At 49.7% G+C, this 140954-nt stretch overlaps 4 protein-coding genes and 1 pseudogene across 5 annotated transcripts; 2 read left to right on the forward strand and 3 right to left on the reverse strand.

Moving 5' to 3' along the window:
* The first annotated feature begins 6405 nt into the window (after positions 1-6405).
* SLC47A1 (solute carrier family 47 member 1) lies at positions 6406-43064 on the forward strand. Its single transcript, XM_087826471.1, has 17 exons — positions 6406-6558; positions 12470-12571; positions 19522-19590; positions 23699-23847; positions 24697-24739; positions 28482-28526; positions 29934-30031; positions 30306-30403; positions 30508-30621; positions 30706-30773; positions 34620-34728; positions 34848-34923; positions 35895-35964; positions 36191-36323; positions 40110-40204; positions 40895-40970; positions 42838-43064. Exons 1-17 carry the CDS (start codon positions 6424-6426, stop codon positions 43062-43064), a joined length of 1707 nt encoding a protein of 568 aa, XP_087682597.1. The 5' UTR covers positions 6406-6423.
* Positions 43065-63710: 20646 nt separating this feature from the next.
* On the forward strand, positions 63711-85458 carry ALDH3A2 (aldehyde dehydrogenase 3 family member A2). 2 transcript variants are annotated; one of them, XM_016196455.2, is made up of 10 exons: positions 63711-63876; positions 65105-65336; positions 66014-66099; positions 68215-68423; positions 69563-69680; positions 72715-72856; positions 74394-74560; positions 76288-76387; positions 79686-79921; positions 83626-85458. In XM_016196455.2, the coding sequence occupies exons 1-10, from the start codon at positions 63724-63726 to the stop codon at positions 83638-83640; spliced, it is 1458 nt and encodes a 485-aa protein (XP_016051941.2). In that variant the 5' UTR covers positions 63711-63723; the 3' UTR covers positions 83641-85458. The 2 variants fall into 2 exon arrangements, with proteins under 2 accessions (XP_016051941.2, XP_016051940.2); XM_016196454.2 differs by lacking the exon at positions 83626-85458 and adding an exon at positions 80822-80926.
* Positions 85459-87653: 2195 nt separating this feature from the next.
* SLC47A2 (solute carrier family 47 member 2) lies at positions 87654-104630 on the reverse strand. Its single transcript, XM_016196512.2, has 17 exons — positions 104505-104630; positions 103495-103596; positions 103154-103222; positions 102246-102394; positions 101546-101588; positions 99526-99570; positions 99195-99292; positions 98735-98832; positions 97510-97623; positions 96708-96775; positions 95630-95738; positions 94714-94789; positions 94235-94304; positions 89974-90106; positions 89805-89899; positions 88783-88876; positions 87654-87877 (listed from the first exon to the last, which is right to left on the reverse strand). The coding sequence occupies exons 1-17, from the start codon at positions 104625-104627 to the stop codon at positions 87654-87656; spliced, it is 1710 nt and encodes a 569-aa protein (XP_016051998.2). The 5' UTR covers positions 104628-104630.
* An 8086-nt stretch (positions 104631-112716) lies between these two features.
* On the reverse strand, positions 112717-113323 carry LOC107524559 (methyltransferase HEMK2 pseudogene; annotated as a pseudogene).
* Positions 113324-127756: 14433 nt separating this feature from the next.
* Positions 127757-133469, reverse strand: ALDH3A1 (aldehyde dehydrogenase 3 family member A1). The gene is made up of 10 exons (XM_016196510.2): positions 133308-133469; positions 132043-132274; positions 131461-131546; positions 131016-131224; positions 130316-130433; positions 129699-129840; positions 128911-129077; positions 128424-128523; positions 127872-128002; positions 127757-127771 (listed from the first exon to the last, which is right to left on the reverse strand). Exons 1-10 carry the CDS (start codon positions 133467-133469, stop codon positions 127757-127759), a joined length of 1362 nt encoding a protein of 453 aa, XP_016051996.2.
* Between the last annotated feature and the right edge of the window lie 7485 nt (positions 133470-140954).

The raw sequence follows: 140954 nt of genomic DNA on the forward strand, positions 1-140954 counted from the left end.
ACCAGCAGAGCTTCTGACAAGAATCAAATAATCACATTTACTTAAACTGTTCCCACTTTATGTATTTCTTTTTTTTTTTTTAATATATCATTATTGATTTCAGAGAGAGGAAAGGAGAGGGAGAGAGATAGAAACATCAATGATGAGAGAGTCATTGATCGAGCCCACAACCTGGGCATGTGCCCTGACCGGGAATCGAACCCCAATCGCCTGGATCCCAGGTCGACGCTCAACCGCTGAGCCACGCCCGACCAGGCCACTTTATGTATTTCTTCATTGCAATCAGGATCTCCCGATAGTGGACATTTTCAGTAAATAATAGAATTTATTTATGTAATTGGAAATTTGTTTTGTTATTCAGGATTGATTTTCATTTGCTTGCATCTCACAATAATTGATATTTTAAAGTTGTTGTTTTTTAACAGCTCTTTCTTAGTTGGTTGTTTTGTTTTGTTTTCCTTTCAGCCTCATCTGCAGTGTAAAACTATATGAACTACAATTAAACCAATGTATTGAATGCGTATAGCGAGCTACCACTTTTTATAGAGGAAGATGACAGTAGCTGTTCACATTTAAATAATGCAGGTGCACAAAATCTTTCCTGTTTATATTGCAAAGCTGCTTCAAGATTGTAACATTTCTCTAAAAACACAGAACATAAGAGGCCTGCCTCCCTTATTTTATTTTTTCTTTTGTTTTAAATGATTACAAATTATTTGTTACTTTTATGAGATGAAGTACATCAAACCTGAGAAAGATTTGAGGAGGCTGGTCACATAAGTGAGGGATATTTTAGAAGTGATTCCAGAAGGAGAGGGACTTGAATACTTCAGAAGTCCCTTTCTCTGGCAAGAGTTCATAGTTCAGTGAAAGATTTCCGTTTTTGTATGTGTTCCTGTCATTTTATTTTTATCTGAAAACTATTTTCAAAAATTTGAAAATAAAATCACACTTTCCTTCTTATAAAAACATGAAAAGACAACCTACTGAATGGAAGAAGATACTTGTCAATGACACATCTGATAAGAGGTTAATATGCAAAATATATAGGGAACTCATACAGCTTAATATCCAAAAACCTAACAATCCTATTAAAGAAATGGGCAGAGGACCTTAATAGGCACTTTTCCAAAGAGGACATACAGATGGCCAGTAGACATATGAAAAGACGCTCAAGATCACTAATCATCAGAGAGATGCAAATTAAAACCACGATGAGAGAATGACAATCATCAATAAATCCACAAGCAACAAGTGTTGGTGAGGATGGAGAGAAAAAGGAACCCTCGTGCATCGTTGCTGGGATTGCAAATTGGTGCAGCTACTGTGGAAAACATCACGGAGTTGCCTCAAAAAATTAAAAAATATAACTACCATATGACCCAGAAATTCCACTTCTGGGTATTTATCCAAAAAGTCCAAAACACTAATTTGAAAAGATATGCACCACTATGCTCAATGCAGCATTATTTACAATAACCAGATATGGAAGTAACCTAAGTGTCCATCGATAGACAAATGGATAAAGAAGATATGGGGAAATGGAATATTACTTGGCCATAAAAAATGATATCTTGCCATTTACGACAACATAGATACCTAGAGGGTATTACGCTAAATGAAATAAGTCAGACAGGCAAGACAAATACCATAGGATTTCACTTGTATGTGGAATCTAAAAAATAAACTAATAGAACACCTAAACTCTAAGGGCCTCCACAAGACTTGCAACCAGAGGAGCAATGGGCAGTGGCAGCTCATCCCAAGCTAACGCTCTGAACCTGTCTCCAAGATCCTCTTTTCTCTGACTCCTATGCTGAGTCCTATATATTGTTTATTGTTTCACTGTCCTGAGTGTGCTTTTGCTGCAACCAATAAACTCTTGCTTGCTTTGCAGCATTTTGTCTCTTGGCGGAAAGCTTTCCTTCAAGAAGACAAGACCCGGGTCTCCCAGTCTCACTGATAACAATACGCCCGCGTTTGGGATGCTAAAGCAGAGCAACATTGTGCGTCAGAAGGCTAGCAAGGAAGCAGTTATTATGACCACGGGACTGAAAAAGTGAAACTATTTATTAGAATTAGCACCACTATGTAATTTTGTCTGCAGCTGTAGAAATGCCTTTCTTCCATATTGACGTGATTGCTCCCCTCCTTTTCTCAGAAACACCCCTCGCCTTGTCTCCTAATCAGAACTCTTCGGGCTTCTGCCTGATCAGTGCTTCCCAAGTAGCTACTCTGGTTGATCGCAGTAAATGCTTGTTTCCTCTCACTCTGAAAAGCCCTTTTATTTTAGGTTACCACACTCTTACCAATGCAGACCAGGACTTACGTCGACTTTTTCCTGGTCTCCCCCGCACCTGACTCCCTCAGCCCCCATATCTTCTTTTCTCTTCAACTGAAGAGATTTAATGTGATGGCTTCAGCCATTCTGACGAGTTACTTTTGTTTTTCGCCTGTTGATGGTCCTTTACCTCAGGGGTGGCTCGGCCGGCCCCGCGGGCAGAGGGAAAGGCCCCCTGCTGACAGCCGGCCGCCGCGACCCTCGGTGGCGCAGCGCGGGGCGGCCCCCACCTGGAAGGCACCCCCGGGGCGTTTCTCAGGAGTCCCCGCGACTAAGCCGCGCATTCAGGGGAAGCCGGAAACTGACTGAATCGGGGGTGCGATTAAACTAGAAGACTCGGGGTTCTGAGTAGGTACATTCCTCCTGAGCACATCCGCAGAGACAACCTAACGCCCGTCAGAACCCCGGACTGTCCAGAGCCAGCTGGGCTTCCGCAACTGCTTCTGGGACGGCTGAGCCCTCTTCCAACACTGAGCCCACACCCCGGGCGGAGATCTCCTGTTCCCGCGAGCCGTGCGGCCCGCGACAGAGCCTGCGGGCCCCGCGCGCCCGGACGTGGGCCCCGCGCGCCCGGACGTGGGCCCCGCGCACCTGGACGTGGTTCCCGCGCACCTGGACGTGGTTCCCGCGCACCTGGACGTGGGCCCCGCGCACCTGGACGTGGTCCCCGAGGGCGCAGCCCGCTCTTCCTTCCGCGGGGCAGCCCCTGGCACGCTCGCCGCAGCTTTCCAATGAGCCTCTCCTCTGGGTTCTGTTGGTTTCCACCTTGATTTCCGCCTTGGGAGGGCCCAAGACCTTACAAAAGAACCCTTTTCCTCCTGGTCAGTTCCGATGACCTTCAGGCCTGAGGGCGCCTGTGGACAGCCCGTTTCTTGGCTGCCTATTGTTCCCTTTTCTGTTGTGCGGTCTTGTGCTAACTGCGTATTCTTTTAAAAACCATTTATCGATTGATAAAGCTACTTTCCCCATGACTTTGCGGGGTTTTGTGTGTTTCAGAAAAAGATTTTTCATACTCTTGCCTGTTTACACTCTCGGATATCTTTAGGATCACTATTAAAATTCTAAAGTATGAAATACAGGGTGTGCCAGCAATCCCTATACACACCTTAACAGCTCATAGCTCAGTTGGCGTTTCTTTCTTTTCAGCCAGACTAAGCTCTGAACAAGGGAATTCATCCTAAAAATGCTACTGGAAGTTTGAAAATGCAGTTGAAGTACAAACACTGCCTTTATAATCATTCAAAGCGTGTATACATTTTTAGGGTGCCCCCAAAATGTATACACACGTTAAGGGCTTGTAACTCACTTAATTTTCACGCCTTTTCAGGTTTAACTGATTTGAAATAATGGGTGAAGCCAGACTAAGCTTTGAACAAAGAAAATTTATCCACTAGACTTTCTAATGGGGACACACAAAAGATAAAGTTTATGGTGCAAAAGCAGCAACAATTGACGAAGGCACACAAATACCGAACAAAATGATTCTTGATGTTTGCGATTCCATTACTTCGAGGTGTCAGCAGTGCCTGACAAGAACAGTTATCAGTTTGAAACGGACATTGACAAAAGAAATTATTCATCTCCGTAGATTCGCTTAAATTTTGAAAATGAATTGTATGTTAATAAACACTAACTTTATAATCATTCAAAGTGTGTATACATTTTTAGGGGGCACCTTATTTATCAGAATGGACTAAAACCTGATAAAGTAATAGGAAAAGGCTGGTTCTCTTCAATAGAGCATGTGCTTTTAACTAATTCAGGTCTTTTCTAAAATTCAGAAATAAATGTCACCTATGTTTCACATTAAAATTATTCACATTAAAAACACACCCGAAAAATGTTTTGAGGATCTGCCACAATACGAAGTGACTGTGCTCTGGCCAGATTGTGTCTAGCTTTGGCTCCTTGGTGTGAAGGGTGTGAAAGGGGGAGAGCGCCAAAGCAGGGACAGGCCACACAGTTTAATATGCACGTTTGCCTTATTAAGTGTAGCCTGCAGGCCACACTTCAAAGCTACAGGGGTTGCTTTCAGTCTTCTCTGCAACTGAAACCCTTCAAACTGTTTCCAAAATGCCCAGCTTCCGGTTGGTTCTGCCTGCTGCTGAGAATTAAATCTCCGCAGGGAGTTTTCTAGCTATTTGCTCCCCAAACCAGAGGAGGTGCTCTGGTTCTATTTGAACAGTAACTTTCCAGAGCTGCACTGATATTGAAAAATTGTTACTGCCTGAAGCCTATTTCATTCAGGCTTCCTTAGTTCCTGCCCAATGGCCCTTTTCCGCTCCACGATTCCACGCAAGACACCGCCTCACACTTCATGGCCACTCTCCTTGGGCTCCTCTTAGCTGCCACAGTTTTTCAGAATGTCCTCGATTTAATTGATGTTGGCAGTTCTGAGGAGTGCTGGTCGGGCATTTTGCAGAATGTCCCACAGTTGGAATCGGTCTGATATTCTTCTAAAGATTAGACTGGGGCCCAGCGGCGGGGGGGGGGGGGCTCAGCGGTTGAGCGTGGACCTGGGATCCAGGCGATGGGGGTTCGATTCCCGGTCAGGGCCCAGGCCCGGGGTGCGGGCTAGAGCAACGACTCTCTCATCATGGATGTTTCTCTCTCTCTCTCTCCCTTGCCTTTCCTCTCTCTGAAATCAATAAAGATATATTTTTAAAAAGAAAAAAAAAAAAAAGATTAGACTGGGGTTTATGTGTTTAGGGGAGGAAGACCATCGCTGTAAAGTGTTCCTTTTATTCGATCATGTCACCGGTACTATACTCGGTTGAAAAGTGTCCTCCAGTACTCATGTCTCCACAGAGCCTGAGAGCGTGACCTTACTTAGAAACAGGGTCTTTGCAGGTGTGATGAAGTCAGGATGAGGTCATACGGGCTGGGGTAGGCGCTGATCCACTGACCTTGCCTTTATTTATTTATAGGCGCATCTGCGTTTCAGAGAGAGGAAGGGAGAGGGAGCGAGAGAAACGTCGGTGACGAGAGGGAGTCAGGCCGGCTGCCTGCTGCGCGCCCTGCAGGGGATCCAGCGGGAAACCCGCATGTGCCTGGGTCTGGAATCCAACCAGCCTCTCCCGGGTCAGGGGGCGACGCGCAACCACTAAGCCCCACTGGCCGGGCCAGAAGCTTCTCTCGAGCCCACAGGGTGTTGGTGCCCTTAGCGACAATAACTAGCGTGTCACAGAGGTACGCCGTGGGGTGACTCCTTCTGAACCCCTACACTGGAGACCACCTTCCCGGGAGCGGAAGAAGAGCTGCCTACAGAGACCGAGGAGCGCCGAGGAAGAATGAAAAATAGTGGGGGGGGCGAGGGGGGGCGGGGGGAGAAGGAGGGGAACGCTGACTTCGTTTTAAAAAATTCATGAATCCAAACTTCCTGATTACGTGAGCCCCCAAAACTTGTTTCCCATTTTCCTGGCTTAAGCGGGGTCATTCACACGGAAGGAACCCTCGCTGCGCCCGCAGCCGCGCGCGTCCCGGTCCGGCGGCGCTCGCCAGGCAGTTCCCGTGCGCCCGGGGGCGCTTCCCTCCGACCCGCCGCGGCCCCCGGGGTGCAGGGCGGGAAACCGGGACCGGGAGGCACGCACGTGGCCCATGTTCTCCGGGCAGCCCCTGGCTGGGGTCCCCCGAATCCAGGTCTGAGGAGCTCGGGCCGCGCGCCCCGCACATCAGGCCGACGGCGGAGACACCCCCGCGAACCGGGGGGCGGAGCGCGCGCTCGTCGCTTCGTCCGGGTAGAGAAGTTCCCCAGGGCAGCGGCGGGGCCGGGGCGAAGCTCCACCCAGCCTCCAGGCCGGCGCTCGGGTGCGGGCAGAGGCGGGACCCGGCGCCCTTTCGGTTTGTTGCGGAGCCTTTCCAAGCCTGCCTTCCAAGTCTAGGAGTTCCTGCGCCTTTGCCAGAACCGCGGGCCTTCACCCAGGGGTGCAAGGGTCGGGCCGCCCTCGCGGCTGGCTGGCTGCGCGCCCTCCTGGCCCGGCTGCGGCGGGGCGGGCCGGGGCGGGCCGGGGCGGGCCGGAGCCTCGCCCGCATGAGCCCTCCCGCCGCAGCCGCCGCCGTCCCGCCCGCGCGGCGCCAGGCGCATGGAAGCTCCCGGGGAGCCCGGCGCGGGGCCCCGAGGCCCGGAGGCCGCCCCGCAGCTCCGCGGGCCGCGCTGCCCCGCGCTGTCCAACTTCCGAGAGGAACTGAGGGCGCTCCTGGTCCTGGCGGGCCCCGCGGTGAGTCCCGGCGGGTCGGGGCCCAGGGGCGACCTCGGCGCCGGGCGGGAGGCGCTCCGCGGGGCGCGCGGACCGGGCACAGCTGGGCAGCGGCGGCGCCCGCCTCGCAGCCTCGGGCCGGGCCCGCCCGCCCCGCGGGGCCCGCCTGCCGCGTCTGGCGCGTCTCCCCGCGGGGCGAGCGCGTCGCCGAGCCGCAGACCCGGGGAACTGAGGGCCAGCGGCGGGGCTGAGGCGCGGGAGGGAGGAGCGCGCCTGCCCGCGGGGCCGAGCGCCCGGGACGGACCTGGAGGCGCCTCCGCGCGGTGCTACACGCTCCTCCCCGTGGTGCTCAGAAGCTTGCGGTTGAGGTTATTATTTCTTCATTTATATATTACCACTAGGATAGGGCTCTTTCCGCGTTCTGTATTTAAAAGTAATGCGGGTTTTAAAAAGCACAAAACCCACAAAAAATGTAGCCCCGTCCCTGCTCTCCCGCCAGCCTGGGTGGATTTCGAGTTGGCAGGGTGGGCAGGAGCCCTGTGGGGTTCTAGGGCGCAAGTCAGCCTCCGGCCCTGGGCAGACCCTCCGCCCCTGCGGAGCCTGCCGGCGGCGGCTGCGTTGTTGGTGGGGTCTTGTGACACCCACCGGGTGTGCCCAGTGGCAAGAATACTGCCGGGGAAGAAGCCGCGGAGTGAAAGCCCATCCCGCAGGAAGGCGTGTGCGAAGCTCTCCTGCAGGAGGAAAAGGGAAAGAACGCGGGACGTGGGCTCTCCACACCTGGGCCCAGTCCCTGCTTTGTTCCCAGAAGGTGGGTTAGGAAACGGGGGTCCTGTACCCTGGTCTCCCCTCTGCTCGCTCATCCACAACACCAGGAAAAGAACTGTACTTTGGCTCAACACTCCCTCCGAGAGTGGCTGTGAGAAAGGTCTCTGCAAGGCTGCTGCTGCGCTAATACGGGGGCGGGAACCTTTTTCCTGCGGAGGGCCATTTGGATATTTATAACATCATTTGAGGGCCATCCAAAACTATGAACTTAAAAATTAGCTGTGAAAAAAACTGCTAGGTTTATTGAATTTCAAGTCCTGCCAGCGGTTGCCTTGGCAGGGGCAGGCCAAAAGATTTCTTGGGCAGTATGTGGCCACGGGCCGGCGTTCCCCACCCCTGGTCTAATAGGGCAGCTTTGGAGGCCCAGCCTCTCCTGGGACAGGTGCTGACTCCTGCTGTCACCTCGTCCCTCCATGCAGGTGACCTTCCTGGTCTGCAGGGATGAGCACTGGGCTGACCTGCTGTGCTCTTGGTGTGTGTTTCTATATGTGTATATGTGTGTAACTGTGTTAGGTACAAAAGCAACATATATACCTTGTAGAAAAATAGAAAAACAAGGTAAACAACAGAGAAAAGCTCTGAAATTGCACCACTGAGAGAATTTGGAAGTTTTCCTCCCGGTCTTTTGTGTGTGTTTCTGTGTGACGGCTTTCCCCGCTGAGGTCATAGACTTCTGGCACTGTTCAGTCTCTGATGAACTGTACGTGGAGCCCCTGCTGGCCTCTACCTCTGTCCCTGCCTGCTGGGAGTTTTCTGTCTTCCCAGGGGCAAGGAGAAGGGGAGGAGATGTGCCCCTTTCCTCCCATGCTGAGGTCCCCACTCTGCCTCAAGGCTGCACCGTACACTGGGTAGGCTGCCTGGTGGGCGTTTCCTCTGTGATCTCCGCGGGGTTCCCCGTCTCCGCGCAGGCCTCAGTATTAACACTGACGAGGTCCTGACCCACCTGACGCACCTGGGCTGCACCCTTGCAATGGACACCTCCTTACAAATGTAAATGTCTTTTACGGAGGGCAACTTCTCCTAGGTTTTCAGAGCTCCTCCCTCATCTGCTGTTTCTTAAAATTAACCAGCCTAAAATAATTCTCATGCCAAAGAGGCATATTTTGGGGTGACGACTTGTTCCCCTACAGCTCCAGGCCATAAATCTGTACAGCATGTGTCTGTACTGAATACCGTGGGCAGCTTAGTGCGATGGGAAGTGTATGTGGACTGCGCTGTGCGAACCTGGCGCACGAGCAGCGCAGGCCTTCCGGACACCCGTGACAGCGGGCTGTGGGGTCACTGTCAACCGAGACAGTATGCCAAGTGCTCTGTCAGGCTGAGGTAATGGCGTGTAGCAGGAACACCCTTAGGAGGGTCCTGGGACACCCAGAACCACACGTCTGGACACTTGGATAAGGACTCCACCTGGACACTGATATAATTGGGACCCCACCCTGATGGGTTATAAGGACACCGAGCTTGGTCACCCCGTGCTTGAGGTGGCTGCACCGCGGGCCACGCTGGGAGCCCTTCCACTCCACCAGGTGGGTGCCCCACTGCAGCCACTGGCCAGAGACGGACCCCCCCCGGCCACCCGCAGACCGTGCCCCTGACTGGGACTTCGCTCTGGAGGCTCCCTCTGCTTGCTTCTGTCATGTAAGCGCCCCCTCTCTGAGTGGAACCTGAGCGTCACTCTGTTGGCTCATTGGGGAGTCTCCTCTAGGTCCTGGCATTGTGGAAATGTTACCGGCGACACTGCGCTCGTTACTGGCGGAGTTAGACCTTGGTTCCTGAGTTCTGGCTAAGAAAGAATTCAGAGCCAGACTCGAACTATAAGAGAACATTTATTTAGAAAGTTACAGAGGCAAAAGAAGGGTCCTTGGAGAAATGGGCCCTGGAAACAAGTTACAGAGGCAAAAAAGGGCCCTTGGAACTTAGGAGAGAGCAGGGTAAAAGTAAGGAGCCTGGGGGGAGACCGCACACTCGGTCCTTTGTCTCGAGGGTGTTTTTTTATTTTTTTTTAAATCCTCACCTGAGTATATGTTTTTTATGTGTTTTTATTGATTTTTTTTTTTTTTTCTTAAGAGAGAGAGGAAAGAGAGGGAGAGAGGGAAACATCAGCGTGGGAGCGAAAGGGAAACTGATTGGCTGCCTCCTGCACACCCCCTACCAAGGATCAAGCCTGCAACCTGGGCTCGAGCCCTGACGGGAATAGAACCAGCAACCTCCCTTTTGCAAGTAATGGCACCCAACCAACTGCCACACTGCCAGGGCAAGAGGATAAGTTTTCACTTTAGAGGGAGAGGAAGGGAGGGAGTGAGGGGCGGGGAGAGAGAGAAACATTGATCCGTTGCCTCCCATAGGGCTCCGACTGGGGACTGAGCCAGCAGCCTAGGTATGTGCCCTGGCGGGGAATCAAACTCGCAGCCTTTTGGTGTCCGGGACAACGCTCCAACCAACTGAGCCACCCGCCAGGGCATCTTGAAAATTTTAAAGGCTGGGAGGTTAGGGAAGGTCTTAGGGGAGGGTCTCAATAGAATATTCATAGGCTTTACGCTGATGCACCAAAATGATATTTATTCCCCTGACATCATCTGTTCTTGGGTGTGGCTGGCACTAATGGCACTAATTGGATTTCTATTTTCTATCTCCAAGAGTAGGGCGATTTAAGCTATTTACCCTCTTGTTGGGGGGAAGTGGAAACCATTAACTCTTTTGTCCCTGGTTATGGAATACTGGATTTTGCAGTGTACTAGATGGCCATAAACTGCCTGGCCTTTAACTCTCGGTCTCAGTTTCTCTGTTCCACTTGTCCTGGCTTACTGGCTTGTTTCAGAAAGACACAAAAATGTGTGTGAGTGACTCCTTTCTGGGACTCTCCTTTGCTCATGACAGCTAGGATGTCACTAGGTGATAGGAATTTTTCAGCTCCAAAATCTTACGGGACACCATTGTATATTAGATTCATCATTGACCATGTTGACTGAAAAATATTAACTAGGTGTTTCATCTCCAAAAGGAATTTATTTGGGGAAAAATTAAAAAGTTGTAAGAGACCCAGGATTAGGCCAGGAGCCTTAATGAACTAATCAGAAGGTTAACGTTTGCAACCGTTGCCTGCAGCCGTTACGAGCCGCATGCGCACTGCTCAGTGCGCAGGGAGAGAAGTGTGTGGAAGGGAACAGGTTAGGGGGACAGCTCCAACCACAGGGTTATGGCCAGCATAGCACTCTTCCTGTGGGGTTCTCGTGATGACATAGCACTGGAACTTCTCCCATAAGCACTAGCCCCTCCCGCAAGCCCAGGTTCATGGAAAGTCTCAATCATAATCTTTAAAAACCAAAATGTCATTATGCTGTATCTCCACCCTTGGCCTGGGCACTTGCCCTAAGAAAATGCCCATTCTCCGCCCAATTGTGAATATGTTCTGTTCTGTACAATCTGTGCAGTACAATCTGGGAAGCCACCCAGTGCCTGCCGTAGAGGAGACTGCACAGGTTTTCATGTGAAGCCATGAAAAAGTCTGTGTGGCCTGCAAGGAGCCAGGGCATTGGGGGTGGGAAGGCCATGTCCATGGAAAAGGGAAAGCGGAATCCACGACACAGTGATTGCAATGGTGTATGTGCAGAAAGGCTTAAAGGACAATTACCTGAAAAGATTAAAAAGTGATGCTGTGTTTACAAAAAAAGAGAGAGAGGAGGGGCCCTGAGACCTTTAAAGTTATATAAATTCACAGTTAAAGAGACACGAAGCTCCACTGAATGAAACCACAGGGAATATCTGTTGTTGACACGGCCTGTCTTCTGATTCAGGCCCACAGTGGTCCATTGGCTCTAGCTTTAGGTTCTACAGAATTGTGTTTTTCATGCCAACTGTTTTCATTTACACCCTTGTCTTCTGTCTCATTTTGGCTTACTTTTGCAATACATTCCAAAAGCATCCCTCTGCTAAGTAGCAGGAGGCCACTCTGGGGATTAAAGTCACATGTGGTTTCTGCAGTAGTGAGAGGTGCCTGGTCGTGGTTTGGAAGTTGATGCAGAAGAGATAAGCTCCCCACCCTCACATAGTCAGGAGCAGACCTTTCATGTTTTGAGGATCTGGGTACATCCCCAGATGTAGGTTTGGGGAAGGAAAGAGGGCTATCATCAGAAACACCAGGGGTGGGAATCTGATTAGGTCCCAGCATCACACATTTGGACCTGTTGCAGTGTTGACTGCGTGTGGTCTGGTGGAGGTAAGGATTAGAAGCTGTCTCTGGGAATCTAAGAAGAACAGAGTTTTGTCTGAACTTAGAACCGAAGAGTTTGTGTCCCTTGAAGAACTGAGAGGCAGTGTTGCAGCAGCAGCAGAGGATCCTTGGGCACCTGCTCTCCTTCCTGGGGAGTGGGAGTCAGATGAATCCACTGCTTGGACCACATGACCCTCCCAGACAGAGCCTTTCCCAAGATGTACTGGATTTACTGGGACTGGCAAAGGAGTTGGGGGTTGAGGGGAGGTGGAAGGTGGTTTTAAATTAACTGAAGGAAATAAGCTAAGAGTACAAACCTGCAGGTAAAGTTACAGAGCAATTCATAGCGGTTCCTGGAATGCTGAGGAAGAACAGCCCAATGTCCCAGCAGCAAGGATTAATGGTGCTCTGCAGACGGGTAACATTGCACCCAGGATTCCAGGTCCTGCTGGTCTTCTGGGTGGATGCTCTTATATTTCAGTCTCAGCTGCTCCTGTCTGTGGAATTTCTTGCTGGCTGACAGAGGCTGTGTTCTCTCCAGTTCTCACTGTGAATCTTGGGCTAGCAAGAGGTTTAACTCAGAAGGTTGCCTCTGAAAATTTCAGAGAAAAATATACATGTAATCTATGGCATGAGATCTAAAGTGAAAAATAAATGTAAAAAGCTAGGAAGTTTTCAAAAATTTTATTCTGATAGCAGTTACAAATGAACTTTTTAATATTTTTTAAGAAGTCCACCAGAAATCACACTTTTACCTTGAAAGCTGGCAGAACTCCCTAAAACCTGTGCTTCTTTCCTTCTAACTGGAGTATATTGGGGGGCACGCCCAGGAACCGCACCCCTCCTTCTGTGATGGTTGGCATTTATATGTAACTTTTTGTTTTCTGTCTCTTTCAGTTCTTGGCCCAGTTGATGGTGTTTCTGATCAGTTTCATAAGCTCCGTGTTCTGTGGCCACCTGGGAAAGCTGGAATTGGATGCTGTCACTCTCGCCATCGCAGTATGTGTGGGACTGTTTTAATATTTCAGTATTATTTGTGAAAGCCATCTATGTTAGTTTCTTCTAATAATTCTTAGGAATTACATAATTTAGCAGCTTAAAACAGTGTGAATGTGTTATCTTGCAGTGCTAGAGGTCAGAGGTCACTGAGCTAACAATCAAGGTGTTGGCAGGGTTGCAACCTTAATTCTCCTTTGCCCTATAACTTCACACATTCCTACATTCTGAGGGTTAAGACAGGGACCTCTTTGAGGGGCCTTTATTCTGTCTACCACATCAGTTAATTTGTAATCTATGGAGATCTGGCTCCCATTCTTGGTTCCACATCTGGGAGAAGGGAATCAGAAAAGAGGAGTTGAACTCTGACCTCAGAAGAAACTGTGGATGGATAGGGCCTGGTTGGACAGGCGTGAGGGGGCATGAGGGCATGCGAATGTGAGCGCACATATTGGGGGCTTTCTCCCAAGCCATCTGAGGGAGCTAGAGCACTTCCCCCCAGTTGGTAATCACTCTGTCATATTTCAACACGCAGAAGTGAGTAATGAAAAGCAGCCGAGCCGAGGGGTCATGAGGATGTAAGTGTTTGAAGGCTCACATCCTCTACTCCAGGAATCATGAATAAACTGGAGGACAGAATAAAGAGGGCAGTTGGGTTCCCCCAGCCAACCCCACCACCATGCATTGCGGCTACACTGACAGCAGCCACAACCACTGTGGGATGTCAGCATTCTGATTTCAAAGAGCCAAAAAACTTGTGCCATCTGCTAGAAAATGATAAAAAGACTTCATCCTAGTAATCTGCTAGAAAAGTGCCACTCATGCATAGATGCCTAGACAGAGAAGAAATCCATCAAATACCAAGAATAACCAATGCAGCTCAGGAAGAAAACGAAAACGCTCCAGAAAGCAAACTTACACACATGGAAATATGTGACATAAATGACAGAACTCAAGGTTGCAGTTCTGAAAATAACAAGATACGAGAAAGTACAGACAGGCAATTTAATGGACTGAGAAAACAGATTAAGAAACAAAACAAGTATTTTACCAAAACTAAACAGAAATTCTGGAGATGAGGAACTCAGTAAAAGAGTTCAGGAAGAACTAGTGCCTGTCCAGGTGTGGCTCAGCAGTTGAGCATCGACCTAGGATCCGGGAGATTGCATTTTGATTCCCGGTCAGGGCACATGCCCAGGTTGTGGGCTCGATCCCCAGTCAGGGGCGTGCAGGAGGCAGTTGATCAGTGATTCTCTCATCATTAATGTTTCTGTCTCTCTCCCTCTCCCTTCCTCTCTGTGAAAAATTTTCCTCTCAAATTAAAATACTATTATGACTGCAAAAAAAATAAAAATTAAAAAAAAAGAACTAGTGAGTATAGGAAATAGAGCAGACCAGATGGAGGAAAGAATTACTGATATCAAAGATAGAAATATAGAAATGATGCAGAGGGAAGAAGAGAGAGGCTTAAGCATAGAAATAAAATGAAAGAACTCTACGAGAATTATTTGACTACTTCAGAAAGAGCTATATAAGAATAATAGGTATACCAGAAGAAGAAGAGAGGGAGAACAGAATTGAAAATCTATTCAAACAAATAGTTAATGAGAAATTCACAAACCTATGGAAAGAACTAGGTCCTCTAATCCAAGAAGCAAACAGAACACCTAGATAACCTCAATCCAAAGAGGCCCTCTCCAAGACACATTGAATTAAAACTGTCAAAAATTAATGACAAAGACTTCTCAAGACAGCCAGCGAAGGCAAGAAAGTAACCTACAAAGGAAAGCCCATTAGGTTTTCATCGGACTTCTCAGCAGAAACTCACAAGCCAGAAGAGAGTGGAACCAAATAGTCAAACTACTGAAGGAGAGAAATTACCAGTCAAGAATAATATACCAAGCAAAGTTATTCTTTAAATGTGAAGGAGAAATAAAGACTTTTTCAGACATACAGAAGCTAAGGGAATTCATCACCGGAAGACCTCCATTGCAGGAAATACTCAAGGGGATTATTCTACCTGAAACAAAGAAAAAAAGGTCACAAAACTATGAGTCAGATGACCACAAACTTACAGCATAAACGGGTAATCTGTGACAACGGAACATAAAAGAGGAGGGGGTAAAGGTCTAACTGACTGAAGAGGATGGACATCAGACACATTCAAAAGAAAAATGACTGCTGCATATATGGAACTTTCTTTCTCATAAATCTAATGCTAACCACACACAAAAAACCCAAAACGGAGACACATAGCTTAAAAACAGAGGAGCCAGAGGAGAGAAGTATGGAACACCAACAAACCAAAACAACAAACAGGAACACAAAGAAAAAGAACCAATGAAAGCACAGAGCTACAGAAAACAAAAGATAAAATGGCTATCGGAAATCTTATACATCAATAATTACCCTAAATGTAAATGGACTGAATTCACCAATAAACAAGTATGGGGAAGCAGAGTGGATCTAAAAACAAAACCCAACCATATGCTGCTTTCAGGAGATACATCAAAACTGCAAAGACAAAGGTAGATTCAAAGTGAAAGCTTGGAAAATGATTCTCCAAGCAAATAACATCCACAGATAAGCAGGTGTGGCCATACTTATGTCTGACAAAATAGGTTTCAAGGCAACAAAGGCATCAAGAGACAAAGATGGGCACTTTATAATGATAAAAAGGGACACATATCAAGATGACATAACACTTATCAATATATATGCTCCCAATCACAGGTGAGGACCTTCATACTCCATTGACAGCACTAGACAGATTATCCAAAGAGAAAATCAATGAAGAAATAGCCTTAAATGACACATGAGCCCAAATGGACACAATTGACATTCACCGAGCCTTTCATCCCAGAACATCAGATTATACCTTCTTATCCAGTGCACATGGGACATTCTCAAGGGCAGACCATATGCCAGGTCATAGAACTAGCGTCAACAAATTCAAGAAAATTGAAATTATACCAAGCATATTCTCTGACCACAATGCTTTGAAATTAGAAATCAACTGCAAAAAGGAAGTAAAGAAACCCACAAATATGTGGAGATTAATCAGCATACTACTAAAAAATGACTGGGTCAAAGAAGAAATAAAAGGTGAGATCAGCCCACCCGGCGTGGCTCAGTGCTTGAGCTTCGACATATGAACCAGGCGGTCATGGTTTGATTCCTGGTCAGGGCACATGCCAGGGTTGTGGGCTTGAGCCCCAGTAGGGGGCGTGCAAGGACTCTCTCTCATCATTGATGTTTCTATCTCTCTCCCCCCCCCCCGAAATCAATAAAATAAAATTTTTTTAAAAAGTTGAGATAAAAAAATAGAGAGAGCCCTGGCCAGCGTGGCTCAAAGTTTAGCGTGTCAGCCTGCGCACTGAGGGGTCACAGGTTTGATTCCTGGTCAAGGGCAAGTACTTCGGTTGTGGGTTCACCCCCCCGCCCACGTCAGGGTGCATGTGGGAGGCAACCAGTCGATGTCTCCCCCACATTGATGTTTCTCTTTCTCTCCTCCTTCTACCACCCTCCCTTCCACTATGAAAGGCAATGGAAAAAATATCCTCACACAAGGATTAACAAAACAAAACAAAAGATATTGGAGACAAATGAGAATAGCAAACGACATATCAAAACTTCTGGGATGCAGGGAAAGCAGTACTAAGAGGGAAGTTTATACCATTACAGGCCTATCTCAAGAACCAAGAGAAATCCCAAGTAAACAACCTAACATCATGTCTTAAATAACTAAAAAAAAGAACAAAAGCAACCCAAAGTCAGCAGTAGAGAGGAAATCCTAAAAATTAAGGCAGAATTGAATGAAATAGAGAACAAAAAGACTATATAAAAGATTAATACAACAGAGAGCTGATTCTTTGAAAAGATTAATGAAATTGACAACCCCCTGGCTGGACTCACTAAGGAAAAAAGGAAAAAGACCCATATAAACAAAATAAAAAATGAAAGAAGCCACCACAGACATCACAGATACACAAAGGGTAACACTAGAATACTATGAAAGACTATATGCCAACAAATTCAATAACCTAGAAGAAATGGGTAAGTTCCTAGAAATATATAACCTTCCTAGACTAAATCACTAAGAACTGGAAAATCTAAATAGGCCCATGAACAGTGAGGAAATTGTAACAACCATCAAAAACCTCTCAAAAAAAAGTCGAGGGCCAGTTGGCTTCACCAGTGAATTCCACCAAAGGTTCAAAGATTTGATACCTGTCCTTCTCAAACTCTTCCAGAAATTGAAGAAGAGGCGATACTTCCTAACACATTTATGAGGCCAATACAACCCTGATACCAAAACCTGGGAAGGATAACACACAAAAAGAAAACTACAGACCAATATCTCTGATGAATCCAGATGCAAAAATCTCAAACAAAATATTAGCAAATCAAATATAACAATACATTAGAAAAATAATACAACACGATCACGTGGGGTTCATTCCAGGGGCACAGGGATGGTTCGACATATGCAAATCGACCAATGTGACACACCACACTAACAAAAGAAATGATAAAAATCATGTGATCTCATCAATAGATGCGGAAACAGCATTGGATAAGATGCATCATCCATTTATGATTAAAACACCCAATAAAATAGGTATAGAAAGAGTGTACCTCAGTCTAATAAAGACCATATGTGACACACCCTTAGCCGATATCACACTCAATGGTGGGGAACAACGCTTTTCCTCTAAGATCAGGAACAAGACAAGGACGCCCACTCTCACCACGTGTTCAGCGTAGTCCTGGGAGCCTAGAGCAGTCGGGCGAGGGGAGAGATAAAGGCATCCAATAGGGAAGGAGGAAGGAGAAGTGTAATGTTTTACAGATGCCATGATTCTGTACATAGAAAACCCTAAAACTCCACCGAAAACCTATTAGAAATAATAAACAAATAGAGTAAATTTGAAGAATACAAAGCCAATGTACAAAAATCCAATTAAAGAATGGGCAGGGGACCTAAACAGACACCTCTCCCAAGAGGACCTACAAAATTGCAATAGATACATGAAAAGATGCTCAACTTCACTGGCTATCAGGGAAATGCAAATGGAAACTACAATGAGAGACCAACTCCCACCCGTAAGAATGGCTCTTACCAGCAAGACAAGAAAGTAGTGTTGGCGAGGCTGTGGAGACAAGGGAACCCTCACTCACCGCTGCTGGGAACGCAGACTGGGACAGCCACTGTGGGAATCCGTGTGGAGCTTCCTCAGAAAATCAATAGAGCGACCATGTGACCCAGCAATCCCTCCCCGGATATCTACCTAAAAGACTCGAAGCATTTCTTTGCAAAGATTTACGCACCCCTATGTTCGTTGCTGCATTATTCACGGTGGTCAAGATACGCAGACAACCAAAGTGCCTGCGATAGAGGACTGGCTAGAGAGGCCGTGGGACGTGGACGCAGGTCACACCACTCAGCCACGAGGAAGGGTGAAGTACTGCCGTTTGAGACAACATTAGTGGACTTTGAGAATATTATGCTAAGCGAAATAAGTCAGAAAAAGCTAAGACCCATTTGATTTCACTCACGTGTGGGACATAAAACTAAAAGTCATAGACACATGGTGGTTGTCAGAGAGAAGGGGGAGTGGGGGGAACAGGGGCCACATATATGGTGACAGAAGATGGTTTGACTTTAGGTGTTGGTCACAAGAGGCAATATACAGATCATGTATCACAGAAATGTACGCTTGAAACCTATATGATCCTATCAACCAATGTCACCCCAATAAATTTAATTTTTTTTAAAAAAAAAGAAACTGTGACCTCTACTCCCATCCCAGGGACTTGTCCGCCTCACTGAGAGTCCTAATCTAGAAATTAAACTGGAAGGTGAAACCTGTATCCTAATATCTAAACCTAAAATCAGAAAGAACCCCAAATCCTTTCTCTATCTTAGATGCAAATCCCCCCAAACCAGAGAGAAATGTCGTTGACCTCTGCCAGGGTTAACTGGCTGTGCATGGCCAAAGGGCCCTGCCAATTTGGTTCTGTGTTTCTAGAAAAATGGCTTCAGTGGCTTTCAGCAAGTGTGCTCCTGCTCTCAGCCTCCTGATTTCCCTTTGCTCCCGCACTGACAAGACCCGCATCCACCTCACCCACCTGCTCTCTGCAGGCAGGAGTTGTTATCCGTGAACTGTGCAAAGCTATTCTGAACTAGTCCCCAGGCATAAACATTATTTTCCTTTCAGGGAGCAACATGGGCAACCCCCAGGCTTAACTTCCCTTCTGGCTTTTAATGTTTGGAAATTTGGGGGAAGAGAGCTAGCCTCCAGTAGATTCTCTTGGGTGAAGGAAGTGCAAGAAAGCTGGTGCTTCCAGGCTGGGCTCAGTGGGGACTCTTGCCCCCGGCACCCCCTGCAGACTGTGGTGGAGGTAGCAGGCTCCAGACAGAGAGCACCGGCTGTCCTCCGTGCCACTCCCTGATTGTGGGGTTGCTCCCCCGGCTCCCCAGAGCTCCAGGAACCCCAGGGTTCTGTTGCTAACCTGGTCAAGACAAGTGCATTTTGAGGGCCTCTGGCACCAGCCGTGACTTCAGAGACTGGCCCCTGCACGCCCAGAGTCCTTCAGGGCACTGGAACAAGCCGTGCTTGGTCTTGAGCAAGTGGACTTGGCGGAGACCGCCACTTGGCCACGTTGCCTTCCCCTTAGGAAAGATTTGCGTTCCCCTGAAATTAGGGAACAAAATGCTTAAGATTTAAAAAAGAAAAAGGCTGAGTAATAGCCTGTGGCCGAGATTTTTCTTCCCTCTCCAACCTTGTGCATGTCCTTTAGCTGCGCCGCCGGCCGATCGGTGCGGGGCTCCAGGCAGGTGAGCCGCTGACCTGCCGCTGGGGCCCGCAGAGGCCCCCGCAGGCGCCCGCAGACAGAGCCTGCTCCCCGCCTTCGCTACCCCTGAGCGCCGCTCCTCTGCCTGCTTCTAGGTCATCAATGTCGCCGGTATCTCAGTGGGATTCGGCTTATCTTCTGCTTGTGACACCCTCATGTCTCAGGTAAATGGAAGCCCAGGTCACTCTCACGGGGACCCTGGACATCTCCCTCGAGCACACCTGGAGAGCCCACTGGCAGGAAGAGCGTGTGCGCAGAGGGACAGAGCCTTAGCCCCGCAGCGCTGCGTCAGCCGTCAGTTCCCGTTCTCCCTCGCTTCCTTTAAATGTGGCTGGACGTCCGTCTCTCAGGCTTTGCAAGGAGTGTTTATCCACGTGACTCCCTTACGCTACATTTTGACCAACTAGGGGGCGTTTTACAAAAGCCCTTCTGTCACTTTCCACATAATTGAATTTGGTGTAGTCCATGGTCCTCAAACAAAAGAGTTCATCAGAATCACCTGGGGGCTTATTAAAACACTGGCTGGTGGGCTCCACCCAAGGGCATGCTGGTAAATGCTGAAAAACCAGGTCTTGGGTGGCGGGATGTTCATAAAATTCCCCTGGGCCGAGAGTCCAAAGAAAGGCTGACAACTCCAGCATTAGATCTAGAGTTTATTAAAGGAACTGACCGAGGAGGTGAGTCTTGAGTGGTTGGCAAGACCACACGTTTGTCCCCTGTGCCATGTGGCAGGCACTAAGGGGCCCCGCAGGACAGGCGCGGCGGGTGGGGGCTCGTGCAGTGCGACCCACCCCCGACGGGAAGGAAGGGCGCTGCGTGCTGCCCAGGCAGGGCAAGGGCCGGTCCCAGGGACCAGGCAGACGGCACGCTGCGGGGCGCGGGCTCCATCCCACAGTGTCTTTTTGTCCCAGATCTAGCTGGTGGGTCTGGCAGCAGCCAGGCAGCAGTCACATCATGGAAAAGCTTCTCTTCCAATTGCACCCCATTCCCTCCTCTTCCTTGGGGCGCCTGAGCAATCAGCAAGAGGCTTCATTAGCAGGAGGGAGCTCACTCAGAGGCCAGTCGGGCACGTTAGGGACACAGTCCACAGCAACAATATAAACATGTGCAAGAAAAAGAAACAAATTAAAAGAAGGAATCCAAGTATTAGTAACCATGTTCCCATCATGCCCCTCAGGGCCCCAGCTAGTGTGCAGGGTCACCTGGACGTGGGATCGGGCACTTCAGGCGTTTCCGTGAGCCTTCGTACGTGTTAGCAAGGAAGTAGCAGATTCATCTGGTATAAAAAACAGCGTTCAGTCGGGGTGCCCCTCTCCCCCATAACTATTGGATGCCACAGGAACAGCAGAGCTAAGGTCAGAAAGACAAATATCCAGTAGGGACTTGAGTTGGGAGGCTGTCCTCTATGAGTATGACACTTGCGGCCTGGTCTTTGGATGTTAATGGAGCTGCGGCCTTGAGAACCTGGCCTGGCTGTGTAAATTCTGCATGTTGACCAGGGGAAGTGGTGCTTTCTGACATGGGGAGGTAAACGGGGAGGAATATGCCAGACCGGGCCCCTACCTGCTCCCCTCTTTCAATGGTGTGTGTACCAGGCCACATACAGTGTGTGTCCATGGGCCCCAACTATCCTAGGATGACAGGGCCCCACAGGAGACTGAGAAGTCCCTCTGCATCCATCCCAGCAGGATGTCCCTTTGCAGACTCCAGTAAATGTCCCCTGTCCCAGGGACAGTAGGCCTTGGTGCCCTTATGACCATGGCCCGTGGCCCATGGCAGGCATCAGCCCGGTTGCCGCATTCTGTATGGTATCAGGGCCCTCCGTCTGGCAGATGGGGCAACAGGCCCCCACACTTTGGTTATTTAAATGTTTTAATGCCTGGGGCCCTGGCACTCAGGTTCAGTCCTTAGTGTACCCCTCAGTTTTGATGATAGACATCTTATACCACGATAGGTCAGATTTCCAGCAACTTCACATAATTTCAGGAACATTTATATACAAATACAGCATAAAGAAGGCTCAGTGTTATTTCTTATTTAACAATGTTTCTTACGCAATTTCAACATACCGGGTAAGCCTCGTTTAATGTTTTTCTTTTGTAAGGAGAGAAAACAAATCTTTTTAGGTATTCCAGGAGCCCTCTAGAACACTTCCAAGCCATTTCAAGAAAAAGACTAATTTTGTATCAGATTACTCTTGATATTTAAACCCATGTACTTAATTAATCCAGCTTGACCACAGAAGATTTCTGTTCTCAAGATTACTTTTCACAAACCTCTATAAGTCTCCTTTTTTCAAAAAAAATATGTCTTTATTAATTTCAGGGAGAGGGAGAGAGAGATAGAAACATCGATGATGAGAGTCATTGATCAGCTGCCTCCTGCACGCCCCCAACTGGGGATCGAGCCCCAACCCAGGCATGTGCCCTGACCGGGAATCAGACCACGATCTCCTGGATCCCAGGTCAATGCTCAACCGCTGAGCCACACTGGCAGGGCTATACGTCTCCTTTTTATATTCATATTTTGTTCTGCTTTTCCTCTTTCTGTTCTGAAACAACCAGCCTCACTTTAGGACAAAATTACTTTCCTTTCTCTCAAAAATATATTTTCATATCTTCTTTAACTGAAAGCATATATTATTTTCCTTCCGTCTCAATTAGAATTCTTAGTCCTTAGATGACTCAAAAACATGTCTGTTCTACATAAGCCAACAAACTTAAATTAGCTTTTATTTACTAAAGATTAATCTTCTATCCTGTGAACTTGAAAAGCATTTGGGTTAGTTTCTGCATTTCTGAGAATTTTAGAGTGCCAATCCTTATAAGTGCTTGTTTGTTTTTTTAAGCCAATTAAACACAGCTCATTTACAAATTAGCAATACCATCCAGAGGTTGAAAATATCAAACATCTACAACACATGTATAGACACACATGGATATACAGACAGATGCAGGCAGACCTCGCGGCCTCCATAAAAGAAGTGGGATCTAAAGAGACCTTTTCTGCACCTCCCACCTTTATCACCCAGTCCCAGTTTATTATCTTTTTCTAGTTTCAGTTCATCGTCTAATCTTCTAAGCCTGGCTTCTGCCTCAGGCTGGGTGTCGGTGGTCAGCCAACTACCCATAAGAGGGTCCGCCCTGAGCTACAGCCACGTGCTTCCCTTCCTCGGCCTGGCGTGTAAGGCGAACTTCTTCAAACAGAGGCCTGAGATCAGCCAGCATTTCCGAGGTGTCCCATGCTCACACGGCAGGCTGCACAAGTCCAGCGTATTGGTCACCCATCCCCACATGGAGGCCCTGGCCAACCTGCGATTTCCCCTGTGGATGCCTCTTTCCCAAGGCACATTTCTTGAGTCTCCTGGCTGGCTCGTTCGTTATTACATGTAAAATTTCCTGGGGCTGAGACACCAAAGAAAGAGGCTGACAACTATTATTACATCAAGAGTTTATTAAAGGAACTTACAAAGGAGGAGTGTCATCAGTGGTAAGATGACATGGATATTCTCCATGCCACATGACAAGTGCTAAGGGGTTAGATAGGCAGGGCAGGCTGGATAGGGGTACTTGGGTGTGACACCGCCTCCCCCCCCCCAATAAGGAAAAATGCCTTGTGTACGTGCCTGGGGAATAGGGGTGGGGGCTGATGAGACAGTCTCTGAGGGGATTTTCAGGAAGCTCTGGCCAGAATCTAGCTAGTGGTGGACAAGGCCTCATTCTGGCAGCGATCATGTCATGGAATAATCTCTCCACAGGGAGAGAAACATTTTGACTTGTACTGCTGGCTGATTCCAGTGGTGTAAATAACTCCCTCTAGCGAATTTCAGCATACCACACATAGATCACTGAACAGAGACCTGGGAAGAGACGTGCACAGTTTGGCTTTGGTAAGCCAGTAGCAGCTGGTCCCAGCATGCCACTGGCCCTACCCCCAGAGTTTCTGCTTAATAGGTCTGGGGTGAGGCCTAAGATAGTGCATTTCTAACAAGTTTCCAGGTGATGAAACCCTGACCGAAAAGCTTTTAAAAAGTATTGCTATTTGGGCCCCAACCTGGACTGGTTAAATCCAGGCTGTCTTTAGTGGGACCCCAGTGTCAGTGTTCTAAAAATGTTCCCAGGTGATTCTAACAGACAGCTAAGTCTGAGAACCACTAACACTTAAAGGATGTAGCAAAGTCTTTAGGGCCATCTGTATCTTCATGAGGCATGATTGAAGACCTTGGTGGGGAGTGGGGGTGCTAATGGGTTTGTGTTGGCTGTGTGCACTCAGACCTACGGCAGCCCCAACAAGAAGCACGTGGGGGTCATCCTGCAGAGGGGCGCCCTCATCCTGCTGCTCTGCTGCTTCCCCTGCTGGGCGCTCTTCCTCAACACCCAGCACATCCTGCTGCTCTTCAGGCAGGACCCGGACGTGTCCAGGTAAGGTGGCCAGGCCAGGGTGGCATTGGGCCTCCCAGCAGACAGATGCTCCCATCCAAGTTTGGCCTCGGAAAATTACAAAGGCCAGGGACAAGGCCACACAGCAAGCGCCAGTACGCTTTCCTCAGGCGACTTCCACCAGGTCTTAGTGCTTTCCACAGCTAGCACCTAAGATCTAAACCCCCTCCTCACTGCGCAGCTTCAAAGGTAAATAGTTTGGAGAGAAATAAGATTTGCCAACATCCTCCATGCGAGATGGTCGTTTATGGTGTCTATTTGTGGTTTCATGATTATTGACCTTGGTTGCCTGGTCTTCCTGCCCTGCCAGCATTTTAATTGGTTGGGGTGCACCCTTGGCATCAGTGTCTTTCAGAGGTCACCTAGATGATGCTAATATGCTGCCAAGTTTGAGACCCATTGGTCTAGTTAAGAAAGACCTTTAAAAGTCCTCGTCTTAGACCAGTGGCTCTGACCCCAGGGGACATTTGGCAATGTCGGGAGACATTTCTGATTATCGGAACTGGCAGTGGGGCATCGCTACTGGTAGAAGCCTGAGATGCTGCAAACCACCTTAGGAAGCACAGGAAAGCTCCCCACAGCAGAGAGTGAACCAGCCGTGGTGCCCAGTTTGAAAAATGCTGTCCTAGACCTAAAGACTTGGAAGAACCAAGAGAGGTAATTTGGATTATATGACAAGTTCTATTGTAAAATTTCACATTTGCTTCAGCAGCTCAAGTCCATTAATTTAGAAAGAGCCAAGACTGTGAAAGGCAGTTACAGCGTTGGCCCTGCCTCCCTTTTCCTTGAAATGGAGACCTCCGTCACTTTCCTTTTCTTTTTATTGTGTAGGCTCACCCATGCCTATGTCCTGACCTTCATGCCAGCTCTTCCTGTAAGTTTTCAAGTGTTATGCTCTTTTCTTTTTGTGGTTCACTGATGAAAAGCAGCTGAGATACCCATGAGCTCAATGAATTGGATCAATCTTGTATGACACCCACATGTCCTGTTGGCTCATTCAAGAAAGTGTGGTTTTAATGATGCCCACGAAAGACACAAACATTTGTCCTTCAAGAAATACCAAGGTTAAGGTGACTCCAGTAGGCCACAGTCCTGAACTCACGTAGCTGGAGGGACCTCCGGGATCATGCAGAGAGGAGTTCGGACCTTTTCTTTTGGTACAGGGGTAAATTCTTTCACATCTCAGAATACCTGAGGGCCTCACTCTGAACCTTTAGAATTTTGGGGGGCTTTTTTGCACTTGCTGAACATGATCACATAGAACCACAGTGTTAGTGCAGTTGTGCGTTGGACATGGTTGCTGTGTGGTTATGTGCTGTGTCGTGATGAACCGTATGCGCAGTGCTGGTCCCATAAGATTATAATGGAGCTTGTGGGGGAGGAGAAACTCTCCTCTACTCTCAAGGTTCTTCTGTTGGTCTAATAATAGACATGGAACAGATTAGCAAGATAAATACCAAATTTAATACATACTATGGATGAAGGAAGGGCCACATACTAAGCCTGACAATCAGCGGAGGCCTGCATGGCAGGCCTTATGAACTGAGAGACCTAAAGTCAGCACAGAGGACGGTCTGAAAAGAAACTTCCTAACTAAAAGCGAGTCATGACAGGTAGTCATGTCCTAGGCCAGTATCTTCCCTGACAAAGGTCAATCTTTACCTTGGCTGAGCCTGGCTATTGTCTTTTTTGCATCTAAGATAAAATACCTTTGGAATGTCAGCATAATCCTTTTCCACACCCCTCAGGGCACCATCTGCCACCAGAGCAGAGACCACAGAGCCCCTCACTGTTACCCTGTCCCTCATATACCACCTCTATGTGCTGTAATGTTACTGTCCTGTACCCACCAATGTGAAGGAAGTGTGTCTATTTTACTTTTTATCCACCAACCTCAGAGATTTCTCCCACCTCCCTAATCTATCACAAGTGGATTTCACATAATCCCCTTACATCTTCTCCTTTGATGCTAATGTGCAAAATACGGAGCACAACTGCCATTCTCTAGAGCATTTTCTCAGTCTGTTGAGATTTTGCTTCCTGGCAATTGTCATCCGTTTGACTCAAATGAATTCATAAAAATTCTCTACAGGTTTGGAGAGAATTTCTTATGTCAACAATACATATGAATGGGAATGTTAGGTACCTGAGAGAGCCAGAGACCCCACATGCAGGAGATGCTCAGACAGAAGGGGGATCTAGGTATATAAGACATTCTGATAGGGACCAGGTGAAGTGTTTCGGGGACTTCAGAGGGTCCCTGCAGGATGATAAAAACAGATGTTCATTAAATAAAGGTTTTCCCTGCCAGGTAGGTGGGTCTAAGAGGCTATTGCTGATAATCCCTTATTTTGGGGCGACACCCCTAATTCAAGTTCTAGGTACTAAAGGGAGGAGCAGAAGTTTGTCTTGAGCCTGAAGCTAAAATTACCTTTAGCTCAAAACAATCTACATGCCACAGAGACACATCTTGGGTGACTTCTTCTGGGTCCCCACGAGCTGAGGAACCCCTGTCACCTAGTGAAGTGGTGGCTCCCCGAGTGTCGTAGCACATACCATTGTGCTGCCACTGCCCACAGTGTTCAGTACAGAAACATGCCGTACAGGTCTGTGGCCTGGAGCTGTAGGGGAGCAATCTGTCACCCCAAAATACGTCTTTTTGGCATGAGGATTATTTTAGGCTGGTTAATTTTAAGAAACAGCTGATGAGGGAGAAGTTCCGAAAACCAAGGAGAAGTTGCCCTTCGTGAAGTACACTTACGTTGGTCAGGGAGCTCTCCATTGCAAGGGCACAGCCCGGGCTATAAAAGGAAGAGAGGGGTGACTTTATCCCTGAAACCTGAGGACATGGGTCTGGGCTGTCTGTCACCACTTGAGCCAATTAGGCAGAGACAGGGTTGAATGTATATGAGCATTTATTCCAATATTGCCAGCAATATGGGAGAGCAGCAGGATCCATCCACATAAAATATGCTCTACTGCCCTCCCCCATAAGCCTGCTGCTTATATTGGGTAGAAGGATAAAGATCACATGGGAAAGGAGGAATTGCAGGCATGGGGAAGTAGGCAAGGTATAATGCCAGCAGCTTGCAAGCAGTGTGGGCTGGGGGTCGCAAAGGGCAGGTGCCTCCACGACTCCATTGTTTCAAGAACAAGGCTGTTAATCTTTCCATGAAGATAGGCAGTTCTCAGAAAAGGAGAATGGACAGCATTCCGAGGGTAATTCCCATGTCCCAGGGCGTACAACTCCCAGCCAGTTTAGAAAGTGCTTTTTCTAATTAGAACAGAGCAATCACAGTTAACAGAACATGATTAATATTTCTTATAACTATAGCTAACAGTCACGGTCAACAGAACATGATCAGCATCTCTGCCCCTAACATCTCCAGAAACTCTTATCTGTGCAGAAGACAAGGAGTTAAATCCACACTACAACCTGACCCTTGTGACTGATTTTCCTGGTCACTTCCCGTTATTGACTCCCCCACCCCCAATATCTTCTGTCTTCAGCTGAAGATGGGATTTAAGGTGATGCACTCAGCCATTTTGGTGAGTTACTCTGTTTTCTTGGGTCTCTTCCATGTACACAGGAGGTATACATGTTATTAAACTTTAGTTTGTTTTTCTTCTGTTAATCTGTCTTTTATTACAGGGATGTCTCAGCCAAGAACCCAAAATGGTTAGAGGGGAAATTATGTTCCCTCCCTTACAGAGCGATAGGCTATACACCATATAGGCCAGGTGTGCAGTAGGCTGTACCACCTAAGCTTGTGTAAGTGCACTCTAGGATGTTCACACAAGGACAAAATCACCTAAGGATGCATGTCTCCTACTGTATTCCCATAGTTAAGCCATGACTGACTGACTATATGAGTTTGCTAGGGCTGCCATAACATAATACCACGGACTGGGTGACTTAAACAGAAATCTACTTTCTCACAGTTTTGGAAGCTGAAAGTCCATGATCAAGGTGTCACAGGGTTGATTTCCTCTAGGCCTTTCTCCTTGGCCCACAGCCACCCTCTTGTCTCTTGTCTTCTTATAAGGACACCAGTCCAGTTGGATTTGGGTGCATCCTAATAGCCTCATTTTAACTTAATCCCATCTTTAAAGACTTCATCTCCAAATACAGTCACATTGGGGGTTAGGGTTTCAACGTATGAGGGGGGGTGGGTCACAATTCAGCCCTTAAAAGTAGCCGCTTGCTCTCCTTAATTGGTATTGTGGTGTTTAATTTACCCTGAGACCTTACAAAGTTTAATATTTGTTAATTATTCCACCGGAAAGAACTGTAGCCTAGTCTATAAAAGGAGGCTTCCCTTAGAGTTGCCCAGGGGCTTACTTTACAGCCACTACCTACAGAAGAGTCCTGGCTGTGGGTCCAAAGAAACTGCACTCCTAAACCCAGGGCCATTTGGGTCCTGTTCATTTATAAAAGAGATGTTCAGATACCTTGGCTTTAGACACCCTGCTCTCTCCCTACCCCTCAACCCCTCCTCTGATGCCACAGCTCTGGGGCTCCTTGTGGGAGCAAAGGGCAGTCAAGCAGTGGCTCTCAGCTCTCTCTGCATGACCAGGCCAAAATGTTTACATTCATCTTTATTTTTCTCTCGTAGGTGACATTTCTTTATACATTACAAGTTAAATATTTGCTCACCCAGGTAATGCAAACTTTTCTTTTTCTTTGTGGGGCTAATGGGAGTTTACAGCTTTCAGGGATTGGGGGCCCTGAAAATATTCAGAGACAAGGGAGACCAGGATGAGGAGCTCACCTGCCAGCTGCTGCCTTAATTCATCTCTTGTGCTTTCTCCTTTGTATCACTTCAGCAGGCTCTTGCCTCACCTCCCTGCTGCCAGTCTTTCCCTGGGCCGGTCGCACACTACACTACTTCTTTTACCTTCTACCTGAAATGCAAATCTGATCACCCAACTCCCTTGCTTAAAACTAACCAGCATATCCTGATAAATAAGTGGCCCATGTAAATGATTGGCCATGACCCTTGTCCAAGGCCACCTAGACCACCAGAGACAGACATGCAGCTCAGCAGTCAGGTCTTTCAACCCGCAGCATTGAAAGATCAGAGGGGCCTTGGTTTCTCACCAAACAAAGTGGCATTGAGTTCAGTGAAATCCAAAAGCAGCTGTGCATGGGCAGGCTCAGAGCAAAGCAGGCTATGAGCAAAGAAATCAGTGCCAGGTCTGCACGCTCTCCACCAAGGTTCTCTCTCCTTGGAAACTGCAAAGCTTAAATGGATGTCAATTGCTGTGTCCAGGAGCTCATGTGAAGCTTTGCCCCTGGGTTGGAAATCAAGGCTGCTTTGTTTGTGTGAAACTGACTTCAGCCCTCCAGGCAAGAGTTTTATTTTTACTGATATGATTTGACACAGCAAGATTTTTTTACAGATGTGGTTTTAGAGAACCAAGTTTCTCTGAGATAAGAAAGTAGTAGTCATTCAAAGAAGGGGTGAGATGACCCTAGAGTTGGGAGACATGGTATTTCCTATTAACTTCACAGCTGGCCTTATCTAGTCGGTTATTGAATCCTGATACATGGCAAGACAGCTGTTCACTTCCTTAGTCCAATGCCATTTTACTCTCACGCCTTAAGTCTTAGTTTGAGATGCCAAATAAGACTGGATGTTTCTGCCCCTGTACTTACGGATGGAGCCAAATATGATGGAATACATCCCACATTCCAGTTTCATCGGCTCTTCTTAGATCAATTTTCCACATTTCAACATTGGTTGAGAAACTGCTGTACCTCCACCCGCAGTCTGAGGTGGAAAGTAACTGTTCATCCTTTTCAGTCCCTGCTGGTCTTCGCACTCTTGTAGCCACGCCATTTCTCCTCTTCCCCCTGCTGCCTCCCCACCTCCTGCCCACGTCTGTCTGTGGCCAGAGCTGTTCTCCGTGGCTCAGAGAGGAGGGAGAGGAGGTGCTGGGAGGGTGGGAAGGGAAGGGCAGCAAGGACAGGCGTCCACAGCTGGGGTGTCTGGCTCGCCCCGACAGCCTGTCACGCAGTCCTGTTCCATGGGTCTCCAGCAGGGTGCGGTCTCTCCCCGTTTTAGGGAATCCTGCTGCCCCAGATCCTAACGGGAGTGGCAGCCAACCTCGTCAATGCCCTTGTCAACTATCTGTTTCTCCATAAACTGCATCTTGGGGTGATGTGAGTACAACCAATTCTTGGGACAGGGAGAAGGCATGACCCGCATGTGACTTTTCCAGGGAGATCGGGGAGAGTGAGACCTTTACCTGGTCGTTGTGTCCACGTGTGGACCACTCTGGAAAACATGGCCGGGGATGGAGAGTAATGCTGCTCTGGGAAGACCGTCTCAGTGCCTGCCACAGATACCCCAGCAAGGGATGGGTGCTCCCCTTGTTAAGTGAGGCTGGGGGAGGGGGAGGACGGCGCCTCCCCTCACCGGGACTGTTCTTCCCAGGGGTTCAGCACTGGCAAACTTGATTTCCCAGTTCTCCCTGGCTCTGTTCCTCTTTCTCTACATCTTATGGAAGAAACTGCATCAAGCTACCTGGGGAGGTAAATGCTGTCTTTTGTTTTCCAACCTGGACGTGGGTTGTCCGGGGTTGAGCTCCAGGCCGATTACCAGATGTGTTGTAAATGTGTCTGTGTCCCGCCTGCAGGGTGGTCCCTTGAGTGCCTACAGGACTGGGGCTCCTTTTTCCACCTGGCCATCCCCAGCATGCTCATGCTGTGCATGGAGTGGTGGGCCTACGAGATCGGGAGCTTCCTGAGCGGTCGGTGTGAGGGCAGAGGGTGACGGCTGGTGGAAGTATGGGGGCCCTGTCCAGAGCACGGTACCAGCTGTCTCTCTCCCTCAGGTATCTTGGGCATGGTGGAGCTGGGGGCCCAGTCCATCGTGTATGAACTGGCCACTGTTGTGTTCATGGTGAGTGTCCAAGATGGGTCATGTGGGGGTGCTAGATGTGTCTCTTGAAAGAGCCCTAAGATAAGCATAGGCATTCATAACATTCAGTAATAATTAGTGAAATGATTCAAGAAAGGAAAGTGTATCCTAGAACCTGAAGGGGTCCTTTGGTTGGTGGGGCCTTCCTGCGAGCTGAACAGGGTTGGGGAGCTCCAAATGGCCCGCCCGCTGCTGTCTCCATCCCCTGCCACGGTTCACATCTGAGAGGTTTCACTTGATTACCATACTTGCCAAACAGCTGTCACACACAAACGCCTTGAGGGCAGGTGGGGCATCAAGGGCGACAGCGCTGGATTTATGTCTCACCAAGCTCTGCTCCTGCCCGGGTCGGATGCTTCTTAAAACTTGGTGTGACCACTCCTCCGTTAGACCCAAAAGAATCGGCAGCAGAGTCCGGAGCAGGTGTGTGCGCCTGTGTTCACAGCAGCATTATCCGTGGTGCCCAAACGGTGACGCAGCCCAGTGTGGGTCCACGGGAGAACGGCTTCAGAGAATGTGGGCTGTCCCCGCAGCGAGTGTTCATGAAGCCGCGAAGAGGAAGGACATGTGATACGCTAGAGAAGAGCCCCAGCTGTTAGAAGCTTTCTTTTTCCTTTGTTTTCTGAAAACATCAACTGGAAGTTCTGATGGGCTCTCTTCTCTAGCTAGCAAGAGTCACTTTAGAAAAAGGCACTGAAGCCACTGTGTGTTTTGGCATCTTTTGAGGCATCTAACACCTCAATCCCCACCCACAGATTGATATATATATATATATATTATCTTTATTGATTTCAGACGGAGGAAAGAAGAGGGAGAGAGAGATGAAACATCAATGATGAGAGAGTCATTGATCGGCTGCCTCCTGCACGCCCCCCGACTGGGGATGGAGCCCACAGCCCGGGCATGTGCCCTGACCGGGAATTGAACTGAGATCTCCTGGATCCTAGGTCGATGCTCAACCGCTGAGCTATGCCCGGCTGACCAGATTGGTTATATTTTAAAACTACATTTTCTGTTTGTTTTTTTTAAAGAATCATTCCCTTGAGGACTTTTTTTTCTTTCTATTCTTGGCAGAATCTTTTAACCCGTATTTGTTACTTTTTATATTTATATATATTTTAGATTTTAGTAAGTTCAAGAACTGTATCTACTCACAATGCTAATGGTAAGTACAGGGTGTTCCATCGTATGTAGTATAAATTTTACAGTGATCTCCTGCTCCTGAATATTTAGTTTGTTTCCAATGTTTCAAGATTAATAATAACACTTTAATGAACATCTTAGGACAAATATCTTTGTATACTTGTTTGATCATTTCATTAAGACAAATTCCTAAATGGGAAATGTAATTACAGTTTTAAGTATTTTGCACACTGTATATTGCCATGTGCTTTCCAACAGGCTTATAAGAATTTATATTTGTTTTTCCCTAATCAAAAGATTTTTACCCTTTACTAATATTAACCAGTTGTTTACATTTCACCACATATACTTGCTTGCACTGCCTATCTATGTATCTGTCTATCTACCTATCTCCCCAATTTGTATTCAAATTCCTTCCATTGTTCTGATACTGTCCTTTATAACTTACCCCCCTGGCATCCAGGCGCCTGCCTCTTCAGTGTCCTTTAATCTAGAACAGATCCTCAGCCTTTCTTTGTCCTTCTTGGCCTTGAGCTTTTAGAAGAATAGAAGCTATTACATGCAGACTTTCCCTCAATCTGTTGTTGCTGATTCTTCTTCATGAACACATTCTGACTCTACATTTGATGTGGATTTGATATAGGAAGCAATTAGACAGACATGAGCCAAGTAGAAATGATAAGACAGGTACGGCCCGGCCGGGCGTGGCTCAGCGGTTGAGAATCAACCCATGAACCAGGCGATCAGGGTTTGACTCCCGGTCAGGGCACATGCCCAGGTTGCGGGCTCCGTCCCCAGTAGAAGGCATGCAGGAGGCAGCCCATCAATGACTCTCATCATTGATGTTTCTATCTCTCTCTCCCTCTCCTTTCCTCTCTCTGAAATAAATATATATATATTTTTTTTAAAAGCAAAAAAAAAAAGTCAGGTATGGAAGGTCACCAGTGAGGAAAGCCCTGGGTGCCTAGCCATGGACAACTTGTAGGGTGAGACCTCACCCCCAGGGTGACCTTTCCTCCCCTAGCATGTCGTTGGTCATGCAGTAGACCCCCTTAGAGGAGGAACAAGGGAGCCAGAGAATAGCCTCATACGACTCCCATACTAGTCCTTTATGGCCATGCTAAGCATTAAGCCCCAGACATAACATCTAGGTCTCAGTTGTGTTTCAGCTCCAGGCCAGGTGGGGTGATGCCCTGGCTGACACCAGGACCCTTGCCCTGGTGCCAATTAATCAGTAGAGACTATGACCCTGAAAGGACACACCCTGAAAGAAAAACTGATGAATATTCTGAACTCAAAGACAAAGGACTCAGTGTGCACTCTCTCTCTCTCTGGGGCACGCAGGTGCCTCTCCCTTCTTCTCCCAGGCGAGTTATCTTTGCCTTTCTCTCTCCTAAGCAATAAGGGCCCTTCCTCTGCCTCTGTAACTTGTTTCCTGAGCCCACGAAGCCCAGATGGCTCACTTCTTCCACAGTTAACTTCTTCTACCTTTGTGACTTTCTAAGTAAGCTTTCTCTTATAATTTGAGCCCCCTGGCTCTGGATTCTTTCCCAGCCAAATTCAAAAACTGACGTTGCTGAACCAAGGTCTAACATCTCGTGGCATTTCACAAATTTGTCCCATTATTGGTGATATTAACTGACTGCTTGGTTAAAGCACTGTATGCCCGGTTTCTCCACCGTCAAGACACTCTCTTTTTCATTGTGATTAATAAATAATTTATTAGGAGATCCATGTGTTTGCTCCCACGAGGGACTAGTCTCCCATTTCTTTTATATACCTCACTCTGTCAAATTTTCTATAGCTCTGTCCTTTAGCGATCCTGATTGTAAGGCAAAATCCGTGTCTAAATGAGTGATAAATCTTTTTCCTTGATTAATACTAATTTCTCAAGTGGCAACTTTTTAAATAATAGTAATGGCTAATTTTTACTGAGCAATTACTATGTGTGATGCTCTCTTCTAAGTAGTTAGCACGTGTGAACTCGTTTAATCCTGAGAATAACGCTGATATGTAGGCACTATGATGAGGTCTCTTTCACAGATAACAGCTCTTTCTCTAGTGAGGGTAAGCGGCCTGCCCAGGGTCACACAGCTGACAGGTGACTGAACCAGGACTTGAACCCAGCAGCCTGGCTTCAGGAGTCCTGTTCTAACCGCTAGGCCATGCTGCCCTCCTGCATCGCCTTTAGCACCGCCTCTGCCCTTGGGGAAGGCAGCGCTGCTCTCAGCTTGCTATGCGTCTTTCTGTTTTCATAAGTTCTTCTTATTCAACATTTGCGGGGGGGAGGGGCCGCCGTGTTAGGATTCTGTCTTCTGAACTTGCTCCCTTGACAGTCTTTCGGAGCAGACCTATCCTGGGCTCCTGGCAGGCCACCCTTCCACACCCAGAGGGCCAGTGTGACCGCAGGGCCTCCCAGCGCCCGGGGAGGAAGCTCTGTAGAAAAGCCAGGCTTCTGACAAGGATCACAGCCCAGGGCTCCAGGTTCCATGTTAGCTTGGGGGCTTCCAGCCAGACACAGGATGTTGCAAATTACTCTTCTTATAACTTTAGGACCAAGCTTGACCAATGAGGAGTGAAGCACGATGCGCCTGGTCCCTCTTCTCGGGGCAGGTGCATGGAGGCTCAGGGCGGAGCTGAGAGGCAGGGCTGCTTTCCTGTTCTCATGTTCCTTTCTCCTTGTAGGTACCTACAGGCTTCAGCGTGGCAGCCAGTGTCCGCATTGGGAACGCGCTGGGCGCTGGGAACATCGAGCAGGCCAAGAGGTCCTCCGTGGTCTCTGTGCTGGTCACAGGTGCTTCAACTTTTCAGTCAATGACTCACCTGAGCCTCGGTGCCCGGGAAACTCGGGCTCCCGGGAGTTCCCTGCAGACTTCCTTTTTCATGGCTGTTTCTCTGTCATTTTACCTGCAGAGCTCTTTGCTGTAACCTTTTGTGTCCTGCTGTTAAGCTGTAAGGACCTTGTGGGGTACATTTTCACCACTGACGGGTGAGTGCTGAGATGTTCTTGAAATGTGAAGTCTGTGGTAGAGATGGTCGGGCAGATGCATTAGCACTGGGCCTCCTGGGGGTGTTGCGTCTTAGAGGGTTCCTGCGTCACCTGCAAAATCAGAAACTCACCGATGTTACCTGGGAAGAACGGATTAGGTGAAGGAGCTAATTTATAGCCTAGAGTGCAGATTTAATGGGCACCGGTGGTGATGTATGCTTCTGGTTTTCATCAACGCTGAACAAGCCCAGACCGTGATAAGAATTGTTGCCTGTGAGGGGAGGTGATGGCAGTGGGAGGATTGGGACACCAGTGGAAGAAAGAGTCTCCTTGATTTCTTTTTCATATTGTTTGATTTCTTTTAACCATTTGCATGCTACCTATTCAAAAGATAAAATGAATTTTGAATAAAAGAACTGTATTTCTGCCCTTTATTGGTGAGGGTAATCATCTTGTTCAGGGCCAGATTAATTCATTCAACAAATACTTATTGCCAGACGATGTTCTAGGTTTATTTGTTAGTTAATCGAAAATATGATGAATTTTTTGCCTCTCCAGGTCATGGCAGCATTTTTCTAGTCTCCCTTAGAGTGTGGGCATTAAAATCCAGGTCTCTAGCTTTAGAGGTTAGGGCCCATTCCTGGGAACCAAAGAGAACTCTGTAAACTGTACCTGTGTATTTATAACGTGCCAGCCTCAGTTCCATAGAGAGAAACTTGATTCTTCTGTTGTGCTTCATCCAAACATACGGAAAGACATGTGGCGCCAAACCACTTGCCTTAACTGTCTATAAATCACGAGATACAGTGTAGAGCTGGTTTCCTCTACAGGCCAGGAAACACTAGCATCGCCCCTGAACGGGATGAAGCCTCTTCAGTTTTACCCAGAAACCGACGGCAGTCGCCAGGAACTGTAGAGTTTACTTTTCCAAACCTGTCTCCTGACCACTATGTGCTTTCTTTTCCTAACAGAGAAATCGTCGCTCTAGTGGCTCAAGTGGTTCCAATTTATGCTGTTTCCCATCTCTTTGAAGGTCTTGCTGTAAGTCTTAGGCAGTAGCCCCGTAAGCACCTTTACGATCTATGTGTTTCTGCTGCTGATGGGAAACTGAAACAGAGAAGGGGGGAGGTAGGTAATCATGAATATTTTTGTATCTGCTTTACAAGAGCACTGGCCTGGAAGAGGCCCACGGAGGGCGCAGCCTGGGGATCAGGGTCTTTCAGAAGCTGCGGCGTTGCCCCCACTGATGGACGTTGTCTGCCCACAGTGCACAGGGGGTGGCATCCTGCGGGGAAGTGGAAATCAGAAGGTCGGAGCCATCTTTAATGCCATTGGGTACTACGTGATTGGCCTCCCCATCGGGATTTCGCTGATGTTTGCAACCAGACTGGGAGTGATGGGTAAGCTCGCACCCGGGGCAGGCAGAGCTGTTCCTCGTGGCCCTGAAAGGCTGTCAGAGCCTGTAGGCATCCACTGAGAGCTCTGGAACTTTCCAGCTCTTCCATTTCATTCCGTGTCCTGTCAGAGAGACCAGGGAGGGGCAGGAGGGAGCCAGAGGCCCGGGGCCGCCTGTTCGTGCCCGCTGCCCAGGTGGACCCTCTTCCACGTTTACAGCGTGAGTGGAGCACGGCGACCCTTCTACTCATCTCCCTGTCCCACGCCATCGAGCGCCCACCTCCTCAAAGGTGTTGTGCAGGGACTGCGGCCGAAGCCTTCAGGAATGTGCCTCTGTGGCTCGCGCTCTGCCCTTCGGCAGCAGCCCTGTATGGTGAGCCCCCTAGAGCAAGTCTGCCCGACTCGCCGGGCCACCAGCAACGGGCCATACTGGAGTGCTGGGGCCGAGGCAGGGAAGCCACCGGACGGCCTCGGTGTGATTCTTACAGAACTGTGGGAGCATCTGCGGTGGCTTTTTACATCCTGGAGCAATGCCCGTGTCTTAGCCAGTGCACCTGGCAGCGTTCACAGAGGGCGGTGCATAGGGAACGATCCTAGAGCTGTGCCTTCAGTGTCACCTTCATCACCATTCTGCAAGCTGCACCTCCAGCCCGGTACAACCTTTTAAGCCATGAGTCTTGCGGGTCTCCCCATAAGGCTATGGGTGTGATGTGTGAACAGCACAGAAGGCAGGCAGGGGTGGAGGGGACCTCTTCATCACCTCACCACATTTGGGGGAAAGAGCTTAATCTGCAGGATATGAAATTACCAGAGCTAATTTTTTAAACAGTAGGGAAAGAAATGGCTGCCCAACTTTGGTTTCTAAAATAATAATCTGGAATACATTGGCAATTAACAATTAATTCTATTAATGTTTGAACGTATTGTCTTTGGACGCCGCCGTGGCTGACGCAAGCCTGGTTTGTTTTCATCCACCAGCATTTGGCAGGTTCACAGGCGGTGAAAAGTCATCTGATACCTAGAGTGAACTTGCAGTCCAAAGTGTCCCAGTAGGTTGCACATTTTTTTCTCAAGTTCAATAATATTTTAATGAAAAACACGTAAGATGTACAAAGAATGAAGTTGCCAATGCAAAGTTCACTGGGCTTGCATTGTGGTGCAGAAAATTATTTAGCTGAGTTTCTGGCATTACTCATATTTCAGATTTGACCATGGCAGAACTAAGGGCAATATTAAAGGAATCCACTTAGAAATATAGATGCATCTATGTTCCGAGTGCTGTACTAGGTCCACTAATTCATTTAACAAACATACCTACTATGTGCAAAGTACAGGCAGTGAAGAATCACTTAAAAGAAATGCTGGGGTCCAAACTTCTAGTTATAAACTATGTAAGTCCTGGGGATGTGGTGACTATAGCTTACTATACTATATTGTATACTTGAAAGCTGGTAAGAGAGTCTCTCTCAAAAGTTATCATCATAAGAAAACACCGTAACTATGTGTAGTGACGGCTTTTACCAGACTCACTGAGGGGATCATTTATAATAGTTGACCCTTGAAAAACATGTATTTGAACTGTGCAGGTTCATTTATATGGATTCTTTTTCAATAAATACAGTCAGCCCTTCATATCTGCAGATTTCGCATCTGTGGATTCAACCAACCGTGGGTCAAAAACAGTACTTTTGTATTCCCAGTAGCATCTCCCCAGCTGTGGACTGAAAACACTGTTTTGACTCGTGGTTGGTTGAATCTGAGGATGCAAAGGGCCACCTGTGGGCAAGTTTGGGAGAGTTGAGACTTACACGCAGATTTCGGACTGTGCAGGAGTCTGTGCCTTCACTCCCCACACTATTCAAGGGTCACCTGTCTATATAAGTATTGAATCAGTATGTTGTCCGCTGGAAACGAATATAATGCTATGTGCCAATTACATCTCAATAGAAATCGTTGGGGAATATGGGGAGGTGGGGGCTCTGTGACAAGACAGCAGTCAGTCTCTGCCACCCACTACTTAAAAAATAAAAGTGTAGTGCTAACTGGGTTTGAGCACTGTGTCGCCTCTGGTAGGGCTGGCAGTGTCCCTGCGCAGGGTGCCCAGAGGCGCGTCAGAACGCCGCAGGTTCCCATGGGCAACTGCGGCCACTCATGAGGACCATCAGAATTCCCTGGAGGCTTTTCAGATACAAATTCCTGGGTCCGGCCCAGGACTCTCATCCTCATCCTGTCTTAGGGCTCTTAGGTTGAGTCAGACGGCAATCTTTTAAATAGTGTATCATGAAATTCCTGGAAATCTAATTCATAACTTTCAAATTGCAGCTGGAAGATGCTTTTAAAGATGGTCAGGGTGAGCTTGTAGTTTCTATGGATTGGGAACAGTGGATTGGATATATACGTGCTTTTATCAGTCCATTACAGGAGTGGCGGATAGTCACTAGCTTTATTCTAAATATCAGGCTGATCACACCTGAAAATGTGATATGGGAGTGACTGATTCCAAGGAACAGAGTTGTAACAAACAAACCTACTAACAAAACACTGAATCTGGGCACATCTACCTTTAAACCATTAACCCAGCCTGGCCACCTTACCTTTATTTACCCAGATTCAGAAATAAGCAAAGACGAACCCACCGAGACCAGCAGGGGCCATTTACTCAGAGCTTGCTCTAACAGGCCCTCAGCCACCCGCATTGCGTTTAGGCAGAGACTTAGGGGCAGGCGCAGGAGTGGGAGAGCTTCACAGTGGGACAGAGGGAAGGCTCGGGGGCCCTGATGGAGGCTGTCGTCTGGGGAAGCTGGAGGCAGGCTCACTAGGAGTGGGCGTCCTGTGTGATTGGTCAGGGTGCGTGTTTGGCTTTCCCTGGCTGGCCCTAAGTTGGAAGCAGGGACAAAATTTAAGGAAGCTGTCAGTTATTGACCAAGTTCTGGCCATTTTGGGTCAATTGTTGCAGAAGTTATTATTTCCTTTCCTAGGCTGTCCCTAGCAATAGCCATCTGGCCTCCCCAAGACTAAAGCAGAGCAGACTGGCTTTCTGGGATGCATATTGCAGATAAGGGTCGGTTTTGGGGACAGGTTGCTTTAGGCTGTGAGTCGAAGTTCTATTTTTCATATGATTTGACCTTTGTCTGTATATTTATTCTCTCACAGCTGTGGTTAGAGTTTCTGATGGCATCAGTTCACTGTGGACCAAAACCCCTCGTCCCTTGGGGTCTCCCTCTGCTTTTGTGTGGGTTTATTAGGTAGAATAGAGTTTGTTTGGAACTTCGGGATCTACAAGGCTTTTCCCATCTGCCTGGCCCACTCAGCCCCTCCTCCTGTGGAACCGTCTCTCGGCAGGTAGCCCTCTGCAGGGAGCTCCCGAAGTTTGCGCCCAAAGCAAGTAAGATTCTGCTGGTAGCTCCCAGGGAGAGAGCTTTAGTGCTTCAGGCGGCCGCTCACGGCTGCACGAAGTGTTGGCTCCCTTTTTTGGGTACAACAGGGCATAGCAGTTTGGTGGTACTATTAGAAATAGGAAGTTGTTGGTCCTGGAAATTTCCTTTCCTTATAACTGTCAATTTTCTTAATATGATTCTGAACATTTGTTCTGCGATCCAAACCCCAAGAAGTAGCCTCAGGGAGCCCTGGGCCTCCCAGAACCTTCGGAAAACAAACGGAGACAGCAGGATAGAGGCCTCAGGCTCAACCTCAGCCTGAGAATCAGATTCCAAGAAGATAAGAGAAACATACTCCCCGACGGTGTCTGGCTTTCCGTTGCATTAACCTCTATTAAATATTTCCACTTCCAGGCCTGTGGGCAGGGATCATCATCTGTACCATCTGTCAAGCTGTGTGTTTTCTAGCCTTTATTGCTCGGCTAAATTGGGGGAAAGCCTGTCAACAGGTAACTATGCTTATTGGCGACTTCTCCTCCCCCTCCTGGCCCCCTCCCTCCCTCCCTCTCTCTCTCATTTTGGAAGGTTCGCTTCTTTTTATCACAGATGCTACCTTGTTGTTATTGTTTTAGCTGCATCTAATTCAGACTTGAAGGGCCATACAACCCTTGCTTTACCCATTCCCCTTTTTTATTCATTGAATAGAAAAATTGGGGGCTCCTTTCTTCCTAGTATCCCATGCTAGGCTACCTCCCTTGTGTCTGAAAAGCCAATTTCAGGACAAAATTTGGACCTGAAAAGGTGGTATGCCATCACATTTATCCTAATACTGTTTTTCATGATCCCAAAATATTCCATTAAGATACTTGTGTGCATCTTTCTCCCCAACTTTCTAAGGTCAGTGGGGTCTGAAAAATAGGTGACAGGTAAATGTGATGAAGGAAAAAGAAGGGTAACTGTAAATGGTCTCGGTCCCCACCTTCCCCTCATCTTGTGCTTTTCTGCCCTACCTTCCCCCACCCACTGACCCATGTCAGTACTGTGAAAGGTGATTCCATGCTTGTGGACTAGAGAAGCTCCAGTGCTACACGTCAGTTAAAGAAAATGGCTTGGCTTTTCTGAAACTGGGGAGTCAGGTCAAGTCCTTTCGCCACACCGTGGTAGAGCCTTGTGGATTTACTTTGCACTTCATCTCGCAGGCTCAGGTACATGCCAACATGAAACTAACTGCGGCCCAGGATGGGACTTCGCTGTCTCAGGACTTACTTGACCCAGGTATGATATAACTGCCCCACTCTTGGAACAGCCTCTCCAGGTGGTCCCAGAGGGGCCATCTGTGGGACGCGACGAGATTGCTGCTATGGGTTCCCATTTAAATAAGGGCAGAAACAGCCCATTTGAGGTAAACAGACTTGAGATTCGCTGCTCCAGCTCCAGACACTAACATGCTGCTCCAGGCGACTGACGCTCGGGAGCCACTTCCCCGGCTAATCACGGCGCTGCGCGCGGCCCGGTCATTCCCGACGCTGCTCATCCTGTGCTTTGACCTCACCCTGGAAGCTGGCCTTTGTATGTTTGTTTCTATGGGTTCTCCCGTTCATCAGGCAAACGTGGGATTTAAACAGATTATTGTGGACTGTTGCTTCTGACAAACATCATGCGAATGTCTTTCCCCTTCTTCCAGCCGCTTGGTAATGCCCCAGGTTCCCAGGTCCTCAGGCTCTCAGTCCCGTGCTCACGCGTGTCCTTCTGCGCCTTTATAAGGGGAACCCTCTGAGTTCATAGGTTGGCCGAATTACAGTCAGTGGTCAGCTCTGTTGTTTCTGCCGTATCTCACTCGTGTTGTCTAGTCTCCCATGTGCCTGGTTATCCCTGATTGTGTCCCAGACTTTTTGTATTTGAAAATTGTTTGTTGAAGTAATTTGAGGCCTAAGATGGTGTTGCCTGTCTTCGGAGGGGATTTTCCTTTGCTTCTAACACGTAGGGTTACTGGCAGTCTAGAGCAATTTCAGAGATGGAAGTTTCCGGACCACCCAGCCGACCCAAAGGCGACCAGTGTGAGGACTGGCTGACTTCTGGTTCGTCCTTAATTCTTGGATGCAGCCCTTCAGAGTCCAACCTGAAGTACAGAGGGGTTAACCTTGGAAGGTGCTGAGCTCTCCAAAGCACTGCTCTGTCCAGATGGAAAACTCTCAGATCAAAAGTGGCCCCAAATCCTGGCTCACTTGTTTGGGTTTCCACCTGTGCCTAGATCTTGCCCTGGTGACTGACTTTTCATTACATTGTTAGTGCTGTGACACCTTCAAGATGGTGTTTTTCACTTGTTTTCCCAGCTTTCACAATTATCTTTAGAGAAGTGGCTGGTCCAAGTTTTCTGCCAAGCACCCTTTGTAAAAAGCCAGGATAGTAACAGCACTTACCTCACACGTCTGCTGTGAGAGTGAGTGGGCTCACACCCGGGAAAGTCTTCCTGCTAAGCAAGCATTTTGTGAACGTAAGATATCATTCTACCTGAAATTATTTTCGTTCCGAACTCCGGGAGCACTGTAGCATCCCTCATACCCATTCATGCTCATGAAGAGTCAGGGTCAATCCTGCTCCTGTTCCATTAGGTCATCTGCCTTTACGCTCTCTTGGGAAGCTTTTAGGATATCTTTCTTACTCTTACTATTCTGCAGTGTCATGAGGCTAAATCCAGCCTGAGTCACGGTCCCGCCGAGTATACAGCAGGCCTCAGTGAGCATTCACGTCCCGTCAGTTATGTGAATGGCCTCAGATGATTTCTTAGGTTGTCTTCTCTGCCGGCCTTCTTCTCTTCCTGAGGTGGTTACACAGGTGTTGGCTCCTTGGAAATTCCTCCTGTGAATTTTAACTTCGAGTGCTGCCACCTTTCCCCAGCTCTTGCGGCGGGCAAAGCTCCCTGGAGGCCCAAGCGGCCGCAGCAGGACCCGGCCAGTGCCTGTGACTGAGTGAATGGAGAACGCCTGAGATAGAATTTCTTTCACTTACCTAGCGCAGCAACAGCTTCTGGAATAAACTTCCTCCCCGCTAGTAACATATAATACACATCACCTTTTATATCTCTTTTATGCTGATGGAAAAAGTCCTTTTAAGCTGCTAACTAAGTTCCTTTTCCCCTCAGTGGGCCCTGAAAACCATGGAGAAATTGTAATGAAAGACGTTGAAAAAAAAGATGAGACCCAGTTGGATCAGCAGTTGCACCAAGAAGAACACCTTCGGGTCCGCCCAAAGGACCTGACAAAGTTGACTGGGAAGCAGTTGGCACTGAGGCGAGGGCTCCTGCTCCTAGGGGCCATTGCGGTCTTGCTGGTGGGGCTTTTAGTGAGAGTCTGTGTCAGAACTCAGTGACGTGGCGCCAGAGAGTCAGGGCAAGTCATACTCTTGAGCTCACAGCAAATAATTCATAGGCCCAAAGGTGGGAACTGGCTTTCAGTTAAGGTAATTCAGCTGTGCCCATGGGCTTTAAGAATTGAGAGTTCAGAGATATATTTTCTAATGAAAAAAACCAAACTAAGGTAAAAACTATGTTCTGATCTAAGACAACGTCTGGCAAGTTACAGTAGAGGAACAATTCATCCACCGCTGCCTCAACCAAGGACCACGTGTGCTGACGGCTTTGATATTCTGCTGTTTTTTTAGCTACAAACCCATGTACGGAATGCTTAAGGATCGCTGCTATCTGAACGACTTAAAATACGTTATAATAATCTCTCTGTGTGCCTTAGATTATTATTCAGTGGGAAGTATCTGTTAATGCTCATTTGGGGGCCAGAGCTCAGGCCCTGAGGGCACAGGAGATCTTAAGAAATGAAAAGAAGACAGGTTTTTGGGAAGGGAGTCGGGGCACTGCTGGGCGCGCCCCGGGTTCAGGGCCCTCACTGCCTGCGCTGGGCGGCAGAGGCTGGCAGGGGCTGGCAGGGGCTGGCAGGGGCTGGCAGGGGCTGGGAGGGGCACGGGGCAGGCGAGGCCCCGGGGACCGGAGCGGCGGGCGTCCCGGAGACCACGGGGCGCGGGGTGGCTGCAGGGGGGTCGGCCCTCGCCACCCCGGGAGCGGGGCCTGTAGGGCGGGGGGCAGGGCGGGGGGCAGGGCGGGGGGCAGGGCGGGGGCCCGCGGGAGGGAGGCGCGCGGGCCTGCTTGCGGCTCGCGGTGCTTGTCCGCGGGAAGCCGCGGGCTTTTGGTGGCTCACGTGGCGCGTATCGAGGTTTTGCGTGGTCGTGACTCAAAAAGAGGTTTATGCACGCGCCCTTCTCCCGGCCTCGGGAAATAACCGGACGTCTCTGGAGCTGAGGGTCCTGGGGGTGCGGGTGGGATTCCGCGTGGGCGGGGTCCCGGGCCTGCGGGTGCGCGGGCTGCTGGCCGCACCCAGAGGCCAGCCCGGGCGGGACGGGGGCGCCCGCTCGGCCCCCCCCCCCCCCCCCGCTCGGCGCCCGCTTTAGCACCTGCCCCCGCGTGCCCCCCGCGGGTGCTCAACCTCCAGGACAGTGACTCGGAACGGGGCGCCCGCGTGGGGCACCCCCTCCCCCTGGGCACCCCCAGCCTCCGAGAGGCTCCGCGTGCCGGCGCCCCCCTCGCCCGGCGGCCGGCTGGGGACGGCGCCCCGCAGGCCCGGTGCTGGGGGCGGCGAGACGGCGGCCCCCGAGCCTCCCCGCTCCCGGGACCTCCCCGCCCCCTGCCAGGCCCCGCGGGCCCCGGCTGGAGACCCCGCGGCCCGGCAGCGCCCCGCTTTCTCGCCGCTGCGCGCGCTCGCGGCCTGGCGGGGGCGCCGGGGAAGCGCGCCGGGCGCGCTCGGCTCCGCAGCAGCGGCTGCCGCGCGGTTACCTCTCTCCTCGGACCCACGACCGGCTGCAGCCCCGAGCTTGCGCTCTCGTAGCGTCCACGCCGGGCTTCAGGGCGGCGAGTCTCAACCCGCGCTGAAAACTCTTTAAGAACGTGAGGTACCTGTTTCGTTAGGGCACTAACCTTTTTCCTTTGATTGTCAAACTAAAAAGTGACAACAGCCAACACAATCGCAATTACACTTACTTTTTGTCAGATCTGCAAAAAATATAAATACATATTTTGGTGTGCTGCAGAATTGTAGTAATTAGTTTACGTGCCATGAGATGAGAAGGGCGGAAAACCAATGCTTTACAGGCGTGGAGCGTGACCCAGGGCACCATCCCGCAACTTTAGACCTGAAAGGCAGCCTTGTCGGCTACTTACAAAGCCGTTTTTGGTACTTTTAAACCACCCACTGGTGGCCAAGCTCTAATTTACAGAAGGACCAGGTATTGCAAGGAATTTGTAGCAATTGGGTAAAGAGCACTGGTAAAGCAAACCACCAATAACAAGAAACAGACAGCCTACAGATTGGGAGAAGATATTCTCCCGATGATACCTCTGTGTGGTAAAGGCTTACTATATGATAAAGGCTTAATATTCAAAATTTATAAAGAACTCATACAAATTAATACCAAAACAAACAATCTGACTAAAACATGGGCTGAGGCCTGGTGGCCCAGCGGTTGAGCATCAACCTAGGATCCAGGAGATGGAGGTTTGATTCCCCGTCAGGGCACATGCCGGGGTCCTGGGCCTGATCCCCAGTCAGGGGCGTGCAGGAGGCAGCAGACCAATGACTCTCATCACTGATGTTTCTATGTCTCTCTCCCTCTCCCTTCCTCTCTCTGAAATCAATAAAGATATATTTTTAAAAAACACAAAACAAAACGTGGGCTGAGGACTTGAATAGACACTTCTCCAAAGAAAACACTCAGATGGCCGATAGACATATGAAAAGATGCTCAATGTCACTGATCACCAGAGAGATGCAAATTAAAATTACAATGAGATATCACCTCATACCTGTCAGAATGGCTGCCATCAATAAATCAACAAACAACAAATGTTCACAAAGATGTGGAGAAAAGGGAACCCTTGTGCACCGTTGGTAAGATTGCAAATTGGTGCAGCCACTAAGGAAAACAGTACGGAGGTCTCTCAAACAATTAAAAATAAAACTGCCATATGACCCAGCAACTCTTCTTCTGGGTATTTATCTGAAGAATTCCAAAACACTAAATCAGAAAGGTATATGCACGCTTATGTTCATTTTCAATAGCCATGCTATGGAAGCAACCCAAGTATCCATCAATAAATGACTGGGTAAAGAAGAAATGTTACATATATACAGCAGAATATTACTTGACCCTGAAAAAGAATAAAATCTTACCATTGTGACATGAATGGACCTAGATGGTATTATGCTGTGTGAAATAAGTCAGACAGGAAGACAAATATTGTATGGTTTCACTTATATGTGGACTCTAAAAAACAAACCAACAAACAGAAACAAACTCATAGGTACAGAGACCATTTTGATGGTTGCCAGATGGGAAGGGGTTTCGGGGGGTGGGTGAACATGGGGGGGGGATTATGATGAACAAATTTTCCAGTTATAAAATTAGCCACAGGGATGTAAAGTACAGCATAGGGAAAATAGTCAATAATGTTGTAATAACTATATATGGTGTCAGATGGGCATTAGACTTATCAGGTTGATCACTTTCTAAGTTATATAAATGTCAAATCACTATGTTATACTCCTGAAACTAATAAAATATTGTATGTCAACTGTAGTTGAAACATAAAAAAAAAAAATTATTTTTAAAAAAGATCAAAAGAAAAACTTTTTCGTGGTTACCCTAGAGTTTGCAATATACATTTACAACTAATCTAATTCCATTTTCAAATAACACTGTTCTGTTTCATGGATAATGCAAGTGCCTTATAACAGGCTGTTCCCAATTCCTCCCTCCCGGCCCTTATAACATTGCTGTCATTCATTTCAGTTATCCATAAGCTATAATAACCAAATACATTGTTACTATTATTATTTTCAACAAACTTTTATCAACTAGATCAATTAAGAATAGAAAATATATTTCATTTTACCTTCATTCCTTCTCTAAGTGTCCTTCTTTCTCTGTATATCCAAGTTTCTGATGTATATATAAGATTTTTCTTCTCTCTAAAGAAGTTCTAACATTTCTTGCAGGGTAGGTCTATTTGTGACAAATTTCCTTAATTTTTGTCTGCAAAAGTCTTTATTTTCCTTTCACCTTTGAAGGATAATTTCCCTAGGTAAAGATTTCAAGGTTGATTGATGGGGTTTTTTCCTTCCTTCCCTCCTTCCTTCCTTCCTTCCTTCCTTCCTTCCTTCCTTCCTTCCTTCCTTCCTTCCTTCCTTCCTCCCTCCCTCCCTCCCTCCCTCCCTCCCTCCCTTTTTTCCTTCTGTCTCTCTCCCTCTCTCCCTCTCCCTCTCTCTCTCACTCTCTCTCTCTCTCTCTCTGTCTCTCTGTCTCTCTCCCTCCCTTCCTTCCTTTCTTTTTTTTGTTAATCTTCACCCAAGGATATTTTTTCCATTGGTTATTAAAGAGAGTGCAAGGGAAGAAGGGGGAGAGAGAGAGAGAGAGAGAGAGAGACTTCGATGGGAGAGAGACACAGCTATTGATTGCCTCCCACATCTGCCTCAGTGGGGATCGAACCTGCAACCCAGGTACATGCCCTTGACTGGGAATTGAACCCTTCAGTGCACAGACTGACACTCCAACCACTAAGCCACACCAAGCAGGGTGGGTTTTTTCCTTTCAGTATTTTAAATACTTCACTCTCTTCTTGCTTGCATAGTTTCTGAAGAAAAGTCTGATGTAATTCTCCCTCTATAGGTAAGGTTTTTTTCCTCCTTTTGGTTTCCTTCAAGATTTTTTATCTTAGATTTTCTGCAACTTGAATATAATTTGCTTGGGTGTAGAGTTTTAGGTATTTATCTTCCTTGGCATTCATTAAGTGTTCTGAATCTGTGAATTGGTGTTTGTCATTTTTTTGGAAAATTCTCAGTCACTATTACTTCAAAAATGTCTTCTGTTCCTTTCTTTCTTCCTGGTATTTCCATTATCTGTTTCATCTTTTGTAACTGTCACACAGTTCTTGGATATTTTGTTCCTTTTTTTTCCATTCTTTTTCTCTTTGCATTTTATTTGGAAAGTGCTGTGCTCAAATGTTTGTGTCCTGCCAAAATTCATGTTTAATGCTAACCCCTGTTGATTCTTTCTTAGAATTCCCATATCTCTGCTTTACATTGCCCATCTGTTCTTGCGTGTGGTCCCCTTTTTCCATTAAACCCTTAGCATATTAATCATAGTTATTTAAAATCCCTAATCTAATCTTTTTAAAATCTCTTGCATATCGGAGTCTGGTTCTGATGCTAGCTCTTCAAACTGCATTTTTCCTTTCGGCCTATCTTGTAATTTCTTGATAAAAGCCAGCTATGATGTACTGGGTAAAAGGAACTGAGGTCAGTAGGTCTTTAGTGTGAAGTTTTATGCTTATCTTCCTCAGAGATAGGCTGTTTATTGTTTTTGTGACTGTAGATGTCAGAGGTTAAAATTTCCTCTGGTGTCCATTGTTTTTTTGTTTGCTTTGTTTTTAAATATGTCTTTATTGATTTCAGAGAGAGGAAAGGAGAGAGAGAGAGATAGAAATATCAATGATGAGAGAGGCATTGATTGGCTGCCTCCTGCTTGTCCCCTACTGGAGATTGAGCTCGCAACCTGGGCATGTGCCCTGACCAGGAATCGAACCTCAATCTCCTGGATCCTAGGTCAAGGCTCAACCACTGAGCCACACCCAGCCAGGCTGGTGTCCATTGTTTTTGTCTTACCTGTTGTCTTTGGATTTCCCTAGAAACTTCTTAAGTACATGTAGTTATTTCCATTGTAATCACCTGGTATTATACAGGAGCTTTATTGATGTGATGGTAAAATGTGAGGGAGGGAAGTGTTGTTTAGTCCATTGATTAAGTCTCAATCTTGGACTATTACCTTCACACTGCTACTGAATGTGCCTCAGTTTATGCCCTAGGACGAGAGAGAAAGGGAGAGGTGGAGCTGCTTCCTCCTTATGGAAGGCTGTTGGGACTGGAGTCTGGTATTTCCCAGGTTAGGCTCTGATAAAACCTAAGGTAGTTAGACTCTGGTAAAATAATTTCCCTTGAAGGTAGGCTTTGGTTAAAATGCACAGAATGCTCTGGACATATATTTAAATGGTTCAGTTTTTTCTATCCCTGTGGAAGCATGGAAGTATTTTTCTCTGATCTACACCCTGAGAATCTGGCGGAGTCCCTGAATTTTAGAGCATGTTTATTAAAGTTGGGGACAGTGAAACAAGAAAGGGCTGGGGAAATGAGCCTAGGCTGGTCTGCTTTGGCTCACGAAGAAGTCAGAGAAAAGGGGCCTTGGGGACAGGCTCCGGGGGGTTGCCTGGGAGGAACTGCTGCTGCCCACTGCCGCCCTGGCTGCCCGCCGCCCGCTGCCGCCCTGGCTGCCTGCCGCCCACTGCCGCCCTGGCTGCCCGCCGCCCGCTGCCGCCCTGGCTGCCCGCCGCCCACTGCCGCCCTGGCTGCCCGCCGCCCGCTGCCGCCCTGGCTGCCCGCCGCCCACTGCCGCCCTGGCTGCCCGCCGCCCACTGCCGCCCTGGCTGCCCGCCGCCCTGGCTGCCTGCTGCCCTGGTTGCCCGCCGCCCACTGCTGCCCTGGTTGCCCGCCGCCCACTGCTGCCCTGGTTGCCCGCCGCCCACTGCTGCCCTGGCTGCCCGCCGCCCACTGCTGCCCTGGCTGCCTGCTGCCCCGGCTGCCTGCTGCCCTGGCTGCCTGCTGCCCTGGCTGCCCGCCGCCCACTGCCGCCCTGGCTGCCCGCCGCCCTGGCTGCCTGCTGCCCTGGTTGCCCGCCGCCCACTGCTGCCCTGGTTGCCCGCCGCCCACTGCTGCCCTGGTTGCCCGCCGCCCACTGCTGCCCTGGCTGCCCGCCGCCCACTGCTGCCCTGGCTGCCTGCTGCCCTGGCTGCCTGCTGCCCTGGCTGCCCGCCGCCCACTGCTGCCCTGGCTGCCTGCTGCCCCGGCTGCCTGCTGCCCCGGCTGCCTGCCGCCCACTGCTGCCCTGGCTGCCTGCTGCCCTGGCTGCCCGCCGCCCACTGCTGCCCTGGCTGCCTGCTGCCCCGGCTGCCTGCTGCCCCGGCTGCCTGCTGCCCTGGCTGCCCGCCGCCCTTGTCGAAAGCCTTGTGGGGCCCCTTAGGGTTTAGAAGATGCACACCTGTGGGGAAAGGGGGAGGCGGTGCAGGGTGTCCTCCTGGGATGGGGAGCACCTGCGGGGCCCTTTGTCTTGAGGCTTTCTCTCTTTCTTGCAGGTGGGAATCTTAGGGGAGGTCTCAGGGGCGGGCCTCAGCAGAATATTCACCGGTTTTCTAGGTGCGCTCTTTCAGGGTCGTGGTCTCCACTGATTGGTGGGCGCCAGGGCAGGGGGTCATTAGTCATTGCAGCTGGTTCTGGTGTCTTCTACCTGGTTTTGCTGCTTTTCTTGGCGTGGAGCTGAAATACAACTGAGGCCTAGATGTTATCTCTGGGGAGGTGACCTTCTGCATCTGCTGTAAATTGTTGGGCTGGTTTGTTCAGCTGTCTGTCTCAGTTTCCCTGTTTCCCTTGTCCTGGCTTACTGGCCTGTCTCAGAACATATAAAATAAAACTCTTACACCTCAACAACAAAAGGGCAACTCAATATATAAATGGGCGAGAGACTTGAATAAGCATTTTTCCAAAAGAAGATATGTTACTGGTGAGAACAGCACCAGTGTTAGACGGGTGGGGTCAGACCAGACCTTTGTTCAGCAACCTCGGTACTTGAGTTCTGGCTAAGAAAGGACTCAGGGCTAAGACTCTAATTATAAGAGAAAATTTATGCTTAGGAAGTCATAGAGGTAGGAGTGAGAGTTAGAAGAAATGGGCTCAGGAAACAAATTACCGAGGCAAAAGAAGGGGGCCCTTGGAGCTTAGGAGAGGGAAGCGGGGGGGGCACAGGTGTGCTCCTGGAGGGACAGCTTGCTGGGTGCTCCATCCTAAGGGCTTTTAAGGGTGGGGATTTTAGGGGAGGTCCCAGGAAAGGGTCTCAATAGAATATATATTCATCAGCTTTCCAGATGTGTCCTTTCAGGGTCATGGTCTCCACTGATGGGCCGGCGCCAGGGCAGGGGGCATTAGTGCAGCTGGTCCTGAGGTCGCCAAGGCATCACTTGTCTGGTGTTGCTGCCTCTCTGGGCCTGGAGCTGACGCACAACGGAGGCCTAGATGGTTTCCCTGGGGGTTAATGCTGAAGGGACTCCTCTCAGGGGGCCTACCACGTGACTGGCAAATGCCAGGGGAGGACAGGTCAGGGGAGGGTCCGAACCCCATCACCCCATATGCTAGGGGAGGAGAGGTTACCCTGGGGGCGAGGCCCTTGTTTTCCCAGGTTTGCCTGCTGCTAGGCACTCCGGGCTTTCCGCCCTGGTGACCTTCTGTACCTGGCCCGTCGTCCTTGCTCTGCTCATGTCTGTCCAGCTGCCTGCCACAGATATACAGAGGGCCAGCAAACCTATGAAAAGATGCTCAGCTTTCTTAACTTGCATTAGAAGTACATGTTAAAACCACAATGAAACACTTCACACCTACTAAGATGGTATAATAATTTTAAAGAACAGAAAATCACAAGTATACTAAGTGCACCAAATGTCACTGAACTGTTCACCTGAAATTTTATGTTCTGTGGATTTTACCTCACATTTTTTTTCTAAATGTTTTATTCTAGAGTATCCTATTCTGTATCATGGTTGCAATATTTGGTATTATCCCTTTCAGGATATAAATTTTCTTCTCCTTATAAAGTCTCTGTTTCTTTCTGGTGTAATTTGTTTTTCACAGCCATCTGAAAATCCTAAGCTGCTCTTTTGCATTTCAGAGAGGGAGATGAAAAGCTAATGGAAACACTGGTGAGCTACACTCTAGGTCATCTAGTGGGCTTTGTGTTGGCAAATCCCCAATATTTGTAATTTCTTTCAGGATTTTTATATTTCAGCTGGTCAAATTCCTGATAAAAGGTGCAGCCATAACTGCCAGCATTCTGGGAGCTGAGCAGCAGAAGATAGATTTAATTTTTAATTAATATGAAAGTTGCCACATTTTGTTAAAAGGCAAAAACCTAAAAGTTATCATTTAGATACATCTTATAGCCCCAAATATCATCAATACAACATTAAAAATTTTAAGAAACAGCTTGTATAGCAACACCTGAGATAGGACATAAACAACCAATTGGCCCAGAGTGGCTCAGCTGGTTGGGCATTGTCCTTGAACTGAAGGGCTGCCAGTTTGATTTCCCGTCAGGGTACATACCTGGGTTGCGGGTTCAATCCTGGTTGGGGCACATACGGAAGGCTACCAGACAATATTTCTCTCTCACATTGAAGTTTCTCTCTCTCTCCCTTCCTCTCTCTAAGCTTGTCCTCAGGTAAAGATTAAAAACAAACAAACAAAACAGACAATTAATATACACTCACTGACAAGATTAACTACATTAACAGGGAAATACAAACAAAGCTAGATTAGCAATTAATTTTTGAGGGCAATGAAATTCTCTCCTGGAAGAAGAAAAATATTCAATCATAAAAAAGAGTAAAGGACACTTACAGAAGGGAAAATTAAATTTATAGACTTAAAAACCATGAGAGAGTTACGTTTGGGAGAAAGTTGCCTTAAAATTATAACTCCTTTCTTGACTCTCAGTAGGATAGTGCAGATTCTTGGCCTAGCTAAGAATACATCACTAATAACCTTTCCACCAGCAGTAGAGAGGGAAACCCCTTTCCAAACGACGAGATCGCTTCCCAGAGACAGGCACACCTCAGAGAGACTGAGGGTAGGCTCCAGGCCGCTGTAAAGAGGGCCCCGGCCTTTTAGCAGGCAGGGGCCTTGCCTTCGGCTTGCAGGAAACACAGCATCTGCGAAGCGCAATACAGCGAGCTCAAGAAGGCGAGGTGTGCCTGAGGGAATAAAATTATCATTTCTAGGTTGTATGCGGTGATAATTCTTCTATCTGAGCCACTGTCCTTGAGAACTCATTAAAATTCCTGCTAAAAGAACAGCAGAAGCTTTAGCTGCATGACAGAAAATCAACTGTCTCGCTGTCAAACACCGCCAAGTGCGGATGCCACACGCTGGTGGCTTTCCTGGCTTGGTGCTCTGTTCGGATGGTGCCCGGTGAAGCCACTCTATTAGTTACAGGACTTCTTTTTCCAGGATAGTTCAGCTGCGTGCTGAGGACAGTGCAGCATTTGCTCATGTACTGGACTGAGGAAAGGGATGTTACTAAAGGTAACACAAAATACACTGTAAACAGTGACCATCAAGAACTGGTCGGTATATGTGAAGTTACATTAAAAACATTTCAGAGTCGCTCTCCCAATTATTAGGGCAGACACAAGTTTTATTGAGCAAAAGGGCAGGATCTCACGAACCAAGAAACCCTAGTTACACTAAGTTTCATCTTGTAAGACAGAAACAGAGTCCACCAGAGCGTGTCTTCTGTTGTTGGAGTATATATGGTCTTAATCCCTCCGGCCCAGCTCAAGCCTATACCTAAAAACAAGTGTCACAGAGGTAAATGAAATGTACATCAAGTTAGGCTAGTAGTCTTTTGTTAAAATGTCATGTAAGCTGCTGCTGAAATGACTGCTAAAGGACTAAACATCTAGCACAGTGTTTTTGGGTCCTGAAAATGACAATACCAATGGAACATAACAGTGAGCTGAGCCTCTCCTCCCCAGGACTCAGCTCACAATAATAATATAAAAAGCTATCAGTTGCTATAGTTGCAAATTTAATATTTTTTTTGTACTTGTGCCCTTTAATGTTACTAAACAGCAATAAAAGGAATAAAGTCTAAAGATAAATGGCATATCATCTAATGGGTAGTTTATGGTCCAGTTTAATGTCCTGTACACTTTACTCTCTCCATAAATCAAACCAAAGATAGAAAGACACAATATATCACAATTAGGAAAATCAAAAGGGATATGAAACTAGAGGCTCGTCAAACTTAGACTGTGACAGTTTGTGTACCTAAACCCACCCTCACGGCTCCTTATCAATAACACTGCCCTGCTCTGGCCGGGGGGCAGTTCGTAGGAGCACCGTCCCGAACCCGAGCTTCGGGTTCAGCTCTTGATGAGGCCACGTACCTAGGTGGTGGGTCGGGTCCCCGGTCTCAGAGCACATACAGGAGGCAGCCGACTGATGTTTCTCTCTCGCTCCCCCCTCCTCTCTCTCTAAAATCAATAAACAGATCTTCGGGTGAGGGTTAAAAACAACACTTAAACATTACCTCCCTTAAGCCAGCTTCCGGTGCATCTTATCTCCGCCCCTAAACAAGGCGAACAGCCCAACCCAGGGACGCTCATGCCATCAGGATCCTGACCCTGAGCCCACGGCGTGGTCCTCTCCCCGGGCGCTTCCCCTGCTCGGAGGCCCTCTGCATGCTGCCTGTTAGGAAATCACAGACAAAAGGATTTACCAAAAGAGGCCTAAAAGCAGACAACAGATCCCGAAAAATAGGAAACAAACTACTATTTTTCTAAGACTATCTACACTAAAACATTCTGTAAGATAATCATTATTATTATTCTGGGTGAGCCCCAGTCAGTAGATACTAAATGAGATCAAATGGAAAGGAAAATGGGCTTAAATTTTTTTTTCTTCTGTTCCCAACTCCCACATTAGATGCATTTCTTGATCCGAAGGGAGTCGTGCTGCCAGTGGCATTATCATTTTCACCCCCCAAGTTCGCTGTCATCCCTGGGTCGAGCAGAGGCACATTTCTAAGCGGGCAGCCTGCGTGCTGTGTCACCTGCTCCGCAGCCCTGTTCTGGTTCATCCACCAGACGCACAGCAAGTACAAGGTGCCCCGAAAGAAGGCACAAACCTTCCACCCAGACCGGAGCCCTGTGGATGTAAAATGAATATCACGGTTTAGATCTCCGTTTCTGTTCCCTGCATCATTAGCTTCTTCCCGAACTGTCAGCTGAACTGATTTCAGGTGAATTACCTAAAATTTTAGATTCTTTTGGACCAGGATTAGACTCAAGCTTACCATGGATCTATCCATGGTAATCAACCGATCAATGAATAATATAACAGAAAAGCACCCCCCAAACTGCTGCTCTGTGTTTTGGTGGTGGTGTTAGTCTTCCCGAGGATATTTTTTCCGTTGATTTTCAGAGAGTGGAAGGGAGGGAGGGGGAGAGAAACATCGATGTGAGAGAGATGCATCCATTGGTTGCCTCCTGCAGGCATCCCGACTGGGGTGGGATTGAACCCCTGACTGGGAATCGAACCCGCAACCCTTTGGTGCGAGGGCCGATGGTCTAACCAGCGCGCAGCGGCCGAGATGTTGCTTTACACGCTATTGAACGAATAGTTACCGGCTCTGTTTGTGCCAGGCATTGTCTTAAGTGTTAGAGACACAGACCTGAGCCGGCTAAGGCGGCCGGTGCCCTCCCCAAGCTTATATCCTCCTGGGGAGACAAATAATAAACAAGGAAACAATAATTTTAAGGGGGAAAAGTGCCACGAAAGACATTGGGCAGAGTGCTGAAATGACCGGCGGCTGAGCGTCAGGGAGACGGTCCCTGGGGGGGCCCAGGGTGCTGAGGAGCCAGCGGGCAGCTGGGGGAAGGCCCTGCGCCGAGGGAGCAGCAGGCCGGGCCAGGGAAGCCGCCGCAGTCCCAGGAGCAGAAAGGCCGTCAGGAAGGCGAGGGGAGGCGTGGAGGAGCCGGGGAGGGGACAGCAGGGCCAGCGTCCAGGCCCTGAGGGCCCAGGCTGACTGCCCAGCCGAACCGCTGCGGGGCTGGACCCGTGTGTGCGTTCACCTGCGTGCGACCTGATGTTCCCAAAAGCCCACTTTGAAAACCCGCTTCCCACTGCCCTGTCAAAAAGGTTATTGAGAATACAGGGGGCCCTATCTCCTGATGAGAAGAAACTATTTAAACCACTTCAGTATCAATTCTATATCAAGCCGACATAAAATACGTATTTTTACATTTGCATATATACACTCATATACCAACAATTTCACTACAAAGCAAGCTGCTTTGGCTAGAGACGGGATGTGGTGTAAACTGAGAATTGGCCCACTAACTCATTCATTACATGTCTGGGACCCCACGTTGGCAAAGGAACTGTGAAGCGGGGCCTCCCTGGACTCCTGGAAATTAAACCAAACGGGACTAACCACTCCAGTTGAGAAGCAGATGGACTGACAGTTTTATACCCTTCATCAAGTGACTCCACTCTGCAGAATCCATCCTAAGGAAAGATTCAGGAATGTCTTTCATATTTCCTATACCAGGGTGCTCATCACATTGTTCAGAGAGGAGAACTTTAAATGTCCACTGTTAGGAAAGCATTAAGTAAATGATACAAGGAGATGTTATATAGTTACCAAAAACCATGTACTTAGCATGGGATGGGGGAAATTTCACATTCACTATAACCCTACATTTATAAATAATAAAAAATGTACTGGGATGAAAATAATTTTAATATAAAATACAATACACTGATGTAGGAAAGGCCAGCAAACAACAAACAAACGCTGAAGGAGCTGGGTAGCAAGCTTCCCAGAATCGCAGAAATCCCCTTGAAAACGAGGGAGACATTTCTGCCAGGAACTGAGAACAGATCCTTATCGATCCGGGAAGCTCGCCCCCAGGAGGGTCACGGCCTTAAGGAAAACGTTAAGCACATAGCTCAGAACAAAGCCACTTGTTCCTGCGCATTTTATGGTTTCTGCTGATCACTGTCCCTCACACCTGCCTTTCCGCGGCTCACGATAAGAATCGCTGGATGGTGAGGGGGGTGGTTGCACTCCTCCAGAGCCTCAGCCCTCTGCGTCGCCACCTGAATTCTACCTTCTCCGTGTCTCAAGTTTCTTTGCGTCCCGTGAGCACAACACACTGACTCAGCTTTTATACCTGAGAATTGAAATTACAGGTTACTCAATTTTCTTCTTTACATTTTTATGTACTTTCAAAAATTCTATATTGTTAATGTATAACTTTAAAAATTTTTTAAATTTTTTAAGTGCTATGTAACATATCTGAGCACTTATTAAATACAATAGCAAGAAGCACTATTGTGGACAAAGGGAAATCTGATATGTTGTTATTTCTAAAGGAGCTTAGTGTATAATAGGTGAGGGGTTTTACATTTCTGCTTTTTTAAAGTAAAGTTGAATTGTAAAACCCCAGCAGCTCACTGAGGCAGGGGCTCTTGCTATTTGATTAAATGGTATTTTCCTGATATCTAGGACAATGCTTGGCAGAGATGAGACAATAATAAATATTTGGCAGTTCTGTATCCCAAACAGAGAATGACAAAGTCCAACTTGACCTTAATCAAAAACCCCATAAGCTTCCACCTGTCCTGGACTTTGAAAAGAGAAATGACATTGAAGACGATTGCTCATTAAGCCATTAAATGACATTTCCAAAAAGTCAAGATAAGAAACTAAGCACTTCTGTTTGTGTGGACGAAAGAAAGCTCTTATGACAGCTGCAAGATTAAAATTTCACAGAGAAATGGAACAGGTTTTAAAAATGTTAAATAGCAAAAAATGTACTAGTAGGATACAAAACAAAAGGAGCTATTTGAGTATACACTACAGCATTCAGCTAGTCTGCTAATTAGGCTGTTCCCCCCCCCCCCCCCGCCAAAAAAAACCAATTCATTGTTACTATGAAAAAAATTTTTTAAAAGGGAAACCTCACTTAAAATGGAGTCAAGAGGCCTGAAGGGGGGCTACCATGCGTTACCACCTCAATGACAGACCTCAACGGGAAAAGAGGGTGCCTTGCATTCCCAACAGGGAGTGTCCCTTCGGCTACAGCAGGAGGAGGATTGTCTCGGGCACTAGATTCACACCCAGTGAGAATCCCTCCACGCCGCCACCGGGAAGCCACTGCACTTGGAACCCCCGGTGTCCTCCCATGGACATTTGGTTTATAACTGCCCCTCCTAATTTCCTGCAGATGTACACATATGCAGAACACACACAGGACATAACAACTTACTCCCCAAAGAACATAATAGATTATTTTTTACAATTCTATACATTTAGAATCTTGATAAATAATTTTCTAAAACTATATAATTTGCCAAAGTTGACCCAACAAAAGATTGAAAGTTTAAATAAACCGATTTGCAGAGAAAAAATTGTGAAAGCTGAAAGGATAAACTGCCCCAAAACATCAGGTCATAGAAGAACTCCACCAAACCTTTATAAAACAGGTCATTCTTATACTACATATATTTTAATTCTCTTTATGAAGTGAATGTAACATTAATATCATTACTATCAAACCCTAAGAAAGTACACAATAAAACTACAGACCAATCTTACTTATAAATATCTTTGCAAAATTCTTAAGTAAAAAGAGAATCCAACAGCCCAATATAAGAACAGTGCATAATAATCACAATTTTTCAATATGCAGAAAACAATGTAATTTATCATCGTGATAGACCTAAGGAAAAAGATTATAGGATCATCTCTATAGGCAATAAAAAGTCACTTGACAAAATGCTCAACCGTTTTTGTTAGAAACATTTAATAAAATAGACTCCGTAAGTACATCCTGAACAGGATTTTTAAAAGCATGCACACACAAACTTGTGTGTGTGTGTGTGTGTGTGTGTGTGCGCGCGCATGTGTGTGTGTGTGTGTGTGTGTGTGTGTGAGCCTAGAACCCAGCATAATACATAGAAGAGAAACAGCGGAAGCATTATCTCCAAAGTCCTGAAGAAGACAAGCACACTAATACCACTAGTGCTACAATACTAATTTCACTACTACCACAAGGATTTATTATACTGTTAGAGGCATTAGGCAGGAAAAATAAATCAGTGATATAAAATCTGGAAAAAGAGAGTACAAAATTAAGATTATTTGCAGATCATATGATTAAAAGGGAAGGCCTCATTTACAATGGCAACAAAAGGATACAATGTGTGGGAATACACTCAACAAGGAAGGTATCAACCCTGACAAGGAAATGCTAAAAGCACGCTTGAGCAGAAGCTGGCATTTCCAACACGTTCAGCAGGTATTTGAACACACAAGTTGAACGTATCAGAGAAGCACCCATTTTATGAAACCATAGATGACTTCCGGGTCTCGGCCCAAGATAATGACAATTTTACTTCTTCCCTTCCAATTTGGATGCCTTTTATTTTTATTTTTCTTGCCTAATTTCTTTGTCTTCAACTTCCAGTATTTTTCTTGCCTAATTTCTTTGTCTTCAACTTTCTTTTATTCGACTATGTTGAATAAAAGTAACAAAAGGAGACGTCCTTGTCTTGTTCCTGATCTTAGGGCAAAGGCTTTCTGTCCTTCGTTACTGAGGATGATGTTAGCTGTGATTTTACCATGTTGAAGAATCTTTCATTTTTTTCTAATTACTTTTACATCTTTTCCTCTCCCATTTCATTTTTTAAATTGCAGTAAAATGTACATATCATAAATTCACAATCTTAAAGTGTACAATTCAGTGGCATTAAGTACATCTACTGTGATTTTAACGCCCCGAGTATTTTCGGCAGCTAGAATTAAATAATTTAATTCTTAACTAGGCCTTTGTTCACATGTCAACCCCTCTTCCTGCTCAGCAACTTTTGTTTTCACAGATGTAGTCATGAGTTGTGTTGTGGTGTCTCTTCGTCAAGCAGGATGAAGTAGCCAGGGCCACACGGAGAATTTACGAGTTTGTTTAGCAGAAGGAAAGATGTCTTCAAGGTAGCTGCAGCCAGCGGCCGATGCCCCGGAGCCTGTGACTACAGAAACACAGACTTCTCTCTCAGCTCCCTGGACCTCCCTCCTCCCCGACTCCCCAGCAGCATATAAACTCCCTACTTTTGCTTTTTGAGAGAGATGGATTTGAGAGCTCTTGCTCACCAGTCCTCTCGCTTCAGCCAAATCAAATAAAACTTTCTCTATCTTCAAGCGCCTACTGTTGCACCGGGTACACGAACCTGAATTTTGAGAGGTAATTGGTAGCATCACCATCCATCCACCCGCCTCTAGAACTTTTTCAAATGGGGACATTAAACAGTAACTCCCCATTACCACCCCTCCCCTCCAGTCCTTGGCAGCCAACATTCTACTTCCGTCTCTATGAATTGGACTGCTCTCGATACGTCATATAAATGGAATCGTGATATTTGCCTCCATTTCATTTTATGTAATTTTGTCATTTTCCTTTTATCAGACCTCTTGTGTACTCTACCTTGTGTTGTTTCCAATTGGCTTTCATCTATGTTAAAGGGTTCTTTTCTCTTCCATTTCTTTCCTGAGTTTTAATTGCTTGTTTGCCCTCTTCTATAATCTCTTACAGCATTTCTTTGGACTTTTTCTCTGGTTTTCAAAGATGGTGTTTCAGTCTCTCAAGAGTCTGTGAGGATTAGACGTCTGGATATTTCTTCCTTTATATAAGACCTGTGTCTCCCCTCCTTAGAGGTATGCGTATGCACATGCGTGGTACCTGGGTGTGGGTCCTATGTTTCTTCCCTTCTGTTACCGAGCTGTGGGCACCAGCAGCTACATCAGGTGCGTGTTTGCAGAAGAGTGTGGTAAGGAGCAGGACTGGTATCCAAGGCAGCCTGAGGCTTCACTTCAGGTTTGTGGTCTTCACCCTTTTCATAAAATCTGTTATTCCCTGCCATGGGAATATATGTAAATAGCCAATAAACATATGAACATGTGACTACTGTCATTAGTTATCAGAGAAATGCAAGTTAAAACCACAATGAGGTAGCACTACACATCCACCAGAATGGCTAAGTTCTAAAAACTGACATTATCAAGCACTGGAGAAGCATGAGGCTACCAGACTGTCATATATTCCTCGTGGAGATTATGAATTGTTGGAAAATTATTTTACTACTGAAGTTAAACATGTTAAACATTTATTTGCTTTCACCCGGAAATTCTGTAGCAGTGATTGGGTTGGGGCATAAGCAGGAGGCTGGCGATGTTCTGGGTGGTAGATACATAGGTGGGTTAATAATTTATTGTATACATTTATAACTTATGCAATGTGTTGTATTTATTTCATATCCAGTAAAAACATACTGTTTATTCCCCCAAATGGTAGCCTATCTGCAAGGTTTAGACGGTTGATTTCCTCGGCTGTCATCAGGGAGAGCTTTCTTGAAGGCAAGGGTGAAGTAGACGCCCTTAATTCCCTCAAGCACAGGACGACTAAGGTTAGAACATATGCCCAGGACTCCTGTCTTCCTTCTGGCCTAACTTGGTTTCCTAGAAAGTTGAACGATTTGTTCATAATTTATATTCCCCTGCAAGGAGTATATCCATTCCATACACAGGTTTTGTTTGCAGATCTTTTAACTTCTTTCACCGCAATAGTGGAACTAATCTGAGGACCTGGTCAACAGATCTAAGTGAAATGTGACAAGTCTCTATAATAAAAGTCTCTCTTGGTAGCAAGTGGCAAAAATTCAGTTCAAGTTTGGGGCCCCTAACATTTGGAAATTTATTGGCTTACGTGACTGTGAAGGTGTACTTCACAGATGTACTTTTAGCTTCAAGCCCTAGCTGGATACAAATAAGCTCATCAAGACTGTCTCTGGGCTCTTCCCCCTTCTGTGTTAGCTTTATTCTCAGCAAGTCAATTCCTTCCGAGGGCCAGCAAATTAGCTACAGGTGGCCCCACTGTTATATCATCCACATAGCTAGAGGTCCCAAAGGGAAAAGCGTGTCTCTTTTGTAACAGTTCCAAGAAACGTTCCGGGGAGGACTGAATGGCCAGGCTTCCATCACCTGCGTGTTCCTGAACTAATCACGGTGGGAGGAAGGTTTGGGGCTCTGACTACAGGTGCTGGTCATATAGTCCTGAGGTTGTGAGGGAGATGGGTGAGGGAGTGGATCGCCCACAATAAAGAAACTGTCTTTAAGGACATAAAAAAGAGGGGAGAGTAGGAAAAGGACTGTGGGCAGGCCTGCTAATATGACTACAGTCTACTACACTTCCTGAAAGAAATAGCTTGTGAGCACTCACCCCACAGACCTACAGCCTGCAGTGCTGATTTCCTTGGCCCATAGTTTCTTAGATCAAGGAGTATGTCATACTCAACGAGCTGGGGGAATGTTTCAACTTGGGAATTTGGTAAAAGAATTTCCAGGCCTCTCTTTGGTTCCATAATTACATCACCTTGTTCTGTTAAAACATTTGGATGTGGTTTTAATATATGTCCAACAAAATGCCATCCATTGATTTCTGCAATAAAGAAAATGTTTAAGAGTTGGTAAGGAGTCAAACTCTTGGTGACTGTGCCAGTAGAATCAAAATAGATTCTTTTAAAGAAACCCTCACATCTTATCCTCAGCAGGAGAAGTGGCTCTTTGCTACTCAGAGATTAACTTGCCTTAGATGATACTGGTTTCTGTTCTTTTCATGTTGAAATTCTGTTCATTATTTACATTAAAAACGTTGTGACATGACTTTCGATTTAGGTAATCCCTTACATAACGTTTATGAGCTCAGGGTTAATGGTCATTCAGATCAGATTAAAAGGATAATTGGGTAAACTGTGGTGGACTTTGAGCCAATTTGAAAGGCTGCTACGAGTTCTAAATAAAGCTGTGCACAGGCCACCCTCACAGCTTGGAGCTGGTTTAAAGGCTTGGTATGTGTTAGAGGCTGCAGCTTCTCCTGTAAAAAGCTGCTTGCTCACCTGCAATCTCCACTTACCCATGGCATCTCCAGGTAAACATCTTGGTGTTTTGTTTTGTTTTTTGCCAAAAGGACACAAAGGAAAAGTGGAGTTTAGTAAAGAAGAATTTGATGTTCATGCCAACTTCCCTCCTTCACCAAGAATCTCTTTAAATAAGCCGCAAATTTTACAGGCTGTTGAGAAAACACAGCAGTGGACAGTGCCCAGACCCGAGGCCAGAGCATGTCCAGCTCACCACGCCCCCTTTCAGGAGGCGATACCCTGAGTACCTGCCCCTGGGGGTCTGCCATGGACGCCGACGCTGCAGGGAGCACGAGAAGGTCCCGGGATTTAAGACGCTCAGGGGGCAGACAGACAGGCTCAGAGAACAGCGCGAGGGCAGAGGCGCAGAAGCCGCTCCCGCGCGGCGGCCGGCGAGGCGGCGTTTGCGCGGAGCCTGAACTGCGCGCGTCCGCTGAGCGCTCGGCCAGGGGGGGGCGCGCGAGCCCGCGACGGGCGCACAGCCTCGGGCCCCGCAGCCCGCCCCCGCCGCGAGGGGACTGCGGGGCGGCCACGGCGGGGGGGCTCCGCGAGGGACTGCGGGACGGGAGGGGCGGCCACGGCGGGGGGCCCTGGGCCCGGCCGAGGCGCCGTCGGGGCGCCATCCGGGCGGCCTGCACACGGCGCGGAGGGCGCAGGCCGCGGGGCCAAGCGTGCTAGTCGGGACCCAGCCGTGGAGAGGCCCCCCGAGCAGTTTCGGGCAGAGGCCACTGTAAGAGTCATGAATGTCAAGGGGAAGAACGGGGCGATGAGCGTAGAAGCGGCTACAAACACCCCTGGCCGGCGCCTCGCGGGCTGGGGTTGCGGCGCCAGGCGGCGGCGGCACCCGCTCTCCACCGCCGCAGAGGCCGCGCCAGCGACTCGGGCCCGCGGCGGAGCGCTCCCGCCTCGCTCCGGGTCTGCCCGGCGCCTCGGCCGCTCGTCGCGGACCCCCGGCCGGCCCCGAGCCGCCGGGACCCCGCCCCCCAGCTGACCGCTTCCCCGGCGCCCGGCTCCGCCCGCGGCCCGGCCCGGCGGGGGGCGGGGCTGCCGCCGGGGTCACGCGCCCCGCCCCGACCAATCGGCGCGCGCCTCGGGGTCGAGTCCAGCCCCGCGGGATGCTCGGGGGCAGTCCGGCTTCGTGAGAGCTGAGGAGCTGTTCTGAGGGAGGGTGAGGCGCGGCTGTCGGTGAGCCTGGGGCCCATCCGGCGGAGGGGACGGGGCACGGGCGGGGGCACGGGCGGGGGCACGGGCGGGGGCAGGCGCACGGGCGGGGGCAGGGGCAGCGGCAGGAGGCGGCGCCCCCCGACTTCCCCTTTCCCCTCAGCACAGGGAAGGCCATGGAGCGCCTAGTGCAGCGGCTTCGCGACGCGTTCCGGTCGGGCCGGTCGCGACCCCTGCGGTCCCGGCTGCAGCAGCTCGAGGCCCTGCGCAGGATGGTGCAGGAGCGCGAGAAGGACATCCTGGCGGCCCTCGCGTCCGACCTGAGCAAGGTGCGCGCGGGGCGCGGCGCGGCGCGGCGCCCTCCGCCCGGGCTTTCGCGGTTTCCCCGGGATCGCGCAGGAACCGGGAGGATTCGCGGCGGCGGCGGCGCAGAAGCTGCCCGCCGCCAGGGCCTCCCGCCCCGCTCAGACAGCCCCCGCTGCGCGTTTGCAGACACAGAAGTGCTTGTGTTTCCTGCCTTCTGTTTGTGAATTGCCTTTTATATTTTTGCCTGCTTTTCTGATGCATGTATGGTCCCTTTCCCGTAGGAATTTTTTGTATATCCTTGATTTCTTGTCTTTTAACTTTGTTTACTGCTGCTTTTGTAGAAGGAGGTTTATTGGTTGTCGTTGTTGCACTTACATTTTTCTCCATGACTTTCAAACCCCATCACCTGGGGATCTACTTGTTAAAATGCAAATTATGGTTCAGAAGGCCTGGGAGGGCATCTGAGATTCTAAGTCCCTGTTTGGAACCAAGCTTTGAGTAGCAAGGGTTTGGGTAGTGTTTAGGGCATAAGTATATTCCCCTGTATTTTCTAACAATATTATCCTTTTGTTTTTACTTTTATGCCACAGATGACAAGACTTTGCTCTGGCTTTGTGAGCCTCCCTCGCCCTCTCTCACTTCCCCTGAAAGATTATTTTGAAGGGTGGTAATAGCTATAAATAGCAGTAACTGTAAATTTCCTTTAGCATACTTTAGGGGGAGAGGGGCTATGATATCAAATAAACAAATGGGATAATTAAGATTTCAAAAAGTCTGAATCATTCTATAAGCATGAAACGTTTGTGTGAATATGTGCATATATAGGATTACTGAGGAAATACAATAAGTTCCTTGCCCTGGAGAGTTTAAATTTGGTTGGGAAACAAAACATACACTGATAAGAGTATAGTTGTAAAACATTGTATTAAGAGTGAAATATTAAGATGCAGGTCACAAGCATAATTGCTATGGTTTATAAAATGTGATCAAGGCAAGCCATTAATCAGGGACATCATCCTGAAAGGTAATGTGATTTTAAGTGGCTTGGGTCAGTGAAGTATTGAGAGGGACTGAGTGTGTTCGAGGGGGAGTTAGCAAGTCTTTATTGAGGGCTTGGAGGCTGCAGAAGGAACCTGAATGGCAAACCAGCTAGTCTGACCATGCCAGTTTTCACCGCAGGTGAAAGTTTTTGACATTCAGGGTTGAATGTGTCATACTTATGAGGGGTTTACTGTGATTCTCTTATAACAGAGTGAATTTAATGCGTACAGTCAGGAAGTCATTACCGTTCTTGGGGAAATTGATCTGGTGCTGGAGAAGCTGCCTGAATGGGTTACTGCTACACCAGCCAAGAGGAACCTGCTCACCATGTTGGACGAGGCCTATGTCCAGCCAGAGCCCCTGGGAGTTGTACTCATTATAGGAGCTTGGAACTACCCCTTCGTTCTCACCATTCAACCACTGATAGGAGCCATTGCTGCAGGTCTGATGCCAGCTCATGTCTTTATACCTTTTTAGAGGGTGTTTTTCTCTCATTGATTATAAATTAAGGATGGTGGCTAATATGTTTGCTTTGATGATATGCCTTGGTTTACACCAGCAATATATTGAGAACTTATAAATATAAAGGCATGAGTCAACAGGCTCAGGAATTTAGAGTCAGGCATCTATATTCCAATGTGGTTTCAGTGGCCATCTCTGGCTGAATCATTTGATTCTTTCTGACCATTTCTTCATTCAGCTAAGAGCTATGGAATATTGCTAGCTTGGGTTTATAGTAAATTCCAGGAGATCAGTGTCTCACTTCTGCAGGATCCAGGGCAACAGCCTTGTATTGACAAACCCTGGTTGCCCAATAATTCTAGGATAGAGAGGAAAATCCTGGAGTGGGAGTGAGAGTGGGAGGAAAGTGATGGAAAGATAGAGGAGTGGGGGAGGCTGATGGAACCTGATGGAACCTTCTGAGAACTAAGAAGTTAGCATTTGAGAAAGAGAAAGTGAGACAAGCTCTTATGCTCATTATGAGGAAGAAGAGAATTCAGAGCAGCCGGAGTAATTGGAGTACTTAACCTGTATTCTCTACACGAACACCATTTTGGTAGCTGTTAAAAAGTTTAGTCAACTGTTAGACGATATTGTCCTGCTTTTTGCTTTGTTTAGGAAATGCTGTGATTATCAAGCCTTCTGAAATAAGTCAAAATACAGCCAACATCTTGGCTAAGCTCCTCCCCCAGTATTTAGACCAGGTAAGAATGTCTTGACTGTCTTGAAAACACCTTTGTTGTGGGAACACACATTTGACCTCTACTAGTGCTTGTCATTGATGGCTAGGTATCGATTTGCAGCTTTAACAATTAAGCCTCCAACCATTGACTTAATAAAAGAAGTTGAGCTCCAAAATAAACTGTAGAATAGCTCAGCTATTGTTACTATGCAATATATTTAGGCCAGTGGCTTCATGGGCACCCTTGCTACTCATAGATCCTCTTCTGCCATTGGCATTTTGGATTAACCTTTGACCTAACATGATTTTAGGTGTATTCACCTAGTGAATTATTTAATGAAGGAGTAGAGCTATGCTAGGTCCTGATCATCTTTTTTGTTTGAGGCTGTATGAAAACACTTCGCTTTACGGTGGGTCTGTTGGTGGCATGAAGTTACAGAAGGAAAATGGCCTAAACCAGAGTGTGGACTGTTACTCGGGTTAAAGTGCTGGCATTTAAGAGCATCAGAGTTGAATAAAGAAAATGACCTCCTCAGCCAGGTGGTTCATCTCTCTGAAGCAGAGGGTCTCATGCCCTCCAAAGGAGGAAATTTGTGCTGCCACCACCATGGAATTGGGACTGTTTAGTTCTACATGGAATTGCTGCAGAAAGGAGTCCTCATTTCACTTTCATTGAAAGGCAGCTTTAAAATATCATACCCTGTAGCTGTACACATTAGTTTATAATAATCTAGAGGCCAGCTTTGGGCCTTAGAGTCATATTGTTTGTTGTCTTAAACACTTAACAAACTTGTTCTAATAGCTGTGGTTGTGTAGCTCAGACAGGTAATGAAAGCAGTGAGATGTCATAGATTGAGTAGGGTTTGGAACCAGAGCATAGAGCATGAAGGGCCTGCTTGGGCCCTCACCAGGGGTAAATATTTCACTATCTGACTCTGTCCAGATGGGTATAGTCATGCCCACCCTGCCTCCCTTAGCTTGTCAGGGAGATCAGTCACATGTGCTCCATAGATTAAGCCATATACAAGTTAAAACTTGAAACAGTTGTTGGGCAGTTGAACTCTGAAGTGAATGGGAACCAATTAGCCCCCCTAATTAGGAGACCAAGTGGAAGCATGCGGTCCACAAACCAGCTTTTACTTCATGCCTGCACCTCAGAGTCTTGAACATATCTCCCTCTGTCTTCCTTGTCATCTGTCCTCTGTCCTTGCTTTTCATGTTTTTCAAGAAGTTCCCTTTCATAGCAGTGCTAATAATAGCGTAGTCATGTAAGGGCTCAGTCGAAAGCTATGGAACTTCTCCCCAGTAATAGATGAGGAAACTGAGGCTCAGAGGTATTCAGTGGTTGTCAAAGATCAAGTAAGCTAGTAAGTCACAGAGTGAAGATTTAGTCCAGATGTGACTTCAGAAGCAAGTGTTCTCATCTGCTCTGCGCTGCATACCATTCTTTCAGCAGACAGTTACTTGGTTCCTACTATGGACTGAGCCCTGCACTGTGTTGTGTAGAGAATGTTCAGGTTAAGACATTAAGTTGGGGCCTATTCTGCGGTCATTCGCGGCAGTCACTTTTTTCTCACCTCAATCCTCACCTTGCACAGCCCTCATCTTATACATTTCCCTGGTCAAAACCAGCCACTTGCCCTCTTCTCTTTTGTCTTCATTGCTGAGCTCAGGCAGCAAACACTGGACTCTCTAGTCAGTCCCACTGTGGGATGATGTTCTCAGATGCCGTCAGACTGTTTTCCGCTTGTCTTCCATCTGATCCCTCTTCTATCCTCACAGGGCTGGTCTCCATCTGTTTGTGGTTTTACTGAATGTTACATGTTCATGTTGAAGAAACTGCTCATGTTAGACAATCGGATTAACTGGGCAATCCAAGTGTTTATGTTTTTCTTTTCTTTTTTTAAAGATTTTTTAATTGATTTTTAAAGAGAGGAAGGGAGAGGGAGAGAAAGAGAGAAAGATCAATGTGAGAACACAATCAGCTACCCCCTGCGTGCCGTACCTCACAGGGTATCAAACCCGCAACCCTGGCATGTGCCTTGACCAGGATTCGAACCAGCAACCTTGGGGTACATAGGACAGTGCCCAACCAACTGAGCCACACTGGCCAGGGCTATGTTTTTCTTTCTTTAAGGACCTGTATGTTGTTGTTAATGGTGGTGTTAAAGAAACCACAGAGCTCCTGAAGCAGCGATTTGACCACATTCTCTATACTGGAAACACTGCAGTTGGAAAAATTGTCATGGAAGCTGCCGCCAAGCATCTGACCCCTGTGACTCTTGAACTGGGAGGAAAGAGTCCGTGTTACATTGACAGAGATTGTGACCTGGATGTTGCCTGCAGGTGAGACCAGCTCTATGGTCATCTGGGGTTTTCCCAGCATGGTGGAGACTTCCTAAGAGGTTGATGTATCCTTTTTGCACTGGAACCTTACAACTTTTGGCCCCAAGAGACATCATTAAGCCTTAGTGGTTGATATCCTCATGGGTAACAGAACTCTTTCCTGAGTCTCTGCATACCACTGCCAGAAGAGATGAGCAGTAGATCATGACATCACATGGTCTTCTTTAGGAGTTATGGGAAAAGGTTCTTTCAGTTCTTGAGATTATAGATCTATAAGAAGTTTTGTTGTGCTGTTGGTAAATGATCCAGGAAGTAGGTAATCCAAAGTATTGTGTATGCCTAATAAAATCTTTAAATTCTCAACAGAAAGGGTATTATGTTGATTTCTCAACTGAGTTTCTTTGTTGATAAAACCCAGTATTATCTATCTTTTAACTTAGATTAGCATCTTGCATCTGGGAACTAGAAAACAAGAGGTTTCAGGTTCTCTCTGCTAAATCAGGTTTAGCTATCAGAAAGTACCAAAACCCAGACCTGTGTGCTCAGGATGTGTGACTTTCTCTCTCCGTCAGAGATGGGGAGCAAGGGAGGTAGAGAGGGCTTGACTGGGGTCCAGGTTGGCTTCGTAAGTAGAAGCCTGTTTGCCAGGATAGGGGGCCCTCAGTTGTGAATGTTCATGTCATGGACTTTGATCCATACATGGGCACAGCTTTCCAAAGTGGGGAGGGCTGTTCTGCATGCCTGAACATCTTGCCAGCAAGGCCTAAAGCTGCAGCCAGGAGAGGTGAGTCTGGATGGAACTCCTGTCATCCCAGATGTCCTCTTGGCTGAAGTGGGAGGAGGAAGGGTGTTGGGAGGCTACTTCTTTCTCTTCCTGTAGTAGACAGTGGTTTCACTGCTCATAAAGAACTGTTTCCTATGAGCTTGCCTGAGAATACTTCCTTAGAGTACTTCACATCAGTTGGAAAATGCATTCTAGTTCCAGCCAACTGATTTAGAGACGAATTCTTAAAATATTTTTATTTTTATAAAGATTACCAACTAAGTGTGAATACATGCTAGTTGGAAACATTGAAACAACACAAATGTATGTAATGAATAGTGGGCTTAATTCTGTGGCTCTGGGTTTTTCCCCTCAGACGCATAGCCTGGGGGAAGTACATGAACTGTGGTCAGACCTGCATTGCTCCAGACTACGTCCTCTGTGAACCGTCCCTCCAGAACCAAATCGTGCAGAAGATTAAGGAAACTCTGAAGGTTTGTGTGTAACGTGTCTGACTCCATTGGTTTCATTAAGAGTCAGATCAACTGTTTGCAGGCAGCATTCTTACACCCTCTCTTCCCCAGGAAAACTCCAATAGTATACGTGACTAAACTAACTTACTGGCTAATTAAAAATGCTCTGTACCCCATTCCTAGGATGCCTGCTGGGAGCAAGACTAGGTTGGTGTTAAGCCCTGTCTAGTTGATCTGTTGATGAAACAACTGGTCAGTTGTGGTATATGCTTTAAAACAGCAATTTTCAGCCTTTTTCATTACAGGGTACACATAAACTAATTACTAAAATTCTGCTGCACACCAAAAAATATATTTTTGCCAATCTGACCTAAAAAAAGTTATAATTTTGTTTCATTCACACTGAACGGCCGTTGTTGTGTTGGCTGTTGTCATTTTTTTCTTTGACAGTCTAAGGGAAAAGAGATCAGTGCCCCTGACTCAATAGTCAGGTATTGTATGTTTTAAAAATGCTTGTTGCACGCTGGTAGAAAATCACTGCTTCAACATAACTATGTGTGTGGTTTGGAGAGAGTGTTGCCTGTCCTTTGAAGTGTGATCAAGTGTGGCTTTCGCACAGTGGTCATTGCTGATTCAGGTCATCAGTTCCTGTGTATTAGAGTGTTTGGGAAAGCAGAGAGTTTGGAGGAGTGAGTTAATCAAACACCTGTTTATAGTATATTCTGGACATGGTCATCGGTCTTCCAGGGTGTTCAAAGAAGATCTGTAGCAAGGAAATCAAGGAAGGCTGTATGGTAGTGTCCTGAGTCCCATGGAGAAATGATATGCATGGTGCGGACTGAAAAGGAATGGGATGGACAGTGTGACTGAGGTCACTGGTGGGAGAGGCTATTAAGCCCCCCGGGTAGGAGAAGTTATTAGAACAGTCATTCTCGACTTGACAGATGCTAACTGAGCACTGGAAGGAAGGGTCAAGAATACCAAAGAGTACCATTTATGATCAGAGAACAGGAACTGTACACCAGGATTTCAGGGTACAGTGCTCCAGGCAGGGTAACTCTGGGCCTGAGGTACCAAGGGTCCTGGACAGAAGTGATGGGACTGAAGAGGGAACCTGACGAGGAGAATATGAAAGGAGAATTGGCCCGACTCGGGGAATGTGGGATGTGCTCAGGGATGGTACAGATCCCTGTGAGACTATAAATACTTGAGAAATCATATTTTGTTGAGAATGGTGATGAAGGAGTAAGAGCCCCTCAGCCTTTCTTTGAGGCGTTTATACGCTTAACAGTAGTTCCTAACCAGCGTCACTAGGGAGCCATGTAAGAACATCCCAGTCCTCACCTTCCAGACTGTGGTTCAGTTAGTCTGGGGTCTCCAGGTGATTCTAAGGTGCAGCCAGCATTGAAAACTGGTTGGTGGCACCAGAGTTGGGGCCCAGGAATATACATTTCAGCAAGCTGCTCAAATGATGTTTGTTTGTTTGTTTGTTTGTTGGGCAGGTTTGTTTCTTTGATTTTGAAAGTACATTTATTGAAGCTGGGAACAGTGAAACAAGGAAGGACTTAGGATAGAAGAAGCAACAGGAGAGCCTAAGTGTGGCTGCTTAGGCTCTCTGGAAAGTCAGAAAAGGGGGCCTTGGAGACAGGTTCAAGGGTTAGCCTGGGACAGGCTGCCGCTGCCCATTGCTCCCCTGGTTTCAAATCTCGTGGAGTCCCTTAGAGCTTAGGAGGTGCGTGCCTGAGAGAGAAGAAAGGTGTGGGCGTGCTCCTGCTCAGGTGATTCTTTTCTTTTTTTAATATATTTTTATTGATTTCAGAAAGAGAGGAAGGGAGAGGGAGAGACGTAGAAACATCAATGATGAGAGAGAGTCATTGATCGGCTGCCTCCTGCAGGATGGAGCCTGCAACCCAGGCATGTGCCCTGACCAGGAATCAGATGTTGATCTCCTAGATCATAGGTTGATGCTCAACTGCTGAGCCACGCCAACCCAGCCTCCTTGGGTAATTCTTACCTCCCAGACTTGAGCTATTTGTGGAGGGTGGGTGAACTATGCTTATTTTGATTTGAGAGTAAGTTGAGAGCTTTCATAAGGCTTTGAAGTGACACAATAATTCAGTAATTTTGTGTTTGTTTTACATAATAAATATTGATTATGTAGCCTTTGAGGTTCTTTTACCTTATTTAATTTACCAAAACTGTATTTTGATCTTCTGAGTGGTTTCCCTATCATCTATGACTGGTGGAAATACCAGTCCAGAGAAGATAGAAAACAATGAAATAGCGCAAAGCTCAGCAAACTGTTTCTGTAAAAGGCTAGATAGTAAATATTTTAGGCTTTGTAGGTCATAGGGTCTCTGCTGCAGCTACACAACTCTTTGCAGGGGAGCAGCCACAGCTGATAGGTAAACAAACTTGGTCTAAAAGTAGAGCAAGATCTCCTTCTGCACCTGCTCGTGCGTTTGGCTCCGGTCAGGCCCACAGGTAGACTGAAAAGTTCTCTATGACCCCTGAAACCACAGAAAACGATGAACGTGTGTGCACTTTAATTCTTACCTTGATACGCCCAAGGGCTTGAATTGACACTGTTACAGATTCTCCTCGACTTGCAGTGGGCTTACATTCTGATAAGCCCATCATAAGTTGAAAATATAAGTCTAAATTCATTTAGTACACCTAACCTACTGAACAACATAGCTTAGTTTAGCCTACCTTAAACGTGCCCAGAACACTTACATTAGCCTGCATTTGGGCAAAATCATGCTGCCACTGCCCAACCCGAAATAGTGTCATACCACATATCGCTGGCCTGGGAAAATCAGGCTTCACAGAGTACGCTTTCTATTGAATGTGTATCACTTTTGTACCATCATAAAGCCAAAAAATCTAAAGTTCAACCCTCGTAAGTTGGGAACAATCTGTATTGTTACAGTACTTGGTGGCATGGGATGTGATGATGTAAAACCAGATCGACTTTTGAGCATGAGTGAATTTTGTACTTATTAAAGAAATTGAGATATGGGTCTTTTGTGACAAGCACTATTGTTTTAAATAGGAATTTTATGGAGAAAATATAAAAGAATCTCCTGATTATGAAAGGATTATCAACCTTCGTCATTTTAAGAGGATACTAAGTTTGCTTGAAGGACAGAAGATCGCTTTTGGTGGGGAGACTGATGAAGCCACCCGCTACATAGGTAATGGGAACCCACCTTTTCTTATGGGGAAAGGAGATTGACAGTATTTATTGATACTATTTACTGACACTAAGTAAACAGATATTTGGTGTAAAATAGACTGTGGAATACTGCTTCTGGTAAACTGTTTAAAGATGGTCATGTAGATACACATGTTTAGTAATACCACTTGTGTTGCACTAGTTTTTTTGTATTTACATGTATTTTGTCTAAGTTTTTCTTCCTAACTACATTGAGAAACAGAAGAGAACTCTGTAATTGTTTCCAGCTTATGCCTGGAAAACCAACTTCAAGAAGGAAATAGCTGAGCTAATGCCACAGCTGGCCACGGGCAATACTATTGCAGAAATAATTTTTTGATCTATCATGCTTGACATTATTTGTTTACTATTTGTGTTATTTATTCTTTGCCATAAATCTGATTAGCTTTTAATTTTAAACACATTTTTCCAAAGTAACATATAACAGAAGAATTTCACATTTAGTGGGCAAAACTGCCCCAACCAGCTTTACTTCTCCTATCAGGTAGGATGCTGCTCATTACAAAAAACCCAACTTAAAACTCAAAGGACTTAATAAGGGAAAATGTATTCTCAGATAATGAGCAGCCCCAAAGTACTTCCAGCCTGTGATTTCAGGGGCTCAGTAACACCCTCCAAAAGCCCCAGTTGTTTCATCTTTCTGCTCTCCTACTTCTAGGCTTATCAGTGGCAAGAGGAAAGACCATTCATGCTTAGCTCAGACTAGTTAGGAACTTTCCTCTGACCTGGAGTCAGGATCACTGTATCTGAGCACATAACTATCTGCAGTCCTCTGACCCAGGGAAGCAGCGGGCAGTGGATTTGGGGTGCAGCATATATACCCCTGGAGTGTGTTGGCAAGAACTGTCACCACGTTTCCGGAAGAGCCTAATGGGAAACTAGGAGTAAAGGAAAAGAGGAAACTTGTTATTGTCAGGTGTCTTCCTTTTCAGTTGACAGTCAGCTTGTGTGCAGACTCTCTTTGGGTGTGCCTCTCGTCCTGAATGCTGGGATGCTCTGCAGAGCTTCTTCAACATTCATGGTGCCCTCCTTTTTGCACCCCTTCCCCATAGTGGATGGAACACTGAACTAAGGGTTAGAGAATCTTGGCCATTTAAATATGTTTTCTTAATCTGTAACGGGATGGAAATAAAGGTCAATGAGATACTAAGCAAGAAAGCACTTGAATTAAGTGTTGATGTGATCCACAGAGGGGCTGTCTGTGCTCCCCGAAAGATGTAAACATAACCTTCTGTTATGCATGTGGCTGTGAACAGGGTTAAGCGTGACTAGGATGTTTCCAGGTGTATCTCTCTCTCAGTTTGCATCAGGATCCCCTGATTCACATGCTTGCAGACATTTAGGTTGAATGGTTCATCCGCATGCTCAGGACTCTTTCAATGGATGATACTTGGGTGGGAACAGGGAAGGGGTGGATAGGTGACCTGATGAAAACTGTGAGGCAAGAAGCTTGCATTTCTGTCTTCTGTAGCATTTTCATTTTATTTCCCTTTCAGCCCCAACAGTACTTACTGATGTTGATCCTGAAGCCAAGGTGATGCAAGAAGAAATTTTTGGACCAATTCTTCCAATAGTGCCTGTGAAGAATGCGGATGAAGCCATAAAATTCATAAATGACCGTGAAAAGCCCTTAGCTTTCTATGTGTTTTCTCGTAACAGTAAGGTAAGCTTTACAGAGAACAGCCCACTGTCATAAGCCACGATCATAAGCTGTGTTCCCTCTTTGCAGTAAATCAAAGTTTATTTTGTATTATACCAACTGAGGCTGTACTTGTGAGGTCTTGGGGCTATCACAGTAACCTTTCCCGTACTCCTCAGGGATAGATCTGTGTCCACAAGGGTGAGTGTCACAGGGTTTTTGACTCAGATACCTCCCGCATAATTGGAAGACTCATGTACCAGCTTGGAAGCTTTTCTGACATTAACCCACTGGGCATGTCTGTGTCAGAGCCTTTCTGCTCTACGCAGACAGTGTTCCCGACTGCTCGAGGGCTGTGGGGAGCAGAGATCTCTGGCACCGACGGGAGTGGTTGTGACATCTTTGTCTCTCCAGCTGCATTGCTTTGCTGTTAGGGTGGTAGGACTGACCCAGGCAGGCGGACGTTTTCCACCATGTGACCCCAGCGTGCACTGCGTGGCACTGTTCCATGTGGCTTATTCACTTGCCTTTCAAGGTGACCGCTGCTGCAAAGGGACAGTGGCCTCAATGTGGGCAAGGAGGTTCAAGAGCCCTCTGAAGAAAAGCAAAAACTAAGAGGGGAAAATGAACCGGTCAGAGTCTGAGTGTCCAAGGTTAGGTGTGTCCTGGAGAGCCTCTGAAGGTAGCACATAGGCTGTGGCAGCTTCAGCAGTGGTGACATGGTGACACTATTGAGATGCAGATCTCTACAGATGTGTTAAGTGAACAGGTGTGTTAGCTCAGGAAAGCATGGGTTATTAACAAGCAGAGGGCTTTTATTTTTTAAAAAAAATACATTGATTTCGTAGAGCGGAAGTGGGGGGGAGAGAGAGAGAGAGAGAAACATCAATCATGAGAGTCATTGATGGTCTGCCTCCTGCACACCCCCTGCTGGGGATCGAGCCTGCAACCAGGGCATGTGCCCTGACCGGGAATCTCAACCTCTGGGCCACACCAGCTGGGCATGAAGTCTGACATTTTAAGTGGCCATAGAGAGTATGGTGATGGGACCCCAAAGGTCAAGTCCACTGGCCAGGGTGTGCTTGGTGGGGAGCGCTTGCCAGCAGCTGGGTTACCTGTGTGACCGCAGTCCCCTGCGACGTTTCCTATGAAGAACTCTCAAGGGGTTGTTGGCTCCCAGGTGAGAGACATTTACCACTCAGGTGTCATTTCCCCCATTCTTAGGACAACCATTTCTTAAAAAACTGGATGCTAAATCTTAAATATGTGTTGCATTTCATAAAAACTAAATGCATCTATAAATCATATTCTATAAGTTAAAGCAGAGACGGAGAATTATTAACAATTTGTACAAACCAGAGTATAGTCTGAACTGTCCCTTATTTTGAAAGCTTTTTGCTGCCATTTTGGGGAGTCCAGCTCTTAAAAGGGCCAATTCGGTGCTGCCTCCCTTGAAGTACTCGATGTGCATCTGAGAAGTTAAATAGTGATCACATTTGCTGTCTCCTCCTGTCCGGGGCTGGCCTCTCCTTGAATTGTTTCATGATTTGAGAAGAGCAGGAGACTCCCCCTATCTAGAGGATGGCAGGAAGGATTCGTTCTTGGTAAAGCTCTGTGGACACTTTAGATTGTTTGTTTGGCACGGTTCCCCAAACTCAAGTAGCCGTGCAGCCTATGAGGGTGGAATGTGCCTTACAGCGCACAGGCCGCTGTGGGCGTCACCAACCTGCCAGCCTTGGTCTGTTCCTCAGCTCGTCAAGCGGATGATTGAAGGCACGTCCAGCGGGGGTGTCACGGTCAACGATGTGATCATGCACTTCATGCTCAGCTCCCTGCCCTTCGGAGGAGTGGGTGAGTCCCCCTCCTGCTCACAGCAGATCTTTCCGGATGTTTCGTGAACAGCTCTCTGCTGGCCCATCCTCCCTGGGACCTCCCTGACCGCCCAGTGAGAAGCCCCCTTCTGCTACCCTCCAGGCCCAATGTTGAGTGTTCTCTGTCCGGTCACCCACCTTTCATCTTTGGTAGCACTTACCACAGTCTCTGACTGTTTTGTTCCTTTCATTGCTTTACTTGTTGATTGTCCTCCCAGATTTAGATACTTTTGGGGGACCAGCAGTCAGGTCTCTAATTAATAAGGTTCCTCTGTCTTTGATAAGGGAGGTATAAATGATAGGTTTAGATGGCCAGGAGCAGGCCGCAGGGCCAGGGTTTCTCATGGCCCCATGCTGTCTCCCAAGTAGTGTTATGCATGCCCCCTGCACTGCTCCCAGCCCTCGGTACAGGGGTTGGCCTCTCCTTGACTCTTTTAATGAGACTCCCCATGTCAGGAGGATGGCAGGAGGGATTCACTCTCGGTGCAGCTCTGTGGACACAGCCTGCTGCTCCCTTTGGGCTGTGACCTACCTGCCTTTTTTACACCTGGGATGATTGACTCAGCTTTTTATTTTTTCCTTTGGGATCTAGGTGGTAGGCTTCTTTGTTATCTATTAGAGATATTACAAATTAACATATGTGTAAAAATTCTCACAGCAAAAAACACACGATAAAAGCCGTGTTAAAAGCTCCTGCTTTATTTTCTTCCTTTGTAAATCAACTGCTCCATGGGAATGACAGGCCCGTTTTGCCTGTTAACCACCTATTCCAGTTTAAGGCAAGCTAGTCTTAAACCCTGGCCTGCTTTCCATGATGCCATAGGTCCCTTTCTAGGCATTGCCAGGACCCAGCACAGTGACCAACAAATATGAGGGGCTTGTGGGAGAGACTGGGTCAGGGGATGGTGCAGGATCTAGACGGGCACAGTAGTGGCTCGGACGAGGATGGTGGCAGGGGAGCTAGTGGAAAGGGCGTGAATCTCTTGGGAGTCAAGCAACAGGATTTGCTGATGGTTGTGTTTGGGTGTGGAGAGGTGGTGAATGAAATAAAGGATGGTTAGTGGGATTTGGGCTGTAGTTACTATAGGTTCACTGCCCAAAAGATTAGACTCTGCTGTGTCTAGTTCCTTAGTGCCCCACAGAATCTTGGCTCCTACCTGAAGGAACAGCCAGTCATTGCTCCACATGAGGTCACAGGTGCCTGCTAAGTGCAGATCTAGTGACGGGCTCAGTCCCTATCTGACTAGGTAGCATTTGGCGCCATTCACCACACCCTTCTCTTTATAACAAAACACCCCCCCTGACAAATGCAAAAGAAATTCGGGCTTATTAAGAAAACTTGGAAAAGATAGAAGAGCCCAAAGAAAAAAATTTAGATTACCCATAACCCCAGTATTTAACGACAACCTCTGATGAATGTCTTTAAAATTCTTTTCAAAGTTCATGTCTTTTGATACATGTCAGGAACCAGCCTGAAAGAGGAACAGAGGAGCAGTGGGAATGAAAGAGACAAACACAGTTACGGGATCAGGAGGAATGCCCTCCGATGAGGTGCAGCCTCAAATGGCTTCAATGCCTTTATTATATAGTAAGCAACAAACAGTTAGTAATGAGGTGAGGGTGATACAAAGTAGTTCCTTCAAGGCTGCATGAACACTCTTTCAGAGTAAACACCCTGCCTCCTGCATGAGCCCAGACCTTGGTAACTATCTTTATTTCGGCTCTTAACAGGAACTTGTGGGGAGGGTTGAGTCCTTGGCTCCAGGCCCTCAGGCTACGTTGACCATGTCCAGACACGTAGCTGGCTCTCAATATCAAGGGTAATTGTGGGAGGGTCGAGTCCCTGACTCCAGACCCTCAGGTGGCATGGACCATGTCCAGACATGTCACCGGCTCCCAACATCTCCCCCTTTACTTTTTAATTTGAGCCAGTGGACTCCTATCTGCAGCTCTGAGATCTTTTGTATTTCTGCTCGGACACAGACTGGGAATAAACATAGGAATATTAACACTACAGCCAACAACATAATACCAGAATAGAATAATGAAGATAAACTGTCTAGAGATAATATTAGAAAACTTGTCAAACAGTTCTTTTGCTAAGTCTGCGGGTGAGGTATACAGAGGAGGAGCAGATTCTATAGCATTTATATTAGCATTTATAGCGGCATGTAAGCAGCAACATCAATAGATACATTATTTTCACTCCATATCCCCATAAGATGGTTTTTAACCCTATCCTACCCCCATTCAGAGTGATTATATGGTTTCTTAGTAACTCAAATCCATTGCAGCGACATTCTAACCTTCACACTTTGAATTTGATCTCCTATAAGTAACACAGCTTCTTCTAAGGCATTCAACTTATCCTCTAATTTCTTATCAGTTTTTCTCGAGCTCCCAAAGCATCAGATACATTTTTTGCTAACTCATTAACAAAACTCGCTGTATGTATTTCTTGAGTAAGAGCAATTCCAGCAGTAGAAGCTATAGCAATAGTAGAAACTAGAGCAGCAATACCAGCTATCAACAGATACGTATTGCCAGATTTCCCTGCAGCTTCAGCCGCCATCTGAGCGATGGACCGGTGCACTGCTTCCTGGCCCCCGTTGCCTGTGTCTTGCGCCATGGTGCCATACACGTCTTCCCAGCGCACACAGCAGATTTGAGAAGTGAAAGCTGGCCCAGAGTATGGCTCTAGAGGGCAGAGATTGACACTTGCCTGTTGTCACACAGCTGTGTCACCCTGACATCCTAGTCTTCGTTACTTCCTGGAAGCTTAGAGGAAGCAAGTGGGTGTGTGGGGCTGTGGATGAATGAAGCCTCACGGGTGGTGGGAAGAGCACACAGCACTTAGAGCCAGGCTAGCCTGGGCTCCCATCCTGGCTTCGCATTTTCACCTCAGACAGTGACTGACCCTGCTGAGCTCCCTTTCCCTGTGGAATTGGGGCGATGATGATACTTAGTATGGTGGGGGGGGTGGTAGAGTGAAATTAGAGAACGCAAACTACTGTCCCTGGCATCAGTGAGAGCCCCTGCCGCAGAGAGCTGCAAACCCTGCCCCCTCTTGGAAAGCATCCTGATCTATAGGGAGAGTCACCTTGCTGGGGACGCTGGGAAGAGGGTCCTGAAAACAGCCACTTGTGCTGGCCAGGAAGTTGAATGGGGGTGTCCAAGGCAGCAGAGAGTTCTGTGGGTTTCCTGTATCCATGTTTAGTCAGAGAAGTAGCTTGTGTCACCTATAGTGGAGCCTGTTTTGTCTGTTCCGTTTATTTCAGGTTCCAGTGGGATGGGAGCTTATCACGGAAAACACAGTTTTGATACTTTCTCTCATCAACGTCCCTGTTTATTGAAAAGTTTGAAGAGAGAAGGTGCTAACAAACTCAGATATCCTCCCAACAGCCAGTCAAAGGTGGATTGGGCAAAATTTTTCTTTTTGAAACGGTTCAGCAAAGGAAAACTCGGTCTCCTGTTCCTCGCCTTCCTGGGCATCGTGGCTGCCGTGCTTGTCAAGGTAAGTCCCTGCGACCCTGAGGCGCCATCCCTCTGACCCTGCCTGAGTGGCTGCCAGCTGCACTTTGGTTGTCTTGGGAGCTCCTCTAATTTTCAAATTAACTCTGTCTCTCATACTAAGACAGGGTCAGCAAACCACAGCCTGCTGGCCAGCTGCCTGTTTTTGCAAAAACGTCTCATTGGGGCACAGCCATGCCTTCTGCCTGCTTGGTGCCTCTGCTGCTTTTGTGTGTGGCGCAGAGCCAAGTGCTCACAACAAAGACCTTGTGGCCACAGGGCCTGAGCACATCGCAGGCCGGGTTCGCCGACCTCTGGTCTCAAGCACTTAAAACACTGGAGCTGCCTCACAGAATTCTGAGTGATCTAACCCTCTGACCCTTTTGCTCTTGGTGCCTCAGTTTCAGTTTGTTCTTGACTGTGCCTGGAAGCAGCATGGCATGGAGATGGGGAAGAGAATTCTGAGGTGGGCGATAGTGGTGGTGGAGCAGCTTCGGTGAGGGAGCTCTGAATGCTTTTCCTCCAAATTTGGCTATCATATAAAGTTTATCTTTGGTGACTAGTTACAGATATGGGCTTACAAGAGGCTCTCCTGATGGCTGGCTCCCCGAGGCAGTTCGTGTATCCTTGGGGCGAAGGAGAAAATCCAAGATAACGCATTAGGTGGAACGGAAAGGCCATGTGTTCCTGGCTCTTAGTCGAGGAGATACATTGAAAATACTGACAGCATCTATGGGGAATAGGCTTGGGGGAGAGGCCAGATTCAAGCATGTCATGGAAATAGCTGTGTTTGTATCTGTATTTTGTTTAAGTTTAGTTGGAAAGGGTGGGCTCATCTTACAGTGGCACAGCTTTGGTGGGATTGGAGATCCAGTTGCATTTGAAGTCATTTGGGTTTTCTCAGAAACACCAGGCTGTGCTGAGGAGGGCCCTGCTGTTCCTCCTGGCAGCCAGGGAGCAGTGCCAACAGCAGGTTCAGACCAGCTCTGCCTGAGCATGAGGTAGGAGCGCCTCCTTTTCTTACCTAAGTGGGCTCAGGAGTTACTGAAAAAAGTGTTTAACTTATTTGTCTTCAATTTGGACTTTGGCCCAGAGTATCAGAGTATTAAAAACATAACGTTTCCACAGTTTTAAAAGGATGAGGGTGGGTTGCTAGAATCTTAAAAAACATAGAGGTGACAGGTTCGCTGGGTGCAGAGGAAGCATCCGTCATTTTCACAAAAGGGACGTCCTTCGCATGCCTCCCTCCTGTTCCCACCTCAGCCCCCTGGAGGAAGTGCCGGCTGACACTCTAGACCTGCAGTCACCACTTAGACACTGACTCCTTTTGTAACTTGAGAATCTTCTAAAAATCTCTGAAACTCATGTTTTGTTTTGATTTTTTTAAAGTGTGACTTTATTTTTTAATTTTTATTATTATTTTTTTAATCCTCACCTGAGGATGTTTTTTCCACTGCTTTTCAGAGAGGGTGGAAGGGAGAGAGAGAGAGAAACATCGATGGGAGAGAGACATCGACTGGTTGCCTCCCTCATTCGCCCCAACCGGGACCTGGGATCGAGCCTGCAACTGAGGTCTCTGCCCTTGGGTGGAATTGAACCCAGGACCCTTCAGTCTGGGGCTGACGTTCTAACCACTGAGCCAAACCAGCAAGGGCTAAAAAATGTGACTTGTGGTAGCAGACTTGGTGTGTGCAACTTAGGGGCTGCGTATTCTTCCTCACGCTCCTGAGGTCCAAGGCGTGCTTGGTCTCCAGTCATTCCTGTTCTGCTCTTCCCAGGACATCAGCCTGACATGCACCTTCTTGGTTGGGGTGGAATTTCTTAGCCTCATGGAAAATGTGGAGGCCCAAGCTGACTGCCCCCAAGGCTTGCCATCTTCCCAGGAAGGCTCCCACAGGTGCAAACAGGCCAGGGAGCCTCTGCCCAAAGTTTCCCAAAGGGTTTGACAGACGAGCCTTTCTCCCTTAGGGGCTGGAGAAGCAGCGATGTAGGAAAGCGTTTAGCTGGGAGCAAGAAAACGTGGCTGTGATTCCTGGATTTGAGATCAACTTGATGACTTCGGGCAAGGCCTTTTCTGAGCCCATCTTTAGGCCCCAGCTTGCTCATCTATAGAGTGAGGGAGTGGACGGCAGGGATTTCCCAGGTCTCTTTCAGCTCCACCTCTCAGTTCTCATTACTGAGAGCTGATATGTTAGTTCAGATTGGTTTGAATTCTCTGTGAGACTAGGTAAAGATTGGGTTTTCTTTTTCTCTTAGCTGCTGCTCTGCTCTCCTCTCTGAGCTTTAACCCATTTTTTAAGTCACATTTTAAAAAAAATAAATGACAGCCTACATTGGTCATTTACTTGAGGAATCTTTATTATAATTGCAAACACTTTTCTGAAATTGCTTTTCTGTACTAGTTACTTTGTTTATGTGTGGGTGTGATTATATTCATTTTGCTAGAATTAGAATGGATTTGAAACACTTTTTTTTTTTTTTAAATATATCTTTATTGATTTCAGAGAGAGGAAAGGAGAGGGAGAGAGAGAGATAGAAACATCAATGATGAGAGAGTCATTGATCGGCTGCAGCCCTCAGCCTGGGCATGTGCCCTGGCCGGGAATTGAACCCCGATTGCCTGGATCCTAGGTCGACGACGCTCAACCGCTGAGCCACGCCTGGCCGGGCACACTTTTTTTTTTTTTAACCTTCACCCAAGGATATGTTTTTATTGATTTTAGAGAGTGGGGTTGAGAGAGAGAGAGAGAAAGAAACAGAAACATCGATGTGAGAGAGAAACATCTATGGGTTATCTCACCCACGCACTGACCGCGGATCTAACCCACAACTTTGGTGTACGGACAAGTGGAGCCACCGGCCAGGCGGCTTTGAAACACTTAAGTGGGAAATGGAAAGCAGTGATTGATTATCTCTAAAGGGAGCCTGTCAGAATCTCAGAGTGGGCAGCAGTTTTCTAAATACATTGAAATACATACATATAAGTACACAAAACAGAGTTCCAATAAAACTTAATGTAAGCTACAGAAAGCATTGTAGAGGATGTGAAAAGGTTGAGAAATAAAGAAGGTTAAAATTGATAAATCTTATTAGGTCTTTGAAAATTAAATATGGCATTTGAACTCTAAGGTGGTATTGCAGCAACACTTCTTCAGCCTCAGGAGGTATGGATTAAATTCAGTAGTACTTTGGAATTTCAGTAGTGCTTTTTACATTGACTTTTAAAGGGGGAGAGAGAAACATGGATTTGTTGTTCCACTTATGTATGCATTTAGTGGTTGATTCTTGTATGTGCCCTGACCAGGGATCGAACCCACAACACTCTTACCAACTGAGCCAACCGGTGATGGTGAAATCTCAGTAGTATCAAAACTGTTTATCACTTTTCAGATTTCATGCAGAGACTTCAGCTTCCTACTCACAATGTGAGGACAGTAAATGAGCATTTTTAGCTCCTGCCTCTGTTCTAATGCTGTCCCATTGATGTTGGACAGAATACCACCTCTGTCACCGCCTGTCTTGTTACAATTGTTTGGAGTCGGGGGAGGAGAGCATAATCTTTTATCCTCAGACGCACTTAGGCGTCCGAGGGATACACAGGCCTTTTTATATAAGGATTTAGAACCTGGAACTCAGCTCATGTTCCAGAGCTGGTCAGGCAGTTTTTAAACCAGCAGAGTAACCTGGATCCCTTCCTTCTCTCTCCAGGTTGGATATTACTGAAGAGTGGTCCTGTTCACCCTCCTAGCTGCCTCCACTGAATTAGTCCTCTGTTCACTAGTTAATGAAGCAACGATTTTAACATCCTACCAAAAACAAAGAAAATATGCAGCCCTCTAATCAACCCTAATGTCATGGCCAAGCACCGTTCATACAACTTGCCACTTTAGCCAGATCCCAGCATTCCCCAAGTAAGGACACTCAGAGGACCTATTCTAGATTGCACTGCCAGACCTCAGAGCTTTGTGCCGGGGAGAGAGGATGCCTCGAGCTAAATCTGCACTCCCTGGGAAATGTAAAGGAGTCTCAGGGCCTGCTCAGTGACTTTCTCTCTTAGGTCATGGGACATGGGACGCCCCGCCCCATCCCTGCTGTTGCCTCCATCACTCTGGAAACTTTCAAGAGTTCAGTCCAGAGAGATGAGAATAGATCTTCCCAGGCTCTAGAACTGTGGGTGTGGGTGTCAGGGGAGTCCTTGTCCCTCATTTATCCCTTGGGACTTGAGGACCTGACCTCCAGGAGTTGGCTCTCCTGTGAAACATGCCATTTAGCCAGTGGTTTTCCTCCTTTCTTGTACATTCACTGTCCTGCCTTGTGTTTGGTTTGTGGCAGTCTCTTGTCCATGCCCACAAAGGCTTATTATGACTTTAACACCTGAAGCATCTTGTAAAGGCTAGGACTTCCTGGAAGACAGTTGCCAATTTCATTCAGGTGTCATCTGCCACTCTTATGATGTAGGAGTTCTAGAAGTCTGCGTCTTATAAAACCTGACTGGCATTTTTAAATGTAGTAGTAGAAATACTGTACTTATAGCAAACTTAACCTCTGTCTGGACCCTGAAATTGCAAATTAGTGGATTTCCAAGGACAAATCTTTAAGTTTTTTATTTCTATAGCACAATGCAAGTAAATTTCACTTTTTAAACTTCAACGAGACCCTTTTTGGATTAAATTCAGCCTACAGAACTTAACACGGGGAAACCATTTCCTGTCCTGGACAAGAGGCCTTGGACATTCAGTACCTGGGAGCTTGAGAGCCTCAGGAGGCTGGTGGGGGTCATTTGAAGAAGTCTGCAGGACTCTAAGCCATAGCAGTTGGCCGTGCTGACCAGGATGGAGGACACAGAAGCAGCTCTCCATGGCCACGACCTGAGATACTTCGGCCTGTGGGAACGTGCCAAAGAGTCCAGCGGGACGCAGCCTCCAACTGGGCGGTGCTGTGGGACTGGCAGCGGGAGCTCCACCCTTCTCCCATTTGGAAACAGACTCCGCCCACTCAGTGAGAGCGAATTTACTTTCTAGAATGTATAATCAGCTTTGTTGAATGAGCTTATTCCATGAAGTATGTTTTGTCTTCTTCACAGGATGAGGCACAAGAATTAATCACTATACTGGTTTAGGAAAAAGCTGCTTAAACTGTATCAGAATAATCGATCATAATTTCAACATGACGTTTTCGTTTAGTATATTGTACATTATGATTTCTAGTTAAACTAAATTACTGGCTTGCCTACTAGTATATTCTGCTTCAAAATAAATACATTATATTTGATGAAATTGGCATGATTTCAATATTGTTCTTAGTTTGAAACAGCAGATGTGATCTTTGGGAGGTAATTCTTTGATTGTAAGTTTTCTCCAACTATAAATACATATTTTGTCTTTATCAGAGGTGGCATTTGTCAACTTTCTTTAAGCCATGCTTTCTCATTTTAAATTCTCAGCTAAGGAGATTTTCTCAAGCTTTACTTTCTGTCCTTTGTGAGATTGGCTCTTTTGTTTTTTAAAATATCCATGTAGTAAATAGTTTTTTCCAACTGCATCCTCTGTCCTGTTGTAATTTAGAGTAAGAAATATATATGTGGTCTTTGTCCCTGTTCCTGCCGCAGAATTAGTGTTAACGATAGGACTTTTGGACAAGGCCTAAGGATGGGCTGGTTGCCAAGGAAACCGACTTTGTGACCCTCTAGACCTCAGAGGAGGAGAGGGCTGGAGGCTGAGTAAAATCATGGATGACCGATGATTTGATCAATGCCTACGTGATGAAGCCTTCGTGAAATCCAGGAGCATGGCGTGGCGAGCAGGACGGGTGAACGTGTGGAGGTTGAGGTGGCATGGAAGCTCCGTGCCCTCTCCCCCCTGCCCTATGCATCTCTCCCATCTGGCTGTCCCTGAATTATATTTTTAATAATAAACTGGTAATCTAGTAAGTAAAATACGCCTCTGAGTTCTGTGAGCCGCTCTAACAAATTAACTGAACCCAAGGAGGGGTCATTGGAACCTCCCATTTGTATCTGATTGGTCAGAAGCATAGGTGACAACCTGGACTTGTGATCAGAGTCTGAAGTTGGAGGCAGGGGTGGGAGTGTGGGAGTGGGGGGGATCTTGTGGGACCAAGTCCTTAGCCATGGGATCTGATGCTCTCTCTAGGTAGACAGTGTCAGAGTTGAGTAAAATTGTGGGACATTCAGCTGGTGTCAGAAAGGCTTAGTTGTGGCGTGGGGAGGGGAACACCAGAATTGGTGTCAGACTCTTACCCTCCGATCCCCATTTGCTAATCTAAAACAAGTGTTCTGCCCGGCCGGGCGTGGCTCAGCGGTTGAGCATCGACCTAGGATCCAGGAGATCGGGGTTCAATTCCCGGTTAGGGCACACGCCCGGGTTGCAGGCTAGGCAGCCGGTCAATGACTCTCTCATCATTGATGTTTCTATCTCTCCCCCCCTCCTTTTCTCTCTCTGAAATCAATAAAGATATGTTAAGTAAATAAATAAAATAAAACAAGTATTCCTGTAAGCGCATTCACAGGATATTGATCCCACAAAATTTAACACAAAAAATGGTCCCCCCCACCAAGCCTGTCTACTAGGGATGTGTGAGGGCACCGGCATGTTCAAATACCCAAGTCCTAAAGGACCCTCGAAGTGCTCATGTGTCTCCGAAGTTCACCTGAGTATGGAACCCTTTCCTCAATGCCTGTGAGCTGTAGAGCACGACGGGAAACTGCCAGGCTCTGTACCGAGGTGTTTGATTTGGGTGCCCGAAGCTCACTAATAAAAGGTGTTTGTGTCAGACTAGGATATAGGCTGTGCCTTCCTGTGAGCAGGAGGCCTGGGATGTCTGTATGGACACTGAGAGCCTGAAGATGAATTCAGAGCATGTTGACACTTTGGAGCAGGAGTTAGACTCTGCTTCCTTCTTTCTCTTGTCCTTGATCAATAAATCTGGTTTATTGGTGAATATGTTTATAGCTGTTGATGCTGAAGGGACTGGCCATGGAGGCCAGACTGCCCTCTATTTTCGATGGTGGTATGCGGCTTGGTATAGCAAGGAGCCCATAAATGCTCACCAGGCCTTAAAACAAGCATCCTAGAACTCGAGTCAACACTGAATTCATCCCGAGGTTGTGGCAGAGTGAGCTGGGTTCCACTGCCCTTGTGCGGATATGTTACTACTATAAAAATAGTGTTTCTCAAGGTCTGTGATAGTGAAAATGCCGATGGAAGGAAAGGGTTGGCGGGAAGGTGAGGACAGGTCTGTGGACAGCCTGCCTGCCCTGGTGGGGTGGGTCTCACAGCAGTTGTGGGGGCAGGCAAAAGATGGGGGTCTGGCCCACGGGCCCCTTTTTCAGAGCTTCGCAAAAGATGCGGACAGACTGGACAGAATATGGGCTGGGAAATGCCTACTTTTTAATGTAATCGTTTTTGTTTTGATTTGAAATGTCCAATTTGAAGCCGTTTGCATTATTGAGTAACAGTGGCCATTCCAGGATCCTCACCCTGCCTGTCAGCTGATGTCTTCAGCACAGCCGTCCAGGTCAGAGGAGAGAGAGCCATTTGACCAGGACAGACACGTCAGTCTGCACAATTTGGACCGTTTGTCGGCAGGCATGGGCTGAAGGTCCTCTGAGGAGTGGTCCCAAGTGTCACCTTGCACTGGATCCCACTGGTGCTTCTGCAGGGTGGGCCTGCGGGTCTCGGCGTGCAGTGGGGCAGCCACTCCTGGCTTCCTTGCTGTCCTCAAGCTGCCCTGGAGGTCAGGATCCTGATGACAAGTCCCACTGTCAGTGTGGCTGATGCCGCCCCCAGAGCCGCCCCTCTACGGAGGGCCAGCTGTTTCCCTGACAGTGTGCTGGGAGGAGCTGGAAGGGCGTGGTCCGCTTCTGGAGTCCTGAAGAGGTCCAGATGGCACTCAGGCCTTGAGTACGTTGTCAGGGTGATGCCAGGGGAGCTGCTCATAGCCACTACAGAGGCAAATGAGCAAGTTCAGCAGTGCTGGGCAGGGTGGAGAACCCGGGAATTGGGTGCTGGGGTGGCCACCTGGCTGCACCTGCCTGCTGCAGAGCTGGTGGACTGACCTCTACATCTGCAACAGAAGATGCCTGTGCGGGGACGGCCTGCTCGGCCCCAGGATCACCAGAGAAGATTAAATGGGAAAGCATCTTACGTGCAGATAATGTTACTGTGAAGCTGTCAGAGGCAGGTTCCTGCCTGACCCTCCTTTGTCAGGACATGTGATGCACCAAGTGTCACTCACATGTGATGTCAGAGTGCATATTAAATGCTTAGTTGATCACGCTGCACCTGTGTGGCAATTTAGGCTCCAGAGTTTTAGTCAGCTGCTCCCTGTTGCGCGGATCAAGGTGCCAGGCTGGGCTGCGGCCATTGGGACAACAGGGCTTGGAGCCGTCTAGGGCGTGCCTGGCACTCAGACAAGCCTGGGGCGGGTGGGCACCAGCGCCTTGAGCAGGGGCTGTTATTTCATCACAGACACTGGGTATAAGCCAGAGGGGCCTGTCATGCAGGGCAGGGCGGGAGATGGGGAAGCGCCCCCTCGTTAGTCAAGACAGGCCGACTGCCCAGACCAGCAGCGCGGGCCACAGTTCAGGGGTGAGGACACACTGTAGCCCTCCAGCTCGGGTATTCCCTGAGGGACAGCGAGGAAGGGACCTGAGCTCCCAGCCTTGCTTCCTCACCCGAGCACGGGCCACTGCTCGCTGCCTCACAGGCTGGGCACGGGAGGCCGTTAGTGTGTCCCCCAGGGCTCAGTGCGTCATGCTCACTTCGAGGGGATCGGGCCTGCTCCGTCCCAGTCTCCTGCCACTGCCATTCCCATCTGAACCCAGCAGAAGCACCCTGACAGCATTACCTGAAGCTGTGACGGCCTTCTTGGGCCTGGGGCTGGGGACGGCACATGCCCGGGGCCCGGGGCTCTGCTGCCGCAGACCTGCGCACTTCTCAGCCTGAAGGAGAGAGTGTGCCTGGGTCAGCCTGCTGCCCCCCGCCAGCCCAGGAGCTGGGCCCCAGGCTGCAGGCCCCCATCCCGCCCCTGTGCTTGGAACATGTGCTCTGCTTACTCCAGACGCGGCCCCAGAGCACAGCCTGAGAGCACTGCAGTGAGAGGAGCCGGCCTGGGCGCGCCCCTCCAGCTCTGGCTCCCGCATGCGGTTAGGCTCTGCCGGGCGGTGCAGAGCCTGCTTGTCCAGCTGCTGCCTCAGACGAGCCTCACTGGTCTTGTGCGTTAACCTGCCACCTAGCACTCCGAGTGGCCTGCCTCTCCTTGATTGCTTGCCCTCCGCCTGCCGGCAGGGGGTGAGGGGTTCAGCTCACGCCCAGAAGCTCGCTGGCTGGGAGTGGTGCCTCAGCCTCCCCGCGCAGGCCTCTCAAATGGCAGGCAGAGCGCACACTCACGGGCTCAGCGTGGGGGCTAGGGATTAAAGTGTGCTGTTTAATCAGGGTCTACCGTGATCTTACATGCCAAGATGGCTTGCTCCCCGCACGGGGGCAAAGCCATACCCTGCTAGGAACTGGGGTCTTTGAGAGAACGCTCCCTTCTGTGCCACCCGAGGCTGGCGGCTGCGATCTATTCCCTCTTCCTGTCGGCGCACGCTCGGCGCCTACGGCTGGGGCTAGTCCGACTAGCCCTGCCAGGGTGTCGAGCCGCTGGCTGGCTAAGGAAGGTCTCCTTGTCATCGACAGTGTGCTGCTTGGACTGGCATGTCTGGGGTCCAATTACAACGACAGGAGCAGGTGTGGACGCCGAGGTGGTCCCTCTGTGACCCCACAGATCACTGCTGCTGAGCCTACTGTGCTCTGGGCGTTTCTGGCGAGTAGTCACTTCACCTGCGCGGCCAGGTGAGAGTGTCCCGAGGCCAGAGACTGCAAACTCACCTCCTCCGCAGCTTGCTTCCAGTCCATCCGGGCAGTGTAGGCAACAAAGGCAACGGCTGCCAGCACGGCACAGGCCAGCATGCCCAGCCAGAGGCCTGCAGGAAACGGGTGACCGTGGGGGAGTGTCCAGAGGGCACCCAGGCCTCCCTGACTCCTTCCTACTACATACCCATGATTCCTATTCTGACCACAAAGACCAGGACGATGCCCAGTGGGAGGCCAACGACGTAATACGTGACCGCGTTGACCACAGCTCCGAAGGCTTGCCTGCCGGTTCCTCTCAGGACTCCGCCACAGACACACTGGAGGAGGCAGGGGGGTGGGGTCAGCAACCGTGGGCCTCTGGTGACTCGTGCAGCAGGCACTTCTCTGGGCAACTGAGGTCGTGCGGGCCACTGAACTCCCACAGCACGAGGATGGTGCTCTCCGCCCCCTTCTTCCCTGAGAAGACTGAGCCCGAAGGCCGGGCTCTCGCCCAGTGCTACACAAAGTAGCTGCGTTTCGAACCCAACTCCAGGGCCCCAGCCTCCACCTCCACACCATTATCGCCACACTGGAAAGCACAGGTAAAATTGGTGACCAGCTGCCAGCTGGTCTGGGAGACTCGACTAACTTCAGTCAGAGATGCGGTGTGTTGGTTTCCTATTAGTGCTGTAGCAAATCACCGCAGCCTTCGTGGCTTAAAACAAGACACAATTATTATTTTATAGTTCCGGAGACTGGAAGTCCAAATGGGTCTCACTCTGCTAGAGTCAGGCCGGTTCCTGCCAGGAGCCCGGGGAGAAGCTGTGTCTTCGCCTTTTCCAGCTCCTGCAGGCCGCCTGCACCCTTGGCTCCCAACCTCAGACAACAGCACCATGGCTCCCGCCTCTGCTTCCTCACCACGTCTCCCGCCCTGAGTCCCTCACAAGGGCCCAAAATAGATTCAGTGACATAGAAGCATGGAACAGACTGATGAATCTCGGAGGGAAGGTGGGGAGGGTGGGGAGAGATTAACCAAAGAATTTATATGCATATAAGCATAACCCATGGACACAGACAATAGTGTAGTAAAGGCTTGGGGCATGGGGTAGGTGTAGGGTGGAAGGAGTCAGTGGGGAAAAAAAAGGGGACATCTATAATACTTTCAATAATAAAGATAAATTTTTAAAAAATCGATGTCAAACCATTGTAAGTCAGGGACCATCTGTATATACATTGATCTTACACCTTCCACAAGAGTAAAATGGATCATACACCTAAATGCAAAACTATATGACTCCCAGAAGATAATATAGAAGAAAATCTAGGTGACTTTGGATTTGGTGATGACTTTTTAGGTATGATACCAAAAGTATGATCCATGAAAGAAAAAAATGAATAAGTTGGACTTCATTAAAATTAAAAACGTCTGCTCTATTAAAGACACGGGTAAGAAAATGGAAAGACAAGCCACAAAGAAGACATACTAATGACAAATAAGTAGAGAACTGCAAATTAACACAACAGTGAGATACCACTACACACCTATTACAATAGCTAAAGTCTCAAATGTTGACAACTCCAAATGCAGATGAGGCTGTGGAGCAACAGGAATCCTCATTACTGAAAGGAATACAAACTGGTATGGCCACTTTGGAAGGCAGTTGGGCAATTTCTTGCATAGCTAAAAACATAATAGTACCATACTATTCAACAATCATGCTCCCAGGTATTTACAGAAAGAGTTGAAAACTATGTCGGCACAAAAACCTGCACAAGAATGTTTATAGCTTTATTCATAATTGCCAAAACAATGGAGGTACCCTTCAGTAGGTGAGTGGATAAACTGTGGTACATCCAGACAGTGAAGTATTAGTGCTAAAAAGAAATGAGCTATCAAGCTATGAAAAGGCAGGGAGGAACCTTAAATGCATATTACTAAGTGAAAGTAGCCAATCAGAAAAGACTATACACTGTATAATTTCAACTATACGACATCTCAAGAAGGCAAAACTATGGAGACAATAAAAAGATCAGTGACTGCTAGGGGTTAGGGGAGAAAAGGGGACATATGAGCCTGCAGTACACAGAGGATTTGTGTGGTAATGAAATTATTCCTCTACTATAATGGTGAATACATGTCATACATTTGTCAAAACCCATTGGATGCACAACACCAAGAGTGAATCCTAATGTAAATGAAACTAGACCACCAACTTTCACCATACACAAAAATAAACTCAAAATGGATAAAAGACTTAAATGTAAGTCACAAAACCATAAAAACCCTGCAAGAAAACATAAGCAGTAAAGTTACAGACATCCCACATAGTGGAATTTTCACTGATACATCTCCTAGGGGAAGAGAAACAAAAGAAAAAATAAACATATGGGACTACATCAAACTAAAAAGCTTCTGCACAGCAAAAGAAAACAGCCTCAAAACACAAAGGAACCCCAGGGTCTGGGAAAACATATTTGCCAAGGATGCATCTGATAAGGGGCTAATTTCCAAAGGGTACGAAGAACTCATAGCATTCAACAAGAGGAAGACAAACAACCCAATTAAGAAATGGGCAAAGGATCTGAATAGACACTTCTCCAAAGAGGACATACAGATGGCCAAGAGACACATGAGAAAATGCTCAAGGTCACTAATCATCAGAGATGCAAATTAAAACCACAATGAGGTATCCCCTCACACCTGTAAGAATGGCTCCATCAGCAAATCAACAAATGACATGTGCTGGCGAGGGTGTGGGGAAAGGGGAGCCCTGGTACACTGCTGGTGGGAATGCAGACTGGGGCAGCCACTATGGAAAACAGTGTGGAGGTTCCTCAAAAGATTAAAAATGGAGCTGCCTTTTGACCCAGTGATCCCACTTCTAAAACTATATCTTAAGAATCCTGTAACACTAATCAGAAAGAATATATGCACCCCTATGTTCATAGCAGCGCAGTTTACAATAGCTAAGATCTGGAAACAGCCCAGGTGCCCATCAGTAGATGAGTGGACAAAAAGCTGTGGGACATTCACACCATGGATACTACGCAGCTGTAAAGAGGAAGGTCCTTGTACCCTTTGGGACAGGATGGAGGGACCTGGAGAGTATTATGCTGAGTGAAATAAGCCAGGCAGAGAAAGACAAACATCACATGATCTCGCTTATACATGGAATCTAAAGAACTTAATAAACTGATGAACAGAATAGATTCAATGACATGGAAGCATAGATGAGACTGACGAATGTCAGAGGGATGGAGGGGGGCGGGTGGGTGGAGGGGGAGAGAGTAACCGAAGAATTTATATGCATATATGCACAACCCAAGGACACGGACAATGGTGGGGAGAGGACTGGGGAGGGGGGTGGGACGGGGTGGAACGGGTCATTGGGGAGAAAAAGGGGCATCTGCAATATTTTAAACAAAAATTAAATAAATAAATGAATGAATGAATAATGTAAATACGTCCAGGAGGAAAGATGACAGAGTGCAGGTCCACAGGCTGTAAGGCCCTTACGATTGCTGGCTGCACATTTGTTTCCAAGTTCCTGGAGAGTCCAACTGAGCAGAGAAGTGCTGCCCATTGGAGAGGAGGCTACTTAGCTTCTTGAGAGCTGCCAAGCTGTTCCCCACCATTGTCAGAGGTCAAGAGGAAAAATATGAATAGTATCCTTAACAATACCCTATGGCAAAAGCAATACTAGATTCCATGAGAGTTTCTTTTCATGTTCCGTGATAAGAACTATGGATACGATGACAGAACACAGCCCAGAGGAAGCCGTTCTGCTGAGCTCCAGGAATGTTCTCCGAGTGTCCAGCTGGATTCAAAGGAAAACTCTAGAATATGTAGCCAGCTGCACAGTGTGCTCTGAGTCCTACGGGAAGACCTGCCTCAAATGTAATTTCTCCCGACAGGCTGTTTTCTGAGCACAGCATCTGTGCTGCTGGCGGGGCGGCCGCCTGCGCAGAGCTGCTGGGTCCACGCAGGGGATGAGCTCAGGGTGTAAAGGAGAAGACACAGGATTCCAAACCCCGCTTACAGAACGAGGCTTTCCTTTCTCTTTTTATGCCATGCTTTTTAAAATTCACGGAATTCAGCTCTGCACTAAATGGAAGCCGTCCCTCAGTGGTCCAAGGAGCGGAAAATTCCCGTCCCTCTGTATTCTGGGCTGCCTCGCTCCCTCTCAGAAACGCCCCGTGCGCTGAGCGCAGGGCATGGCTGCTGCCGAGCGCGCGGCCAGTCGGGGCACGGGGCAGCCCAGCTCGTGAGGAGCCGGGAGGGAGAAAGACGTGCGAGTTTACACGGCGCGGCGTTTTCCGTGCTGCGCCCGCATTCGCCCTTGGCCTCGCTGGGGCTGCGGGAGGCCAGGGCAGTCCCTGTGCTGAGGAGAAGCGGAGCTGAGGTGAGGGAGCCCTGGGGTTTGCTGCAGCCCAGCCCGCGGCGGCCTGTCCTCCTCGGTACTCACACAGACGGCCTCGAACAGCTGGAAGGCGACGTAGATGGGCATGGCCTTGCTCACCAGGGCCACGACTTCCCTGCGGGACAGCGGGAGGGGCGCTCGTTAGCAGCACCAACGTGTGGCTATGTCCTCAGAAACCTAGTTTTATTCCTTCTGTCACACCACCTCCCCCAAGTGCTGGGAAGAGAGGTAGTTACCCCTCACAAGCCCGGCACCCCTTGCCGAGTTTCTCCACATCTGTGGGCCTTCCCACACTCCAGAGGACCCCCAGCCTTGTACTGCCTCTGGTCAGCGTCTTGTCTCTGGACAAGCAAGTGGTGGAGGCCGCAACCTGGGGGACAAGCGCAGGCACTGGCTTCCTCCCCAGGGCCAGTCCTGCTGTGATGGGACCCAGGGCCAAGCTAGGCATGTGACAAATCTTTGAGGATCGGCGGCAAACCACTGTGACATTTCCCAGAAGTCAGTGAAGAAAACCGATTACCTACTCATCATTGGTAAAAATATAACCCAGTTTATTTCTCAGGAGGCTCAGCAGGGTGCCGATGACCAGCGAGGTGCCAACTGAAAGAGGCAAAGGAAGTGCATTTGGCTAAACACAACCCATGAGGGAGTCCAGCTCGGTCAGCACAGGTCAGCTGGCCCTGCACACTGGGCGCCCCGAGCCCCTGCCTTAGAGTCACTCATTTGGACTATGACATTCTTCTGCCATCCTGTAGGAAGGACAACATATAAAATGTCTTTCCTCCCTCGGTTCTCAAAGTGGGGTTTCTGGGCTAGCAGAATCAAGATTACCTGGTAACAAGTTAGAACTGCAGATTCTCAGACCCTCATCTCCCACCGACTGAACCAGACTCTGCCCGTGAGGCCAGGTGACCTGTGCTTTGAGCTGCCCCTAGGCGGCCCAATGCTGTCTGAAGCCTGAGAGCCCCGCTCTCCACAGAGGAGCTGATCTGAACCTGTTGGCCTCTGGAAGCAGAGCCATGTGAAGGATACAAGGTTGGTTCCTCCTGCAGGTGCATGGGCAGGTCCCAGCTCCTGGGGATGCCGGGAGGGCAAGCCTACAGAGATCCTGGGCCGCTGGGGGGAGACGCCCGGGGAGGAAGAGGTGAGTGGTGGCAGCTGTCCCTGCAAGGGCCCAAGGACCCAGCAGCAGGGAAGGAGTGCAGAACAGGCACAGCAGGCAAGAGAGATGTTTGCTGCTCAGGGAGTGTGGGGTGAGGCACCGTCAACGTATCAACAGGGGCTGCTCTGGACCAGACAGCAGGCACAGCAGGTTTGGAAGGTAAGCCTGTCTGCTCCCAAGGCTGGCCCTGCCCCCAACATGCAAGGCCCTGCCCTGGTCCAGGCCCTTGACTTTCCGGCTTTCCAAGTCCCCTCACCCCAGGAGAGGGCTCCACCCACCTGTGCAGAGCACGCCGGAGATGGCCGATCGCTTAGCTTGCACGGTGTCTGCAGCTCCCAGGGACGTCCCTACTCGGACACAGACAGAGATGCTGAGTCCCATGGGAACCTGGGGTCAAGATAAGAATGTGCTATCAGTGGAGCCACCCTCCACGCTGAGGTGGGGTGGCTCCTGCGCCAGAGAGAGGCCTAGGCTGGCTATGAAGCAGCCCTCCAGCCCTCCAACCTGGGCCTTGAGCGGGGAGAGTGGAGACAGGATGGACCCTAGGGAGGCTGCATGAGAAAAGGGTGCTGAAAGCAGGTGGTGACACCTCATCTGAGGTTGGGTGATGGGGTGCGGATACCCCAAGTGGGCCAGCATCGCCGTCCCCATCCACTTCAACTGTCACAGCAGACCTGACTTGCAGTCGAAATCATTGTGCTCCCAAAACCTCATGAGTAAATGAATTTTTAAAAGGCAAATATGGCCCTAAGTATGCCAGAAAAGCTCTCTGTAAGAAAACATTTTTTTCAGTGCAAACCATCTGTAAAAATAAGAATCACCTTATAAAGTAGATTTTTGTGAATCTTTTGCTTAAACTTGGGGTCACAGACCGCATGCCCCAGAAGCCAGGCAGATTTGTACATGAGTAACAAGGGACAGCCCATGCCTCTGGAGTAAGGGGGGCACCAGGGACAGTGTTGGAAAAGAGCAATGCCCACCCGCCCCACAGACACTGTCACCCAGATTTCTCCAAAGGGTGTGTGGGAACATGGTAAATATAATGCTAAATACAATGTCCCATTTTTCAAGAAAATGCAAAAATCCAGATTATGATGTAAAATCTCCCAATTTAAAAATGGTGTTAATTAATTTAAAAAGAATTCTAACATCATATGAGTTCACTGTTACCCCCAGGGGCGTGGCTGTGGGTAGCTTGCGTGAATCTGGCAAGCCCTGCACCTGATGGGCATGGGAGGTCTGAGAGGGTCCCTCAGGAGACAGAGATGGTCTTTGGAGTGACAACTGCTCCCAGGGCAACAGGGGTGCTGGGTCGGGGTGGAGGGCATGGCAAAGGCACCCCTCAAGGAGCCTCACCATGTAGGTTACTGTAGACACCTCGTAGATGATGGCCTGGGCGGAGAGGTCCAGCATGCTGACCAGACCTGTGGGAGGGCAAGAGTGAGCACGGCCCTGAAGCCAGCTAAGGGACCCGGGCTGACAGAACACCCCTCCGCTTTGGAGGCCAAGGGGTAAATGATTTTGAAGGGCAAATTCACAACAAGAAACGTTCCTATTTGGCCTTCAACTCCCAGGAAAATCCTGCCCAGTGTTACGGAATTTTCTGCAGGTCCTCCCCAGGAAGGTTTGGCTTTCAGGCTGGACTCTGTGAAGCATGTGGCATGTGTGGACAGAGAACCGGACCAAGAGCAGGAAACCAAGTTCAGTCTCAGTTCTGCCACTGTGTGATTCTGAACAGTCTCTCCTGCTCTTGGGGCTTGGTTTTCCTATCTGTCAATGGGGGACAGGGTTGGACTAGAAGGTCTCTGGGGGCAACTACAGCACTGGTCTTCTGGGTTTCAGGTTGGTTGGATTCTGCGCTGAGTGCTCAGGTGAGAGTCCCACGCCTGCCAGGCCCACTCATACTCATGCACATGCCCATTCCACCTCCCACTCCCTCATTGACTTGACCTCATTGCATTGGGTGCCCACTCAGTGTCAGGGCAGTGCTGGGAGTCAACATAAAAGGCCCAGGCCTGCCCTCTGGGAGCTCATGGACTGACAGGAGACAGGGAGCAACTGACAGCCTGGGCTGGGCTGGTGAACTACCTACCGGGGAGGGGCCTTCTGAGCTGCGTGAGCCACCCACATGGTCCCCCCACCCTGCTCTGCCACATACCCATGAGGAAGCTCCAGATCTCGTAGGCCCACCACTCAATGCACATCATGAGCATGCTGGGGAAGGCCAAGGAGAAGAAGGGGCCCCAGTCCTGCAGGCACTGGATGGACCAGCCTAGGAACAGAAGCCCCAAGAGCTGAGCAGCAGCCCCCGCTGCTGGGTCCCCTGAGGCCTTCGGCTCTGCCCATTCCTGAGCTCAGCTCAACAGGTCCAGGCACTTGGCATTTTACTCAGGGCGTGCCAGCTGGTCCAGTGCTGATGGGGGAGGAGGAGGAAGGGGTAGGGACAGGGCAAATGCACAACAAGAAATGTTCCTATTTGGCCTTCAGCTCCCAGGAAAATCCATAGAGCAGCTCATGCCATAGAGCAGCTCGGGATGGGAGCCTAGGGCCCAGGCGGGGGTTCCCACTCCGCCTACAACACCACAGGATCTTGGGCAAGTACCCTGCCCTTTCTGTGCTCTGTTTCTTCAGCTGGAAATTTGAGTCCTTATATTTGCCCTGCCTCCCAGAAAGGCTGTTGGGAGGATGGCATGAGATCAAGGATGCAAAGGGATTAGCTGAGCAGATAGGGCTGTGCAGGCTTGGAGAGGGGTAGGGCCAGGCAGGCCTGCCTTGGCCTGAATGAGCCTGCGGGCCCCAGAGCTATTCCTGAAATGCCTGGAAGTGGAGTCCACAGGCTGCAGAGTTAGGTTTCAAGAGGCAGAGAAGCTCAGAACCTGAAGCCGAGAAGTAGACAGCCATGGGTTTGAGTCCAGGCCCCACTATCTACCATCTTTGGCATTTTGAGAAAATTACTTAACCTCTCTGTCTCAGTTTCCTCCGTGTAAATGAAATGGGAATAGTAAGGTGTTGTGCAATTTAATTGAGATCCAGAATATGGGGCACTCAGCCCAGCGCTGACACCTGGGATTTTACCTGTGTTATTACTATTACTCTAATCACCATCCCAAGATTAAGGAGCCAGCGGAAGGCTCCCTGAGCTTGTCTCCAGCAGGGCTCTGCACTGAGGCACATGGGATGAGGGGACCTAGGACTTCGAGGTGGGAGTCCTGAGGGGTGGAGCAAAGGGAAGGGGGCCCTGAAGGGAAATAGAGGCAGGTTGGGGATGGGGCTCCTCCAATGGGGTTCCAACTGGGCCCTCTGTTTGCCAAAGGAACACCCTGTGCCTGCTGGGGCCCCCGATGCTCCCCCGCTCAGCCCCCTGAAGCAGGGCGGCTCCCTACCTGCCCACGTCTCCAGATGCAGCTTTCTCACCATGATGTGCAGAAGGAGGAAGATGGTCTGCACGAACTGGGAGATGGTGTTGGCGTAAGCAGAGCCCCTGGGAAAGGAGAGGGGGGAGGGCAGCAGCTGATGGCCCACTCTGTCCCTGGGAGGAGAGTGTCCCCTGCCGAAGCCAGCATGGGATGGAGGGGCACAGGCATGGCTTGCTTGGCAGCCCCTCCCAGGATCACCTCGCCTCGCCCAGCAGGCAGGGGCAAGGGTGGGGAGTGGCTCCTCTCCTTGTCTCTTTGGTGGTGAGTCCCCATCAAATTCCCCATGACCCCCCATTTCTGGACGGTTCTAGCAGCCACCAGTTTTTGTCATGGGTGAGGCAAGGATGATAACTGACCTGCCCCAGTCAGGGATGGATGCTTGATGGGCAGTGCTCCCCAACAGGCCCCCGAAGCCCACCAGCCTCACCTGACCCCGAGGCTCAACATGGAAACCAGGATGTAGTTGGCCAAGGCGTTGATGCAGTTGCCCACAACGCCGCTGAGGACTTGGGGCCAGATGATCCCCTGAAATAAATGAACACTGACCTGGCCTTGCTATGCGGCAGGCAGGACCAGGGGGTGTGGACAAGCGTGGGCACATCTAGGGGTTGGAAAGAGGCTGGAGACACACTGCTCCTCACTGGCCCCTGTGCCAGCGATTAGGACTCAGCAGGGGCTGAGAGGCAGAAAGCTCCCGGGGCCCCTTCTCCCCCGGAACTGGGCAGTGCGCTGGCCACCCCTCAGCCAGGGACCTGTACCTGATTTTGCAAATATTTTGCCAGCAGGCTGTAAAGAAAAATCACCTGCATAAAAAAAAAAAAAAAAACACACACACACAAATAAATATGAAAAAACCTCCAGACAAACATTAACATATTTCTTAGGTATCTGAGTTTTGGGGCAATTACTTCACCAGACTATGTCTGGGACCCAACAGGTAGGCTTCACCTGGATTTGTGCTCTGGCCCTGCCTGTGGGAGAGGCCTCTCGGCTCCTGCTCTGCCACAGGGCAAGAAGCAGGCGAGGACGCTGGCTCCAGGAGAGAGCAGTTCCCAGGCTTCTGTAAGAAGCAGAGGGCCTGGCAGGGTTTCTGGTTGCCAACCCAGGCCTTCTATCAGCTTAGGAAGTCTGCCCAGTCCTTCTGCACACAGGACACACCAGAGCCCACATCCACAGGTGTGACCACCCCTGTGCCTGGCTCTGGCTGCTGGAGAAAAGAATCTGGAGGAAGTGGCCTTGGACTAGAGGCGTGGGAACTGAACAATGCTGGCCACCGGGAGCCCCTGGGGGTAGGTTTAAGGCCCCATGAAGGGAGGCAGGGCCTTCCCTCTCTGTGGAGCACAGGGGCATGGGGGGCGGGGGTGTCCGGGCACTGCCCTTGCTCTTTCTGTCCTCTGTCGAAGCCTGGCCCAGGGCCTGTGCCTTCCTGCCCCATCCCTTCCCTTAGCCTCCACTTCTTTTTCAGTGGAGCACAGTGACTAAGAGCATGGAGCTAGACCTACACCGCCTGAGGTCATGCTGGGTCTGCCTCTTAGGAGCCATGTGATTCTAGGCAAATTACCAAAAGTCTCTTGCCTGTTCCCTTATCTTTAATCATGTGTGTATTATCTAATATCTAAATAAACATACATATGCAAGTGACTATAAAAACAGTATTTGGCATATTTAAGCATTCCAAATGTTAGGTAAACATTATTGTTAATTAAATTTTGCAGCTGCATTTTGTGGGCAGGATAAGCTTTTATTTAATAAAGGAGTTGCCACAGTGATAACTTTATAGGATATTTTCCCTGCCCTGGTACATGGCCCTGTTTGACAAAATACCATCATCTTGGTGTGAAGAGCCAAAGCATGGTTTCTAGGGAAGACTTGGAAGAGAAACACCAGCCTTTTCAGGTGGTTTCCATGATACAAAAGAAATCTGGAGCTGCCCAGGCCCCAAAGAGGTCAAGGCACTGGCCTTTCCATTGGTGCGGTGGGGCACACCCTGCCAGACCTGGGCACGCTTTCAAGCACTCTGAAGTTTCAAGACCCATTCCCTTCCCAGCTTTTTCCGCACAAGCTTTGCCCCCTGGTGCCCTGGAGGATACAGGGGTGCTGCAGTGCCAGAGACAGGAAGGCAACTCCAGCTGGCACGGCCATCCCTGACAGAGAACTGCCAGGGGGCAAGTACCATGGCCACTAAGCTTCCGCAGGCCTGCCAGCGTGGCAGTGGACCACGGAGAGGTGCGGTCAGGCCAGCAGCCTCAGGAACTGACCCCAGCGGGCACGCTGTTTGTTTAGTACTCAGGACTCTTCCCCTTTCATGGGGAAGAAAGGAGGGGCTATTTAATAATATCAAGGGTCTAATGACATATTTGAAAGGGAAAAAGCAGGTTATAATACAATATACACACACTGGCCTCATTTCAGACTGTATATGTGTATGTGTGTTTGAAACCATACACCCGTGAATAGAAATAATCCAGAAAAGAGAACCTATGTTCTCACTGGGTGGTAGGATTATAGATGATTTGAAATTTTTCTTCCCCAAGCTTTCTACAATTTCTTCAATAAGTGGTTTCTAATCAGAAAAACAAGTTCTGTTGCTTTTTCAAAGTTCCATCTGCACCGCCCAGAAAGGGAACTTCCCTCCCACCCCTTCAGCCACCCTCGCTGCACAGCGGGAAGTTGCTGAGGCTGACGTGCTCCCACCGAGGGGCAGAAAGGCAAACAGCGGGAATCCAGGGCTGGGGAGAGTGTAGGTCCACCCCCTCCGGCCCAGCAGCCCGCACTCACCGGAAGTGCTGGCATGAAAATCAGCACGTATTCGTGGGTTAGCCTGCGAGAGAACCAGAAGCTTCGGAGCTGACCAGGCTGTGCCCTCCTATACTGGGGACATCCTGGGAACCCCGGGTTCGAGGAGAGACTACCCCAGGCCCTATAGATCCCCACCAAGGCAAGGGAAACTCCTGCCACCAATGCAGGAGGAAGAGGAACCCAAGGACCCAACCTCATGACTAGGGAACTTAAATTTGGAGTAATCTGTGGTTTGTAAGAGGGTCAGAAAAAGTTCTCTCTTATCTAGAAATAGCTAAATGAGTGTACATAATATAAAATGAACAAGGCATTTCTATGAGAGGATGTTTCTAAAATTAATAATAAGCTGTGCAGTTCATCAGAAATTGGTTCAGTCTTCTCTCCTTTTTGGAATATGAGGTAGTGCACACTTCATTTCTTCAAAAGCATCTGTGAAGTCCCAACTGGTGCTGGGACACAAATGCAAATAACATGCAAATTCCTTATTTTTTTTTTCCTCCCTAATTAAAGCTGGCCATTTGTCTGCCTCCTACTGGTCGCAGCTGGAGCAGCATGCTGTGAGGAAGAATCCCAAATCCTAACCTGGAACTGTCCCCCAGAACCTGCACCTGTGACTGCGTCTGGAGGGGGCTTCTTTAGGGGGTCCCTCCCCAGCTTCCCGGCAGGAGCCGAGTGGTACCTGGACACGTCCGGGTCCTGCCTGAAGAGCAGCAGGATGTGCTGGGTGTTGAGGAAGAGCGCCCAGCAGGGGAAGCAGCAGAGCAGCAGGAGCAGTGCGCCCCTCTGCAGGATGACCCCCACGTGCTTCTTGTTGGGGCTGCCGAAGCTCTGCAAAACAGCCACCCCTGTGCCCAGGGCTTTCTCTGTCCCCTGGGTGAGCCCAGCCAGTGCCAACCTGCTAGCAGTGTTCATGCTGCAGGACGGGTCCTGCCACAATAGCAGGTACCACTCGGGGCCCTCAGTGGCAGACACTTGGCAGCCCTAGGTACAGCCTTGGGTGGCACCCTCTTCAGGGGTTCAGCAGCCCCCAGAATTATAATAGCGGCTACTGGCCCAGCTCATCCTGTCCACCCATGGTCCCCAGCTCTTCCAAAGCACCTAGTGAGGAAAGTGTTATTCCCCACATCACAGCTGAGGCAAGGGAGGTGCTGAGAGCATTTGCCAAGTCACCCTGCTCATAAGTGGCAGCAGGGCCAAACCCAGGTCCTCAGGTCCACCATAAGCCTAAAACTCTGGGGTAGCTGAGCCCCCACTGGACCCTGGGTCCCCGAGGGCAGGGGGTTCCTATCTCTGTACCCTCAGCATTTGACCCACCAGGGCAGAGAGCTGTCTCCACCCCTTTCTTCCAGGATTCTCTTGCCTGCCTGCCCAGACTTTCAAAGGGGAGGGTCTGGTTTCTTGGCAGCACTTGGTCTTTAGGGGGTAGGTGGGGAAGGAGGAGGCAGCTGCCCCACCGGGTCTGTTTGACAGGCTCCCAGCTCCAGGGAGCACTAAGGGGCCTTTGGGGGGCCCCCATCCTCCACCATTTCTGCAGCAGTTGAGGGATCTGCTCTACTACTCCTGCCCAGCTCCAGGAGGCTCACCCACCTGGGACATCAAGGTGTCACATGCTGAGGAAAAGCCAAATCCTATGGAAACTCCACAGACATTGACAAACTGAAGCCACACACAGGAGAAAACACAGGATTTGTCAGGAGGAGCCCAGGAGGGGACCCTGCATTTGGGGCAAGGCCACCCAGCTCTGATGGGCAGCTGAGCCAGACACCCCTCCCACGATGGCCCTGCCCACATGCACTGTGTCCCGTCTGGTGAGGGCCTCAGGTCCTAGCTGGGAATGCAGCCGTCAGCTCTCATGCTGCGTCTTCTTCTGGAAGCCCAGGGGAGAACCCCGGGAGAGACCATCCCCTCACAGTCTTGGCTGTACTCACGGCCACTGAGAGGGTCACCGATGCCAGCTCCACTTTGCCCAGGTGGCCACAGAACACCGAGCTCACGACATAGATCATGAAGGACAGCATCTGGAACAGGAACTGGAGGGTGACAGCCTGGGTCAAGTGCGCCATTCAGCTCTGCCTCAGCCTGCCAGTCCCTGCCACCCCATCCCAGACCCGTGTTCACACCAGTGACCTGCAAAAATCACTCGCTACCAGACACATCACCCACAGCCAGGGAGCGGTGTGGCTAAGGCTGGCACAGCAGCCAGGGCCGGGAAGGCAGCACCTGGGTGCTGCTCCTCCTGCGCCGTCCCCAGCTGTGTTAGCCGCCGGGCTGCTGTTTCCTTGCCTAAAAGTGCAGGAATGCATGAGACACCTAGCACGGAGCCTGGCACTCGGAGAGCTTAACGCGAGCATTCAATACTGCCGTCGGTGTCATTACTAGAACCATTTGACCAGGCCACAAATAAACAGAAAGAGGAGGACTAAAGTCCACCGAAATCTCAGCCGCGGCGGTGCCCAGGTGTGGAGGTTGGAGGTGATCTCTTCCTTCTTCACAACCGTTTGCTTTGTCTGAAACTTTTTAAAGGAGCACATATCAATTAGCTTTTGTGGTCAGGAAAAAAATGTATCTAAAGCCATTTTGGAAATAAAAAGGGCAGAGGGCTCTTCTGCCCCTGCAGACGCCTCCTGATGAGACCTGCAGGCTCCTGCATCAGTGGCTCTCACTTGTCATCCTGAGATCTTTCAACCCAGCCTTCCTGTGGGTTTCTGAAGGAGGACAGGCACGTCCCTGCTGAGCATGGCCAGGCCCCACCGTTACCCGTTATCCAGGGACAGCTGTCTGCTATCACCTGCTCTGGGCGGCAGCCCCTGGTGCAGCTTGAACATGGTCAACCTGGGAAGTTTCTGGGGAAGGTTGTGGGCAGCCCCTGGCACACCCCAGGTCATGCCTGGATCAGCTGGCCCCCGGCCTCACTGGCCCCTCACCTCTGCCTCCTTACCAGGGGTCCAGACAGGACAAAGAGCTTCCATGCCTCAGCCCTAAAGCCGACGGGGACCAGCTTGCGGAGAGCAGGGCAGCGGCCCCCTCGCTTCAGAGGAGCTGTGTCCAGGTGGTTGTCCATTCCAAGCCCTGGCTGCTGGCTGGCTCCCTGCATGCCTGAGCGCTCCCCCAGCCAGTCTCAACCGGTCAGCCAGGGTGGCTGCAGCCTGGCTTATGAGTAAGGGGAAGGGGGAGGGCTGCCTCGAAGACTTGTGGGATATGCCTTGCCTCCCTGGGCCGCCCACTGGCCCTGGCCCCAGGGGAGGACAGGACAGAGCCCTGGACACCTGGGAGTCACCGGGCGGATGCTTGTGGGTGCTTTGCTTTTCATCTCCCCAGGGGTCAGCAGCAAAGCCCCAGGAGGAGAAGGTTAGGGGCAGCGCGGAGGCACTGGGCCTGGGGGTGGGTGGGCTGGGACATCGGAAGTCTTACACCTTGGTGTGATCGTGCCCAGATGGCTCCCATTTTACAGATGAAGAAATGGAGACTCAGAGAGCCAGGTGGCAGAGCTCAGGTTCCATCCAGGTGGGCTGCCTCCAGAACCCTGCCCTGGGAAGGGTAGGGTGGGAGGAGGCAGAAGCCTGTGGGTGGGGGCTGGGGCCAGGACATAGGATCCCTGGGAAGAGACCCCAGCCCCCCCTCTGCCACCACCCCTTTTGGCGGCAACCCTGAGGGCCAGGTGACCCTGCCTGGGCAGCCGGCCCACCCTCTCCCATCTATTCTGCCCACTGAAGCTGTCACTGGGCCTCCCACCAGGTTCTTTCTGGCCCACCTGGTCTGCTCTCTCTTCTCTTCTATGCAGGGCTGGACTGCACCCACCAAGGACAAGCAGGGCAGTGCAAAGCCACGGGGAGCTCAGAACTGCCACCTCATGTAGCTCCATCCTGGATCGGGCTTTGAGGTACAGGCTGAGCCAGGAGGAGGAGTGAGTGAGGAGCCAGCAGGGTCTGCAGGCAGGACAGGTAGCCGTGGGAGGGCTGGGCTCGTCCCCTCATCTGCCCAGCTGGGCTCCCACCCCCACCCCCAGCCCACCCCTGCAGCGAGGGGGTGACCAGGTCCCATGGCACAGCCCCCAGCGCTGCATGGAGAGAGTGAGTCAGGACAAAACCAACAGGCCGTGTCCCTCACAGCCCTCTCTGTGGCTGCCTCACGCACACGCCCTCTTCACGTTCACAGGCAACCCCCCTCTACAGAATGCTCCACTGGTTTTGGCATCTGGGTTCCTGCGTGATGTATAATCCCTCATCCTGCCAACTCCTGTTGGAATATCCTACAACCTGTGCACTAAATAATAAATGTACCACCGACTAAGAGGAAAGAGAAGACATTTTATCACCACCATAATTATCAATAGTATATGACACAGAAAGGGAGGGTAAGGATGGAAAGCTACGACCCTCTGGGCACAAGGTCACTGTCAGAATTTAGTGTCTCTCCTCTCGGGCCTTTCCCTGTCCTCCTCTCCACCCCCAGCCGGTTTGGCTCGCTCTGAAAGGGTGGCTGGGAAACCTCCCTCCACCCTGGGGACCTGAGCCTCAGCGGTCTCTGTCCTGTGGTAGCCGCTACCCCCGCGTGGAGGGCGCTTGAGGAGGGCACTGGGCAGGGCAGCAAAGGCCGGCCTGGCTGGGCTGCGGTGGCTGGCAGTGGGCGCCTACTGTGAGCCGGGCGCTCGGCTGAGCCCGTCACAGGGCGACCTACGGCCCCTTCCCCAGGACCTCTCGGTGAAGCTCGGGCTTCTCAGAGTGTGCGTGTGGCCCGAAGAGGAGCCATCCAGGAGCCCAAGTGGCAGCTGCGCCCGTGTCACCGCCTGAAAAGCCGCAGCGCTCACTCCTGCCTGCGCTGTTGGCCAGGCTCAACGCGGGCCAGCCAGACTTCAGGAAAGAGGACCGGCTCCCCTTCCTGCTGCTTCTGTGGTCCATCACAGACACCCCCGTTCCCACTTTCACCCCACCTCCCTTCTCTTCTTTCCTTCCAACTCCTCCCCAGTGCCTCCGCCCTGACCAAGGCAGAGCAGGTGAAGCCTCCTGCCTGCTGGCCAGGGGACTCAGGACCCTCACAACGAAAAAGGACCCAAAGCTGCAAAGTCCTGGGAAGGGTAGGAGATGAGGTGAGGGGGAAAAGAGGAGCAGAGAGTCATTGCAAGGCCCCCAACACACCTTGGAGGTAAGGAGGTTTCCAGCCCAGAAGAGGGACCCTTCCTGGGCAGCTGGTTCCCACGCCCGGCAGCCTCACTGTGCCACGAGGCATCTGAAGCACACTGGGAGAGCTTAGTAACCGTGAGACAAGGAAGCGGGGGACCTGGCCAGAAGCCACCGACCTAGGCAGATTCAGGGGCCCAGCAACCTTGAGGGCACCTCTGGCTCCCCACTTGCCACAGACCAGCTGCAGGTAACACCAACACAGAGCCAGTCCAAAAGGACGCTAACTCTGGCAGCACGCCCTGCAGCCCTAGGGCAGCTCCCACTGCGCGCGTGGCTCGGCCCCCAGGCTCTGCTCTCGGGGAACTGATTGCCCAGCATCCTGTGGCCACTGTTGGAGCCAGGGCCTGTTTACTTGGTTACTTTTCCACTCTGTTAACTCAGTGTGTTTGGTTACATTTCATCACCCTGAAGCCACTGAGTTTCCCTTTGGCCTCCCTGAGCTATGCACCCCAGGCCTGCTGATTTCTGAATTTCAAAGCAAGAAAATGTGCTGTGAGATTAGAAAAGGGACTCTGGCTTTAGAAACCAAGACGGGTTTCGCGAGGGCATGTGGCTGTGGCCGGCCCTCTTCGTGGCAGGCGTTTTCAGCATTCAGTCCGCCCTCCTCTGTCCTCCGGGGAATATGCTGTGCCGAGTGTCACCTCGATTAACCCTCCCAGTTGCCACGCACAGGGCAATGTCAGTGCCATCCTCTTCGGGCTGACCTGAGGTTTCCATGCTGAAATCTCTTTACCTTCTCTACACCCCAGTTTCCAGAATGCCACAATCATCTTGCTGGGAATTTTCATTGGCTGATGCTGCTACCAACTCGTCATGAATACTCTACTTAGTTTGTTTCTACTTTGTAGAAGACTAATCTTTAGTCACTTGCTTTCTTTTAATTTTTTTATTTATTGATTTGAGAAAGGGGGAGAGAGAGACATCGACTTGTTGTTCCCCCCATTCATGCACTTACTGGTTACTTGTATGTGACCTGACCGGGGACCAAACCCGAAACCTTGGTGTCTCCGGACGATGCTCTGACCACCTGAGCCACCCGGCCAGGGTGTTACTCGCTTGCTCCCCCCGAGTACGACCCGCTCCCGTGAGGAAAAGCTCCCTGCCGGTTCTGCTCACCACCTACCGCATGCTGGCACCCTGCCCTGGCCCTGGGCAGCCTCCCTCTCCTCCTCCTCCCCTTGCCCGACCTCCGTGCCCGTGTCTCTGGCCTCCCTGCTCCCAGAAGGTTGCCTGCATTCGTGCCTCGGAAAGAAGGCTGGACTCACTGCCCTCTCAGGTGCAGGTCATGGCGCATCCAGTGCTCACTTTATAAAAGAGAGGGGGTCTGTTAAGCTTGCCTTTCTGTTCTGTATTTGTGACACTTTGACATCTTGGGGGCCTTGCTGGCCCTGAAGGGACTGCCCCCTCCCCCCCAGGGCTAGCCAACCCTAAAGATACAAACAGCTCTGCACCCATCATATGCAAACCAACCATCCGGGCGTTCCCATCCCAATACCTGCCCTACGAGCCCTCGGACGCAGCTGTCAGCCCTGCGCCCGGCCACCTGGAGCCAGCGCCCGGCCGACCAGGCCGGCCCTGGGCCATCTTAACCCTGCACACCCTGCCTCCTCCCTTCCTGCCCGGGAAGGTACACTAAAGGCTCTTGCCCTCACTTCCCCGCTGGCTGACCCTGGGGCTTCTCCATGTGGCCCCCAGTGACATGGAGTGCCCCCTCCTCTTGGGAATTTTGTGTAAGAAACGATCTTTTCAAAGGCAGTTGTCTCCTGATCTATTGGCCTTGCCACACCTGAAAAACGACAAAAACCTACATTTTAACACAGTCTGGAAAAGGGGAGGAAAACCTTCATTCCTCAGAGACCCAAAGCTTGTGAGGGCCAGTCTGAGCAGCCGTCCCCCTGGGGCAGCCTGAGCTGTGTGCTCAGCCGAGCAGGCCTGCATTTCTACCTTCGTTCAGGGACACGCTCACCAAGGGAGGAGCCCCGGGCAGCAGTGGACGGGGTACTATGGTGTGGGAGGTAAGCCCTCTGTAAAAAAATGCAGTTTAGGTGGGGACAGAATCAAGATCCAAGTGACAGAACATGCTGGAAACGTAGGCTTCATGGCCCAGGAAGTCAGAGAGCCACGCAGTACTTATGGACATTTCTACCTCAAAAAGCAGACTGCACTTGAGAAGATTTTTTAAAAGTTCTGGGTCATTTGCATTTTTATTATTTATTTATTTTCCAATTACAGTTTACATTCAATTTTATTCTGTATTAGCTTCAGGTGGACAGTATAGTGGTTAGACAATCATATACTTTACAGAGTGTTTCCCTGACATTTCCAGCACCCACCTGGCAGCATACAGAGTTATTACACTATCATTGCCTATATTCCCTGTGCTGTGCTTTACATCCCTGGGACTACTTTGTAACTACCACACTGTGTTTCTCAATCCCATCACCTTTCTCACCCAGACCCCCATCAGTTTGTTCTCTGTCTCTATGAGTCTGTTTCTGGTTTTTTTGTTCATTTATACTGTTCTTTAGCTTCCACATACAGTATAAGTGAAATCATATGGCATTTATCTTTCTCTGACTTATTTCACTGAGCATAATACCCTCTCGGTGCATCCATGTTGTCATAAATGGTAAGAACTAATTCTTTTTTATGATCAAGTGATATTCCATTGTATACATGCACACATGCACCACAGCTTTTTTGTCCACTCACCTATTGATGGGCACTTGGTTGCTTCCATAGCTTGGCTATTGTAAATAATGGTGCAATGAACATAAGGGTGCATTTTTTCAAATTAGTGTTTTGGGTTTTTGCAGATATATTCCCAGAAGTGGAATCACTGGGTCATAAGGCAGTTCCATTTAAATTTTTCGAGAAACCTCCACACTGTTTTCCACAGTGGCTGCACCAATCTGCATTCCTACCAAGAGGGCACGAGGGTGCCCTTTCTCCACAGCCTCACTCATACTTTGACTTATTGATAAGAGGCATTCTGACAGGTGTGAGGTCATATCTCATATTTCATTGTGGTTTTAATTTGCATCTCTGATGATTAATGATGATGATGATTTTTTCATATGTCTATCTGTATGCCCTCTTTGGAGAAGTGTCTAGTCAGGTACTTTGCCCATTTTTCAATTGGATTGCATGGCTTTTTGGTGTTCATTTGCATTTTTAAAGCATTCCCTGGGTGTTCCCAGTGATCAGCCAGGACTGGAAATTTAGCAGCTCAACAATGTGTGGGCTCCAGGTCAGTCGGCCATCTGGGCTTTTCTGGGCTTTTCCTTCATGACTACCAGGTGGCTGCAGCAGCCCCGAGCATCTCATTGCCTCATGACAACACCCACACTCAAATCTCTGTGCCGCACCCTTTTGGGAATAAGAAAACTTTCCCAGAAGTTCCTCCAGCAACTTCCTCCCACCATCACACAGGGCCATGCGGGATTACTAAATTTAGGCGTGACACGGCAGTTCTCACCCTTGACTTCACTTTAGAATCACCTGGTAAGTTTTGCTTGTTGCTTTTAAATACCAGTACCCAGGTCCCGCCCCACCTGTTCTGATTTAATTACTCTGGGGTGGGCCCAGACAGCTATTTCTCTTTCTTTCTTTAACTTCTTACTGGAGTCTACCATTCAAACAGAAAAGCACACGTATGATAAGTGTATGGCTCTATGAATTTTTATAAATGAAGTGCCTTCGCCCGGCCGGCCGTGGCTCAGCGGGTGCGTGCCGACCTGGGATCCAGGAGGTCGGGGTTCGATTCCCGGTCAGGGCCCCGCCCGGGCTGCGGGCTCCATCCCCGGTGGGGGCGTGCAGGGGGCGCCCATCAACGACTCTCCTCACTGACGGTTCTCTCTCTCCCTCTCCCTTCCTTTCTCTGAAATCAATAAAGATATATTTAAATATAGATATAAATAAATTAGGTGCCCTTGAATAACCAGCGGCCAGATCAGGAAACAGAGTTTACCAGCCGCCCGCGCGGGGTCGCCTTCCCGTCGCTGCGCCCCGCCCAGGGGCACCCGAGGGGCACCGCGCCGGCTTTCGGCACCGGCTTCTGCGGGGGCTTTCGGAGCCCCGCGGACCCCGCCGCGGCTGGCCGGGGCGCTGGCGGGCTGTGTCGCCCGTGGGCTCCGGGGAGGCGAAGGGTCGGAACACCGCGCCCCCGACTCACGCCCAACGCGCGCGCCCCCCGCCGGCGCCGGCCGCCCCCCGCCGACCCCGCCGACCCCGCCGACCCCGCCGACCCCGCCGACCCCGCCAGCGTCTCTCCCGGGCCTGGGGCTGCGCGGGGGACCCCGCGCCGGACCGCCGCTCGGCTGCGTCGCCTCCCAAACTAAAGGGGGCGCCGCTCGGACGGAGCAGGAGCCGGGCAGAGCCGGGGCAGAAGGGGCAGCCTGGCGGCAGGGCGCAGCCCTCGGCCCGCCCGTCGGTCGTTTGTGCATCTTCGCGCCGCCGCCGGTCCCCGGGTCGCCTGGCTTTCCTTTGCCTGAGACGCTGCCCCTGCACCCGCATTTCTCACCGGAGACAACGGGAGCGAAGGGCGCTCCCCGCACCCTCGGGCCGGCCGTGCCGCGCGGGGTCTGCACCCCCAGACCCCCCAGCCTCGCGCCTGGCACTGGCCGGCGCACCTGGCCTCAGCGACCCTCACGTGGGCCTCGCTGGGAAGGGAGGCTGCCTGGCGCGAAGGACCAGGGGTGCTTCCGACCACTCGGGGCGCATGCCCGCGGGCGGAAAGAGGGCAGTTCGCTGGCCGTGGCTCACCGGAGCGTTAACGCAAGTAAACAAGGGCGCCCCTAGATGGGGGCGGTTCTGACGCCTCAGCACCCGCTTAAGCAAGCCAAGGCCCACGCCTGTGAACGCCTCCAGGTCAGAAATCAAAGCCTGAGGACGCCGAGCCCAGGCAGCCGGCTGGGCGCGAGCAGAGCGGCCGCCAAACCCCTCGGCCCTCGGCCGCCCCGGCTCCGAGCGCGCCCGCTGGCCCCGCGCGGCGGAGGCTCGGCATCACCCCCGGTCGGTGCTGCTTGATTCCAACACATCTTTGCTCAAATAAACTTTTAAATTTTTTTTAAGCTTTTAAAAATGTGATTAAGAATGGTAAGTTTATTTACATACACTTCTCCTGATCTAAAAAAAAATGTATAGCAGTTTACAATAGATATTCAAGGAGAAGACAGAAATATATGATAAAAGATAAAGGTAGAAAAAAATCTTACCAGTGAGAAAAATGAAAGCGGAAGGCATTCTAAATAATAAAATGAAGACAATAAGCAAGTGAAAGTAAATTTTAAAATATTTTTAAATAAAAAACGTTTTAAAATTATACAAGTAACACATGATCATTGTGCGGATGCTCCCACGAAGAGCGAAAGCTCCTCCATTCCCACCTGGTGTCTTCTGAAACTCTTATTTACACACAAATCTACTCGCTCTGTTGGTTTTTCAAAAATAGACATATTGGATAATACTCTTTTGTAGTTTGCTTTTTTCCCCACTCAATAGTTGGGGTTCTGTATATACAGATCTGACTCATACTGAATGACTGGCTGTCACTCATGTTCAGTGTTGTGGATATTCTGTCATTTGTTTTACCAGTTCCTTTAATGGTGGACAATGGGTTGACTTCCTTGTTTTGCTATTATAGGAAATGCTGAAATTAATATCCTTTCATATATAATATAAATACCTTTTAGATATAATGCAAATTATATATCTGTGTGCGTACTTGCACTTACACAAATGCTCCTGTAGGCTTGACTCCTTGGTAAATGACAATGCCTTACTCCCGCCTTTTCCTGTGTAACAAATTCCTGACAGTTTTACTTGTTAACAAAGAAATGACCTCAGTTTCAAAATATGCTGAATACATTCAGCTTTAATATATATTTACATATATGCAATGCAATATGTATTCATATGTATATTCAATGTAATCTACTATTCACTATAACACAGAGCACACATTGTATATTAGGACTTGCTGGACTTCAGGGCTGGCAGGGTTTCTTGGCTGCTCGCCTGGAAAGTGTAGTCGTCCCTTGTAGACTGTGTATGTTCATTGTTTCTAAAATTTCTTCTGGACTGTACTCTTTAATGATAGCCAAGTAGAAAGAAGACCTAGAACCAGTGGAAAGAACCTGTCCATGACCTTGTGACCATCTCTGCCACCAGCCCCAGTTGCCTCTGCTCTGTGACTTCCTACTTCTTCAGGTGGAGTCACTACATAGGGCGGATTAAACACCAGAGCACCAACTTTTCTTCTTCAGTCTTGGTAGCAAGCCTTTGACCAAATCAGTGAATACAGGTTGTATGTAAACTTGCTGTCTCCAGGGTACTAGCTGCTGCCCGAGGGTTGCTCCCTGGGCACTTGTACAAGACCTGAGGACCTGTCACAGAGGCTAGGAATGCAGACACCACTCCAGACCCTGGCCCTGCTTCAAGGCATATTCCCATTCCCATGAGCTCAGCCATCGCCGCCTCCTCAGCAGGCTCTTACACGTCTCTGAAGGCACTGGAGCCCACCTGCCCATGCAGTAGGTGTGGGGAAGCTTGGCCCCACCATCTTCCTTCACTCCATCCCCAACTTTTACAATTTTTAATACATCTCAGTTTATCTTTTAACAGGAGAAAGAACATATATAATTTAAGCTCAGTTAAATGGACTTGGGCTATATTCTGACTCTGCTACTTTCTTACTTTGTTGACCTTGGGCAAGTCACGTATTCTCTTTAGCTTGTTCTTCCATTGTAATAAGAGTTACCACGTGACCCAGCAATTCCACATCTGGGTGTGTACCCCAAAGGGTTGAAAGCAGGTACTCAGGCAGATATTTGTACACCTATTCTCATAGCAGCATTATTCACAGCCAAAAGGTGGAAGCATCCATTGGTAAATGAAAGGATAAACACAATATGGTCAATATATCCCGTGGAATATTATTCAGCTGTAAAAAGAAGGAAATTCTGACATGTGCCACACAACATGGGAACATTGTGAACATTGAAGACATAATGTTAAGTGAAATAAGCCAGTCACAAAAAAGACAAATACTGTATGATTCCATTCATATGAGCTACTTATATGAGGGCCCCACAGTAATCAAATTCATAGAGACAGAAAGTAGAACAGTGATTGTCCAGGGCTGGGGTAGAAGAATGAGAAGTTGTTATTTGTTTGTTTGTTTGTTTATTGTTAATCCTCACTCCAGGATATCTTTCCCATTGATTTTTAGAGAGAGTAGAAGGGAGGGAGGGAGAGAGAGAGAGAGAGAAAATGTGAGAGAGACACATCAATTGGTTGCCTCCTGCACGCACCCAGACCAGGGTCAGGGATGGAAACTTCAACCCAGGTATGTGCCCCTGACCAGGAATTGAACCCGAGACACTTTGGCGCATGGGCCCACGTTCTAACCACTGAGTCACACCAGCCAGGGTGGGAATTGTTATGTAGTGACTATAGAGTTTCAGTTTTGCAACATGAAGAGTTCTGGAGATTGATTGGACAATGTAAATATACTTAACAATCCTGAAATTTAAAATGTTTAAGATGATTAATTTTATGTTATGTGTATTTTACCACAATTAAAAATATTTTTAAAAATAATAACCTCACAGAAACTATTGATACAAGAAGTAAATGAGTGTATATATATATATATACACATATATATATGTATATATATACATATATATATATATGTATATATATAAATACCTGGAACATAGTAGACATTTAAGAGATGTTAGGGTCTTTTTTCTTTCTTTCTTCCTTAAATTCTGGTCCTTGACTCCTGATATTTTAAAGCTACAGACCAGTGAGGGATTTCAAGATGGTGGCAAATTCAGTGGAAGCTACACTGACACTCTCCCAGGACCAAACTGGAATTACAACTAAAATATAGAAAAACCATCCTGAACAATCAACTGCAACTGAAGATGAGCTGGCAAGCACCCTTATAACCATGGAGGAAAAGTGGAGACCACACAGAGACTGGTAGGAAGTGCGGAGACACAAGAGGGCTGGCTGGGCTCCCACAGGCAGCAGCTGAAGGTCCAGAGGGAGATCTCAGCTGTGGGGGTTCCCACTGAGGACTCTGGGGTCTAAACCCCCAACTGGGCTTCCCATCCTAGAGCACCAGAACTGAGAAAGGTGTCCACATAACTTCTGGCTATGAAAAGAAGCAGGGGTTCTGTCTGCCAGGAAGAGATGGCTGGAAATGCAGGCCCCCTCTTAAAGTGCCAATACACAAGGTTTCCTGTACAGCCATTCACCTTGGGCTCCAGCAGAGGGAGGACAGAGTGGACTAGAGCTGTGTGAGAAGAATCTAGGGATGTTGGCTTGGGGGATAGAGCTCAGAGGGCGGCCATCTAGATTCCTGTGCTGAGTCATTCCCCCATACGACAGAGGACGTCTTTCTGAACAGACATTTACCCTCCAAGCATCTTTTGCTTGGGAGGAAGCAACTGCCCCACTCTGAAGAAAAACCTCACACCCCATCCTGTGGAGTTTCTACAGCCTGAGGCTCATCAAGAGACTGAATAACAATCAGCCTCTGGGTGCTTTGAGTCTTTGCCTGATTTGCTTCTGGACCCAGGGCTTGGAAAAGCAGACCTTGGTGCACCTCTCAGTCCTGTCCAAACACACTGAGCCCTGCAGAGGGAACCACAAGCTGTGGAGTGTGGAAAACTTCAAACAGGGTGCTCAAGGCCAGTCACAAACAGCATCTGACATTTGCCTGCACCAGAGACCCTCCAAAAGACTGGGAGTCCTAGAAGATCTACCTAATACATAAAAACAAATCCAAACATGCAGTCAAAATGGGGAGACCAAAAAACAAGCCCCAAATGAAAGAACAAAACAATTCTCCAGAAGAAGAACTAAATGAAATGGAGATAAGCAATCTATCGGATATAGAGTTCAGAATACTGATCATAAGGATGCTCAACAGCATGATAAAAGATATGGAAACTATGAAGGAAATTAAGAATAAATAATAGAAATTAAAAAGAAAACAAAACAAAACAAAAAACACTGGAAGGACTAAACAGCAGATGAGAGGAAGCTGAGGATCAGATAAGCGAATTAGAAGACAGGGTAGGAAAAAAATCACTCAATCAGAAAACCAAAAAGAAAAAACAATTAAAAAACAGGAGGACAATTTAAGGGAGCTGTGGAACAACATGAAACATAACAATATTCACATCACAGGAGTGCCAGAAGGCCTAGAAAGTAAGCAAAGAGAACCTGTTTGAAGAAATAATGGCAGAAAACTTCCCCAACTTGGTCAAGGAAAAAGTCACAGAAGTTCAGAAGGGACAGAAAGTCCCAAGCAAGAAGAACCCAAAGAGTCCCATGTCCAGACACATCATAATTAAAATGCCAAGAATCCAAGACAGAGAGAATCTTAAAGGCAGAAAGAGAAAAGCAACCCATTACCTACAAAGGAGCTCCCATAAGGCTGTCAGCTGACCTCTCATCAGAAAGTCTACAGGCCAGAAGGGAATGGCATGAAGGATTCAAGGTAATGCAAAACAAGGATCTGAAACCAAGACTACTCTATCCAGCAAGGCTATCGTTCAAAATAGATGGTGAAATAAAGAACTTTCCAGACTAAAAGAGGCTAAAGGAGTTTATCACCACCAAACCAGCATTGCAGGAAATGTTAAAGGGACTGCTGTTATAAGTTGAAATAGAATGAGAAACATAGGCATAAAGAATTAAAATAGCAATAAATAAGGACCTATCAATGATAACCTTAAATGTAAATGGATTAAATGCTCCAATCAAAGGACATAAGGTAGCTGAATGGATAAGAAAACAAGACCCAGATATATGCTCTGTACGAGAGACCCACTCAGAACAAAAGACTCACACAGGCTGAAAGAAAACCTTCTGGAGGACTTTAAAGGAGAGATCAACAGCAATACAGTCACAGCAGGGGACTTGAACACCCCACTGACTTTACTGGGTAGATCTTCCAAACAAAAAATCAACGAGGAAATAGTGACTCTAAATGACACACTAGATCAAATGGATTTAATTGACATTTACAGAATATTTCATCCCAGAGCTGCAGAGTACGCATTCTCCTCAAGTGCACATGGGACGTTCTCAAAGATAGACCACATGTTAGGACACAAAACAAGACTCTACAAGTTCGAGAAGATTGAAATCACATCAAGCATCTTCTTGGACATTTACACCATGGAATACTATGCAGCTGTAAAATGAAGGACCCCTTAGCCTTTGAGATAGCATGGAGGGACCTGGAGAGTATTATGCTAAGTGAAATAAGCCAGTCAGAGAAAGACAAGTACCACATGATCTCACTCCCATGTGGAATCTAATGGGCAAAATAAACAATGAATAAAATAGATCCAGAGACACAGAAGCACGGAACAGACTGAGGAATCTCAGAAGGAAGGCAGGGGTTGGTGGGTGGGTGGGAAGAGATAACCTAAGAACTTATATGCATATGTGCATAACCCATGGACACAGACAATAGTGTGGTGAAGGCCTGGGGGTGTGGCTACAGGGGGGAGGGGATCAGTGGGGGAACAAAGGGGACATTTGTAATACTTTCAACAATAAAGATAAATTTTTTAAATAAATAAAGATACAGACTAGCAATTTTCAACTCGAGTGCCACAAGAATGTTTAAAACATGCAAACCTGACTATTTGGTCAGGGCACTGACCTCTTTTCCCTGAGGGTGTCAAATTAAAAAGAGACAACAGCCAACACAACAACAGCTGACACAACAATAGTTGTCTGGTGTGAATGAGTCAAAAGTATACCTTTTTTTTTTTTGTCAGATCAGCAAAAAATATCATCTCATCTATTTTTTGGTTTGCTGCAGCATTTTAGCAATTAGTTTATGTACCATGAGATGGAAAAAGGCTGAAAATCACTGATATAGACTAGAGGAGGCTAATTCACAAATAGCCCAGACTTTCCCTTTATGCCAACGGACACTGCGAAAGTTCTCAGGGTTCCTTTTTGGAGTAAGTTAAACACTCCTCAGAACAAAGCTGTGGGAAGAAGGGGGAGGAAGAGCAGGGAGAAGAGAAAAGCTGCCGAGTCCGCCCGAGCTCGCGGGCATTCCCCCGCCGCTGTGCGGGCTGGAAGGGGTGTGTGGATGGAATGCTCCTAGGCAGAGGTGTCTCCACTGTGTGCTAACTGGGCCGGCAGCATTAGGCACGTTTTCTTATTTGATCAGATACCAACCTTTTGGGATAGATAGATACGCTAATCTTCATTTTACAAAGGAGAGAACCAAATTGGAAAAATCAAGTGTTGCCCAAATAAAGTGGCGGAGCCTGAATCTGACGCTGGGTCTCTATCGCCTCCAAAGTGCGTGTTCTTTGTGATACCTGCGGATGGAAGAGTTTTCTGCAGCCGCCAGCTCTGCCCCTCTGGGCTTGTTGCCCAGCATTACTGTCCTGTGAACCTCAGGTGATTCTGCAGAAGAGAGTGCTGCGACCAACTCGCCAGGCTCCGAGGGCATGGGACAGAGGGGTCAGCATGTGTGTTCTCCAGCCTACATCACACCGAGCACAGGTTTGGAGCAGAAATAGAAGAAAACTTTTTCCCATCTGTATAGCAACTGTTGGCCTATTCTCTGAAAAGGAACTCAGCACTGGGATGCTCAGGAAGGCCCAATCCCTCCTGCCAGGGCATCCAGCTGGGGCCAGGTCTTTCCTGTCTCACTCTTTTGCTTTCCCAAGATAGAAAAGGTGGGCCCTGGACAGTTTAGCTCAGTGATTGGACCGTCGGCTTCTCAGACTAAAGGCTCCCGGGTTCAATTCCGGCCAAGGGCATGTACCTCAGTTGCAGGCTTGATCCCCAGCCCTGGTTGGGGCCCGTGGGGGAGGCAACCGATCAATGTGTCTCACATCAACGTTTCTCTCTCTCTCGCTCTCCTCCTTCCACTCTCTCTGAAAAGCAGTGGAAAATATATCCTTGGGTGCGGTTTAAAAAAAAGACAGAAAAAAGAGAAGGTGTTACCACAGTTTCTACCAGTCCCCGACCCTGCCAGCTCCTACCCGGCGAACAAGCTTTGGGGAGCAGAGAGCTATTGTTTTTCTCAAGCACAACAGTTACTAGCACAAACATTTATTTTCCAGAAGATCACATGAGGACATATGAACTCATATCTGGCCCTGATTCAAAAGCAAGATGCTCTGTGGATAGAGACCCTTGGAGCCAGGCCTGGGCAGCATTCCCAGGCCAGCCAAGGCAGTCAGTGGGAAGCTTGGAACCTGCAAGGCACCCACGTCATGTGAAGGAATGAAGATGAGCTTGCTCCCAGCTCTTGATTTGGGTCAAACCACACAGGTGGAAACACCTTCCCACGGACCCGTCCTCCCTGCTCGCCTCGCCTGCTGCGCCTCCCTCTCTTCCTGCTTTGCTAAGAGGCTGAGGCCTATCCAAAGTGTTGACCGAGACTCGCGTGAGCCCCAGCTCACTCATTTAGCGCTGAAGGGAGTGCATGGCTTCCCCCAGGCGCTCCGGGCTCTGGCTCTCACAGAAAAGAGTGGGCTGCCGGAGAGACTGCCAGCTGCTGCCAGTCCCGGTGTTGGCATGACGCGGCTCTGCCTGCCCGAACCACCTCTGTTGCCTTTAGAGACATTAAGCAACATGGGCCACACCCAGTTGGTGTTTTCAAAATTTTGTATAAACAAAGTAAAAGATGCAGTTTATATAACTAACATCGCTGGCTGGAGAGTCGACAGTTGCTGGCCTGGCTAAGTGGCCAGCATGTCCAGGAAGGCTGGTGCTGAATGAGGGCCTCCGTTGTCCATGGCCACAGCCGGGCCACCCTCTCAGGGCCATTCATTCCACATTTCCTGCAAAGTCTCCCCTGTGTGATCTCTGGGCCTATTTCAGAGTAAGGGGCCTCACTAAGGCTTGGAGAACCGTAGTGCCAGAAAGAAGAAGTAACATCCACTAGCCCCTGGTAAGGCATGGTGCCAAGTCCTCGCCTAATGCTAGGAGGCAGGCATTGATATTATAGCTACTTGGAGATCAAAGAAGCGGGCTCAAAGGGGTTGCGCAATCTACTCTTACTTCACGGTGTTGCACAAGGTCAGCTGGCTCTCAGTATCCACTCTCGTTTCCTGTTAGCAGCTTTTTGTGTGGCAATGGCCAGAAAGCTAAAAACTAGATTTTCCAGACTCTTGCAGCGAAAGCTGTAGATAAGAATTAAGTTCTTTCTGCTAGATGCATTTGCCAAGATTTGATTGCTTGAGTTGATAAGCAAGGGCGTGGACATGTGGAGTTTTCTGCACCAGCCATCACGTGTCCAGTCACCACTTTGGTTAGGGTCAAAAGGCAGTGACGGTGGCAGTGCCACTTCCCAGTCCATAGAGGGAGTTCCAGAGGTGGCCTCTGATTCCTCAGGCAGAGGGGCAACTCTCCTGGTGGTACTTTCCATACATTCTGGGAACCACTCCCAGAGGCCTGGACCTTCCCTGATTTCGTAGAGATCTAATTCTCTTTACTGTATCTCTTTCTGTTGAAAATACCTACAGTGACTTCCATTTCCTGTTCTGACCTGATTAATACAGTCCTAGAGCAAATTAGAGGCAAAGCAGCGACCAACACCCAGGCTCCGCCTCCAGAGGCCTTCTGCAGTCTCCCATTGCTTCAGAGCACTCAGGAGGGAGCCATGCCATGGTGTTCAGAGTCTGGAGGCCTGGCTGATGCCTGCTTGCAGGCCTAGGGAGGGGGCACCAGGACAGAGGAACTGCTGGGAAGCATGAGTGAAGTCTCAGGTAGTGGAACAGGCCAGCCTGCTTGGAAGTCGCTGGAGCCAGGAGTGGACCAAGAGGCAAGAGGAGGAGAGATGAGGAGAAGGGAGATGAGAGGAGGGGAGAGGACGGGAGGGGAGGGGAGGGGAGGGGAGGGGAGGGGAGGGGAGGGGAGGGGAGGGGAGGGGAGGGGAGGGGGTTGGAGTCTGTCCTGAAAAAAATGGTTGGTTCCTTCCATCCATTAGGATGTTTTCAAATAACTGAAAACACACTTCAAAATGTTTATTTAAAAGGTGGAGGGAGGGACAATTTATTGTCACATATAACAAAAAGTCCAAAGATATGGTCGCTCCAGTAGCTCAGTGGAGCCAAGTCATTTCCATCTTTCTGCCACACCGTTCTCAATAGGTCTGCTTACCTCCAAGGGGCTGTCCTCATGGTCACAAGATGGCTGCACTATGCCACAGGTCACATCCAGACACAGCGTCATCTAAGAAAAGGAGTCATCCCTTCCTGTGCTTCTTTTTTCATCCTGGAAGGAGCCTTCCCCAGAATGCCCTGTATACTTCCCCTCAAACTCTGCTGCCCACAACTAGGTCACAAGCTCATCCTCAATTAATCATTGACCAGAGAAACACACTTCGTTACAGGCTTATGCCAGGGGCCCTCAACCCTGGCATTTTATTAAAACCACTTGAAGAACTTTTAAAAACTTAATTAATACCCAGTCTCCACCCTGAAATGTAGAATCAAAAGCTCAGGATCCATGATGATATATCAATGCAGGTTCAGAGACTGTAACAAATGCACCACGCAGATGGGGCATATTGATAGTTGGGGAGGCTGTGCATGTGGAGGGGCAGGAGGTACATGGGAAATCTCTGTACTTTCAGCTCATTTTTGCTACGGACCTAAAACTGCAATAAGAGATAAAGTCTATTTAAAAAATTTGAGCTCAGGATCCTAGGCATCAGTATTGTTTTTAAGTTCCTAAAATTGTTATAATATTCCAGGGTGCCACCAGGGTTGAGGACTATTGGTTTAGACTATTCGGGATTGATCTCTGAGCTGGGGACAAAGTCACCTTTCCTTGAGGTGGCTGTCTGAACGCACGGGGATTCTGTCTGCAAGGAGGGGGCGATGACTTCTGCATGGGCAGTGGTGCTCTGCCGCACTCCCCAAGGCCCGCGTGGCCAGTCCAAGCCAGTCAGGATGGCTCCAGAAACTGCTGGGAAGCAGGAAAATCCGAGAAGGCGCTGTCCTGCTGTCAGCACGAAGGTGATGCTGGCCCACAGAAGAGGCAGGATCAGGAGAGCCTCCGATGCAGAGCTGGGGTCAGGAGTCCACACCTGGCATCTGCCCCCTGTCCAGGCCCCTGGAGTGTGATATGGTGGGCTTCCTGTTGCTTTACCTTTAAGGAAGGCCAGGGGCCCGTGGAGCTCCGGTGGTGGTGTGCGGAGCTCCAGAGGTGGTTAGGTGAGGCCTGGGATGGCAGCAGTCCCGTCTTGGGAGGGAGGGAGAGACAAGAGTCCCTGCAGGTCAGGGTTAGATCTCAGAGGCCTGAGACTAGGGATACATGATGAATCTTTCTTTCGGTTAGCTCCTCAGTTTGTCATCTCTAAATGCTAGCAGATTCTTCAATATCTGCATAGCCTGCCTTTTTCAGGTGTGTTTTTTTTAATTTTTTAAAATTTATCTTTAGTGTTGAAAGTATTACAGATGCTCCCTGTTCTTCCCCACTGATCCCCTCCCCCCTGTACTGCCCCCCCATCCCTTCACCACACTATTGTCTGTGTCCATGGATTATGCATACATGCATGTAAATTCTTAATCTCTCCCCCCCCACCCACTCACGCCCCCCCTTCCCTCTGAGATTCCTCAGTCTGTTCCATGCTTCTGTGTCTCTGGATCCACTTTGTCCATCAGTTTATTTTGTTTATTTAGATTCCACATGAGTGAGATCATGTGGTACTTGTCTTTCTCTGACTGGCTTATTTCGCTTAGCATAATACTCTCCAGATCCCTCCATGCTCTCCCAAAGGGTAAGAGATCCTTTTCAGGTATTTTTTGTCTATTTATTCATGCGTTTATTGTCTGTCTTTGTCTATGTGGCAGAGACATTTGCTGCTCAACAAATAACACTATTCCTCCACCTTTCCCAGCACCTTTTCAACTGTGAGTGGGAAGGAGGGTGATCCGATGTGTAACCTGCGGACCAGGCCTGCCTCCGTGAGCAGCAGTCTCTGATGACTGTGGAGCACAGTCGCCAACCAGCTGCTGTGTTAACCACAGACATTTTGGGGTTAACTTGTTACCAAAGAGTAGCCTAACCCATCCTGGCTAAGCCACTCCAATCAAATGTAAGTTTCTCAGAAGTACAGACCATGTTTTTTCACCATCTTTCCCAGCACCCAGCACAGTCCACTCAACAAATATTTGTTGAGTGAGCAAATGAGTGAAAAAAATCTCCCTCCTGCTGAGTAACAATGACCAAAATCTGTAATTTGGAGGAGACTGTGACTACAACAGGCTGTGCCGGACTTTCGTTATTGTCTTTTGTTTTGGTTTGTGTTTATCTGAGAAGCTAAACACTAGAAGCAACTGGACATGGAACTGAAGAACGATTCACTAAGGCTGTGCTGCTGGGCCACCTACTGGGAGTCACAGGTGCCCTTTCGTGCACTTTGTCCAGATGTACACGGTGAGCAACCAAGAAATGTCACCTGCTTCTGCTTGGTAACATGTGAGTTGTGATGAGTCTTGGCCATTTGTTTTGGACAATGGCAATTGTCTAGAAAGGTTGACTCATAATTGTGCAAATATTTCTTTCAGCCCATTCCTTTATTAACAAAAAAATCAGAAACCACACAAAACAATAGAAAGGAAACAGAGGAGATTGAATCACAGTGTTGTGTTGGGGCAAGATCAAGGTTTTTTTCAATTGTTTTCTTTTGAGTTCAAATCTAGTTTGGAAATATAATTAATCCAGAACAGGCCAGGTTTAGGACACTATGAAAAAAACAGGTTCTCCCGTAAATTGTAAGTGTTATAATAATAATAGGAAATAGGAAAAGGGCAGAGAGGGTGGGGAGGACAGGAGGGGAGGAGGCAGGAGGCAGATTCTCACCCACGTGCTCTAATTTTTCCCTCTGTAAAAACTCGGAGTGTTTCTGGAACCCTGGCGCCCTCTCCTCCGCGAGCCGTGCTCCCAGGTCTCCCCAGCCCCTCCCTCGGGCGCAGAGCAGCCCCTCAGCGCGCTGCGAGGGGCGTCGGGAAGGCGCAGGGGCTGCGTGTGACCCGCACCGTGAGACCAAGGGGCATTACGTCCGAACCTCAGTTTCCCAGCCTGTAAATGGGTTCACAGCCCTTACTGCAGGGCCGGGGCAGGAGGGCGGAGGCGCGCGGGCGGCGGCGGACGCTGGGCCCCTCCTCCCGCCTCGGGCCTGGGGTGGGGGGGCTCCCGGTCCCGCTGCTCGGGGGACGCCCGGGGCCTGGGCTCGGGGGGCCTGGGCTCGGGGGGCCTGGGCTCGGGGGGCCTGGGCTCGGGGGGCCTGGGCTCGGGCCGGCGGGCGGGCGGCCGTCTTCGCTGTTCGGGTGGTTTGAGCTTCTGGGCTGTTCTCCCTCCCAGTTGGCTCGTGCGAGCTTGTAGCCCCTAAAACAAGGTGATTCCAGGGGGAAGAAGGCAGGGGGGGGATTCGGAGCAACCAAACACAATGACGCCACTTAAAGGCCTTTACTGAAATACTTAGTGAGCACCTACTGTGTGCCAGTCACTGTCCCAGCCGTTAGGGATCGAGAGACAGAGACAGAGAGACAGAGAGACAGAGCAGCGGCAAAGGCCAGTGTTGCACTTTCACCGGGAGAGACCAGCGGTCAATGGGGAGCAAATCGGCAGAGGAGGCGGGACGCCAACGGGCCTCTGCAGAGGGATTCACGGAGGACGGGGCGGCGGGAGGCGGGAGGAGGGGAGGCGGGGGAGGCGGGGGAGGCGGGGGAGGCGGGGGAGGGGAGGCCGGGGAGGGGAGGCGGGGGGAGGCGGGGAGGGGAGGAGGGGGAGGGGAGGCGGGGGAGGCGGGGGAGGGGAGGCGGGGGAGGCGGGCGGGGGAGGGGGGCGGGGAGGCGGGGGCGGGGAGGCGGGGGCGGGGAGGCGGGGGCGGGGAGGCGGGGGCGGGGAGGCGGGGGCGAGGCGGGGGCGGGGAGGCGGGGGGGGAGGCGGGGGGGGAGGCGGGGGGGGAGGCGGGGGGGGAGGCGGGGGGAGGCGGGGGGAGGCGGGGGGAGGAGGGGCGGGGGCTTTGGGGCTGCGGAGCGTGGAGCCCGAGGTGAGGGAGCGAGGCCGGGCTCAGATCACAGCGCCCCGTGGGGCAATTTGTGGGTGTGAGGGCTTCGTCTAAGCGCAGTGGGAGGCCGCAGAGGGTGGAGCTGGGGAAATACAATTAAAGCGAGGATTTTCCAACCCTGAAAGCCCCTCTCAGAGGCAGCCCAGCTCGACACTGTTACTGTTGCACAGGCTCGGAACGGGACGCGGGGCAGGTCACAGCGGCCGCCAGGCCAGTGCGGAGAGGAAGGAACCGCAACCCTGCCTGCAGCCAGGCCGCCCGCGCTCCCTGGTCCTGCAGGAAAAGGGCTCGACATTTGTCACACGCACTTCATCCTAACTTTACGTGGGAACCAGGGACACTGTCTGTTAGCTAGTGGCTTTATCCAGAGGAAAAACAAACGTTCCCACCTTACCACAGGAGCTAGTTCTGCAACTTGGAGCGAGGCACCACCAAGTGCCGCCCGACCCTCCCACGGGAGACGGGGACCTGCCTTCCCTGCTGCTCGCCTTTCAAAGGCATGGCTCCCGGGTGCTTGAGAAAAACTTCCTGGCTGGTAAAGCTGGCCAGCGTGGCTCAGGGGCTGTGGACCTAGGACCCAGGGGGTCCCAGTTCCATTCCCTCTCGGGGCACATGCCCGGGTTGCTGGCTCCACCCCCAGTAGGGGCATGCAGGAGGCAGCCGATCAGTGACTCTCGTCATTGATGTTTCTCTCGCCCTCTCCCTTCCTCTCTATGAAATCAATAAAAATATTTTTTTAATAAATAAATAAAGCTGGTCAGCAGCTTATTTAGCTTCTGAAAAAATTTACACAGAATTCAGAGACAGAGAAAAACACACAATAATGAATTTTCTAAAGCGCTCTAAGGAAAGGAAGGGGAATGAGATCCCTTTACATTTTTGGCAGGGGGATTAAATCTCTTGTTTTTCATTATTTGTCTTCGCAGTGGCGTGACTGGGTGTTTGCTTTAAGAGTATCATCTGGGTTCTCAGAGAAGAAGGAACTGTAAGGGGGAAGCCCAGGAGAAAGAAGACCCCTGGGGAAGCTGTGGATGGTGCTGAGCCCAGGGGAGTGGTGGCAGAAATGCAGAGCTGGGCAGATTGGGATGAGAGTTGGAGGCACACCCCCGGGGTCCGCTGAGTCTTGGCCCTGAAGGAAGGCAGGGAGTCAGGATGCCTCTTAGATTTTGGCTTGAGCAACCCTCTGGAGATGATGCCATATTGGGAAGGAGAGGCTTACAGGGGAAAATCAAGAGTTCTGTTGTGGACATGTTAGCATTAATTTCTATTATGAATCCAATTTCATATGTCAAGTAGGCAGTTGGATACATGAGTTAAGGTTCAGGGCCGGGGCTGGAGACTTTAATTTGGGAGGAGAAACTGGTGAGGGAGGAAGAGAACTGAAGTGTGGGGTCCCAGAAACCCAGAGATGGAGAAGAGAGTGTTGGGAGGAGAGGTGGCCAGGCGGGGATGGAGCTGACAGGGTCTGCCCACACGGGGGTGGGTGCTGCCTGGACAGAGTGGATTGGGTGGAGCAGAGGTGATGGAGGCTCACCTGGATGGGTCAGTGAGTAGATGGGAGGAAGAGGAGAGAAATGAGGCAGTAGCTGGAGGGGCAGTGGGTTTTGAGAAGATTTTGGTTTTGTTCTGATTCAATTATTTGAATATTTGCAAATAAGTAACAGGTGCACAAGGTAAAATGTTTAAGCAATCCAAAACCGTTCAGTCCCTGCCCACACCCTCCCCTTCCTTCACCAAAAGGAATGAAGCATGGGTGACAGCTTCAGGTCTTCTTGGGTTGTATTTGGGATCTGGGGGGGTTCAAATTAGATGTGAGATACAGGAGACTAGGAACAGTGCAGTCCAGAGGGCGGACTGATGACGGCAGAGAGGGGTAATTCAAGAGAGAGAATCAGGGACGGGCAAGGTGGGGAGAGGCAGGGGCCCTGGCCAAGTGGAGGGCTGGCCTTTGTGGGAGCAGGGACACCCTGCGCAGTTGTGGAGGGCGGGCGTGGGGTGAGGCCCCTAGGCGGGGCCTGGCATGCCCTGTTTTGACAGCACCGGACAGGCTGTGCTGCACAGTGAAATCTCCTGTGAGCACCACCGCACTCATCCCCAAACCAGCCAGCCGTAGCCAGCTCGCCAGCTGCTGGGAGGAACCTGCTTAAGGACCCAACAGGCAGGCAGCCTCAGCAGGCCTCTCCCACCCACCCCCAGTCACCTGCTCTGCCCAAAGCCCTGCCCCAGACTATCCTCACTAGACCCCATGTCCTCTCCTCAGGCCCCTAAGGCCAGACCTCTGGACCCAGACGCTGCCTGCCTGAAACTGCCGGGCACTGTGGTCCTGGAGGCTAACCTGGTTTCCTGCCCTCTGCCCTGGGAGCAGCACTCTAAAACCCCTTGGGTTTCGTGCTGACAGCTGCGTGGTCTCACTGAGGGACCCCTGCTCTAGATGCCAAAGGTAATTTGAGAGGAGTGTTTTGGTCCTCAGTTTCTGAGCCTCTTGTCCTCTGCTAGACACATGAGAAATGAAGCTGACATCTCTCCCAAAGTTTAGATGAAAGGCAGACATCTCCACACCAGGGCCTCCTGTCATGAGGCCTGGGGGGGGAGCTAATGTGAGACTTTGTGGGGCCCTTTGGGGAGCCCTTCCCTTCACTGCTTGTCAGGATGGTATTGGTGGGGATGGAACAGCACAGCAGAGGATGGGTGGGTGCGGGGCTGCAAAAGAAGCAGGCTCACACTCATTTGTCCATTTGGAAAACTTTATTATCTTACATGCCCAGCAAGGGGGCAAGGACTTGGGGAGGTGAGGCCCGAGGCCTGAATTGTCGTGGGGGTGTGCACTGGTCCACAGAGCAGTAAGGGGGGCTCCAGGAACAATTCTCCAAGGTGCTGGAGAGCAGGGTGAAGGCACAGCACGGGAGGCCAGGTGCGGCAGCTTCAGTGGCGGGTCATCTGTGAGGAGGACATGGGCGCAGTGAGGCCCTGGTTCTATGCAGGCCAGGAGGCTTCCAACAGCCAGGTTGTCTTGACAACACCCCCCCCCACCTCTCACCTTGGCCACGCTTGGGGGGTATCTGCCTTTGAAGGGATCTTCCTTCAGCAGAGACCTCACCAGGCAGGAGCGGCGGTGGGAGAAGGTGATGAAGCTCTGCTTGCCGTGGTAGGATCCCATGCCGCTGTTCCCTGTGAGGAGGAGAGCTCAGGCCCAGGAGCCCCCAAGGCCCCCAGACCCTCCCAGGGGCAGCCTATTCCTCGGGCATCCCCCTAGTGTCCATACCCGGAACAACAAAGACAGTGCCCAAGGCGAGCCTCTGGCCCATGTTGCCTCTCTCAGGACCTCTGTGAAACAGGCTCAGGGCACCAGGTGACCTTTGGGGCCCTCTAGGGTCTCAAGGTTAAGGGTGGCTAATGGATATGCAGGCAGAGGCCAGAGAGTCACATGGGAAAGGTTAGTGGGAGTCTGAGACCCAGGGCTGCTCCGGCCCCTCCTGAATTCCCAGCCCAAGGGTAGAGGGGACACCTGTGGGGAGCAGGTAGGCTGCCTGCCCACCGAGAGCACCAGAGCCCACCCCAGGCCTACCCCAACACTCCACCCCAGACTCACCCACACCCCCGAATGGCAGAGTGTGCACTGAGAGATGGATGATGACGTCGTTGGCGGTCACCCCGCCACTCGATGTCTCTGCAATCATCTTCTTAATCACCTGCAACAGCACCCAGCCCCAGCCTCAGTCTCCTGCCCCAGGACATCCCAGGCCCCCTCCCCACCCTGACTGGGTACATCCTGGAGCCTCAAAGATGTGAGCTGGTGGAGGTAGAGCCCCAGCCGTGGTCTGCACCCTGAGCCCCAGTCAGAGCCCAGTCTCCCCACTTATCAAGGACTAGGTGGGGAAATGGTAACAGTTCCCGTGACTTATGGAGGGCACTGTCAATGATCATCTCACTCAAAGGTTAAGCGACCTGCCCGAGATCACACAGAGGTGAGAAGGGAAGCTGGGATTTGAACCCAGGTCTGTGGGCCCTTGCACTGTTGACACGAGTGCTATGCCCAGGAACCCCAGGACCCCGGGAGGAGGGCACCCCAGGCCCACCTTGTCGTTTTGGGAGAACACATAGAGAGCCAGGGGCTTCTCACGCTGGTTGATGAACTGTATGGCCTCCTCCAGGCTGCGCACGCACACAATGGGCATGATGGGCCCAAAGATCTCCTCCTGCATCACCGGGGACTGAGGGTCCACGTCCGTGAGGACGGTGGGGGCTGAGGCAGGAAACAAGCCAGGGTCAGCCAGTGCTGAGACCCTGGCCCTCCCCACGAGTCCCAGCATCTAGCTTCCTCCCTTCACTCCTTCACTGATAAGGCTGCCGAGGCCTATAGAGGGACAGAAACAAGGTCTCCACCCACCTGGGCTCCATCCTGCAGACCTTGGCAAGAATGACGGACTAACTTGTATGGAAGGGAGCCCAGGCACTGCACCCCACCAGCTATCTGAGCCCCTGCCGAAGCTCTTCCGTCCCCTGCAAGCTGGAGGCTGATTGGGACCCTATCTGGTGATCCTCAGGCCTCGGTACTTGGGGCCCCTCCAGCTCTGCACACCCGGGCCTCTTGTGCTGCTGTTCACACCCCCTGCCGATGCTTGGGTAGGGGATGAAGCTGCTCTCTGCACCTCATGGGGAGAGGGGCTTCTGGGCTGGGGCAGGTCTTCCCAGGAGCTGTGCGCGGCCCCTGCCCACCGAGAGCACCAGAGCCCACCCCAGGCCTACCCCAGCCCTCCACAGGGTTGTCTGCTCTTCAAGTATCTGTGCCCACTTGCTGCCACCTTGCAGAGACGCTGGCAGCCTGGGCAGGCGGCAGTGCTCTTCCAAAGGTGAGCACACACACCTATGTACCGGCTGGCCGCATCCCCGGTGCCTCCGAAGGCAATCTTCTGGCCCTCCAGCAGGCCCATCACCCTCTGGAAGTGCCGGGAGCTGATGATCCTTCCGTAGTCACGAGACTTCTTGGCATCATCCCCATAGAATTCCTGTGGAAGAGAGGTGACAGGCTTCAGATAAGAAGAAGGACCCTCGTCACAGCCAAAGGCTGCTAGGTCGATGGCCACCGGCCTGGGAGAACATGTGGACACTGCCTGGCCAGTGCAGTGGACAGTGGCACAATGACACCAGGGACTATGGGGTTGCCACATGTCTGGGGAGCATCATGGTGTCCACAGCATGGGAAGTGTGGAGACAGCACTGTCTCAAAGAAATACTCGCTCAGCGTCTGGACACCCAGTAAGGAGCTGTGTGTTCACAGAAAGGAGGAGGGAAGGGGACACACCAACCAGTCAGCAATCACTGTCTTTGGGTGGCAGGATTCTGGGTGGAACTTTTTTTCCCTTCTTTATGCTTTTTAATCTTTTCCAAATTATCGTGTGGATTACTTTTATGATCAGAAAAGAAAATCCAATTTTCTAAAGTTCACACCCACCTATCTCACCCCCATGGGCCAACACTCACCTTCAGGGACTTTTTGAGCTTCTCCACGATTTGGTTTTGGATGGAGGGATCACAGAGAATGTAGTCAGGGGCCACACAGGTCTGGCCACTGTTCATATACTTCCCCCAGGCAATGCGTCTGTGAAAATCCCAGATTAGACTATTTTTCAACACGGGAGGCTACCCAAGAACAGGCACCTCAGTCCATCAGCTCAGGATCAACTCAAGGGCTGAGGAGAGAGCGGTCTGCAGAAGCCAGAGTTTGTGACTTCCCAGCAGGGTTAGCCCACTGGCTTTGAGATTCCAGACAGAGTAGACCCATGTCCCTGAGTGCTCACAGGGGCCCGTGGCACTGCACATCTTTACCTCATCAGTGAGTGCTGGGAATGTGGGGGGATGTCTGGGGCGGGCAGCCTTTGTGCCCCTCTGTTCATGCCCTTGAGCCCTGCAGCCAGGTGTCACTGCTGCTGGGGGTCTCCCCACCCTGGAAGGCTATGCAGGTGGGATATGGAAGTTGGGCAGAGCTCTGGCTGAACCTCTCCTCTGCAGGAGGCCTCCCTGGGCTGCCTGCTCCCCCCACCTCTACCCAGGCTCCTGCCAGGACTGCAGGCACTATGAGGGCAGGGACAATGTCTGTGTCACTCAGAGCACGTGTGGTCCTCATGAGTTGGGAGGCAGTCAGAATGGCCACACTAGCTCAGACAGGCACCGAGCTCCTCACCTGCAGGCGACATCCAGATCGGCATCCTTGTCCACGTAGCAGGGGCTCTTTCCCCCCAGCTCCAGTGTGACAGGGGTCAGGTGCTTGGCTGCTGCTGTCATAACGATCTTCCCGACTCCAGTGCTCCCAGTATACAGGATGTGGTCAAATCTCTCCTTGAGCACCTCGGTGGTCTCGGGGACGCCCCCATTGATCACTGGGTACAGATCCTTCCGTGTGAGGGGAGAGCAAGGCTCAGAAGGGACCACAGACCCTCCTTGCTCTGCCCAGGCAATATCGCCAAGCAGACACCGTCTCCTGGCTCAGGGGCTCTGTTCACCGCAAGGGGAGAGGCCAGCTGTCCTCACCACCACCAGTGGCTTGGCCCCTTGCTGCAAGAAGTCACTATCTCTCAATCCCAGGACCTGGCCCCACAGTTCTCCTTGGGCCCTGGAGAGCACCTCACCTTATCCAGGTACTGGGGGATGATGGTGGCCAGCAGGTTGGCCATGTTCTCGCTCAGCTCCGAGGGCTTGAGGACCACGGCATTCCCTGCAAGCAGAGTCAGGGTGGCCCCACCGCATTGCTCTGCCCTCCCAGTCACCAAGCCTGGTGCCTCCCTCCATTTTCTGTGTCCTCAGAGGAGTGAACAGCAGAGCTGTGGGCACATGCCACAGGACCTGCCCCACCTGCCCTATGCAGTTGATGACATGTGGGAAAAGAGCAAAGGAGAGAGGGGAGAGAAGTGCTCGGAGCCCACGCAGAGCACTGGTAAGAAAACCCTGACACATCTTAGCTGAGAGCTCTGCACAGCCCCACACACGGGCAGGGAGGAAAGCTACATGCACATCTGAGCCTGGCTGGGCCTGGAGGGCACCAGGAGGCCTGGATAAAAAGTTTGGTCCCTGCAGCCTCCTGTGAAAGACAGACTCACTAAACTCTGCCTGCCCCCAGGACCCATCTTCTCACAGGCCTGAGCTCCCCTGGCCCCACTCTGCAGTGAGGAGCAGTGATCCTTCCTGATCTCCCGGAAGGAGGCCCATGGTACCTGCGGCAATGGCGCCCACCATGGGCTGAACGGTGAGATCGAAGGGGTAGTTCCAGGTGCCAATGATGAGGACCACACCCAGGGGCTCCGAGTGAATGTAGCACTCATCCTGCTGGGTTTGGGCAGTCTTCTCCACGGGCTCATCCAGAATCCACTCGGGGAGCTTCTGGATCGTGTACTCGATCTCCTCCAGGCAATATACCACCTCCTCGTGCCAAGCGTTCCATTCGTTCTACAGCGAGAGGGCTCCTGTAAGCTCGCCAGCCGCCGGCTCTGACTGGGCGCTGCCAGGCTGGCTGTGGGTCCCGCTCGCTGCTCCCTCGCTTCGTGACCCTTAATGACCTGCTACCCTTTCCTAACCTCAGCCTCCCAATCTGCAAAATAGGAGCATGCTCTGAACTCCCTCGGGCTGCTGGGTGGCACCTTGAACAGAGCCCCAAATGTCCAACCATGGGAGGGTGGGGAACAGGCCAGGGAAGGCACACGGGGAGCAGAGCTGGGGAGCGGCCACTGGAGCAGTGGGTCTTTGAGGGCTCCTTTCTGCCAGGCCTGGGGGTCCAGGAATGTTCGGAAGTGTGAAGTTTAAGGTGCCTGAAGGATCCCTGACCTCGGCAGTGATCCGAGAGCCATTAATGCGCGGAGGAGAAAGGAGCCAGGGAGTGCCCGGGGGCCCTTACAGATTAAAATGACCCTTGAGCCCAGGACGGAGCCCTAAGAAGGCCACCTTCAAGAAGGGGCACAGGAGAGGGGCTTCCAGAGAGAGGGTCAGGAGTGAATCCAGGGGAAGCGGGGCGGGGGCGGGGAGGGGCTGGGCGCACAGCCGAGCGTTCAGCTCCTCCTTGGACTTTGGCTAAACGGGGCTGCGAAGTCGTCGTCTTTATTTTTTGTTTTAACATGAGACGTCACGAGAGATTAAAAAATAGAGCAGCAAAGGGCCCCTGCCCTCCTCCAAGCTGAGATGGAGGGGTGCAAGCAGGGCCCCCGCCTTGGGGGCACGGGGTGGAGGGTTTAAGAGCTCGGAGATGTGTCGTTTTGCTTCGGGGCAGGGATGCAGGACGAGGGGGGAGATGCCTCCACCTGGGGGCTGCCCAGCTTGCTGTTCCCTGGTGTAGGGAACCCGTTGGCCCTGGGGGGTGAAGGCTGGAGCAGCAGGGAAGCCTGAGGTTTGGGAGGCCACGTCCGCAGGAGACGCTTGAAACGGGTGGCCTCCCGCTGCTGGTGGATGGAGAAGAAAGTGAAGCCGGGCGGGGGGTAGGAGGGGCCACCTTGTGCAGGTCGGCGGCCAGCGCGCCCGCGATGTCCTTCTCGCGCTCCTTGATCATGCGCCGCAGCGCCTCCAGCTGCTGGATGCGGAACTGCAGGGGGCGGGTCCGGCCCGAGGCGAAGGCGGCGCGGGCCCGCTGCACAGCCTCGCTGATTTTGCCCATGGTGCCTGCGGGGACGCGGGGCCTTGGAGCGGGCGGAGGGCAGCTGCCCCTCCTCCCGACCCGACGCCGGGCCCTGGGGGCACCGGGCCCGGGGGCCGTGGAGGTCGCACCCTCACTGCTCACTGCTCCCCCTTACTTTACAGGAAGAGGCAGGTCTCCCCAGGGGCGCTGGGGCAGTGCCCTTCTTTGGCCTTCGCGCCTCCCTAAGCCAGAGGTCTGGACCCCGGGCCCCTGGATGCGCCTGACACCCCTGCGGCGAGGCCGGGAAGGAGTGCGGGAGACCGAGAGTGTGACTGCGGGCGGGCCCTTCCTGGCGCCGCGCGCCCCGCTCCTGCCTCAGCCTGCTCCTGGCCAAGCTGCTGCGGCCCCCAGGCCAACCCTCCAGGAGCTCTGCGCACCCAGCCAGCCGCCTCCCAGCCCGGGCTGGATGGCACAGGCTGCGACTCTACACCCAGCTGGCTAAAGGGAAGCCAGAGTCAGAACACCCGCCTTTCTCAAAGGCTTCGAAGGCAGAACCAGGCTTGGCCTGTAACACCCGAGACACAGAGCTCCGGCCTGCAAAGAGCTTGCAGAGCTTCCAACCTCCACGCACAAGTGGGGAGGGGATTCCTGCTGCGGGTGCAAGAAACCATATTGACAGGTTGGGATGTCCTTCCTGAGAGCCATTTGCCTACATTTAGCAAAGCCTTTAAAAGGTATTACTCTGACAGGTTCACATTCAGGAGCTTATAGAAATTACAGTGTTTCTAAACACTCTCGAGTACGAAAGTTCATCAAGCTTGTTTATACCAGAGAAATACTGGAAACATCCTAAATGTTCATCAGTAGGAGACAGTTTAGCCCTGGGCAGGCGGTGCGGTTGATTGGAGAATTGCCCCACACACCAAAAGGCAATGGTTTGATTCCCTGCACGGATGGGTGCAAGAGGCAACCGAATGCTGTTTCCCCTCACACATTGACATTTCTCTCTCTCTAAATATCAATTTAAAAATTTTTTAAATAAAAATAAATGCCCTGGCCAGGTAGCTCAGTTGATTAGAACATCGTACTGATACACCCAGAGTGTGGGTTCGATCCCTGGTCAGGGCACATACAAGAAACAACCAATGATGCATAAGTAAGTGGAACAACAAATAGATGTCGGCCTCTCTCCCTCTCTCTCTCTCTCAAATCAATAAATATTTAAAATAAATAAATTAAATAAAAATAAGTGGACTATGTTGCACCTAAGTGATGGCTGACTGAGCAGTATTTAGGAGAGAGACAGAAGTTTCAGCACCTTTACAAAGGGTGCTCTCTCTGTGCCAGATGTATCCCCCACACAAGGGATGATAAAGAAAGCAGGTTACAGAACAGCAGGTACACTAGGTGTGCATGTGTGTGTGCACATGCAAGAAGAGACCAGATGGGCGGCCCCCACATGGTGGCAATTGGTAGGGGTGGAATTAGTGGTGATCTTTGCTTTCATCTTCTGTAGTGCTAAATTTTTGTGCAATGAATTTGCATCTATTTAAAACATTTGTTAACACAATGAGGTATCACTCACACTTGTGAGAATGGCTGCCATCAACAAATCAACAAAGAACAAGTGCTGGCGAGGGTGTGGAGAAAGGGGAGCCCTAGTGCACTGCTGGTGGGAATGCAGACTGGTGCAGCCACTATGGAAAACAGTGTGGAGGTTCCTCAAAAAATTAAAAATCAAGCTGCTTTTTGACCTAGTGATCCCACTTCTAGGAATATATCCTAAGGAACCCGAAACACCAATCACAAAGAATTTATGCACCCCTATGTTCACAGCAGCACAGTTTACAATAGCTAAGATCTGGAAACAGCCCAAGTGCCCATCAGTAGATGAGTGGATAAAAAGCTGTGGGGCATTTACACACATGGAATACTACGCAGCTGTAAAGAGGAAGGACCTTTTATCCTTTGAGACAACATGGATGGACCTGGAGAGTATTATGCTAAGTGAAATAAGCCAGGCAGAGAAAGACAAACATCACATGATCTCACTCATATATGGAATATAATGAACAAAATAAACTGATGAACAAAATAGAAACAGAGGCCTGGGTACATAGGATAGACTGTCAGGGGGGAAGGCAGATGAGGGGACTGGATGAAAGAAGGTGAAGGGATTAGCCAAAGAGCGCATATGCATGCCGATTATACAAAAACAACAGTGTGGTGATGGCCAGAGGGAAGGGGAGGTGGGGGTTGGGTGGAGGTGGGCAAAGACAGGGAAAATGGGGACATATGTAATACTGTCAACAATAAAAATTAAAAATAAAATATTTAACTTTTTGAATAAAGGTAATCTGTAATAGGTAATCCATGCTCATGGTAGGAAATGTAAAGATACAAAAAAGAGGGGCACAGAGAAAAGTAAGCCTCCCTTCTCCCTCTCCCTTCTCTCGCAGCAACTCCTTATTGTCCTCCCAGAGGTATTCCACCCACTTCAGACACCGCATAACTTCTAACAGAAGAAAGTAAAAAAAAATAAAACACAATAAAGCTTCCATTTTGCAAAAAAAATTATATATACCACACATATGTATTTATAGCACATATATATGTATGCAATAATGTATATATGATATATATACTATGTGTCATATATATGTATGTATATATGGTATGTATTATTATAGTTGTTTTTTCCCCAGAAGATGGAGGTATCCATGTGCGTGTGTTCCTGTTTAATTCTAGCAAGTGGTATCTGATTCCTTCCACTGCCTCTCCTCTCCATGGCGCTGACCCCGACTCCAGGCTTTCTGCACAGTGAGGGGGGCCCTGCTGGCATCCAGGGCACCCCTCTGGACATGTCATGGACCCCTCCCTAGGTCTGATGGAGGGAGCCCTCTCACTGGGTACCCCACTAACCATGACCACACAGCCCAACAGGAAGGTCCTCCTTCCCTCCCTAGCCTTGTGTGGTCAAACCAGAGCAGCAGCCTCTGGCCATCGGCCACCAAGGCCAGGCAGCCCAGGGCACAAGAGCCTGGTGTGAGACAGGGTAGGCTGGCACCCCAGTTAGTATCAGAACTGTGTGGTCCCTGGAAGGGGCCTCCCTGTGCCTCCTCTGTGGATAGCGTTGATCACAGCTCACAGTTATTACAAAGATGAATGGAGAAGAAAGCATCTCCTGTTGCACCTGACACCCCACTGGGAGCAGCTGGAGTGCACTGCACCTCCTGCATCCCTAGGTCCTGCCGCCTCCCCTGTGGACGGCCTCCCCTCATCATCCCCTTTGATCCTCAAAAAACTCTGGAACTTTGGGAGGCCGTTTTATAGGTGAGGAAAGTGAGGCTGAGAGCCGTTCAGTGCCCTGTCTTGGTCTCACAGTTAGCAAGCGGCAAAGTCAGGATCTGAGCCGGCTTCTATCTCTATCCTCAGCTCACGCCTTTCTATCTCTATCCTCAGCTCATGCCTTTTAACTACTGAGCGTTGCTGCCGTCTGGGGGAGTGGATTAGGGCTTCTCCCCCACCATCCTCTCGGCCCCCTGCTTCTCTGACCCTTGGGGCCCCCACCTCCCAGTGCTGGGGGACGGCAGAGCTGTCAGAGGTGGGCTTTGGACCCTCAGGGCACCAACCCAAGGATTCTCATTAGACATTCCTGGGGTGTAGGGAGGACCAGCCAGAGATGGACCCCACTCCTGGTGCCAGCTCCAGCTAGATCTCCCCACCTAGGGAAAAAGATAAAGAACTTGGATGGGAGAGGATTACCTTTGACAGTCTCTCTGGGTGGCTGGAGCTCCTGGAATGAACACCAGCCTCGAGTGGATGCATTTAAGGACCTTCTCCTCATCCACTCAGCCTTCTCCCCGCCCACTCAGCCCTGGCATCCCTGCCCTGGAAGTTACGCAACAAGACCAAAACAATATTCAAAGGTGGGGTGTAGCACAATCAGGGCCTCTGCTCCCCGGGAGCCCCAGCTTCAGGGATTAGCCCTTTGTTCACTCTAAAATGCAGGAATGTGTCTTTGAAGGCTTGGGCAGGGCTCACATCCAATCTTCAGAAGGAGTCCAGGCCTGTGTTTGCCCTGGGCGTGGGGTCTGCTGATTGATTCAGCCTGACGTGGACTTCCTCCAGATTTCCAAAGTGCAACAGCCAGAGGCAGTCCTCACGATTTTTCCAGTTACATAAGCTCAGTAGCGGGTGGGGTCCGAGTCACAGTGCGGGTCACAGCTTCCTGAGGGGCCCCGCTGCACAGGCTCATCCCCTCGCCCCTCTGCCCTGTGCACCGGCGCCAGGGCACCATCAAGGCTGAGCTCTCCAACCCTGGAGACCTTCAAGCCAGCTTTTTCCCCACTGGTATGTGATCTGCTGTCTTGTTGAACAGCAGAGAAGAGGCCAGGAACCAGTACTAACTGCGAGGGATCTTCCTCTGTGTGGTTGTCCAGGAAACCAGACACGCTCGGGAAGGAAGGGCTCTGGAAGCCCCTTCCTCCATTATTTAGCAGATGGTTGCTGGGCACCTGATCTGTGCCATGCACTGGGGATGGAGGCAGATGTGGAGAAGCACAGCCCTCACTCCTCACACCTCCCCTGCCCCCATGGACTCTAGGCCTCCTCCTGCCAGGCACTTCCTGCCACTGGCACCCACCTGAGGACTGTTCAGCCAGCGTTAGGTGTCCTTGCTTCCCATCTCACTGGGAGCAAAACACAAATTTTCCATGATGTCCTAGAAGCCCCTGAGGATGGTCTTGCCCTTCTCCCCCCACCCCCCGGAACGCCCTTCCAGGTGCACCCACCCACGTAGCTCTGCTCAAATATGATGTAAAAATAGCAGCAACCCCGAGACATCGCTGTCTTCTTCCCCCAGAGCATTCACCGCCCTCTGACATGCGGCTTGTCTGCATATTTCGTGTGCTACCTGTCGTCCCCCACAACTAGAATTTGGTTCCCTGCTGCAGTCCTTAGCACCTATAACAGTGTCTGGCACATAGGTGCTCAATAAATATTTGTTGAGTGATGGGGTAAGTAAGAAATTTCAAAATGATATGAAAGGTGTAGCAATTGGAATATGCATAAGATGCTACAGGGACTCAGATAAGGACCCCCTCGGGAGGAGAAACAGCATCTGAGCTGAACGAGGGGTATTTAGGCAAAGATCAGAAGGAGGGCTTGGAACAGCAAAAGCAAGGCACAGAGGCAGGGGTCAAAGTCCTCTGTCCACCGCAGTTATTAATTAGGTGTGACGTGTACACTGTTACTAGCAGGAGGTGAGGGGATGAAGGGGGCTCTGGGGGCAGGGGGCTCATGGAGGTCTGTGGGCTAGGCCAGGCTGTGGGGGTGCCGGAGCACGAAGAAGCTTATCATAGAGACCTATATCTGAGATTTTTGTTTTTAGGGAAGCCCTCTTAATAGGGTATATTCTTAGTGAGGTCCAGACTGAAAGCTGAAATGACAAGACCCCAATCTAGATGAGGGGCGGGAAGCCCTCCAGAATAGCAGGAGGCAACACTGACAGGCTCCGGGCCTGGGGTGCCTGGGGTGCCGGGGCTGCGCGGGGGGCAGATGGGGCACCCTCTGAGATGGGAGGAGCAGGTGGGTGGGCCAGGCCTCTTGCGCCAACCTGGAACCCTCCCCCACTCCCACTTTTTGGTGGTGGCCCCTGGTCATCTTTGGAGGAGACCCTTGCCCTCTGCTTGTAGACTCGGTGAGGGGCCAGCCAGGTGCTCTGCTGCAGGCTAGCCAAGGCGAGCGCGGTCCCCAGGAGGCCCAGATTCCGCTGGGAGCTTCGCCAGCGGAGGGCGGGATGCGAGGCCGGAGGAGCTGACTCACCCTGACGGCGGCGCCCTGCAGGGCCCGGCCCGGGGCGCCCTGGGGTCGGCCTCAGCCCCCCTCGGTTCTGCAAAAGCTCTGGGGTCGGCCTCAGCCCCCCTCGGTTCTGCGAAGGCTCTGGGGTCGGCCTCAGCCCCCCTCGGTTCTGCGAAGGCCCTGGGGTCGGCCTCAGCCCCCCCTCGGTTCTGCGAAGGCCCTGGGGTCGGCCTCAGCCCCCCTCGGTTCTGCAAAAGCTCTGGGGTCGGCCTCAGCCCCCCTCGGTCCTGCGAAGGCTCTGGGGTCGGCCTCAGCCCCCCTCGGTCCTGCGAAGGCCCTGGGGTCGGCCTCAGCCCCCCTCGGTCCTGCGAAGGCGCTCGCCCAGCGCTGCACTGCCAGCTGCACGCCCTGCCACAAACTGTCCTTCCTCTGGGCTCAGCTTCCTCAGGTGAAAAGTCCAGCGGGAGGAAGCCGAGGGATGAGCACCCCAGCCCTCTGCCCTCCTTGGGTTCCCGCACCCCTCCCGGAGGCTCGGCTGCGCCTTCTCTGCTCCTGAGGCGCCTTCATCCCTAGCAGCAGCCGGGCCCTGAACAGAACCAGGCAGCAAGCGCAGACCAGCAGCGGCCCGGAGGCTGCGGGGGCCCAGGCAGCCTCCGGCCCGCAGGCAGCTCTGTGGAAACGCCGCTGCTGTCTCCAGGAGCAGCGGCTCCTAGGGCCTGGCACTATGCAGCGAGGAGCCTCAAAGCTCGTTTGTTCCTGTGGAGAAGAAAACCTTTAGATTTTAACTGTTCATTGTTATTATTATTTTGGTTAAGTTTTGGTTCCGGCTTAGCTTGAGTTGTCGTAGAAAGTGTGGCAGAGAGATGCTTTTTAGATTTTAATCTTTGAAGCTCTAATATTCCATCCCCAATGCCTTGTCCTAGCCAGGTTGTGACCTCTTTCTCTGGAGCCACTCCATTGCTGCCTGCCTGCTCTCCCTGAGTCCATCTCACCTTCTATGACCCCTCCAAAAGGTGCCAGAGGGGCTGAGGGCCTGAACATGCCCCCCCATTAACATCCTTCAGCGGCTTCCTACTGCTCCTAGGGGAAAACCTCCCGCGGTCTTTGAGATCTTGAATAATCTGACTTCTGGCTGCTTCATCAGCCTCAGTTCGTACCACTTCCCGACAGTTTCACTGCATTCCAGTCCACTGGCATTCCTTGAATGGCTCAATTTCCTACCTGAGGGCCTTTGCACCTGCTGCTTTCTCTCCCTGGAGCACTTTTCCATCTATTCTGCACCACAGTAACTCTTATTCCTGTTCATATCTCAGCTTCTCTGACCACCCCGACCCCAAATGATACCTTCCCTACTTCCAGGAACCTGTCACAAATTGCAATAATATATTTGTTTGTGTATTTGAGTATTTGAGTATTTGTCGATTTTTTTTTTTTTTTTTTTTCTCCATGCCTCCCACCCCCCAGGCTGGAATTTCCTTGAAGGCAGTGTTCTGAACTTTTGTTCAACCCACATATCCTTAGCACTTAGCACAGTGCCTGGCTCATAGGAAGACCTTGGAAGATCATGGAAACAGGCCAGCATACCGAATTATCCTGCAGATGGGGCTGGGCAGGGTCTGAGCTGAGTCATTTAGCTAGATGATTTTCAGCAAATTCACCTAAAGCTAGCAAAAAAAAGTTTGCTTCTTTTTTTAATTGAATTTATTGGGGTAATGATAGGGG

The sequence above is a fragment of the Miniopterus natalensis genome, chromosome 17, assembly GCF_054644295.1.
Source record: "Miniopterus natalensis isolate mMinNat1 chromosome 17, mMinNat1.hap1, whole genome shotgun sequence".
NCBI classification, from domain to species: Eukaryota; Metazoa; Chordata; class Mammalia; order Chiroptera; family Miniopteridae; genus Miniopterus; species Miniopterus natalensis.

Coding starts and splice junctions, on each gene's coding strand:
- SLC47A2 (XM_016196512.2), bottom strand. CDS start 104,627: ATGGACAACCACCTGGACACAGCTCCTCTGAAGCGAGGGGGCCGCTGC. Junction 102,395..103,153: donor GTGACACCTTGATGTCCCAG/GTGGGTGAGCCT, acceptor GCTGTTTTGCAG/AGCTTCGGCAGCCCCAACAA. Junction 98,833..99,194: donor ATGTTGAGCCTCGGGGTCAG/GTGAGGCTGGTG, acceptor CTCCTTTCCCAG/GGGCTCTGCTTACGCCAACA.
- ALDH3A2 (XM_016196454.2), top strand. CDS start 63,724: ATGGAGCGCCTAGTGCAGCGGCTTCGCGACGCGTTCCGGTCGGGCCGG. Junction 76,388..79,685: donor CCTGCCCTTCGGAGGAGTGG/GTGAGTCCCCCT, acceptor CGTTTATTTCAG/GTTCCAGTGGGATGGGAGCT. Junction 79,922..80,821: donor TGGCTGCCGTGCTTGTCAAG/GTAAGTCCCTGC, acceptor GGGTTTTCTCAG/AAACACCAGGCTGTGCTGAG.
- SLC47A1 (XM_087826471.1), top strand. CDS start 6,424: ATGGAAGCTCCCGGGGAGCCCGGCGCGGGGCCCCGAGGCCCGGAGGCC. Junction 34,729..34,847: donor GGTCTCTGTGCTGGTCACAG/GTGCTTCAACTT, acceptor TTTTACCTGCAG/AGCTCTTTGCTGTAACCTTT. Junction 40,205..40,894: donor GGGGGAAAGCCTGTCAACAG/GTAACTATGCTT, acceptor TTCATCTCGCAG/GCTCAGGTACATGCCAACAT.
- ALDH3A1 (XM_016196510.2), bottom strand. CDS start 133,469: ATGGGCAAAATCAGCGAGGCTGTGCAGCGGGCCCGCGCCGCCTTCGCC. Junction 131,225..131,460: donor TCCCCCAGTACCTGGATAAG/GTGAGGTGCTCT, acceptor CTCACACGGAAG/GATCTGTACCCAGTGATCAA. Junction 130,434..131,015: donor GATCTGGATGTCGCCTGCAG/GTGAGGAGCTCG, acceptor GGATTTTCACAG/ACGCATTGCCTGGGGGAAGT.